Genomic DNA, 144,179 nt, shown 5'->3' with positions numbered 1-144,179 from the left:
TATCCCAAAACGGGGTACTCAATAGTTTTAGTACATTATTAAATAATACATATTGTTTGACATAATATCTTAACATAATCAGTGTTCGCAGCGGAATAACAATAACTTGAGTATATGTATGAAGACATATACTCTACTCTGAGGTAGTCATCCTAGTTTGACAAAGCTCCGCTTGCACACTACATCCTCGATCACCGCTCAACCTGCACATTTAAAAATACATGCAGGGCTAAGTACAAAAGTACTTAGTGGACACTTGCCGAAATTTACATATATGCATAATATTTTATTGTCAAGCCTTTCAACAGTAGTAAAATACGAGGGTTTTCCTTTAAAGACTCGTATTTACCAAACATAATATCATTTCTTTCATCAATAACCCGCGCAGGTATTTTATATCATTAATCACCATATCAGTAACTCGTGCCGAGAGGGAGGCCTCCCTCTACGGACACTATGATCGGCCAACCCGCTAGATGACTCACGATCACAAGGTGTACACTAATTCCGAAGGGATTTGCGGTCCCATCCAGAATCCGAATTCGATTATCATCAGATAGGCAATTAATAATAAAACATAAAGCATTTAGGCATTGACAATATCATTTAAATTCATAAGCATAAAGTCTTAACAATTCTAATATATAATTTTAGTTTATACGTAGAAAGCCTACCTGAATAGCAGACTCACGGTTTAGCTCTAACTCTGGTGCTTGACCTTTAATCCGAGAAAATAAAATAAGATTCTAATTCTCGAAAAATCTCAATAAATGAGGATGCGTGATATGATTATGCATGACTCATATTCCTTTAATTAAATTATGAGGTGCTAATCCTATTTAAGGAATTAAATCTCGTCTTATGAGGTCGGATTATTAATCTTTAATAATCTACTCATCTTAAAATAATCTAATTTACTTACTAATTAATGATTAATAAGTCTTAAAAATTTATCACTAATTAAAATAATTAGGATTAAATAATGGGGCCTAAATTAATAAATTTCATTGGGTTTAACTAATAAATTTCATTGAACTTAATCAATTAAAATAGTAGGAGTTCAATTAATAAAAATAATAAATCCATTATTAACAATTAATAGAAGCCCAATCAAAATAAATAATAATAGCCCATTAATAAAAATAATAGAGTCCAAACAATATATATATTAGCCCAATGGAAATAAAATAAGCAAAGCCCAATTGAATTAATCTCCGGCCCAATAAAATAACCTAGGCCCAAAAGGAATTTAATTTGAGCCCAAATGAATAAATTCAAAGCCCAATGCATTAATAATATTAGGCCCAACATCAATTAAATTCTAGAGCCCAACACATGAGGCCCAAGATAATAAAATCATGAAGCCCAATAAGTGAGCCCATCATCACCTTTAAAATAATTAGTAAATTTTAATATTAATCACTAATTAAAATAATTAGGATTAATAAAGAAGCCTAAAATAATAATTCTTATCTCGTCAAAACCTTTAACTCAAAACATTATCACATAACTATCATTTAGGTTCGAAACTATTTATTCGAACATCAACAAGCGCATTAATCATAACTCGTTCTATTTATGCCATCAAGTCAAATATTCCGTCATTTAAAAACAAATCCTATGATATTACATAGATAAATTATATCATCATAGATCATGCTTTCTTATTTTTTTTTAAAATCGTTTAATCATTTTCAAATAATCCATATTAATAAGTCATTCGAAAAGAATTAATTTAAATGAGAGTTTAACTCGAAATATTTCATTTTATAATCCATTTATAAATACTTGAAATAAAGAACTCCATTTAAATAATTAATTTAAAGGTCAATATATAATTAAATTAATCAAGCTCAATTTAAATTAATAATTAAGAGCTCAAATAATTTAAATAGATATAAGCCCAAATTAATTAGATAAATTAAGTCTATCATGTTTTTCTTTGAATAAGGCCCAAACAATTTAATTAAATCGGCCCAAGAGTTTAATTAAATCGGCCCAAGAGGGAGCCCAATATTTTCGGCCCAAACCCGGCTCAAACCCGGCCCAAACCCGGCTGAAACCCGGCCCAAACCCGGCTCCCTTTTCTAACCTAAATATACACACACAAACACCTCCCAACACACACACAAGCTTATCTCTCTCTAACTCTATCTCTCGGTTCTCTCTCTCCCTACTCTCTCTTCTCTCTCTCTTTACTCTCTCTGCTCTCTCTCTTCGATCTGCCGCCGCCGCTGCCGTTCAACGGCGCCGTCGCCGCCGGCGAGTGGCGCGGCCTCTCCTCCTCTCTCCCTGAACTCTCCCCCCCCTCTTCTCCTCTATCTCTCTCTCTAAATCTCGGCCGCTGGAAGTCAGCAGCGCAACCACGCCGCCGCTCCGTCGCCTCCGCCTCTCCTCCATGGCAGATCCGCCGCCGCTGCAACTGGATCTCGGCGAGCACCGTCGACTGGAAGCCGCTGGAGCTGCTGCTGCTTCGCCGGGAGTCGAGCTGTCGCCGCCTGGAGCTGCTGCTGCTCGCCCGGAGTCGCCGCTGGCTGGCCTGCGATCGACGGCCAGCAGCTCGCTGGAGGAGCACCGCCGTCAGCCGCTGCCGTTGGCAGCAAGAATCCGGCAGCCGCCTCTCCTGGAGTCGCCGTCGCCGTGAGTCGCTGTGAGGAGCCGAGCACCGTCTCACAAAGGTAAGCCCCGGATCTCCCTATTCTCATTTCATTTTAAATTAAAAACTGAAACTCCTCTTTCCCTTTCTTGGCAGATCGGAGACAACGGCAGGTTCACCGCCGTCGCTCCGTCGCCGGCGACGAGCCACCGCGGCTGCCGCCTCCCTCTGATTTCGACTCACACACACAGTAGGTTCAAGCCATAATTTAGTTCACAAAATAGCATAGGATTTTGAGCAGAAATCAAATACTGTAAATGCTTATTGAAATCTGAAATTCTTTTCTTGAAACTGAACTAGTCGATAAATTTCAGTTCATATGTGCATATGTAAACATGTTGTGAAATATTAGAACAGCCGTATGAATTGGTATGAATTGGTGGTTCCCTGAGGGTGATGATACCTTGAGTAGGTGGATATTAGTCTCTGCAGATATTGTATATCACAAAATTAGGAATCAATTTGGGAAGAGAATGGAAAGATGCAGAAATTTCTTTGTTGCATTACCTTAAAATTTGCTGTGAAATTGGGCTGCAGTAGTTGAAAATGGTGGTGTGAGAATGGTGCAAATGGCTGTGGTTTTAAAGAAAAATGGGGTGGTTTGGATGGATGAGGATTGTGGAATTTTTTTTCAACTTACAGGTATGAATACCTTCAGCCTGCATGTATGACTGAAGAATTTCCTTCAGCATGCGTAGTAAGAATTTCTTCAGCATGCTTTTAGGATTCAGCATGCTTGCCATTATTCTAATTAAAAAAAAATCTAAGAGATTATTATATTAATTATATGGTTCCAAACTCATTTAAATACATTAAGACATATAAGCCTAATTCTTATTGAAGCATAAAATCCATTTGAGCTTGCTTCTAACATAAATTAAATTACTCATGGGCTTAAGTAAAAATCGATAAAAGATTCATATTTAACACTTCAGTGTTAAATTCTCCACAATAAATTAATGGACTCAAAATATATTTTGAGTGCATCATCTATTGAAAATAAAAAAATAAATCATCACATATATAAATTATCAAATTCATATAAGTTCGTATTTTATTAATGGATGCTGAACTCTAATTACCATAATCAATCCTTAAATCAGTAATTAAAAGTATATAATCCTTAATAAAAAGTCGGGTCGTTACAGCTGAAGATGACGAGAATTCACACAATTGATGAAGAGATGACTGAGAACATCTTCCGCAATGCCAAACAGAATGGGGGATAAAGGATCCCCTTGTCTAACACCCTGCGAGCAAGCAAAGTATCCGCTAAGATTCCCATTATACAGAATTGAAATTCTAGCCGAAGTGAAGATAATAGAAATCCAGCTAATAAAATTCTCATGGAAGTTATTAGCACGAAGAACCTGCAAAATAAACTCCCAACTCATCGTATCAAAAGCTTTGCAAATATCCACCTTGCAAGCAATGTTCGAGCCACGACCCGATCTATTCATACAATTAAAACCCTCAGAACCCAGCACAATACAATCATGAATTGATCTGCCTTTGATGAACCCGAACTGGTTCTGAGAGACCCCCTCCGCAGCCACCAAACTGAGACGAGTCGCCAAAATCTTTGAAATAATTTTGAAAAAGAAATTGGACAAGATAATAGGCCGAAGGTCAGCCACCGTCTCCACAGCATCTTTTTTAGGAATCAAAATCAAAGTACTCGCATTGCAACCAGCCGGAAGGTAGGAATTCAAAAAGAAAGCTCTAACCGCAGCAATAATATCCACTTTAATCGTCGACCAGCAGCTCTAAAAGAAGCAACCAAAAAAACCGTCCGGACCCGGAGAACTGTTAGCATCCATGCTGAAAACCGAAGCAGAAATCTCATCCTCAAGGGGGATACTCGTGAGATGGTTGTTCTGCAGTTCAGAAACCCAAGGATCAATATTCGCCTCCAACTCAGCTAGATCGACCGTAGTCTGTCTATCTTCAGTGAACAAAGACGAGAAAAAATCCGTAACATGCGCCTCAATAACCGCCGGATCATGCACAACCACCCCATCAATTTTTAGGTGGCCAATCGAAAACCCTCGATTTCGGAACTTAATCATATTATGAAAAAAAGTCGTGTTTCGATCCCCATCAACAAGCCAATTCAAACGACTTTTCTGCTGAAGCATACTATTCTTTCTAGAAAGGAGCACATTAATCTTAGCCTGAGCCGACACCTCCTCATCAAACAAATCGTCCGTATATCCCGACTCAGCAATATGAGCTTGAATATCTAAAAGATCCTGCTGATTATCCTGAATAGCAGTGTCGACGTTGCCAAAAACCGTCTTATTCCAAGATCGAATCACCCCACGAAGACGGCGCAGTTTAAACATAACCCGAAAAATAGGGCAATGAGCATCAACATGATCATTCCACGACGCAGCAACCATGTTTTGAAACTCCGGGTGGAGAACCCACATATTGAGAAACTTGAAATGACGCTTACCAGTAGGCATGGCAAGCTTACATTGTAAAATCAACGGAGAGTGATCAGAAGAAATCCTAGGAAGAGCATGAGAGTTAATGGAATCCCACATATCCGCAAACCCATCAGAAATCAAAGCTCTATCAAGCACCGATTCCACATGCCTAGGCAAAAACCGACGACCCGACCAAGTGAAGTGCAGACCAGAAGTAGTGGGCTCACCAAAACCAGAATTTTCAATGAAATCACAGAAATCCTGACAAGCGCGTCTGGACGGACTAACCGAACTAATTCTCTCATTAGCACCTTTCACCGCATTAAAATCCCCAATAAACACCGTATTCCTGGTAATAACCGAGATTAAATCAGCCCACAAAAAACGACGCTCTCCAGCATCATTCGAACAATGAACGACGGCCACACGAAAATTACGGTTCTGCCAATAACAGTCCACCACCACAGCTTGAGAAGAAGATAAGACAACGCTAGTCTGGACCGAAGGGTGCGCTAGAAACCAAATATTAGAACGACGAGGAAGCCTGCAATTTTGGTGACAAGGAACCATATTCAAAGATAACCAAAAATTCTGCTGGACTTTCTGAAATTTAGATTTCGGCTCAATAATACCCAGCACTATAGGAGCAAAAGAATGACAATACTCCTTCATCAAACGCTTAGACTCGTCCGTAAGACCACGGACGTTCCAAACGAGCATATTCATCAAAACGTGGAAGAGTGCATGGACTGGTTCTCAGCCAGTTCCACTTCGTCCGCCCAACATTTATTAGCAACAGAATCCATCACCCGCAAACTCTCGCGATTGCTGCGATCAACCACATAAGGATTTGGCTTGTGCCCCGATTCCGCCGACTTCCTAAGTCGCTGCTTGATACTTTCTTCCTGTTGTTTCAGCGAAATGTTATGATTTCGCGCCACCTGAACCTGCTCATGCTTCGGAGGTCTTCCACGACCTCGTTTCCCCGTGGTTTCGGTGCTAGTCTGCCCCAAAGTTTTGTGCAAGCGGTCAGTTTTTACTTGATTCTCCAAGGCCGCCACCTTTTTAGCACTAACCTCCGCTGTCGTAGGCTTAATCATCTGCACTCCATCGGATCCCAGCAACATCTGTCTTCCAGCGGAGTCCTGCTGTCCCTCCGAGTGAACCATCGTCTGCTCCGATCTCGCACCTCCCAACGAATGCTGCCTATTCAACACCGGTGAACCAATCTGCCCAGAATCAGCCTTCAACCTTCCATCGAACACTTGGTGTGCGTGTTCAGCATTCAAATTCAGATTTCGGTCTTGCTCAATCTGCTGCTCAAGCTCAGGAATAAGGTCACTAGTCTGCGGTTGCTGCTCAGCCGAGGATGAACGCAGCATGCTCAAATCCGGCTGTGGCTGTCTAGCAGTCTCCGGACTGTCCCCAACCACCTGGCGTGTCGGACTGCATTGCTGCTGTTGCCCAGTTAAAGGTCTCTCATCCACATCCATAATCACGTTATCGGCTGGCGCATGGGCAATTTCTTCCTCATCCGAATCAACATCCTCCACCACACCTTCCCTGCAAGCTTCTTCAGTCAAACCAATCTCAGAGTCATTGCGAAACGTAGCATTCTGCGGCTTGTTCTCCGACACTGGCCGAGTAAATTTGTCCAACATATCCGGGCCAGACAAATGTTCAGATTGTTCAGCAGACTCTAACACCTGAAACGAGTTTTGAGACCGTCTACCACTAACAATTTGCCAATCCTTATTAGCAAGAGATTGTTTCTTGTCAGGAAGCTTCTGTTCCTTATTTTCCATCAGCTTATTTGGAGCTTTATTACCAGAACTCCCCTTCAAAACTTTACGGCATTTATCAATAGAATGTCCCACCATTTTGCAACGAGGACAAAACAACTGAAAGTTTTCAAAACTGAACTCCACCGAAAAGGAGCAGTCACCACCGTCCACAATCAACGTTTCTGGAATATGTTGCGATAAATCCATTTCAACCAACACACGCACAAAGTGACCAACCTCACCGCTTAAAGAAGTAGCATCAGTTCGGAGAGGCTGGCCCAAAATTCCAGCGATTCCCGCAATAATTTTCGGATGCCAATACTCAACCGGTAAGTAGTATATTCGAACCCAAATCTGGGCGAACGAAGAAGACGCTTTATAAGGATTAAAATTCCGCACCCACTCCCGAATCAGCAACTGCCCCGAAGCAAGATCCCAGACCGATCTATTCATGGCCAGAATTTTATCCTCGTTCGTCTGAAATTTGATAGTGTAGAAACCTTTACCCATAGGCATAAGGGTCCACGGCTCTTTCGGCTTCCAGATTCTTTGCAATTCAGCCTTGAGTTCCAGAGAAGTTCGAGGCTTGTCTCCTTTATTAAGCAGGTGCCTACCAATAAGAGAAAATTTGAAGTTGGATACCTGTTGCATGTAAAGATCACGAGGGATAGCGATCGACGCCGACTCCCCATGTTTGACAGCTTTCAAGGCATGGAATCTGTGGAGAGGAATATCCGGTTTGCGCGCAGGCCTAGGAGCGACCTTATCAGCATAAGAAGCCTTCGGCATCGCCATGACGTTGGTGTCATGCAGATCATCAGAACCTGCCTCCTCCGTCGAGGACTTCTGCCCCATTAACCCTTGATTTTCCATGTTACGAATCTGGTTCTCAAGCCTACCTGACGGCTTAGTAGGGGCTATCTGATGCTCCACCATCTTCCCAAAAGAATTAGTTACGGACGATGTCGGCTTCGTATTATTAGCAGCCCCAGAACCAGGAGAGCTTATGTTGCCATCAAAATTGGAGGAGACCGGTGGAAGATTGAGCCCACCCCTATCTGGAACACGGTGAGGGCCGCCGGAATCCATCGCCGACGAAAGCAAAGGCGGCGCAGAAACTAGGGTTTTTCGGAAACGGTATTAGCTAGGGTTTTCGTCATCTCCTTTCAAAGTCTCCAATTGATACAAAATTAATAATTCAAGGTTTGAAAAAAAAAAATTATAATTAAGGATATAATTGATAGTGTAAAAATAATTTGAGGTTTAAAGTAATACTAACATTTGCACACCGTGCAATGCACGGGAAACTTTAAATTTTTATATTTATATAAAATTGATATCAACTCAATTATCATATTTATAAATATAATTAAAAAAATAGTTTTAACTTAATATATTTGAAATGCATATTGAAAAAATAAAAAAATTACAATAATAAAAATTTATATAATGAAAAGAAAAAAATTACAATATATATTGCATACTGCATTCAATCCAAAAGTTTTTAAGGATAGAGATATTTTGGAGTTACCAACGAGATGATTATTCGTGTAAATTTTGTCGAGATTATTAACCAATTATTGATTTATGTATTTTATTTATTTATATACATATTTTATAAATTTAAATAAATTCAAGAAATTAATTGATATTACACACACACACACACACACACATATATATATATATATATATATATATATATATATGAGTTTGGGACGATAATAATATTAATATCATCACATATATAATTAAAATATGGAATACTCCTATGTAGCATCACCGTATTTTTGCATTTTTATCTATCCTATTTCTCCAAAAAAAAATCACATTTATTAATTCTTATTTATCTAAATCTTCTCATCCCACATTAATTTTTTATGAGATTTCACCAAAATAAAACCTATATAAAAGGATACTCTTACTTTCTAAACCAAAAACTCACAGTTAATTGGTGGAATGATTGAGATTAGAATAATTTGAATTGCTTTGTCAATTTAAGTTGATCAAATTTATTTGGTTAAATAAAAATTATTGAATTTTAATTTTTTAAAAATAAATACTTGTAATTAAATAAATTATTTCTTCATTTTAATTTGGTCATAAAATAAGATATATTGCACAATTTTTTTCTAAAAAATTAGATTACACATTGAATTTTTTATGAAAATTTACCAATTGAAATACTAAATAAATTGATATAATATACTTTGAATCTCGTATCAATTTTTTAAGCCTTAGATGAGATGATTTTCAAAACTTAGTTATGGTCTTTCAAATTTCAAACAAGGTGATGCTTACTGGCCAATTTTATTCTTTCAAACCCCAAACGAAATGATGCTTGAAACTCAATTATTCTATATTAAGCTCCAAATGAGATGATGCACATAACTCAGTTATGGTTTTTCAAGCTCCATACAAGATGATGTTTAGAAGTTAGTTATGATCTTAGAAGTTAGTTATGGTATTTTAAACTCCAAATGAGATGATGCACATATGGTTTTTCAAGCTCCATACAAGATGATATTTAAAAGTTAGTTATGATCTTATAAGCTTCAGACTGTATAATTTCAGTCCTGGTCTTTCAAGCTCCTAATGAAAATAATGTTTAGAAGTAATTTATGATATTTAAAGTATCAAATAGTGATGTTCAAACGATTGACGCATAAAAGTCAGATATATTGTTTCAGGGTCCAGACGAGATAATCCTCAAAAGTTTGGCGTTCAAAAGTTAATTATTGTCTTTCGAGTTCTTGATGATCTTCTGGTCTTATAGAGTTGAGATGAGATGATGCTTATATGGTATATGAGATCTTAAATTAATTTTTATCCGTCAATATAAAAAAATTATACAAAATTTATATTAAAAAGTATTTTTATTATTCTAGCAAAAAATGAACATTTAATTGACGAATATAATTGAAATTAATATAAATAATTTAAATCAAAATTTAAAGTCCCGTCGAATTTCGACGGGTTATACACTAGTAGTAGTAGTATAACTCGGCAAAATTCGATCAAAATTAATCATTTTATCGTCGTAATTTATAATTAAAAATTACAAATTTAATTTCATCTATACATTTTAATCATCTGAAATTGTTGATTGTGGTGAAATACAACGATTAACCACAATGATGAGGTTAATACAGTTCATCTATATCAGTCCTATGGTTGGCCCTTCCTTATAAAAAGAGGGGGCAAAGACCTAGGGCCTCCAAATTTTAAAAATAAATCCATTAATCATAATTTATAAATCTTAAATTAATTTGAAACAAAAAAATCTCTTTATGTTTTTTTTTTTTTTGAGAAGGCCAAGATATATTATTGATCACATAAACATGGTAAATGGAAATGACCCACCACAAACTCCGGAGGTTCATTCCAAACATGAAGTGAAGAAATATCTCGCGCCGCTTTCGCTAAGTCATGAGCGATAGCATTAAACTCTCTCTTGATATGACGAACTCGAAAACCCGGAAGCAAAGCTAACAAATCACGGCAGTGTTGAGCTATAGCACCAAACTCTGCAATATTCTTCTCCTTTGACTGGAACACAGCGCATGCTTCCAAACAGTCAGATTCTACCCACCCTTGAGCATACCCCAAATCTTTCAACCAAGACAAAGCTTCTTTGATACCAATAAGTTCTCCTTCTTTCACGCTGCACCGGCCCGGGAACTTTATAGACTTACCACCAATGAACTCTCCCTCATGATTTCGAATAATAATTCCAATCCCCATGGATTGATCGCTGTCAAAGAAGGCAGCATCGACGCCACATTTAATCGTGCCAACAGGAAGAGCATGCCACGCCAAGCATCTTGTCGAAGGAACCGAAACCATACGCCTGGACACAGGCTTTATCCTCGCAGATAGCCAATCATCGCGACTTCGCTCAGCCAACTCCACCGATCTAGGCGGTGAGGGGAAGATATTCTTCCAAACAACAGTATTTCGATCTTTCCAAATCTGCCAAAGAAGCATGCAGATTTTTGCTCTAGCTTCGCCACTCAGTTCATTCACAATTCGAAAAAAAGCTTGAGAGAACGACTCACTTCGACTGGTGATGGAGTTAATGACAGCAGCCTTTTGACCCTCTCTCCAACAGGCTTCCGCAAACGGGCAGTGAAAAAAGACATGCCAAAGGTTCTCATAGCCGCTCCGACACGTGGCACATGCGCCCCCAACATCAATCCCTCGTGACAGCAAATTCTCCTTTGTTGGAAGATTGTTTCGCGCAACTCTCCAAAGGAAATGCCGAACTTTGGGAGGCACGTCGATATTCCAAAGTTTCTTCCACTCACCATCCACTGCATGCTGATCATCCAACGTGAGAGAACAAGCGAGCTTGTAGGCTGATTTCACCGAGTAACAGCCATTATCCGTGAAGTGCCAGATCAGTTTGTCTTCTCCTGAGTTTGGGACAAGAGGAATACTGAGAATCTCCGCCGCCTCCTCATTTCCAACAATGTGTTTGATATAGTCTATATCCCAGCGGGAGGAAAAAGGAAGCATCAACTCTTTTACTTTCATTCCTGTTAACTCCGGTGGACACGTCGAAGCAACTCTGAAATTTGCTCTGCTGCGAATCCACGGGTCATTAAAGGCATGAACAGTAGATCCATCTCCAATCCGCCAACGAACTCCACGTCTCACTAGGTCTTGGGCAGTACAAATGCTTCTCCAAGTATAACTCGGACTATGACCCACAGAAGCATGAAGAAAATCAGAATTTGGGAAATATTTGGCTTTGAGAACACGACAAACCAAATCATCAGGCTCTTCAAGAAGTCTCCAGCCCGTTTTTCCCAGCATCGCGACATTAAGCAATTGTAAATTTCTAAAGCCCATGCCTCCCAAAGCTTTATCCACGCAAAGGCGCTCCCACTTCATCCAGTTAATACCTCTCCCAACACCAGCCTTATTCCCCCACCAAAAAGAATTCATAAGTTTCTCCATGTCGTCAGTCAAGCTAACCGGAAGAGCGAAGATTGCCATAGTGTAAGAGGGTATAGCTTGGGCCACCCCTTTGATCAAGATCTCCTTACCAGCTTTAGAGAGTTTCTTTCCATTCCAAGTTTGGATCGACGACCAAATTCTCTCCCAAAGAAAGCTGAAGATCTCTTTATGTTATGCTCACTCATTTGACGATATGCGATCTTTTCCTCTTATTATATGTTGTCTCACGTTTTGCTTGAGATCTCGAGTTTATTAAAATTTCATATTGTTTTTCTAATGTTTATTGAATATATAGAATATTGTTTACTAGTTTCTGTAGCTAGCTTCACCAAAAAGAAAAATTTCATAACTAAAATTGATAAAATCATATTTAATTACGTTCATACTAGCAATTTTATGCATTATATAAATGGGGTATTTAAAAAACTTGATCTTGATAATTTTTATGAATGATTTTGTTTCTAAAATACGAGAACGTCTGAATTATTTCAATAGTTATTTGATCAGTGTTTATGATTTATTGCACTTTATAGTTAATATTAAAATTATGCAGCCATATACAAACACAGAAGATCATTATATGTTAGTTGGCAACAGGAGTTTAAAATTTCATTTTTTAAGGGCCATTTTGTTCATTTCTGCCTCGGGTCTCCGAAATGTTATGATCAACCCTGACCACAATCCACAACCCATGCAATTAAAAAGTTATTTGATTGCCCTTTCTATTCTCAAACACATTTTACGTTATAATTAGAAACAATAAAATTAATTTCATACTTGTATAGGATTTAGTCATCTGATCGTTTGGTCGTGGTGAAGTACGACGATGAACCAAAATGATAAGACTATTATAGATCATCCACCTAAATTCGTCTAAAATATAATTTAAAAGTGATTTTATTACTCGATCTAGTCTCAAACACATATAACAATGCTCGCTAATTACTTGAATCCGTTTGAATATTTAAGTATAATTTTTTACAATAATTTATATATGTCGCAATAACAACCCTAAGTAAAAAAAAAAAATCAATGATAAATAGTATAAATAATAAAATATTAAAAGAAAAGTTCACGCAAACATATCGACTAATGTTCGGGCCCATTTTAAAAAATTATTTTACTACCCATTCTCGTCCCAAGTCATACTGATTACTCAAATTTATTAAATTTATAAAATATTTAGTTAATTAAATATATATTAATACAATAATTGATTATCTATCTAAATTCGTTTAGTAATACTCATTGACGATTATTGAACTAATTTAAATTTATAAAAATAAATTGTTATAACACTTAGTTAATTGTCTCAATAAAATCCAAACATTACATAATAATCTTTAATGATAAATAATCCCTCGTCCACAAAAAATACTCATTTTATAAAGGCCATATTTTAATAATTTGATTAAATGTGTACTGAGTGGGATCTCACTTTTATTGTAGTTTTAAATTGATTAATTCAATTGAGTGGAGTCAAGAATGACAATATTGTTAAATAAGGGGTAGGGGTTATAATTAAGTTGGTCGTGGGTCCATTAATGGCAATATCGGTAACTAAGATAATATTAATGTTATAATTAGTGGATATAATTACTAAACAAAAACAAAAATGAATATAATTTTTGTGGACGGACCAAAATAAAAAATGAGTATTTTTTTGATGGACATGTGAGATTACAATTTATTTATGCTTTATAATTTGAGAAGTTTTTCAAAGAAACCAATCGGTGAAACGACATAATGAATTTGTGATTCAACCATCCAAAATTCATCTAGAATTTATGTACTCGTACTAGTCCTTAATCTAATAATAAATAGGCTAGAAAAAAAAACATACTAATTAAAAAAAAAGTCCATCTCTAGACATGTCGATAAGTGTTATGACCTGTATAAAATTCATATAAGTGTAATCGTCTCAAATGTAATTAGAAAATAACTTTACAATCCGCTATTGTCACAAATTCATATAGTAATACTTGTTAATTACCAAACTTATTTATACTATATATAAATAGTTAAATATAAGTTAATATAATAATTAATTTATAATATCATTTGCATTTAATCATTTTTAAATGAACTCTAATGTGCATTTATAAAAAATTAGCGGGCAACGCAAAAATAATTAAACCTATGATATAAAATTAAATATATGTTTGTAAGTTTGAATCTAGAGCCACACACATAATTATAAATAAATAAATAAAAAATCTATTGTGGAGAAAGAAACGTTTAAATAAAATTTGAAAACAAAACCAATAAAATAATTATTATTAAAATACGGCTTTTATAAAAGAAAGAAAAAAAACCTAAAACCCTTGAAAACACAGAGAAGCAGACTAAGGGTCGAGCCTCATTAAAACCTCTTTAAGTAAAACTCAATGGGAGAAAACTTAAAGAGGAAAAAGAGTATTCATCTATCCAAAGATACACAAAACCAGCAAGTGGGAGAGCGGAGTCGGGGTGACTTCTAGAACTCCGGTCTAACCATTGGTCTAAAGAAACCCCGGCTCTCGCCACACAAAAAGAAGAATAAAAATCCAACCAACACAAACTAAAAATACAAGACCAAAAATAAAGACTAGGCAAAAAGAAATTGCGAAAAACCATCTAGCCCTGGCGCACTATTGACATCCATGCCAAACACAACAGCAACAATCTCACTCTCATCAGGAATGCGAATCAAGAGATTATTCTGATTATCTGACACCACAGGATCAATAAAAGCCTCAATCTCAACCTGCTCAGTAGTCCGGCTGCCATAATCTGTGAAGACCGAAGAAAAATGATCGATAATATGCTGCTCAATTGCCCCAGGATCGTAAACCTGCACACCAGCAATATTCAACCGGGTAATAGACACATTCCTTTTCTTGAATTTAGTTAACTTGTGAAAGAAAGCCGTATTCCTGTCACCATCCTGCAACCAAGACGCGCGACTTTTCTGCTGTAATAGATTATTCATCCTATTGAGCGCGACATTAAGGCTAGCCTGAAGATTAATCTCCTCACAAAAAGATATCCAACCTCCTGGTTTTGATGATATCAAAACTATTAGAAAGCTTCTCTTACTTGTATTTCTCTTATGGACTTAAGTATTTTAGTCCTCACTAGTCTAGACTGAAGCGGCAAAAACTGAAGACCTTATCTGAAGGTACCAAACTGAAGAAAGAAGGATGTTAACTGAAGCATATTGAACTGGACTGCAGAAGGACGCACTTTGACTGAATATCATCAGTCACTAGTCAGAGATACTCTTGCGATTCATGCCATAAACGAACTGAAGCTCAAATCAGGTATCAGTCGACATTCTACATCGGATTGAAGTAAAGAGTATCAGACGCCGCATTAAATGCTCAAGGACAAGTGCATTAAATGCCGAAGATTTGAAGATCATCCTTGCAAGTACCAGAACTCCTCTTTACGTGTAAAGATGCAGAAGTATCATACTCTAAGGACAAGACGATTCAAACTTTTACTATAAGGAGTATTTGAAGATTGCCACCTCAGCCCAAGAAGTGACATTGTCTCACAACGGCAGAAATCCTAAAGACCATATCTCCAACGGATCTATTCAAGACTTCGCCTATAAATAGAGCTTGAGGAACGCCTGCAATCTGAATCGATTCAAGACATACGCTAAAGCTCTGTCAAAATCACAAGCCAGGCTTATCTTAGACAAAATCACAAGCCAGCCTTATCTTAGACATAGCCTTGAATCGAAGAAGAGAGTACTCAAATGTTGTAAAATCAGTCTAGCTGATTACCTAAACTCTCTTAGAAATCTAGGCAATCCCTGTTTTATCTTAAGCCTAGAGTTGATTACTTGAGAGCCTGTTCTCAGTAACCATAGTTGGAAGAGTTCAAACCCCTTTTCAACCGAGCGAAAAGAGTGTTTGAGTAGAACAGAGTTTAGACCAAGGTTCTGACTCTAGAGATCTTATCCAAGCGCTGGCAAAGGCACAAGTGTGTCTTAGCGTGCTAAGAGTGAGCGAGAAATCCAACCCAGAGTGTTGGTAGGTGTGCTGTGCACCTTCAAGCATTAGCCCAGAGTGTTTGTCAGACTAATCATCTGGCCGTGGATTAGGAACGTTGTTTCTGAACCACATAAAAATCCTTGTGTTCTTTATTTATTTTCAGTTATTCCTTATCTGCGCTAAATATGTTTTCAACTGAACTGGATGAAACTAAGGATTTTTATTAGTTATAAACTTTTCTAAGGCTATTGGCGCTAAGTTTAAATTTCCGATGTCGAGTTATTAGTCTAACTGATCAATCTAATGATAGTCAGTAAGATCAATAACTCTACTCTGTTTTACAAACTCTAGACTGAAGCCATACGTGGATATCAGTTAAGCTCTGTGCTCAATTGATATCAACATTACTGAGGTCTTCTCAGTATCAGTCTAAAACCCTATTTCCAACTGAAATTAGGTTTGTTTGTTTACCGCGAAAAATAGCCTTCAAGTGTATTCCCCCCACCCCATACACCTGTTCAGTCAACCCTCCGGGACCCAACATAAGTGATTTATGCTTAATTGTTCTAATTTTAGGGGTTCGCATGTGCATATTTTAAGTTAAATCTTCTGGAAATTGGTGCGTTTTATGGTTTATTTTATGCTTTGCAGGAGATTTAGGTTTTCGAGTTGGAAGAGTGCAATTTTGGAGAGAAGTGGCGTTTTTGGTGTTCTGGTGTGCAGAAGCGAAGTCGCCAGAGAAGTCGCTGGTCAGAGCAGTGAAATCTGCTCAAGCCAGAGAAGTCGACAAGCCAGGCCGCGGAAGCCAGAGCAGAGAAATGCACCAAGTCAGAGAAGCAAAGCTCCGTGTCAGAGAAATTGCGTGCGCCAGAGAAATCACCCGCCAGAGCGGAGGAAGCGCCAGAGCGGAGGAAGCGCCAGAGGAATCAAGGCGCCAGAGGAGTCAATATGCCAGAGGGTAGAGATACGTCAGAGGAATCAATACCAGAGAGGAACCCATTCCGCTGACAAGATCAGAGAAGTCATCCGTTCCTCTGGCGATAGCCATTCCTCTGGCGAGAGCCGCGATTTCCGCCCGAGTGGAGATTACTTGCTGAGCGCGTCATAGCTGGAGTTACCTTATCATCTACGATTCTATTCCTTTTAGAGTCCGGCTTTGCATGGTAATTTCCATGGTGATCCAGAAGGAGTTGAAGTCTATAAATAGGGCCATAGTTTTCATTGTATAATCAATCCCTTGCCCTAGTTTTAGACGCCATCTTTGCAATCTGTTGGCATCCGAAGCTTAGGAATTTACTTACTTTCATAGTTTCAAGTTTTTATTGTTCTAAGTTAGATTTCAATTTCGTTTTTAGTTTAGTTTCTTGGATTGTGATTGCGTGACACGATTACACGTTCAAGGATTTTACGGTATTTCGTATTTAATTTAATTTATTTCTGTTTAATCATGTTTACGTTTTTCATTTATGTTTATGTTTTCTCTTCATGCATGCATTTTAAATTATGCACTTTAGTTTCACGCCTAGATTAGAAGTCTTTAAATTCACAAGTATTTTATTTCATAAGTAGGTTTAATTTAGGTTCTTTAAAATCTTGCCTAGGGTTTAATAGTTTAATTCGTCTAGTTGAATTTTATAATTCGGTTTTTAATTAAGTTTTTAATTCTAAGTCTTAGTTTAATAATCAATCTCTTTATTGCTTTCTTTACTGTTTTCTAACGATACAATTAGAAGCCCTTAAAAACTTTCCTTGTGAGATCGACTTGGGTTAGCTTATCACTGCTAGGATGTCCTCGTACTCTTGCGAGTCAACTTAGAGGTGTTTAGGTTGAGTCAAATTTTGGCGCCGTTGCCGGGGAAAGTTTTAGGCGTTTTAGTTGTGTCGTTTTTAATTGCTTTATTTAATTTCTGTTTTTCTCGTTACTACTTTCCTTTCCCTTCCACCCGGTGCATGTAATCCGTGTGTTAAGTGTTGTGTATGCAGGGACGACGTAGTCTGAAAAGAAAACTAACTCCCCCGCTGGATAACACTCGCACACTTCCCAGAGCAGACGTGCTATACTCTGACTCTGATTCTGAGGCGCACTCGGAAGCCAGCTCTGACCGTATAGAGCAGACTTTAGACACGGCAGATCACAAGGTAGAAAAGGAGGAGGAAGCCGCTGGTTCTGAATTTGACCAACCAGTGCAGAACACACACGAGGAGAAAGAAGTCATGGCACAGAACATGGAATACATGGGAGACTACACCAGGCCGGTTATCGGTGATACCAACACGTCAGCAATAGTACTCCCTGCTGCTGTGAGAAACTATAATCTCAAGCCGAATGACTCGAATTTGCTACCGGTATTTCACGGGATGCCAAGCGAGGATGCGCTGCAATTCATCCGAGATTTTTGCACGCAAGTGCAAACGATTCCTCTGCTTACTCTCACGGAGGACCAACTCAAGCTCAAGTGCTTCCCCTATGCACTTAAAGACCGGGCAAGGACGTGGATGCTATCTCTGCCGCCCAACTCTATCACTACATGGGGAGATGCTTGTGAAAAATTCATGCTGAAATACTACCCAAGTCACAAGACACAGGAGCTGAGAACAAAAATAATGGAGTTCACCCAAGGAGCGGACGAACCTTTGCACGAAGCTTGGGAAAGATATGAAGAACTCCTCCGTCAATGCCCTCAACATCAGTTCACTAATGTGATGTTGATGCAGTTCTTCTACGATGGGTTAGTACAAACTGCCCAATTTATGGTGGACAGCACGGCAGGAGAAAACATAGCTCGGAAGACTGCGGCAGATCTGAAAGAGATTTTCAAGACCTTGGCTGAAAGCTCCCAACAGAAGTCAATCCGTGGACGGAGAGTGGAGGCTAGTGCCGTGACAAATCAGTTTGAGCTGCAGAAGCAAGTTGCCGATCTTGTGAGACAAGTGGAGCATCTTAAGATGGGAAAGATGGAAACTTCAGCTCCGGTGCAAAATCCAGCGCTGCCGATGTCAGCACCGCCGAATCCAGCCATGCAGTACGTTGAGCCTTGCGGCATATGTGGAGATTTCAGCCATGGAACCAATGAGTGCCATCGAATGGGAGAATTTACTCCAGAAGGGCAAGCTGAGGTCTATGCGGCACAAGGATTTCAAGGCTACAATCAAGGGCCAAGCAGACCCTATGGGCAGAACATGAATCAAGGCCAACAAAATGCCATTGGAGGATGGAGAAATCAGCCGAATGCTGGATGGGGAAATCAAAATTTTGGGGGGAATCAATTCCGTCGACCACCCCAAATAGGCTATCAACAACAACAACAGTATTTCCCACCACAGCAAGGGTCTTCTCAACCATACAGACCACAATACCAGCAGCAGCAATCCATTCCGCAACAGAGTGCACAGCCGATTCCACCACAAAAATCCACGCTCGAAGAAACGCTGCAAACCTTTATGGAGATCAGCAAACAAAGTATGGAGGCCCAAGCATCTACAATCAAAAGGCTCGAGACAACGGTTGGACAACTTTCCGGTGCCTTGAATCAAATCCAACAACAACAACAGCCTGGGAAATTTCATGGCCAACCTGCTCAGCCACATCAAGCTCTTGCTGTAACTGTTCTCCGCAGTGGTAAGATTTTGGATAACAAAATGGAGGTTCCAACACAAACCAGAGCAGAGGAACCGTCCCGTCAGAGTAGAACCGATTCCTCTGACCTTGTCAGAGCAGAGGAACCGTTCCGCCAGAGCAGAACAGATCCCTCTGGCTTTATCAGAACAGAGCTGCCGAACTCTGCTCCATTCAGACCAGAGCTACCGAGTTCAGATCTGCCCAACTCGACTGATGGAGAAAAGGGAGACCAGCAAAAGGAAGAAGAGAAGGAGAAGGAGATCAAGCTCCACAAAGCTTCTACACCTTATCGACCACCGATTCCCTTCCCGGGCAGATTGAGCAACGGAAAGCAAGACCAACAGTTCGCCGACTTCTACAACATGCTTGCCAAGGTGAACGTGAATCTTCCTCTCCTTGATGTGATCAGAAAAGTCCCAGCATATGTGAAGTTTTTCAAGGAATTGGTCTCCAACAAGCGGAAGTTCGGGGACAATGAAAAGATTCTAGTCTCAGAAGTAGCGACCTCAATCATGCAGCAATCCTTACCACCAAAGCAGCGCGATCCAGGTAGCTTTGTGATTAATATTGCTTTGGGAAATGGTAAGGAAGCCACGGGTATGTTAGATCTGGGAGCGGGAATTAATTTGATGCCTTACTCTATTTTTCAACAATTAGAGTTAGGTAATTTGAAATCCACTCGCATGTGTCTACAACTCGCTGATAGGTCCGTTAGGTATCCCCGTGGGATAGTTGAGGATATTCTGGTGCGAGTCGGGGATTTGATTGTGCCTGTTGACTTCGTAGTCCTTGAGATTGGGGATGTGCATGAGAATGGCAGAGACCACACTCTGCTATTTGGACGACCCTTTATGGCGACCACTAACACTTTGATTGATGTCAAAAATGGAACTATTAAAATGACAGTGTTAGGGGAATCAGTGTCTTTCTCAGTGCATGAAAATCGGGCTATGCCTTCTGCCAACTTTGTGACTGAATGCTCATATATAGATGCTATTAATGGCTTGGTTGAGAAGGTGTTTTTACAGGAGCAGGAATGCGTGGAAATTTGCGCAGGATCAGCCGACATGGAGGAATTAGCAAGGGAAGCTGAAGAGTTCAGCGCTGCCCAACCGCCTTTGACGATGACAGAGCTGCCGAAACCAGCTCTGCCCTTCAGTGATGCCCAACCAGCCCTGCCGAGCTCAGCGCTGGAACTGAAGGAACTCCCCGCCAATCTCAAGTATGTTTTTCTGGAAGAAGGCGAGGAGAAGCCAGCTATCATCTCGGCTACTCTGACTTTAGAGCAAGAAGCGGCGCTGCTCGAAGTATTGAAGAAAAACAAGGCAGCACTGGGATGGAGCATAGGTGACATCTGTGGCATTAGCCCAGCCACATGCATGCACAGGATCAACTTGGAGGAAGGAGCTACCCCCAAGAGAGATGCCCAACGACGCTTGAACCCTATGCTGATGGAGGTTGTGCGAAAGGAAATCCTTAAGCATCTGGCCGAAGGGATTATCTACTCGGTCGGTGATAGTGAGTGGGTGAGCCCGGTGCATGTCGTGCCAAAGAAAGGAGGAATGACGGTTGTGCGGAATGACAAGATGGAGTTGGTGCCAACGCGTCCTACCACGGGATGGCGGATGTGCGTCGACTACAGGAAACTCAATGCCGTCACCAAAAAGGATCACTTTCCTCTTCCTTTTGTTGATCAAATGTTAGATCGTTTAGCAGGATATGATTTTTATTGTTTTCTAGATGGTTTGTCAGGATACTACCAAATTGCAATCGCACCGGAAGATCAAGTCAAGACTGCCTTCACCACACCTTTTGGGACATTTGCATGGAAGAGGATGCCGTTCGGATTGTGCAATGCACCCGGGACGTTTCAACGATGCATGATGTCCATATTCTCAGATATGATTGGTAAATTCGTGGAGGTTTTCATGGACGATTTTTCGGTTTTTGGGCAGTCTTTCTCTGATTGTTTGCACAAGATTGATGTAGTTTTACAAAGGTGCATTGAAAGTGGCCTAACCTTGAGTTGGGAAAAGAGTCATTTCATGGTTACACAAGGTATTGTTTTGGGTCATGTGGTGTCTAAGCATGGACTAGAGGTCGACAGAGCTAAGGTGGAGGTAATCCAAAAGCTGCCGCCCCCTACTGATGTCAAGGGAATTAGGAGTTTCTTAGGTCACGCCGGTTTTTACAGGCGTTTCATTAAAGATTTCTCTAAAATTAGCCAACCTCTATGCAAACTGCTAGCTCAGGATGTTCCTTTTAATTTTGATGATTCTTGCATGCATGCCTTTGAAACATTAAAACTTAAGTTGAGCTCTGCCCCGGTTGTGATTGCGCCTGATTGGTCATTACCTTTTGAGATCATGTGTGATGCGTCTAACTCTGCAGTAGGAGTTGTGTTAGGGCAGCGTGTGGATAGGATGTTGCGTGTAATTTACTATGCTAGTTTAACTCTGAACAGTGCACAAGTAAATTACACCACTACTGAAAAAGAGATGCTTGTTGTGGTCTTTGCCTTAGATAAATTTCGAGCATACATCATTGGGTCTAAGGTTATTGTCTATAGTGACCATGCTGCACTGCGATATTTGATGACTAAATCTCAGGCTAAAGCTCGTCTAATCCGTTGGGTCTTATTGTTACAAGAGTTTGATGTAGAGATCAGGGATAGGAAAGGGAGTGAGAATCACGTAGCTGACCACCTTTCCCGTTTGGATAATAAGCTGATAGACTCGAGTCTTAATTGCATCCCTGAATTTTTTCCTTATGAGCATGCATATGCATTCACCCTTGACAAGTGCAGTTCTGCCGAGCTCCGTTCTGCCGACTTCAGAGCAACCAGCTACCCTCTGGCCAGCTCTGCTATACCATCTCTGCCCAGCCAGAGAAGTCCTGCCAGTTTTGCTCTGATCAGTTCCACCGAGATCACATCTGCCAGCCTTCCCGAACTCAGCGCTGTCCAGTGCAGCCCTGCGAGCGCCGAGCCTTGGTATGCAGATATTGTCAATTACTTAGCGTGTGGTATTCTACGGCCGGAGCTGACGTCGCAAGAGAGAAAAAGATTTTTAGCTCAGTGCAGGCATTACTACTGGGAGATTCCTTACCTCTTCAAGCTGGGAAAGGACGATGTCATCCGACGGTGTGTACCGGCAGAGGATCAACAACAAGTGTTGAAAATGTGTCATGAGGATCATTGTGGGGGACACTTTGGGGGTCAGAAAACAGCACACAAAATTCTTCAATCAGGTTTGTTTTGGCCTTCCATTTTTAAAGATGCACACACTTTCACTCTTGCATGTGATCGGTGCCAGAGAGTAGGGAATATTGGCCGCAGGAATGAGATGCCTCTACAAAGCATTTTAATTGTCGAAATTTTCGATGTGTGGGGCATTGATTTCATGGGGCCATTCCCTACTTCACATGGGTTTCAATATATTTTACTTGCTGTAGATTACGTGTCCAAATGGGTTGAGGCTATCCCCACGCGGACATGTGATGCTAATGTGGTGCTTAAGTTTGTGCAAGAGAACATTCTTTCTAGATTCGGATTTCCTAGAGCTATCATTAGCGATGGAGGCAAGCACTTCTGCAATAAGTTGTTTGCAAAGCTCATGAAGAAGAATGGGATCACGCACAAGGTTGCAACACCATACCATCCACAGACCTCTGGACAAGCTGAGACGAGCAATCGGCAGATCAAAGGAATTTTGGAGAAAACGGTGCAGCCCTCGCGCAAGGACTGGTCCGCAAAGTTGAATGACGCTCTCTGGGCATACCGAATTGCCTTCAAGGGAGTGCTTGGGATGAGTCCGTACCGTCTCGTCTATGGCAAGGCCTGCCATCTGCCGGTGGAGATTGAGCACAAAGCTTATTGGGCGATTAAAGCTGCCAACTATGACTTGAACTCTGCTGTGAAGCAGCGCACGCTGCAAATAGAGGAGTTAGATGAACTACGTAATGAGGCGTATGAGAATGCAAGGATTTACAAAGACAAAGTGAAGCGACTCCATGACAGCCGTATCTGCCATAAGAAGCTTTGCCCTGGGATGAAGGTACTTTTGTTCAATTCTCGATTGAAGTTGTTCCCGGGTAAGCTGAAATCTCGATGGAGTGGTCCATTTTTACTTACGGAGGTGTTTGAGCATGGTGCTGTTGAGCTATTCAATGAAAACATGAAGGAGAGTTTCAGAGTGAATGGCCATCGAGTGAAACCGTACTATGAGCACCCGAGTTCGACGATGGTGGTGGAGTCTCACACTCTGCACGATCCTCTCTGCTGATTCAAACCCGAAGTCGGGCTGGAGACTTTAACTCTAGCGCTTGGTGGGAGGCAACCCACCGTTGGTTTGTTTTTATTTTCGCTTTTCTTGTTCTTTTCTTGTTTTTAAGTCTTCCCTAAGTTTTGGTTGCTTTGCGGATACTATGATGGTCTGTGAGCATGTCTTATTTTCAGCGCTGAAATTCATATACAGCCGCTAGCGCTGCAATTCTACCCGCTGCACTTCTCCGCGCTGCTCTGCCAGCGCCGACCTGATTCAGCGTGGCCACTCTCCACTCTGCCAAAGACAGCGCATTCCCCTTTTCACCACCTCGCACAATGCTTCAGTTTCTCCATGCCGATACTCAGGGATGTTTTCTTAACTCTTTTTAATTCTTTTGTGCCCTGAGGACATGGCATACTTTAAGCGTGGGGGGGTGTTTTATTGAGTTTATGCGAGTTTATGCTTTCAATTGGGCAAGATTAGTCTCTCTATGCTTAGTTTTTAGTCTCGAATCTTGCTAATTTTTATGAATTTGTGGAAGAGTGATGGTTTTCGATGCGAATTTCGGGTATGTGAATGAATGGTGGTTATTCTTGTTTTACTCTTGATATATGTTTCTTGTTTGCGCAAAGAATAATGAGTTTTGTTGCAAAAATTTTGTAAGTAAGTGAAACGTGATTTGTCCGGTAGATGCTAGAAGGAGTGTTGTCATTGTGATTGCCTACGATCGTATCTAACCTGTGAAATGTGAAAAATGTTGGACGAATTGCCAACTTCAAAATTGCCAGCTCTGAAACATCTGGACTGTTCTAAAATGTGATAGCTCTGAGTCTCTGCTCCTCTAGTCTAACTATGAGCATGGGAAACCACATGAAAAGACTTTGGAGTACGTCCAAATGATTTTTATTTCATGAATTATGGCTCAACTGTCGAAAATCTTAAGCACACAAAGTGTGAAAAATGGTGATATTGATTATAAAGGTGATCACATTAGGGAATTCACTTCTAGCGAAGAATTGGGTCTGATCGAATTGCTTACATTACTCTTTTGTTGCTTCGTAAACTTTGAGTTACTTGCATGATCGAGAGATGTGTGTTGATTGTAAAATTTTGAATTGACTTTGAGAATGTGTGGATTGGAAATTAGCATTGTTGAAATCAATCTCTTCCTATGATTCATACGGATTTTGCTTGAGGACAAGCAAAAGGGTAAGTGTGGGGGGGTTGATTTATGCTTAATTGTTCTAATTTTAGGGGTTCGCATGTGCATATTTTAAGTTAAATCTTCTGGAAATTGGTGCGTTTTATGGTTTATTTTATGCTTTGCAGGGGATTTAGGTTTTCGAGTTGGAAGAGTGCAATTTTGGAGAGAAGTGGCGTTTTTGGTGTTCTGGTGTGCAGAAGCGAAGTCGCCAGAGAAGTCGCTGGTCAGAGCAGTGAAATCTGCTCAAGCCAGAGAAATCGACAAGCCAGGCCGCGGAAGCCAGAGCAGAGAAATGCACCAAGTCAGAGAAGCAAAGCTCCGTGTCAGAGAAATTGCGTGCGCCAGAGAAATCACCCGCCAGAGCGGAGGAAGCGCCAGAGCGGAGGAAGCGCCAGAGGAATCAAGGCGCCAGAGGAGTCAATATGCCAGAGGGTAGAGATACGTCAGAGGAATCAATACCAGAGAGGAACCCATTCCGCTGACAAGATCAGAGAAGTCATCCGTTCCTCTGGCGATAGCCATTCCTCTGGCGAGAGCCGCGATTTCCGCCCGAGTGGAGATTACTTGCTGAGCGCGTCATAGCTGGAGTTACCTTATCATCTACGATTCTATTCCTTTTAGAGTCCGGCTTTGCATGGTAATTTCCATGGTGATCCAGAAGGAGTTGAAGTCTATAAATAGGGCCATAGTTTTCATTGTATAATCAATCCCTTGCCCTAGTTTTAGACGCCATCTTTGCAATCTGTTGGCATCCGAAGCTTAGGAATTTACTTACTTTCATAGTTTCAAGTTTTTATTGTTCTAAGTTAGATTTCAATTTCGTTTTTAGTTTAGTTTCTTGGATTGTGATTGCGTGACACGATTACACGTTCAAGGATTTTACGGTATTTCGTATTTAATTTAATTTATTTCTGTTTAATCATGTTTACATTTTTCATTTATGTTTATGTTTTCTCTTCATGCATGCATTTTAAATTATGCACTTTAGTTTCACGCCTAGATTAGAAGTCTTTAAATTCACAAGTATTTTATTTCATAAGTAGGTTTAATTTAGGTTCTTTAAAATCTTGCCTAGGGTTTAATAGTTTAATTCGTCTAGTTGAATTTTATAATTCGGTTTTTAATTAAGTTTTTAATTCTAAGTCTTAGTTTAATAATCAATCTCTTTATTGCTTTCTTTACTGTTTTCTAACGATACAATTAGAAGCCCTTAAAAACTTTCCTTGTGAGATCGACTTGGGTTAGCTTATCACTGCTAGGATGTCCTCGTACTCTTGCGAGTCAACTTAGAGGTGTTTAGGTTGAGTCAATAAGCAATCTTGGAAATCTGACTATGAGTAATCGCAAGCTGGTGCTAGAGTTGAGAAATAGAAGAATCAACATTGCCAAACACCTCTTTATTCCAAACCCCAATATCTTTCCGCAGCCGCTTAAGCTTCAATATCACACGCAGAATAGGACAAGACGTGCTAACCATGCCCGACCAAAAGGCAACCACCATCTCATTAAACGTAAGATGAAGAACCCACATATTGAGAAATCGAAACGGGCGGCGATCATTAGGAAAAAAAAGACAACATTGCTGCACCAAAGGCGAGTAATCTGAGGTGAAACGAGGAAGGACAGAGGTAACAACCGACGACCATAAATCAACAAATCCTTAAGAAAAAAGATCTATCCAAGACAGATTCAACATGACGAGGCAAAAATCTTCATCCCGACCAACTGAACCATAACCCATTAGTCAGAGACTCAATAAAATTAGTATCATCAATAAAAGTACAGAACTCCTCGCAAGATCCCCGATGAGGAGAAACCGAACTGGTCTGCTAATGTGCACCTTTCACAACATTAAAATTTCCAATGAAAATCGTGTTTCCAGAAGAAGCGGAGAAGATCCTACCGGAGCACGTGGCGAAGAACCTGATCATTAGACCCATGAATAATAGCCATACGAAAACCATAGGCCTATTAAACACAATCAACGATAACAACTTGCTCAGAAGAGAAAAACACCGTAGTAACAACAGAAGGCTACGCCAAAACCTAGATGTTCGAACATCTAGAAGCCCGAAAATTCTGATGAACTGGAATCAAGTTCATAGAAGTCCAGAAACTATGACGAAACTTATAGAAAGCAGTTTTGGGTTCAATAAGACCCAAAAAAATCGTAGAAAATGAACAACAGTGTTCTTTAATCAATCGCTTGGCGTCGTCCGTCATACCACAGACATTCCAGGCGATAATATTCATGACATTCAGTGCAAATTAGCGGAGCAAGCTCTGCTTCATTCAACTTCATCATCCCAGCTTGCACGCATAACATTATCTATAGCCCGAATACTATCCTTACTGTTGTTGTCAATGACAAACTCACAAGACTTATTTCCTGTGTCTCCAAATTTTTGAAGAAAACCCTTAATGCTGTCCTTAGTGTGCTTAGAGATTGGCCCATATCCCTAGCCACTTGCTCTTACTTGGTCGGACGCCCACGCCTACGTTTAGTAGTCTGAACATCAACCGGCATGGGTGCTTTAGCTAGAGCAAGAATTTTCTCTAACCGTTGAGCTTTCATGGCTTTTTCCAATGCAATTCCGAGCTCACTCCACACCACAATTAGAATCACCACGCTCAGACTCATCCTCATTAGAGACGGTTTCAAGAACCACTTTATCATTAATAGAATTCTGAACCGACTGCATAACAGACTCTAAAAGGTCCAGCCCTGTCATCGAATTCGTCATCTGGCCTGTATTAACTTGCTCGTTCACCTCAGTCAAGATCGTATCAGTATCCACTATCTCCAAAGCCGCAAACATATTACCCTTAGAAGGAGAATTATTCTGAAGATTTCCACGTGGTGGCGAAACACGACGAGCTGTGGTAGACTCCAGCTGATCCTGCTAGCATTGTCGACTGTTCCTCAGAGAGTTCACCTGCGTGTTCTCCACATTCTGATAGACTAACGAATCCGAAACAGGCTGCCATTGCTTCCCCGAACTAACGGTCTGCTGCACAACCTGCTGCACCTTATCCTGTTGCCCCATATCCGACCGAATCGAATAACCACATGATTAGCATTAGACTAACTCCCCTCTAACGGAGGAGCTTTTTTATGACATTTGTCGGGAGTGTGACACGTAAGTTTACACTTAGAACAATAGAAAGGCAAATTCTCATAAGTAAACTCAACATGAAAGGATAAATATCACCATCAACAAGAAGAGTAGTCGGAAGAGGCTTGGACATATCTAACTCATTAGAAGACGAGTAAACTGTCTGAAATCCCTACCAATGGAGGCCCCATCGATCTTGATGGGGTGCTCAAGGAATCTCCCAATTCCAGCGAGAATCTCAGCTTTCCAATACTCGATGGAAAGATAATGGATACGCACCCAAACATTCGCCAGAGAATAATGCTCCTTAAAAGGATCAAAATTCTTAGTCCACTCCCGGAGATGAATATGTCGACTGGAAAGCTCCCAAATAGGTTTATTTTTTGCACGCAATTTGTCTTTTGCATTCTGAAAAACCATCGTGTAGTATCCATTTCCTAACGGGATGAGTTGCCAATTTGACACAATATTCCAAAGCTGTTGGAGCTCCACCTTAACCAACATACCCGACTTTGGTTTATCTCATTTCCAAAGAAAGATACATCCACTAAGAGCATAAGAAAATTCAGCAACCACCTCGTATATAGCTCATGAGGAACTTTAAAGTAAAATTGATCTTCATCCTTGGTGGGACGTAAAGCATGAAAGTGATATGCGGCAATATCAGGCCGACGGGGAGGCCTATTCATGGCGATATCCGCATAGGATTTGGGCAGAGCGTCCACCGCAGCGGGGGCAACAACAGCCGAGTCCATAGCCTCCGAACAATCCAACGCATGGTTAGGGTTTTGATCAAGAGCAGTAGACGCCACATAAAGATTGTCTCCGGCCGTAGCCTTCAATCCAGAGTTTAAAGAACACTCATGTTTACATGGTTTTTAGTGTTCATATGATGTCAATTTTATAGGAAATTGAGTGTTGAATAGTTATTTTGTGCTTATATTGCTCTATCTTGTGAAATATGATACTTGCTCGAATCTTGATGGATTTTACAGGAATATTGAGTTGTAATTTGAAAAAATGGTCTGAAATAGAAGTTGTAGTTCGTTTCGTGTCGCAGCCCGCCTTAACTAAGGATAGTTAAGTCAAGTGATCTACGACTAGGGATGTGATTAAAGAACAAGGGGAAGAAAGGGGCATAATTTAGAACTGTAAAATTTACTCAACTTAAGAAAACTCGTCATAATTTCTCATTAAAACTCATTTAAACAGTCTATGAAAGACAACATAATAACCTAATTAATATCATTAATTCAAATTATACATTATAAGAAACCATTCTCATAAGACTCAAGGTACGGCATAACAATATTACATCAAAAGTATTTTTGCAGCGGAAAGTAGCTAGACATATGTATGAAGATATATTATAGACAGGTTATCTTTATTTATTAACAACCTTGGAGACTCCGCTCATCGCAGCACCATCACCACATCGGCTCAACCTGCACATTTAGAAAATATATGCAGGGCTGAGTACAAAAGCACTCAGTGAACACATGCCAAACATCTCATGCTTATAAAGCTATAAATATTGTTATTGCCATTCTCATGCAAAACATAAGGGATTTATCTAAAAGGCCTTATGTTCGCTAAACTCATTTTCATTTCATCAAAGTTGTCTGTGCAGACTTTCTCATCAAATAAGTATCATATCTGTCATTACATCAAGTACTGAGAGGGAGGCCTCTCTCTGCAGCACTGTGATCGGCCAACCTGAAAGATGATTCACGACCACCTCAGTGTACACAAATCCTTACTAGTATCTACACTCGCACAGGACCGAATTCTTCATCTCAAGCAGATAGATAACATACCAAAACATCAAATATTGGCAATGCAATAACTTCAAATATATTTTCAGTTCAATCTTTGAAAGGAAAATAAAACATCAAATGCATAAACATCTTGATTTTAGCGTAGAAAAGCTCACCTCGTTACATCTTGTATTAATGGGGAATATCACTCTCTCCCCCACGTCTTTACTTCCCAAAATGACCTTCATCGTTATGAAGAATCGATGAGATGAATGATCATTATAAAGAAAACTCATTTATTAATCTAAACTCAAATAAGGAATTAAACTAAACAATTTTAACTCTACTGTCTTGCCAGCGCTGACTTGGCCGCTAGAGCTGACAATCTCTCGCCTGCACTGGCAACACTTTCCAGAGCGGGCAAGGAAGCCAGAGCTGACAAACCTCGACAGAGCTTAAATTCGCACGCAGAGCTGACAAACTCGACAGAGCTGAAATTCACACGCCAGAGCTGACAAACTCGACAGATCTGAATTTCACTCGCCAGAGCTGATAAACTCGACAGAGCTGAATTTCACTCGCCAGAGCTGACAAACTCGACAGAGCTGAATTCTAACTCTGAACTCAAAAAGCTCAAAACTTACGCATGCTCAACTCAAAACATTCGGTCCTCATTCTTCCTGTTTCTAACATTTCTCAAAAATTCTAAATTAAACTAGCATGCTCAAGAAACTCATACAACACATACATGCAATAAAAATCATCATGCAATGCCCCAAACTTCACGAATTTAACCAATCATGCTCTAAAAACTCATAAAATTTTCGTGCTTGAAAAAATACGAATTTAAAATATAACGATCCTAGCATACCCCTAAGCACAAATATCAAGTCAAAACGATCAAACAAAAATCAAAAGACGAGCTAAAAGGCGAAAAAATGGGCTGCCCTCATGGGTTTCATAGCTACGGTTCGTTCCGTTCTTACTTTCTTCACTAAACATGCTCAACTATATGCTAGGAACAACATATTAAAAATTCACGACGATCCGACATCGTTTCAAAATAAAGTTGAGAAATCGACGTTTCTCGACGTCCACTAAACTCGAAAATCTAACCATCAAAATGAAGGTAGAGATGACACATACCTAGATACGTATTCGAAAAGATGATCGGGGCTCGTCTTCTCGCTCAAAACAGAGCTCAAAAGCTCCACCGAAGCTTTAATGGAAAAGGCGTGAGTGTTGCGTGTGTTTGATTAAAGTGATTGGAGTGTTTGACTGAAATCAGCCGAGATATTAAGTGAATGGGGCTTTGGGCGGTTGGGTGTGGTGGTTAAGGGTAGGGTAGGTAGATATTTTAGGATATTAATCCATTAATCGTTAAATATCTCGTTTCGTCTCGATTTAACAATTAACTACCCATACTCTTCGTTACTCGCCCTCTCAACTCCCACTCACTTTCATTACACTCATAATTCTATATAAATATAGAAAACGCAAGCTCGTTCTTGAAATTTTAAATAAACGAGTTTTATTCGTTTATCGATAAATTCCGATTTACTATTCACTCGTCGTTCAAAAATAAAAACTTTCATTATTGGACTCGTATCGAAAAACTAAGAATATTTCTCGACGACGCACACATAAGATTTTGAAAGTCAACAAAAAGACGAAATAGCAATTATTACTATTCATCGTCAAAAAGTTAAAATTTCAAAAGCGTCTTAACGGACTCATATCTCACTTCCGAGTTCATCGTTCTTATTCAAATAATTATCTCAAATTATTCAAATACTCATACTCAAATACGGATATAAAATCCCACATCATCCGGATATAAAAATACTGATTTCTCAAAAACTGTAAATCAAAATAGTTCTAAATAAATTCTCATGTCTCTATAAAATTAAAGGAGGGAGCTAAAACCTTAATTACTGAAACTTAAGCAATTAAACAAGTCATTAAAAACTCGGGTATTACATTTCGATACGAGTTCGTGAGCACAAACAGATCGCAAATCGGAGTTTAGACGAGTCAGAAACAAAAATGTGATTGATTTATTGATGCCTTTTAGCCTTTCAGTTTATGGTTCAGAATTTCTGGTGCTTGATTTCTTGTGAATTATCTGGCATGTGCAGCTATTCGCTTTGAGACCTAACGGAGATAACTGTTTAGTGGATTCAGGAATGTATGATATGATTTTAAGCTTGAAACCTAGCAGAGATAGAGAATTTACTAATCTACTATCATAAACTACTCTCGCGAGAGTGTATGGTTATTTATGTGATCTCTCATAAGGACTGAATTAAACTGGTAATTAGGATTAATAGGTTGATTATGTGAATTTGATTAATGAATTTACATCCCCAGGATCACTCGTTTAATTATTTGAATTTTCCTTTGATTTTTATCTGCTTTGGTTTGAGATTAGTTTTTATTCTTTTATCATCTTGGTGTTTTGCCTGAATATTGTAAGAGTTCTTATTAGAATTACTTAGAGTATTTTCGTTTTTCAGTCTCTGTGGATACGATACTCGGTTGCTGTTTGTTTGCTATAATTACACTTTGTTAATTGCAGTTTTTATCGCTAAGAAAATAGTGATCAATAGTTAGTCGTTAAAACAACTCCCCCCACATGTTCTGGGGTAACCCTGAACTAATCAACAAGGCATTCATAATCTCCTTAAGGGTTCAATTTTTACGTTCAACAATGTCGTTGGATTGTGGTGAATAAGGGGTCATCGTTTGATGAATTATACGCACGCGAAAAATGAAAGCACAAGCTTTTTGACCAACTGTGCGTGTGCGGAGCCACGCCGGTGCCATCTCTCCCTCCCCGGCTTCTCCTTGGCCGTTGCGTCACCGACGACGCCGCCCTCCTCGCAGCAGCAGCAGATCGGCCCTCCTCGCAGCAGCAGCAGATCGGCCCTCCGCTCCTCGCAGCAGCAGCAGATCGTCACCGACGACGCCGCCCTCCACCGGCGTTCAAGGCGCAGCTGCTCTCATCTGCTCGGACGGCGGCGCTGATAGCACGCCGCGCCTTCCGATCCAGACTCCCCACCGCGAGGGCTCTTTTCCGGCAGGCCGCGACTCCGGACTTCCACCGGCGCTCACGGCTCAGCTGCTCAAAGTGGCGATCTCCTGATGACGGCGCCGGAGGCTCTCGCAGCCCCGAACTCCTCGGCGGCCTTGCCTTCACGTTTTGATTTCCCTCCTATCTCTAACAACTTTTCCCCGAACTCCCATCTGGTGAGAGATGCGAACCATGGAGCCAACTTTTCTGGTTTTCAGGCACAAAGTGCAGCTACCACACCGACGCCAAAGGCTGTTCACACAAGTGTTGCGCCGATCGCGGATACTGGAGACAGTGGGTCTGCTAAGGCTACGAAAAGGACCTTTGCATCTCTGCTTCATACATCGTCTCAGCGGAAGCCTGATTTACTCATCCACAAATTCACTTCGCTGAATTCCGAGAGAACGGGGAGCGGTTTCTCACTCACCATCCCTAAGGCCCTCATTGATAAGAACTTGGAGGGCTTTAAGCATGCCGCTATTGGGCGACTTTTCCTACAAAAGGGTGACAAACCGAGATCTACACAAGACATCAAATCCGACTTGCAACGTTTATGGAACCTGAAAAATGGTTGGCAATTGATTCCGATGGGAAAAGGATTTTTCACGCTGAAGTTCGGAACGCAACAAGACAAAGACATAGCCAAGGCCAAAACGGTTTGGGATCTTTCTTCTGGCTCACTTCGATTGCGTGAATGGACTCGCAACTTTGATCCTCATAAGGAGATTTCTTCCCTCAGTCAAGTTTGGGTTCGCATATATAATATGCCCGCTGAATATTGGCACCCAGAGGTTTTTGCGGCCATGGGACGTACGTTAGGATTTCCTATCAAATTGGATGGCGCTTCGGCGAATCGGGAAGTGGGAAGTTTTGCTCGATTGCTTGTTGAGATTGATTTGTCTCTTCCTTTAATTGACTCTATGACAATTGATTGCGATATTACTTCCTTTTATGTGGAATTTGTCTATGAACATTTGCCTCGCTACTGCTCTCTATGCAAAATAACAGGCCACGTTCTCGATGAATGCAAGCGGCTTAAAATCAATGCCGATGGTAATGATTCCAAGCAGGCTCCAACTAAGGAAGGCAATAATCAGGGGACGAACAAGGATGCCAATATGCCAGCGAAGGAAGTCAGCAAACAGGTGTTGAATACTTTCAAGCCTCCTGCTAAAGTTAGTAACTGGAAGCCTAAAGAGCAGCAGGAGTCTCTGGCCACGGGAAAAAATCAATTTGCTGGTCTCGATGTTGAGGAGGGGGAATTTTCGGTTGAAGAGGAAGCGGATACTCCAGAGCGACATGACACGCAGCCTTTGCCTAAGGGGCCGTTTGAGGATCCTCACCCCTCGGCGTCCCTTTCACCTCGGGAACCATTTCCGACGGGTTCTGGTGGGCAGCCTGTTCTTGATGCCCGACCCAGGTCTCCCTCTTCTGCGGTGATTCTGCATCAGGTCTTCCCTGAGGCCCAACTTGGGTCGTCTTCCTCTGCGGAGACTATGCTTCAGGTCCCGCAATCGGATCTAGCTTTGGTGGTGATGCCAGGAAAGGCGATGATGGAGGATTCTCCCATACCTCGCGGCCGTGGGCGCCTAAAGGGTTCTACCAAGAAGGGGAGGGTTTCCGATTCCTCTATAAAGCACCGGCTCCGGCGTATAATCAAGAATGGTATGGATATGAGTAAGAGTCGTGCGGATGGTGCCGTTTTGCAGGGCGCAGGAGCACATATTGTGCCAGTGGAGTTCTTGAATAAAGTCCAACATGCTCAGGATGGAGGTGCGATTCTACAAAATTTTGTGATTCATTCTTCTTCCGACGCTGCTCGAGCTATGTCGGCGGTGGTTTCTAAAAGATGGGGAGATATGTTGGACGTTCTTCAGACTCTCCTACCTCATCCAATCCCTTTGCTGTGTTGGTTTCTCTAGAGTTGCAAGATGAACATAGACTTGTTTGTGATGATAACATGGAAAAGCCGCCATCTGATGGAGGCCGAGCTTCAGATGCTTGCATCTATCAGGACAATCAGGATAGAAAGGATATGGAACAGCTTGAGTCAGATGACGAAAAGAGCCAAATTGAGGTAGTGGACCAGGAACACGAGAGGACTTCTGCACCTTTGGTTGTTCAGCCGCTTGCTGTGATGACTGACAACAACGATTTGCTAACTTTGACTGGGACGACAGGACCCAGTTCTCGTAGACGAGGGCGTCCGAAAGGGGCTATCAACAAGAAGGGGAGAGTTTCTGATTCTTCTATCAAGCACAGGCTCCGTCGTATCATAATGAATGGCATGTCCTCGGATTTCCAAAACTCAGCACGCCATGATGATATGCAGGGCCCTGGTCTTGACACTTCTTCGCCTGTGGAGTTCCTGAATAAAGTGAAGTATGCTCAGTCTAGAGGACAGATTCTGCAAAACTTTGTGATCAACTCCTCTAACTCTACCGATGCAGCCCATGCTATGTCGGTTGTGGCCTCTAAAAAATGGGGCGATATGTTGGACGATGAAGATGACGATGTTTTAGACGAGGACGACCCTCTTAAAATGTTCTCTTAGTCTTGGTTTCTTTTTTTGGTTACCCGGGGTTTCTTGCGGGTGCTTTTGCTTGTTTCCTTTGTCTCTGGTCTCTCTTTTTTCTTTTCTTTTTAATAAAATTTCTATTTCAGCAGTTTGATGAATTATACCACTTTCATTGCATAATTCAGCAAACAGAACTACATATTCTCTACCTCTATCACTTCGAACCATCTTAATTTGACATCCAAGTTGATTCTTGGCTTCATTTTTGAAGTTTCTAAAAGCTTCAATAGCCTCATCTTTACTTTTCAATAAGTAAAGGTAACAATATTTTGTGCAATCGTCAATAAAGGTAATAAAGTACTTCTTACCACCTCTAGTTTGCACAAATTTTATATCACATACATCGGTGTGAATTAATTCTAGGGGTTTAGTGCTCCTTTCAACCGATTTAAATGGTAACTTGGCTAGTTTGGCTTCAACACAAACTTCACATTTTTCTCGTGGGTTAAATTCATCAACTTTTAGTAAATTTATTTTCACTAATCGTTTTATAGCATTTAGATTAACATGACCAAGTCCACAATTCCATAAATCAGAACACTTAAGCAAGTAAGCAGAAGATGTAATACCCCGCTCATTTCTATTAAGTTTAGAATTTATTTCGAGTTTAGATTAAGATCATTTACGCCGGAGAAATGAAAATGAATTTATTTTAAATTCCAACAAAATTATTTTCAAAAGCTTTTATAAATTTAGTCTTTTGACTTTTTGTGCATTTCATAAATCAAATTATATGAATATGTGATTATTGTATATGATTAGTATTTATTTGTACTACATGATTTAAATTAAAGTTTATATTGGATTTTAATTATTTAATTGTGTTGGGCTTTAATAAATATTTATTTGGGCCTTTTAGTAAAGATTTATTTGTTTAGCATTCATCTTTAGCCCAAGAGTCTTTTTTTTAAAGCCCAACCCAACTCAACATAGCCCAATCCCACTCACTTTCCTTGCTGCTGTCAAGTACAACAGCATAGCTCTTCCTGCAAGCCATGTCCTCACCCACTCTTTCACCCATGCCTTCAACTATTTACCTATCTACTCAACTATTCGTTTCAGCCATCTTTAAATGACTTGTTCTCATTCATAATAATCTTTACCCAGCTGCAAAAATTCAAGAGGTAAAGCTTATCCCTCAATCCATTTTTCCCTTCTTCACATCAAATGTGTAAATAACCATTTTACTCTGCATGCCATCTCTGAACAGAACCAGCAACATCAACATAGCTGACAAATCACTAAAGGTTCTACCTTTAAACCTCTCAAATTCAATTCCATTTCGATACACATGTATGAAGCACCCAACCAGATTTTACACAAGGACAAAGCATGAGTATCAACTGCATAAACTTGTGTACTACATAATTATGCTTTTACAATGTTTATACATAAACATAGACTTAAACAGAAATAAAGCAGATGAATCATTATACATGTTTTATTTTGAGCTGTGATGGGAGTCGAGAGTAGAGGGGAAGGCAGCGGCGGCTTCTCACTGTCGTTCGCTGATAAGAGGTCATTCAAAGGTTCGAGCCGGGCCTGTATGAGGCAGCGCTGCCACTACTGATGCCCAGGCTACTGTACGAGAGGAAGGCCCGTGCTCGAAGTCGAGGCCATGGTTGCGTCATTTACTCTTGGAGAGCCCTGAGCTCATTTCATTTGTAAGATTTCCTGAGTTAAAGGGGGGCACGGAACAGTCCTGTGCGGTGACATGGGATTCCAGCCCTGCTCGGATTAATTTTGCTTTGACTTTGAGACTACTTCTGTTGATTTTGAGATTAACCATGGTCAATTTTGGACTAATTTTGTTCTACTTCTCTTTGCGAATTAATCCAGGGCTACAAAGACGGGTATTTCGACACCTTGCTCACTATTGAGAATTCTAAGACGAGTATGGGGGTATATATGTGGCCTTGATTGATGGCCCTGCTACTTCTCAAGGCATAACACGACAACTCTATTACCCATGGGTTTCTTAAGAGAGGGGGATGCCACAGGCTTGCGCTAATTATGGGAATTGTTGAACTATGGGAGTCATACAATAGCCTTGCTCAAGTCTTCTCAGCACACTGGAGATACAGCCTTGCTCGGGTCTTCTCTCGCAATGGAGTTTTCAGCCCTGAACAGGGATTTCTCAGCTCTACAGGAAGCACTTATTATCCAGGATAGAAATCACAACGAAGATCCTTCACAAATCCAGACGTAGATCAATCTAAATGATTAACATCAAAATATTGAACAAGGCCGGGGCAGCACAGTAAATTAACAAGGAAATGATTATCTTATCTGATTTGGTGCAAAAAGATGATTTTATCTTAAGGGAATTGCCAGGGCAGCACAGTTAAATACCGTCAAAGTTGGGTGTTGGACAAATATCGAACTTTCAGCTATGTACTGGATTCTGGCGTGCACCAGAATTTCCAGCCATGACCGAGGCCTTGCTCGAATGCAATATTCCCAGCCCCGTTCGTACTGCTCGGGTGCATCATCTCTTCACGCAGCAGGTTTCTAGCTTTGCCGGGTCTCTTCATGCAGCGGATCATTTTCAGCTCTGCCGGGTTATCTCTCGGCACCAGTTTTTCAGCCTTGATCGAGACTTCTCGGCTGAATATTTTCAGCTCTGCCGGGCCACCTCTCGACACCAGTTTTTCAGCCTTGATCGAAACTTCTTGGCTGAATAATTTCAGCTCTGCCGGGTCACCTCTCGGCACCAGTTTTCCAGCCCTGATCGGGACCGCTCGGGTGCAATATTTTCCAACCTTGCTTATTACAACTAAGCACACAGCTTTGCATTTACCCAAATGAATCTGGAGCTAGAGAAGTGGAGTGTTACGGGGACTTTGCATCTCCCACTTGCATGAATAATGCAGGGCTGGGAGTACAAGTCCCGGACTTGTACTCCCAGCCTTGCATTATTCATGCAAGTGGGAGATGCGAAATTAAAAATCCATTGATATTGTATGACAGAGCCACATTCTTGTTATGAACTTAACAACTCCTTGATCATAAATTATCGGGTGTTTTATGATACATTCATGGGGTCTTCTTTGATTTACTTATCAGGTTTTCTATGATTCGTGTATCGGGTTTTCCATCATATATAAACAGGGCCTTATACAATCATGCTTCACTTCTAAAGTACGCGCACGACACTGGGGGGAGTAGGGGGTGTATACCCCCGCCACCACTTATCATATCCTATTTTTTAGCTATAAAAAATTCAAAACCTACGGGAATGAAAGGGATAGCGCTGCCTAAGCCGCGAGCTCCCAGAGCTGCCTTAGTCGCGAGCATTAAATTTTGGAAGCTGCCTCAGCCGTGAGCTATTAGAGGGAAAACTCAAAAATAAAGGGAGTCGTTGGCCGTAGGCATGACGGTAACAATCAAGGAGCAACTCAATAAGGGCGTTCGAAAGGGAGTTTCTTTACTCTTATTATTTTTGTTGTTAAGTATTTTGGCAGGGATGAAATTTTTTGTCTTTAATTATTTGGCAAACTTGTAAAACTTAATCTTGGATAAGTTACAGGGTTGCAGGGCCGTAATATTTCAACTCTACTTGAGAGAGCAGCACAGCGCTGACTCTAGACAACACTTTACCAGTTAAACTCGAAGAAGACCCAGTTCAATCGGACTGGGGGAGAGGTAGCTGATGAGGAGTAAAATATGCATCAGCGCTGTACATAGTGGAAATCCCATCTTTGGCTGGATCACCCGTGAAAACGCCAGCTTTGGGGTTTGTATCCAGCTTTATCGGATTCCAGCGCTTCCAGAGCCAGCCTTGCCAAATTCCAACGCTTCCAGAGCCAGCTTTGCCACCGACTTGGGCTTCATTTCTCTGTTTTGTGGGCTTTAGGGTTAGGCCCAATTAGTCATCTATAAATAGGGCTCTTGTGCATGGAAAATAGGATCCATTCATTCTTACTACTCAGCTTGTACTTGTAACTCATAGTGGAAATACTCGTAAATCTCCCATGGATGTAGGTCTTAATGACCTAACCACGTAAATCCGTGTCTCGTTTATTGTTTTATTTTTGGGAATTATTTTAGAACTCATCAGTTTATTTACCGGGTCTTCAACAATCGTGCTTGACTTCTATAGTACGCGCACGACATTGGGGAGGAGTAGGGGGTGTATACCCCCGTCACCTCTCATATCCTATTTTTTAGGGATAAAAAATTCAAAATCTAAGGAAATGGGGGTTAAATTTTTAGATGTCACCTAACTTCGAGCTCCCAGAGCTGGCTTAGCGCAGGCAGCTGCCTGTACCATATCCCAATGTTGGTAGTAGTGTGAGCACTTAAGACCTAGAAGTCACGTAAGCGCGAGTTCCCAGAGCTGCCTTAGTGCGGGCATCAGGAGGGTTAAATTTTTTAGATGCTGCCTAAGTTCGAGCTCCCAGAGTTGGCTTAGCACGGGCAACTGCCTACACTGGAACCCAATGCTGGTAGTAGCGCGAGCAGTTAGGACCTAAAAGTCGCCTAAGCGCGAGCTCCCGAAGCTGCCTTAGCGCGAGCATTAGGAGGGTTAAATTTTTTAGATGTTGCCTAAGTTTGAGCTCCCAGAGCTGGCTTAGCGCGGGCAGCTGCCTACACCGGATCTCAATGCTGGTATTAGCGCGAGCACTTAGGTTCTAGAAGTCTCCTAAGCGCGAGCTCCCAGAGCTGCCTTAGCGCGGGCATCAGGAGGGTTAAATTTTTTAGATGTTGTCTAAGTTCGAGCTCCTAGAGCTGGCTTAGCACGGGCAGCTGCCTACACCAGATCCCAATGCTGGTAGTAGCGCGAGCACTTAGGATTTAGAAGTTGCCTAAGCGCGAGCTCCCAGAGCTGCCTTAGCGCGGGCATTAAGAGCATTATGTTTGAGAAGCTGCCTAAGTCCGGATCCCAATGCTGGCTTAGCGCGGGCATTAAATTTTAAAAACTGCCTCAGCCGCGAGCTATTAAAGGGAAAACTCAAAAACAAAGGGAGTCGTTGGCCGTAGACGACGATAACAATCAAATGGAAACTCAATAAGGGCGTTCGAAAGGGAGCTTCTTTCTTCTTATTATTATTATTGTTGTTATTCTAACTATATTGGTAGGGATGGAATATTTTTGTGCTGATGATTGGTCGACTGACAATTTATCTTTAATTGTTTTGCAAACTCATAATACTTATTCTGGGATAAGTTTCAGGGCTAAGACACTTGGACTTTATTTGGGAGAGCAGCACATCGCTGACGTTAGCAATAAATTTCAACGATTGAACATGTAGAAGGCCTGGTTCAACCTGACTGGGGGGAGTAGCTGATGCGGAGTAAAATATACATCAGCGCTGTATACAGTGGATTTGGCCGGATCACCCGTGGAAATGCCAGTTTTGGCCTCCAGCTATGACCGGTTCCTGCTTTGCCAGATTCTAGCGCTTCTAGATCCAGCTTTGCCAGATTCTAGCGCTTCCAGATCCTGCTTTGTCAGCTCTAGCTTTGACTTCCAGCTCCAGCCTTGTCGGACTTCGGCCTTGCCGAGTTTAGCCTTGTCGGGTTCAACCTTGCCAGCTTCAGCTTTGCCGGACTCCAGCCTTGCCAAGTTCAGCCATATCACCGACTTGGGCTTTATTTCTCTATTTCATGGGCTTTAGGGTTAGGCCCAATTAATCACCTATAAATAAGACTGGAGATGAAGATCAAGAAGTTCAAAGGCGCAGCCATGTAGACTGCTGGAGTCCATGGGTTTCTCATGTGTTTTTGTTTTGTTTTTACTCTCTTGTAAGTCTTGCTCTGTACCGTGACTGATGTCTCATCAGTCTTACTTTTTAATGAAAAGAACTTCTTTTGATCTCAACCTGAAGACAATGACTCTTTGTCCAGGCTCTGATTAATGTTTTTCTATTTTCTCCTCGTTCTGTGTTTGAACTGTTGTGTTCTTTCTCTTAGTACAAGTTTTTAGGTTCTATTGTTAAGGGGGAATAGTATTCACCCTGTTTTAGAACTTGTGCTCTGAGTTCAGTCTTGTATTTGTCTAGAACTTTTGTGTGGTTTTGGCATCATCAAAAAGGGGGAAATTGTTGGGAACTTAATGGAATATCCTAATCCTTGTTTTGATGACACCAAAATCCATAGGCCTTAATTGTAATAGACTAGAACTGTTCAAACTCAAGTGTTAGAGTTCTTTTCTAGTTTGGTTAGCTGTTCTGAAGACTGAAGACTGAAGGACGAAGGACTGAAGACTGAAGACTGAAGGACGAAGGACTGAAGACTGAAGTTACCAACTAAAGTATCAATTGAAGAATCAATCCGGAACTGATTACTTAATGCGTGCCACGTGGATTCAGCAGACTGATACTAAAGTCAAGTATCAGTTAAACATTCTTCCTCGGACTGAACCTGCAATGTTCAAAGGAAGCCACGTGCTCCAAAAGTACAGCTGCATTAAATGCAGAGATCTCAGGATCCTCCTTTCTCTGCAGAGGTCATTCCTATTTGGTGGCTACTTTATCAGAGACGTCGCATCTCCTGCTCTTCAACATAGCCGTTCTCACCAAACAATGAACCTCGAAGATTGAAGCCTCAGCCCAAATTCAAAAAGCTCTCCAACGGAAGAAATCTTGAAGACGTTATCCGCCAACGGATCTATTCAAGACCTCTCCTATAAATAGCGCTCGAGGATCACTTCAATCTTCACCGATTCAACAACATAAGCTGAAACTCTGCCAAAATTGTTTCTCAGCCAAAAGCTTAAATATCTCCAAAGCTTGAATCGAAGAAGAGAATACCAAAGCCAAAAATCAGTCACTGTTGATTACACAAATTCTCTTAGACCTTAGGCAAACCTCTGTTTACCCAAAGCCTAGGTCAAAACTAACTCCAAAGAACTTGTTCTTTGAAGTTTAGTTGGCCAGATTTCAAACCTCTATTCGACAGATAGAATCGAGTGTTTGAGTTGAAAAGGAGTTCAGGAAGGTACTCTGACTCCGTGAGATCTTAGTGCAGGTTCGTGCTAGGAGTGAGAAATCCAGCGCGAGTGAAGTGTTGGTACTGAAGATTGGATCTTCAGTTGATTCAGTTGTGTGCACCCGGCTAAGCACACGGATAGGTTTGCAGTGCACCCGTAAGCACTTGCGGATTAAAGTTGTTGGTCTAATCAACCGACCGTGGATGTAGGAAGTGTTTTCCGAACCACATAAAAATCTCTGTGTTATTTACAGCTTTCAGTTTTACATTCTTACTTGTGCTCTTTCAATTGATAAACTGAATACTGATTAAATGCAAAGAGAAACCTAAGACTAACAACATGCTCAACAAAGGCTATTACGAAACAAAGTTATTTCTGCTGCATATGTTATTAGTCGACTGATCTATCCTCTGATAGTCAGGAAGACTTGTAACATCTCTGTTTTAGCAAACTCGACTGAAGCCTTAACGTGCATCAGTTAAGTTCCAGTGACTTAACTGATAACTCTTTACTGAAGAGTATTCCAGTATCAGTCGTCAACCCTGTTTGGTCAAAACTCCTTTCAGTTAACAAGCGTCTCAGTTTGTGTGTAAAGTTTCGTTTTGATCTCTATCTTGAGATCCCTCTGATTTTGAGTAAAAATAGCCTATAGGTGTATTCCCCTCTCCCCCATACACCTATTCGAGACCCTCCGGACCTAACAACGATATTTCAGTATTTATTTAATTTACTTGCTTTGTTACGTTTATGCTTTACTTTCAATTATGCAATTTCAATTATGCGTTTTCTTTATGTTTAAGCTTACCTTTAAATTCTGCACTTTAGTTTTATGCCTAGTAGATTAGAAGTTTTAATTTACAAGTCTTTAAATTCTTAAGTTCGTTTAAATTCTTTAAGTTCGTTTAATCTTGTCTAGGTTTTAATATTTTCTTATTGCTTACGTTCTTGCTTTTGTTCTTTGCATGCCTAGTTAATTCTCTAGTTTAAATTCAAGTTAAGTTTAATTTCACGTTAAGTTTTCTTTACAAGTTTTAGTTTAATAATCTAAGTTTACCGCTTTCTCGTGACATAATTAAAAGCCCTTAAAGATCTTCCATGAGAGACGACATTGGGTTAACTTACCCCTGCTAGGATGTCCTTGTTCTATTGCAAGTCAATCTAGAGGTGTTTCTAGTTGAGTCAATCCACTTCAAGACAGCAAAGAGAATACTACGATATCTCAAAGGTACGCTTGACTATGGCCTATTCTATTCAAATACTGATGATTATAAGCTTGTTGGCTATAGTGATAGCGATTGGGCTGGAGATCGTGATGACCGCAAGAGTACAAGTGGGTTCGTGTTTTTCATGGGAGACACTGCTTTCACCTGGATGTCAAAGAAGCAACACATAGTCACGTTGTCAACATGTGAAGCTGAATATGTGACTGCCACATCCAGTGTTTGCCATGCAGTTTGGCTCAGAAGCTTATTAATGGAGCTCGGGTGGCCACAAAAGGAGCCAACAACTATTTGCGTAGATAACAAGTCGGCAATCGCGCTCTCAAAGAATCCAGTGTTTCATAATCGAAGCAAGCATATTGACACCCGCTTCCACTACATCAGAGAATGCATCGCAAAGAAAGAGGTCCAAGTGGAGTATATGTGAAATCACAAGATCAAGTTATCGACATTTTTACCAAGCCGCTCATGTTCGAGGACTTCGCCAAGTTCAGAAGTTGCTTGGAATGACAAATCAAGTTTAAGGGGGAATGTTGCAATATAAAAATAAACTTGATTTTAAAGAAAAGATATTTGTATTAGAAATATCTAGAATAAAAAAGATATAGAGAATTCCAGAACTTAAACTAATTAAAATATAGCCCAATTGCATTAAATGCTTAGTTAGCTAGATTATTCTAGCAACACTAAGTCAGTTTAGTAACCGGCATTGAACAACCATATATATGGGCATGAATTGTAAAATTTGGTGTGAAGAAAACAAATTAAAATAGAAGCTTTGAAATCAAAAGTTCTTCATTTTCTTTCTATATACACGTCCACACCCACCGTGCACGCATTCAAAAATTAAATCCTCCATCATTATAAAATCCTCCACATTATTTATTCTCCCACATATATATAACATCTATATTTCCAACAATTTCCGTGTCTTTGATTTTCAGTATCTCATTTGGATATTTGACACTATTCACTAATTATAGTTGGGAGAAATATTATCGTATGCACATACCTAACAAGCATTTTTGCGGCCAACTACTTATGAAAGTCATGTGATTAAGCCGTAATTAGTTTGAATTATCGTTGACATTTCTTTTCCATTTGTCTTCATGTTCAGAGTGTGTGTTGTTTGATTTAGGGTCGAAAAGGTCACCATAGCAGAGACGGACGCACGTTGATCACTATGGGGGCACGTGCCCCCACAACATTTTTTTTTTTTACTAATTATATATATGTATATGTTATATATACTTGTTTAATTGTTTTCATTCCCCAAAGCCCAACCCAATATGTCACACGTGCCCCCTCCCCACTAACTTTTTCCTTTTTATTTAGTATCCCCAATCCCACCCAAACCCCACTCAAATTTTTCCTTTTTAATTAGTATCCCCAATCCCACCCAAACCCTCAAACGAACTGCTCTCTTTCTCTCTCTTCTCTTTTTTCAAAAAAATTAGAGAGCTCTTCAGAGAAGGAAGGTGCATTAGAAGAGCATTGGACCACCATTTATCTCAACTTGAAGCTCCGATTTTATCTCAACAGACAGCAGGTATCATAAAACAATCATAGTCCATAGATAAATTTGTAGTAATATATATTAATCTGATTTATGATTATTTATTTCGAAAATTTTATTTTAATTTTGATTTATTGAATTACATGATTTTAATTTAGGTTTACATGGAAAGATTTTATAAAAGAGCATTGGAACCACCATTTATTATTGGAAAAAATAATGATAGTGCCAAATCAAGTAGGGACAATTTTGATGCAAAAGACCTTCCTACAGATCCGGGATTAAGAATTCAGATTTTGGAATATAATCCAAATATTCGAGATGAAGTTCGAAGGGCATACATATCGAGGGGTGCTTGTCAACCATTGAAGCATAATTTTCCTTTTACAACCTTCGGGAAAAAATCAAGGCGTTTCAATTCTAATTGGTTTTCTGAATATGCAAATTGGTTGGAGTATAGTATATCCAAAGATGCTGCATTTTGCCTGTGTTGTTATCTCTTTAAATGACCGTTAAATGCAGCTCATGGAGTTAAATGACCGTTTCAGTGAGGCAAATACAGATTTGTTACTTTCTGTTGCATGTTTATGTCCAGATGATTCATTCTCGGCTTTTGATAAGCATAGATTGATTAATCTTGCTAGATTCTACCCTCAAGACTTCTCTACATTTCAGATTGAGGCACTTGATGATCAGCTTGAAACTTATATCCTTGATATGCGTTCTACTGATGGGTTTGGAAGATTAAAAGGTATTGGAGCTCTTGCACAAAATATGGTTGAGACGAAAAAGCATGAGGTATATCCATTGCTTTATTTGCTTATAACACTAGCTCTTATTCTTCCGGTTGCCACTGCTACAGTTGAAAGGGTATTTTCTGCAATGAATATCATAAAGAATCGTCTACGCGGTCGGATGGGAGATCAGTGGATGAATGATAGTTTGGTTGTATATATTGAGAAAGAGATTTTTGATAGTGTTGATAATGAGTCAATCATGCAAATGTTTCAGTCAATGAAAACTCGCAGATTTCAATTGTAATAGACTTGAATTATCGTGTAGTAATTTTTTTGAACGTATTTTTTATATATAATTATTTTGTGCCCCCGTAACACAAAAATTCTGGATCCGTCCCTGCACCATAGGGTCAAAGTTTGAAACAAAGTTGATGACTTGAAACTGATATCAACTATTAATATTAGATTGGTTTCAAAAGGGCAAGAAACAAACAAAGAGAGAAATATAAGGTGTATATATGTATTCTAGCATCTCAACAGCTTGATAAAATTAGAGTTGCAGATGATATCTGGACATCAATGGCAGCTCAAGAAATGATCATTCCTAGTCTATGAAGAGATCCAGCTGCTCCCAGGCAACTTCCCCTTGGCTCCTACTGCATCATCAACCCTCCTCAGCCGCTCCACACATTCCCACCTCCCTAAACGAGCGAATACATTAGAGAGCATCACTTTGTAACTGCTGTTTCTACCCTCATTCTCACAAAAATGCTTAGCTATAACCTCAAGAACCTCATAGTTTCTATGGTATTCACAGCACGACAAGAGGGCGCCCCACACGGCAGAATCCACCGGCTCCGCCAAAGATCTGACCAGATCATAAGCCTCTTCTAACCTCCCATCCATGCCAAGAAGCTTCACCATGTAAACATAATGCTCTGTTCGAGCCTCCATGCCAAACCCCTCTCTCATCGCTCCAAAACACCTCCTCCCTTCCTCCACCAATCCGGAGTGACAGCACGCGCACAGGATTCCACCAAACGTCGTCTCATCAGGCCTCATTCCCTCTTCAAGAATCCAATCAAACACCCTCAACGCCTCACGGCCACGCCCGTACAAGCCAAGGCTCCATATCACCGTGTTGAACGTAACAATATTTCTCCTAGGCATGTTCCTGAAAACAATCATTGACATCTCCAGGAATCCACATTTCGCATACATGTCAACGAGAGCAGACGAGACTGCAACGCTCGTGTCACATCCATGCCGGACAGCATAGCCGTGGATCTCACAGCCTGGCCCCACAATGGCCGACTGAGCAGCAGCTGCCAAAACAGTAGCAAGAAGAGGCGGATCAGCTCTTCCCCCAAACATCACAAACTCCTTGAAAAACATCAATGCCTCAACATGCTCTCCAGTTTGGCCTAAACCAGCAATCAGTGCAGACCACGAGACTAAATCGGGCTGTACTAGATTTTCAAACACCGTACGCGCTAGCTCTATGCACTCACACCTCGAATACATACAAACGAGCATGCTACCTACATGATCACTCAAATCCAAACCACACTTCACACAAAACGCATGAACCATTTCTCCTACATTCATCAAACCAGTATGAGTGGCCAGTCCGGTGATCAATCCGACCACCGTGTATCCATCCGGCCGGATTCCCATATCCAGCATTGATTTAAACATTGCCACCGCCTTCATCCAATCCCCACACCTCCCATAACAAGAAACCATCGCATTGCACAGCACCAAATCCGGCTCCCCATCAATCCCAAGAAAAAGACAGCTCGCCTCATCAACTAATCCCAGCTTCGAGTAAGAGTTCACAAGCGCACTGCTGCAGATGAAATCAAATCCCAAACCGGAAGCAACCAGCTTTCCATGCACAATTCTTAAGGCCTCATCGTCGGACTTATCCGAGCAAGCCCGTACGAGGCACGCGAAGGTGAAGTTATCCGGCTGCGTTTGGGAGGTCAGCATGCGTTTGAAGAGGAGAAACGCGTCGGGGAAGTGGCGCGCCTGGGCGTAGGCGCGGATGATGGAGTTCCATAGGTAGACGCTTCGTTCAGGACTTCTGTCGAACAAGTTGCGTGCAGAGACTAAGTCGTTGTTGATGGCGTAGAAGCGAAGAATCTTGGTGGCGTAAAAAGGGTCGACGGTGAGGCTGCTCTTGATTATCAAGGCGTGAAGAATTCGGGTTGTTGAGAGGGTTACTTTCGGTTTTGTGAGTTGGGAGACAAGTGACTGCACATGGATTTTCATTTGCCCAAAACTTGGTGGGAATTCTTCATTTTTCAATACATATTTAAAAACAGGTTACACGAAGCATATTTAAATTTCATTTTCTAACAAAATATATTATTATTAAACTGCGATTTTATTAAAAAAAAAAAAAAACCTAACAAACCCTTGAAAGCACAAGAAAAGCAGACTAAGGGCAGAGCCTCATTAAAACCTTTCCAAAGGGAAAAACTGTAAAAAGGAAAAGAGTACTCATCTACCAGACGAAAGCAAAAAAAAGGAAAGAACGGAAAAGAAAGTTTCCGGAGCTCTGGCCGAACCATCGCCCCCAAACAATCTCGGCTCAGACCCAAACAACACAAACAAAAACACAGAAGACAGAAGACCGGTGAGACGTCGTCGCTTCTGCCAACCACCAACAAGCCCAAACAAAAGAAGGGAGACTACACGGCCAGTTATACGCCGTCACCGTTAGCACCCCTAGAAGAACAACCAACCCAACCCCGCAAAGATGGCCTGCAAAACTCCGACGCCGGAACCATCCCACCCAACCAAACTCCACAAAGAAGACCAAAACCCAGCAGCAAGGGTAATTACACGGCCGGTGAGACGCCGTCGCCGTCAACACCCCCACTGCCGATCAGAAGCTAAAAACGCAGCAAGAGCTCTGTGCTCTACGCTGACTCTGCATAGAACCAGGAGCTCAGCTCTGGAACGGCTCTGCTCTGGCAAGGAAAACTTCTCCGCACTAAACATCCAGCTCTGGAAAGATCAGAGCTGAAACCACGCTCTGCTCTGACCTCGAAAAGCCGAAAGCTCAACTCTGGCGAAACGGTCTGCTTTGCTCTGGCGAAACTGCTCAGCTCTGGCAAACGGCTCTACTTTGCTCTGGTGAGTCTGCCCTGGCAAACGACTCTCCTCTGCTCTGGCAAAATGGCTCTGCTCTGACGGAACGGCTCTGCTCTGGCGAAACCGTATACTCTGCTCTGGCGAAACGGTCTGCTCTGCTCTGGCGAAACGGCTCTGCTCTGGCAAACGGCTCTGTCTGCTCTGGCAAAACGGCTCTGCTTTGGCGAACCAGCTCTACTCTGGCAAACGGCTCTGCTCTGACCAATCAGCTCTGGAAAGTCCAGAGCTGAAGCCCAGCTCTGCTCTGTCCTCAGACTTCCGAAGGCTCTGTTCTGATACACGTGGACCCATCTCTGACCAAGGCAAAACAGACATCAATGTTTAATGCGAACCGCGCTGTGCGTCGCCATATCCATAATCACCGTTGTCTTAACCTCCTCAATCACATATGGCGACCAGCCCACAACACGATCCTGATTAGCCATAATATCCGCAGCTCTATTTCCCTCACGAAAAATATGCGACACCTGCAAACGGAAGTCCGACAGCTTAGCAAGCACGTGCTTCCAGAGAGCAACAAACCGCCAAGGAACATCCACACCTCTCGAATTAAGAAGCCGAACCACATACTCAGAATCAGCTTCGATCCAAAGCAAAAACCAACCACGATTATGAGCAATCAAGATTGCATGAATAACCGCCAACAACTCAGCTTCAAAAGCAAACCCACGACCACCCTTAAAATGAAAACAGTCGCGCACCCAACCCTAGCTGTCCCTGAAAACCCCTCCAGCCGCAATATTACCGGGCAAACCATGAGCCGAACCATCCGTGTTTACCTTCATCCAGCTGACAGCCGGCGGCCACCAATGAACCTCAATTAACCTAGGCGGGGGCATCGCTCTGGTAGTAACACCAAGGCTACGAAGAATGAGATAATCCGACCAAGAGTTGTTGGAATGACCCAACTTTTTGAAATTCGCATCCAACTCCTTAAAAGTGACTTTGAGAAATCCTATCACTATCTTGGCATGAAAAACTAACTCCTCAAAAATAACCCGATTGCGGCAATCCCATATTTTCCACAATAAATTAAGGGGCATTTGCAAAAATGCCCTTTTCTTATAAACACTTGTAAAAATGCCCACTTTCACTTATGAAAGTGGGCATTTTTACAAGTGTTTATAAGAAAAGGGCATTTTTGCCTATTAACACATAAATTAATAATGCCCGCCTTCCAAAAAGAACGAATCAAAGAGCTGAACTCCGAAGACCAAGCCATAACCAACAAACTATGAATGTCCGCGCACTGCATAAGCTCTCCTTTTTGAAACCAATCTAGAAACTCACCCCACATAGGTTTAATGACATCACAATCCCAGAAAAGATGATTGATAGATTCCTCCGCATGTCCACAAAGCACGCAGCGGTTGGGACCATGCAGACCCCGACGAATAAGGCCATCAAATGTCGGCAAATGCTGATGTATAATACGCCAACACACAATCGAACACCGGTCAGGAATAAAGCGCTCCCAAATCCACTTCCCCCACAAAACTTTAGGAAAGTCTTGACTAATACGCGCATAGGCCGTGGCAGCCGTCACAACACCACTCACCGAATGCTTCCAATACCGTGTATCCGCTTCACTACCCACAGGGAGCAATAAAATATCAATAACAATATCAGGATAGGTAATAATAAAATCAGGAGTAAAGTGCCATATCCCATCAAAAAAATAATCATCCACTGCTTGCTTCAAAAAATCATGCATGAAGTGAAGCACCTGCAGCTTGTCCGTCAGTCTATACCTAAGCCAATCATCACACCAGAATTGCGTGTTAGCTCCAGAACCAATATATGAATAGGAATCATCAACCAATTGATTCACATGATCACGAACACTCGTCCACACAGAAGACGACCCAAGATTATGTTTAGCATAACCAAAAGAGTTGAGATACCGCGTGCTCAAAATCTCAGCCATAAAATCCGTGCCCTGTACCATGCGCCAAGCCAACTTCATCAAAAAACTGTTATTCATAGCAGAAAAAGAACGCACTCCTAAACCTACCTCCACACGTGAGCTGCACACACGCAACCAACTGACAGAACAGGACGGCTTCGTATCAATGCAGCCGGTCCAAATAAAATTACGACAACAACGATCCAGGCTATAAATTAGGGATTTCGGCCATCTGTAAATCATCATAGAGTGAGTGACCGAGCTCTGAATAACAGAACGAACCAAGCAGATGCGACCAACCATCGAATGCTGAATCCCCTTCCAGCGAGCAAACTTCTGAATAATCCGATCGTGAATAGCAGCAAAATAAGAAGCTTTGATTCGACCAACAAAAAGGAGAACGCAGAGATAAGTAACCGGAAGCCCACCCATAGAGAACCCCAAACTGCGCAGAATATCGTTTTTCAGAGCCGGCGAAACTCTGTCAGCGAAAAAAATACGAGACTTAACCGGGCTGCAAATTTGCCCCGAGAGCTCACCATACAAATCCAAAATCTCCTTGATTTTACGAGCATTCTTAATAGAGGCTTTGCAGAAGAGCAGAATATCATCGGCATAAAGAAAATGAGTAGGAAAATGCATCGAGCGGCTAAAATCCATGGGAACAAGATGTCTCGACTGCACACAGTTCAGGAAAAGGTGACTAAGCACATCCTCGGCAATACCAAAAAGAATAGGAGAAAGAGGATCCCCTTGCCTCACACCACAGGAACAGGCAAAGTAACTACTAAGCTGACCATTGTAAAGAATGGAGATACGAGCCGAACTAAAAATGACCGAAATCCACCGAATAAATCTCTCATGATAACCATTCAACCTAAGCACTTGCAAGATAAAATCCCAACTCATCGTATCAAATGCTTTACGGATGTCAATCTTACATGCCATATTAGAACGTCTCCCCGTTCTATTCATACAGCTAAACCCTCCGATCCCATAACCATACAATCATGAATGGATCTACCACTGATGAACCCAAACTGATTCTTAGAAACACAACGGGAAGCAACCCCTCCAAGACGCGTAGCCAAAATCTTCGAGACAATTTTAAAAAAGAAGTTGGAAAAAATGATAGGCCGGAGATCACCCACAGTATCCACCGCATCCTTTTTAGGGATGAGAATCAACGTGCTCGCATTACAACCAACCGGCAAATAGCTATTGAGAAAGAAAGCCTGAATGGCAACAACCACATCAGCTTTAATAATACTCCAACAATTTTGAAAGAAAAAACCAGAAAACCCATCTGGACCAGGCGCTCTATTAGCATCCATCCCAAAAACAGACGCCGCAATTTCCTCATCTAACAAAATATACATATCTATATTCTATATAATATATAAAAGCACAGTTTAACGGCTATTTTTTGCCGCCAATTTTTTAAATTTTCAGTTTTCATTTTAAACTTCAATACCTTATTTTTTCGCTCATATCATAAATTCAGTTTTTACTTTTTCTTTCCACGGTTCTAACATTTTTCCTAATATTGCTGCTCAATCTACTCTTTTATTATTCTCTCTCTGATATATGTGGCTAACACCCACGATCCTCCACCAAATCTTCCAACATTTATTTTCATTTAGAAAATAAAATTTGTATCTTTTTCTTCTAGCTTAATTCCAAAAACATTGTAAAATGCAAAAAAAAAATGTTATGCTCTCTATAATTCATAGAATGATAATGAAGAAATCAATTCACACCCCGAAATATATCCATAGAATGACAATGGAAATATCAATTTACATCCCCAGATATATCGTGAAAAACAAAAAAAGAAATCTCCACCAATAACAATAAAATATATATCCTGAGAATATAGTTTTTGATCTTTTTTTTTGTTGCCAAAATTAAGTTTTATTTCAAAAGAACGTGCATCTATTTTACATCAACAAAACATTAATGATTTCAATTTTCCGTAGAATTTGACCGAATTTCTCTCTTTATGTTTTTAGTTATTTATTTCTCTTCCATGCGATTTTCCACTTTAATTAATTTTCTCTTTCTTTTAGCTTCTTTTTCAGTTTCTTTTCACTTTTGGAATTTTTATTTTTTCTAAAGATTTTGCAATTTGATTAATAATAAAATATTCAATATGTATATCAAATCTATATATCTATCTATCTATATATATATTCCAAAAGTGAAAAGAAACTGAAAAGGAAGCTAAAAGAAAGAGAAAATTAATTAAAGTGGAAAATCGCATGGATTTCAAAATTGAGTGGCAAATAGGTTAAGATATTTTTCAATTCAACAAAATATTTATCAAGTCATTAATGACTTGTATAAAAAAGATATTGATGAGAAAGAAAAAAAATCAAATGAACTGTCTTGCTTTGTCTGCTATTATTCTCAACTTGTCTGAGTGTGTCCTTAGAAAAGTAGGGAGAATGACTTTTGCAAAAGAATTATGGTCCAAATTAGAGGAGTTGTATACAAAAACTTCTTTGTCTTCTAAGATGTTTTTTTATTGATTTTTTATTTTCGTTTTAAGCTTGATTTTTCTAAGAAAATTGATGAAAATGTGGATGAGTTCAGTAAGTTAGTTCAAGTTATAAAACTGACGGGTGATAAACCCATTGATGAGTATGCCTTGTTTGCTCTTCTAAATGTCACTTCTGACTCTTACTGTTATGTTAAATCTACTATTAAGTATGGTAGAGATAATGTGACGCTTGACACTGTTATGAGTGCTTTAGAGAATAAAGAATTAGATTTAAAATCTGATAGAAGTGCTCAAGAATTAGATAGGGTCATACATGGTTAATTTACCCTTTGGCCTTTGTGGTCTTATGTTCCCCCGTTTCATCTCTATGATGTTACAGAGGGTTCGGCGATGATAATTGTTGGTACAGTTTCTTCTTTGATGCACACAACACCACGATTGGGCCAAAGGTGAAGATGTTGTTAGTTGGCCCAATAGCCCATAACCCAAACCCCTCCCTTGTAATTGGCAGCCCTCAATCTCCCTCTATTATGTATTGTGCCCTAGTGGCAACGCCACTACGTTTCTTTCTTTCCTTGCAACCACCACAAGAAAAATGCTAATAGACAACATGCGAAGCGCGTCATCTATTTGAAAATCGCATGTCATCTATGAAGGTGTTGTCTATTGGGGGCGCTAATAGACAACGCGCATGCGCATGTCGTCTATTAGCTAATAGACGACATGCGCATGCGCGTTGTCTATTAGCTAATAGACGACATGCGCATGCGCGTTGTCTATTAGCTGATAGACAACGCGCATGCGCATGTTGTCTATTAGCTAATAGACAACGAGAACAAGCGCGTCGTCTATTAGAAAATAGACAACATACGTATGCGCGTTGTCTATTAGCTAACACGCGCGTTGTCTATTCGTTGAATTTTTCAATTTTTTATTTTAATTCTGCAGTTATACTTAAATTTTCTATTTTTCAAATAAATATTTTATTAAATTTAAAAATTCATAATAAATAATTTAAAATATATACACGAATAATAAAAATGTCATTTATTAATTTCAAATATTCTTTATCATCCTACATTGAAAAAGTATCCATCATACAAACATTCTACATCAAACCCAATAAAATATTGTGCATCGCCTTGATCCAAAAATGTCGCCTGTCAAACACTCCTAGTGAACCCTCATATGAACATCCTGCCCATTCCCTATGTCTCCCTGAATCAACACAGCCATAAAACTTCAAACTTACTTTCACCAACAACACTATATCTTGACACTGAATGCTTTCTTCGTTTTCTACCTTCACAAGCGCAATATGCTCTTCTCGTCCAGTTTTGAACGATAACAGTATACCATAAACGAACCCCATTTAGTAGGCAAGCGCGAAACTGCAGTCCTTTCAACCAGCTTTTCCCTCTTTCTCCTATACCTGAAATCCAAATATTCCATCACCCAGTAGGAAAGATCAAATAACCAACTTTTCTTGAGATGGGAGACATATATACCTTATGAGATCAATGATTAAAACAATTGGAATGCTATTATCCAAGGCCAACTTTCTCAAAGTGGCAATGGAGGCCATGGAACCATCGTCTACATCAACTACGGCGGAGAGAACTGAGACTGGATGCAAACCAGCTAGTGTGACCAAATCTACAGAAGCTTCGGTGTCCAGAACTGAGACTATATACAAAACATCATATCCATTATAACTGTACAGTGTCTAAATAGAAGTTTTCCCAATATACAAAAACAGAAACTAAGGCCAAATGTGATTGATTGATACATAGATAAATAGCCAATCCAAATAAGCTAAAGAGTTGAGGAAGATTAAATATATCCAAATACATTTAAAGAATGGTCATTTCAAAATTTATAACATGCCCTAATAAGCTATGCAGCAAGCACAAAGTGTACGAACCATATTTGTAGATTCCATGTCTGAATCATAGGGCAGATCAAATGGATTGCTAGGCTTGTGATCAGTTGCAACTGAGTCCACGCCAGCCTATACCAGTAAGTAACAAGCCATCAAATACTGAATAGATCACTAACAACAAAGGAGTCCACCAGATAAGATTATTAAGCTCGATTAAAGAAAACAAAAGTACCACTGGTGAACCCATGGGGAAGTCATTGAGTGTTATATCGAAGTGTGACGATAAGCTGGAAGATGGTGGTTCACTCTCACCTGAAGTTGTTACCCTGCCATGACCATTCAAAGACTGAAATAAAGGAAGTTAGTAAACAAATCCAAGAAGAGAAACGATTTTTTAAGGATTTAAAAGGGATGTGGCAAGCTCGTAGAATGAACTGATTTGAAAGACGTTGAACTGCTATCAAAAGATCCAAAGCTTCCTAAGGATGCAGTTCTCTGCCCAGAAGAATACACTAGAGTCAGTTACAAGTGTCTGAACTATTTGACCAAAATCATTATAAGTTAACTCATAAGTGTGGTAAATATTTTGAGTCGAAGCCGAGGGAAGGCTGTGCCAGATAGGATTCCCAAAATATTGAATAATAACTTACCAAAGACGCATGAAAATGTACCATATTTGTGATCCAAGTTCGTGCTGGCTAACCGATTCATTCGGATAAAAAAGCCAAGTGTTCATATATAATCAACGAAAGCCATCATCTACATACAGCAAGATAAAGCTTCGAGAACTTCTTTTACCTGATTACCTCCTTTCTGAAGAGCATCCACTTCTTCAAAAGTAAACTTGGCCATGGAAACTGACTTGACACGATGTGTGAACTCACGACTGCAACAGAAACAGAGTCAAAAAGAGTTTAGAAGATCGTAGTGGCAGAACCTAGAAGAACGCAGATAACCATAGCTTGGTAGCTAGGGCAAAATCAAATCTATAAAAATAAAAAATCACAGGCCTACAATCAAATATCACACAGCACAATGATCTAGTTGTCTTTTATTTTACTTAAGTTATCTTATGCTCTAGTATCCAATTACCAATGTTATCTTCATTCCAACAGAAAACGAGTATCGAATGCGGCCCTCAGCCCTCTAACCATATGCAGCATAAATTGTTAATGCAGTGATTCCCATTATAATCATTGACCATAAAAGGAAATGAAAAAAGCATTATCGAACATGAATAAACAAATTCTGAGCATTTCAAAACCTCCTAATTCACAAAACATAAAAATTTGAAAATTACTTACTGTATTCCACTACATGTAGTACAACATCAAATAAAAGGAAATGGTTTTCTCATACCAATTCGAATACCAATTCGAATACAAAGTTCTGGAGCAGAGACATACCAATTCGAAAACAAATCTTTCCTTTAGCCGGAGCTATTCGCGGCGGAGATCCACAGGGAAAGAGAGAAGGGCGAGCTCCATTCGCCAGCAAACGAGCTCTATTGTGAACGGGAATTGAGAGAGAAAGACGCTCGGGTGCACGGCGTCGACTTTGCCGAAGTTTCAGAGCCGCGGAGGGCGGCGATGCCTTCGGAAGTTGCAGCAGGGCGGCGAAAATTTGGGCAGAGGAAGAGCTAGGGCACGATTTAGATGAAGGAGAAAAATTGGGGCTTTTCATTTTCGCCTTCTCCAGAGGATTTGAGGAAGAGGAACAGATTGAGAGAGGATGGAAACGGAGGCTCAGCGAGATGGTCGACGGCGGCGGCGCCGGATTCCTCGCCGGAAACATATCGAGAGAGATGAGGAGTTCTCAACGTACCTTCGAGAAGGAGAGAGAGAGAGAGACATGTGTTTGGGGGTTTCAGCCGAGGAATGAGAAAAGAGAGATGGGGAATTCTCTCTGATTTTGAATTAAAAGACACGACATGCATAACCCACGTTGTCTATTAAATTAAAGACGACACGCGAAATATTACGTCGTGTATGAATATAATAGACGACATGTTTGAGGTATGTTGTCTAAGACCGCCGTAAATAGACAACGCACTTTAGTTATTTGTCATCTATTTACATAATAGACAACGAGTTTCGAAGCATGTTGTCTATATTGTGTAGTCTATGACCATTATTCTTGTAGTGAACCTCTCTTTTGCAGCTTTCTTTGGGATTTTTTAAGGAGCCCACCGTTGCAATTGCATGTGTGTGTTAATGGTAAACGAGATTATCAATCCCATATAAGCAAGAGTTTGTCTCAAGGCATTATCCTGTGTAGAGGAGCTACCGGGTTGTAGGGTCGTAAACTGTTGTTGTGCCGGTGAGACTAATCTTCTCCGTACCCTTCTTAGTTTGATCTTCGTGATTGGGTCTGTGCGTGATCAAGTTAGTCGTACATAAGCCGAGAGTTACCTCGTTTCCTGTTTGTGTTTCTTGTTTTTTCTTTGTGGTGTTGTTTCCTTTCTTCTTGTCTATGTTTGTTGTTGTCCTCTTATTGCGTGTGCAGCCTGTTTCGAAGTCGATAAGTGTAGAATCGTTGTTGTTGCGTTGTTGCCTCATTGTTGCATCAAACTTTGGAGGAGATTATACTTACACAACGATGAGGATCTATACTCAACATTCGTAGTAGGCGGGGGAATCATTTTGCTTTTAAATTGATCATTTTTCGCCGATCACAACAACTGCCAACTCATCTGCAAAAAGAAAATAATCCACATTCCAAATACATTCTCCTATCTCAAGAAGAAATCCACCCCTTTCAACACTTACATTCAATAGACAAACCAAAGGTAAAATTGGTGTGTTCTTAAATTGATCACAATCCACAACTCAAACAAAGACAAAACGAAAAAATCGGCGCGGTCGTTGCCCGTGGTGGTGCAGACAGATCAATGAGCGAGCGCGCTCTTGAGCTGGAGGTCTGAGGTAAGGCCTGATTCCTCTTGGAATTCCCGTTCAGATATCTCAATGACTCTATAAAAAGGTAGAATCATTATTCCACTTTAATTACTTTAATATTATCATAAAAATGAGACATGTATTCCACTCACAACACATTCAACCAATAAAATTAGGAGACGAAGAAACTACAATTTAAAAATATTGTGATACAAATAATAAATTTCAAAAATTAAAATAGAACTCAAATAATCATTAAAATATATCACTATAGATTAGGATAACTTCGATCATAAGCCCTATTTTTATAATTTTACCTACTTTAATTTGCCTGGCTACATAGTAGGTCCCATTTTCACAAATTTCAAACAATCATTTGGAAAACACTACTCTGTCCAAGTGACCGACACAAGTTTTAATAAAAATGAATGAGTGCACTGTGAGTGAAAAAAATATCTCACTAAAAAGTAATACTCTCTCTGTCCCTAAAATAACTTCCTCTTTTTCCATTTTGGGACGTCCCCCAAATAACTTTCTCTTTCTTTCTTTCCATTTTTGGAAACCTACCCCACCACTAATAATACTTTATTTATTCTTACTTTTCACTTTTCACCACTCTCAATACTAATTATAACATTTTTCACAACTTCCAATAATAATTATATCACTTTTTCTCCATTATCAATACACTTTACAACTTTTTATTAAAACCCGTGCCGTCTCCAAAGAGGAAGCCATTTCAGGGACGGAGGGAGTATTAATAATCATATTTTTTTTGTTTAAGTTAATAATCATAATGAATTGTATTATGTGTGGAAAAAAGATTCATCATGTGTTAAAAAAGGTAAATAACTGAATGTATTGACGATAAATAAGTTGTAAAATATTGTTCGAAAATAGAAAATGATCATTTTTATAGACATTTCAAAATAACAAAAAAAATACTCCATTTTGTGAACGAAGAGAGTATAATCAAAAGGCCCTCTTTTAACTTCACTAATTTGGCATTTTAAACAAGAAAACTCATATAATTGTTCTTACAAAAATCCGTTGAATTAGTTGAGCTGCCTGAGAAGCAAATCATCAAACACCTAAGATGCAACAATATCCACCACAATTTATAGACTTCGATAAGGCTGCCACATATCTACATAGAACTTCACCGGCCGCGGCAGCTTCTTCCTCCACTCGCCGGCGTCCGGCAACCTGCCCGTCATCGCAACCGCGCTGTCATCCTTGCGATTGTCGAGGCTCAGCACGAAAACCTCGCCGGGAAACACCTCGTACATCGCCCTCAAAGTCTCCTCCATTATGACGCTCCCATCTCTCCGTATATCCTCCGGCTCCACGCAGCTCCCCCCCACATTCACCATCATCCTCCCGCCCTCACTCAACCTCCTCCGCAGCTTCTCCCACGTCGCAGCATCCTGCAGCTCCGGAATCACGCAGCCCTTGCTGAACAAATCGATCAGGATTCCCGCGAATTTCTCCTTCTCGCCCAAATTCAGCGCGTTTCCAGTGTAAATCTTCAGCCGCTCCGAGTACTTCTTCTCGAGCTTCTCGAGGCCGAAGTACTCTCTAGCGACGGCGAGGACGGAGGGGTCGAGCTCCCAGCCGCGGATCGCGGCTTCGGGGTAGAGCTCGAGGATGAGTCGGGCGGCCGATCCGGCTCCGAATCCGAGAATTGCGAGGGGTCCGGGCGGGAGGATTGGGGGTAGAGTGGCGAAGACGTCGAAGTAGGCGTTGGTGAGGGATTTGAAGATGTAGGAGATGCTGTGGATGTTGCCGGGGGCGTCGAGGAGGAGGAGGCGGGAGCCGGCGAGCGGGTGGTCTGCCGCCCTCGAGACTTGGATCACGCGGATGTAGTTGTGCCGAGATTTGAATTTTACTAGGGTTTTGACGTGTTCGATTGGGATTCCGTCGTCGGCGGCGGCGGATTTGGTGGCGGGTGAGGGGGATTTGTTGGAATTGAGCGGAGAAAGGCGTTTGTGGATGGGGTGGTGGGTGGTAGACGGAGGGGGGAGTTTTGGGTTGTGGAGGTGTGGGATTTGGGGGAAAATTTGTGCTGCCGCTAATTTCATGGCGCTCGTTGATTTGCAACAAGATGCTCCAATTTTATGTTGTTTAGTATTTTTGAAAATCTATGCTCGATATATTCAAAATATCAAACGAAGGTGATAACTTTTTTAGCCAATGACATCTTTTAATTATTGTTTTTGAAGAAGAGGGTATGTTTGCACAGCTAATAAACTTTTTGAGAGTTTTTTTTTTTTACGCTTACGGTCTAATACTCCATCCGTCCTATTCCAATGGTCTCACTTATTTAGATTACGAAGATTAAGAAATTTACTTTTTATGAGAAAAAGTGATGTGATCTACATCAATTAAATACATATTTTTTACTTAAATTAGATAACAAGTCTATTTTAATGGGACGTCCCAAAAAGAAAAACGAACCTGTTAAAATAAGACGAAAGAAATAATAATGAAGGAGAAAGAGAGAGAGATTGTGAAGGCGAAAGGACACTTTCCTGCCTATGTTTTGAACAAATTGTCCATTTTAGGCATTTAATTGTTACACCAAATTCAAGAATTCAACAATGGGCTTACACTATTATTTTTTGTTTTTATGGGCTTAAATAGTTATTGATGGACTTAGTAAAACTTGCCCATGTTCTTCCATTCCTCTGAGGTTTCACATTACAACTCACTAAGATTGAAAGTCAGGATAAATTAATCCGACACTGATATGATAATATAATTTTATGATAATTTTAGTCTAATAAATTATCAAGAGGGTGTATTCATATATAGCCATTCTTTATAAATTTGTATATTTAATAATCACATTTATGAGAATATATATTTCCTCTGTCCCGTAAATATATGCATGGAATTCTTTTGACATATATTTTAATAAAAAGTTGTTGAGTGTATTCTCAAAAAAAAAAAAAAAAAATTGTTGAGTGAATTGATGGTAGAGAAATTATCTCACATTAAAGGTATTGTTAAGTTAATTATAGGTAATTTATTTAAAAAAGTTAATTATAGGTAAACAAGTGTAAAGGGTGAAATTATTCAAATTATGTGTGGGGGTGGTATCAAAAAATAGAAAATGCATATATTTAGGGGACATACAAAAAAGAAAATAAATGCATAACTTTAAGGGACAAATGGAGTATTTTGTATTCACTTTTCACTTTCTCAAACAAAAAATAAGAGTGGACCCTCAAATGCTAACATGTGCAGAAATAAAGTGATGTTATATAGTTGACATGGTTGCTTTGTAGGCAAAGTTGGCACAAATGCACTATGAGTACAATGGCTTGTAGGAGCGGTTGCTTTTTAGGCAATGTATACATGGTGGCACTGTGAACACAGTTGCTTTATAGACACGTTTGACAAGGATGCACACTAGGTGTGTGATCGCTATTACAATTAATAATTGGTGCTATTATAGTCACTTAACAAGCAGACCATCCTATCTATAGGAAGTGAAACACGAAAACACAATAAGTAATAAGACGTCGACACCTCACTATTATCCAAGTCAAACTAAGGGGTAGAAATATTATGGACTTTAGACAATCAAATATATATATATATATATATATATATATATAGGGTTGGGATCTATGAAGAAGTAACTATATTTCGTTCTGAATAAGTCAATAAATTTACCGAATAAATCACGCGATCGCACGAATAGTTATTTTACTGAATAAACACGTACATTTTTCGTTCATGCGCTCGCGTGATTTATTCAGTAAATGTATTGAGTTATTCAGCCTTCGTTGTTTCCTTCTACATTTAGCATTCTTCATTGATCCCTTCCCTATATATATATATATATAAAAGTTGATCATAGGAAATGTATTGGCTCAACTAAACTCATGCAATTTAACTTACTGATTCAGATTCTTGCATATTTTACACTTTTAATTAAGTCAAAAATTGTACTTGTTGATAATCAATCTAACATGAACTATGAAGATTCTATTACTTTTTTAATTAAATTTTTGAAGAAAATTAATTTGACTTGTCAAGCGTGGCTAGTGTGCTTGGAGAAAAGAGAAAGGCTAGTGTGCGGATGAGAGGCCAATATTTAAATAAAAGAGATAAAGTCTAATTATGGGTAGTGGGTAGTGAAGGGACCATTGCATTATATTAGGTTAAATTGTGGGGAGGAGGTCGATGGCAATTCAAATAGAGAGAGAAGTAAAAGGGCAGGGAAGAAGACGACGACCAATGCTAAATTGAGTTTCTCACAATGTCAGGCGACGATGATAACAAAAACTTTGGCGAAGGCTGTGACGTGTCTATATGGCGAAGACTATGGCTTCTTCTTCAAATCAATTGATAATCTGATAACACTCATATTTCCATGGTTTTTAATGTTCATATGATGTTAATTTGATAAGGAATTGAGTGTTGGATGATTGTTTTGTGCTTTTATTGATTTATCTTGTAAACTATGTTACTTGCTCGAACTTTGATGGATTTTACAGGATTTTCGAGATGGAATTTGAAAATATTGTCAGAAATAGAAGTTGTAGTTCGTCTCAAGAGGAGTTCGTGAGCGCAAACATATCATAAATCGGAGTTCGGACGAAAAAGTTATGGCCAAAACAAGAAAGTCGCGCACAGCAGTGAATAGTGTTGACGGAAATTTCCGAATTTTCGGGTTTTTTATATTTTCTCAGTATTTTCGAGTTCTACACTGTATTTATCTCTTGTGCCTATATATAGGCCATTCCCTGACCTATTAGACACATCTTTTGACATCTCTTCACCTCCTTTCTTTTTCTTTTTCTTTTTTCAGTTTTACATTCAGTTTTCATAGATTAGATTTATTTCTGCAGATTCAAGCTGTTCATCCAGAATTTCTTCTGGGTTTTATCTATTCATTTATTTTAATTGCTTTCTTTTTATTTATGCTTTTGATTTATTTTAGTATGTCTGGCTAGTTTGTTAATCTGAACCTAGGGTTTGTACATACCTGATTATTTATGTGTTTTTGATTTATTGATATCAATTTGCCCTCCAACTTGTGATTCATGATTCCTGGTGCTTAATTTCTTGTGAATTATTTGGCCAATAATTTACATGTCTAGTTGTTCAGTTTGAGTCTTGAATGCGATAATTGTTCAGCCGATTCAGGAATGCATGTTATAGTAGTAGCCTTGACACTTGAATGGGATAGGTGAAACTATAGGGAGCTATTCTTTGTGTACGCTTGGGAGTTAATTTATTCCTTGGAGTCTTGAATGTGAAGGGGGGTAAATTAATCTACTTTCATAGGTGTTCGTTAGAGAAGCTTGTGAATAGTTCTGTGATCTCTCATCAGGGTTGGATTAAATTGGTAATTGAATCAATAGATTAAATGCATGTAATTGATTAGTAAAAGTACATCCCTAGGGTCAGAGTCGTTAATTATTTGAGTTTTAATCATATTTTATTTGCTTTGTTTTGATTTTAGTTTTATTCTTCGTTCTTATTTGAGTTTGCCTGAATATTACTAGAGTTTAGTTAGGATTACTTAAGGTGATTCGTTATAATAGTCCCTGTGGATACGATACTCGACTTACTATTTCTGTGCTACAATTACACTGTTTAGTTGCAGTTATTGTTGTTAAGAAATTAGCGATCAACTTTTTGGCGCCGTTGCCGGGGACTGTGTAGAATTTACTTTAATATTCCTGATAGGACTTAGGCATTATTTCAGGCTTTTTTTTTTTTTCATGGCTCCTGATGTTTGACTGATGTGTCCCTCAGAGTATAGGCGTATAGTGGAAGATCTGGAAAGACTGCTCGAAGAATCGGACAGGCGTGCAGAACATCAGTCTTATTCAAAGTTGCAGGATGCCGAGGAAAAAGATGAGGAGATTGAGAAAATAGCAGCTGATGAGTCCCCTACTCCTAAGGAGGATTTTAGCATCCCTCATATTTCTGCTGCTATAGAGCATGTTTCTATTCCTGCTCCTCCCAGGCCCGAGTACAAGCTTGTTGCTCCATTCACCTGCTACTTGGCCAAGCCAAATTCAGATGAAAAGATAGTCAAGTTCTTGGAGATATCTTTGAAGCATAATGATCCCGATTGCTTTATCGTTGCTTGTGTGATTGCTTGGCTTACCTTTTCAGAGGTGTTTTGGAATTTAGATGTTTGCCTTCTTTTGATGCCCCTCTTTGTTTTCCAGCGTGTGGGGATAGGATGAGTCATGAGGTATCGTCGAGCTCTAGACGTTAAATTAAGCACTTGTTGGGAGGTAACCCAACGTTTTCGTTGTTTTGTTTTCTTTCTTTTAGTTTCTTTTTGTTTCTTTGTTTTCTTTGTTTTGTTTGGGAGTTTAGTGCAGTGTTGAGCTTGGAAGATGCGGAAACTCGCGCCTTGTCCATACTACCACCGTGGAGCATGTGTTTTCTGTGAGTAGTGACACACATATCATCATCCCTCCGAACTTACTTTCGAACTTATGTTCTGTAATAAGTTTGGGGGAGGGGGGTGAGATTAGATATGTGTATCACTTTTATCTTTTTGTTGGCTTTATTGTTTTATCCTGCTTGGTTGGTGGTGTGTGTTTATTTTGTTTTTTTTAGATGATTTATGCTCCATTAGATTTCTGGTGAGATGCCAATGATGATTTCTGTGAAAAAAAAAAATTGGAGTTTGATTTTCTTTGATGATTTAAGCATAATTAGAACTAATTTGCATAATTCTAGAGTGATTTTGACCTTGACTTTTAGACGTTGAATAAACCTGTGAGATTTTGAGCCATAATTGTTTATCATACACAGTTTATTCTTTGTTGTGAGTTTTGTCATGCATGTGGTGATCTTCTAGAACTTGCCATGGTTTCTGTGTCGAGGTTGCTGTTGTGCCCAGGATTAGGAGATGATTTTAGGCCATCTTTTGTTAACCACATTTTATTATCCCAAACACTGTCCTTAACGAAAAAATTATCCTTTGTTATCCACTTTGAGCCTATTTAGCTTTTATTTTTTAGCTGGATGATAGAGGGTGATGTAGTATATGAGAATCTTTGTGTGGTGAATATCATAGTGGGCTGTGAAAAAGAAGGGATGATATTGTGCTACTATTTGCTCTTATACGCTCTAGAAGGTTGTGAAAAAAAGAAAAAAAGAAAAGAAAAAAAATAAATATTGAGAAAAAAAAGAAAAAGAAAATGTGAAGTCGAGTGTACATTGAGACATTGGTTAGAAAATCGACTTTGTTTGTTGGAAATAAATGGAGAGCATAAAAGAGTGTTTAGTTCTGTTTTGTGATGATTAAATCCCTTGAGTTGAGGAAGATGGAATTTATTCCATACTTGATTTGTGAAGCTATAAGGTTGGTGTTCTTAAATTATTTTGAATCACTTAGCCTATATTTCCCTACCTTAACCAATGTCCCTACATTATAACCCAAAGAAAAAGACCTTTTTGATTTTAGTCCTGGTACACTTTTAGCGATGGAAATTGTAGACGATTGGCAAGCTTATGGTAAGTGATCTGCATTGCATTGAATTCGATGAGAGCATACACGTCTTATACGTTCCATCAAATTGAGAGTTGTGTGATACACATACCTTGTGAGATTCAATTGTTTGGAATGTCAAGGTTGATTTTGCTATAGGTTGTGTTTATTGGTGATTTTTGTGCTTAATTATTGAGGATTTGAGAATTCTATCATTCTTATTCTTTCGGAGGCATCGATGAGCTAGATTTCTTACCCATTCGTGTTTTTGATTGTGTTCTTCTCATTATTCGAGGATGAACAATGGCTTAAGTTTGGGGGAGTTTGGACGAACAAACTTAGAAATACATTTTGAATTTTAACATTGTTGAGCGTGTTCTGAATTTCTATGTTATAAAGATTGAACATGTTTGTGTAATTTTAAGCTTTTTTTTTCAATAATTTTTGTTCGCTAGTGTATTGAAACATTAAAATTTAAAGGTGTATACATTTAACATAAACATATAGAAATTATCCAGAATATCCAACTAGTCGGTGTATTGATTTTCATTCAGGCCACTAGTCGTCGATGTTCTCCACCATCGGCTAGTGGCGTTATGGAGAGCCAATACACCGGCTAATTACATATTTGTGTTCACCTCACATTTAAGTGTTATTTATTTTTTTAAATATTTTATTTATGAATCGTGAATTGAACATTTATCAAAGTGATTAAATTTAGTTGGCTAGTTTATTGAGCATATAAAATTTAATGAACTAGTATATATTTAGCATAAGCATACTCAATAGCCAAGAAAATCAACTAGACAGTGTCTCTCTGAACCAGCTCCCTCCGTCCCTGAAATAAGTTTCTCTTTTTTCTTTTTGGGACGTCCCCCAAATAAGTTCATCTTTCTTTCTTTCCATTTTTGGACAACTACCCCACCACTAATAATACTTTATTTATTCTTACTTTTCACTTTTTCACCACTCCCAATACTAATTATAACACTTTTTCACCTTTTCACCACTCTCAATACTAATTATAACATATTTTTTTCCACTATCAATACACTTTACCATTTTTCCTTAAAACCCGTGCCGTCCCCAAAGATGAACTTATTTTGGGGACGGAGGGAGTATAACGATTTATCAAACATTGTGATTGGATCCACTTCTCGGGTCCAACACCTATCAACTTGTTTTATGCTTCAGGCTTCGGGCTCAAGATAAAAAATAATGCACGTGCAAATTCAGCCTGCTCGTAGGCATATGCAGGTTGTCATTACAACTCAGCCACAACTATTCCATAACCCTTAATATTATTGAGCAAGTAGCATAATCCATTAGTGTCTCCCAGCAACTACTCTTCACAATGTTACCAATGGCGACGTGTGCGTCAGAGATAACAAAAAAAAATTGTCGGCATATGATCGTATGCTACTCTTACACGTGAGAAGAACCTTTAATCATTTTCTTTAGGTGAGTGTCGTCAACTACTATCACCGATCAAAGTGAAGAGTAGAACATCCAATGGAAGCTCCGAGATCAATAAATAAGTGCAAGAATTATTTATCAGGCCCTATCTTTTCAATCCATCTAGATTTGCTTACTTTAACATAAATAGACCAACAAACAAAATACTTTTATTATTTTCCTTTATGTGAGTGTTGCCAACTACTATCATCAGTCAAAGTGAAAAGTAGAAACATCTAATTGAAGCTCATAGAGCAATAAATAAGTGTTAGAATCGTCTATCATGCCCCATTTTCCAATCCATTAATGTACTTAGATTTTCTTACTTTAACATATATAGACATTTTGGCAGCATAAAAAAAGACTCATCAAATCGGTTGTATATAATCTCAAGACTGATATTTCGTGCTTGCAGCGCGACATCGTATTTCATTATTAAATTAAATTCATGTATCAACTCCACCATAATCGATTATGGCTTAATGATCTCACCATCAACTTGCATTTTTCTTGCCACATACGTTGCAACCACATTTATCCAAGCAACTCGACAAAACTCGCGTTGTCATGAATGTTCAGATTTAAACTTATAAACTCATCATATTCCTTCACCATGACATGATGCATGTAACTCGATGATTCATTTATCTGAGTGCTTGCACTTGAAATACACACGTCCATGATCTGAATGCATTGACAATTGACTATGCACCTCTCCCCTACTAATGAATCCATTTTCCTACCACCTATCAACCTCACCCGACTGATTTCAATCCCAAAGAAAGATTCATAGAGAGAGTCTGGCCACCAAAGTAAATACAATTCTTTCATATTTCCACCAACAGGCCTGGACTCACATTATCTCTATCTTCCCAAACATCACCTCTTTTTTGTATGTCCTCAAAAAATTCATTTGTCTTCATATTTTTCTCCAAGTGAAGACATCACACTTCTACCAACTTTAGTACACTTTAGAGTCACAATCCTAGATGAAATGGATCGACAAACAAGCCCAACTAGATGAGGAGTATGACATACAAAGTTATGGTATGCTATCAACTTTTTCAGTGACACCATTGTTGAGATGATGGTTGAGGCCATAGAAAAAGAAACCCTACTAACAGGGCCGATAACAGAGAAGAAGTCAGCTAAGGTGGAGAAACTAATTGATAAAGAGAAATAGATTGTGGCAGAGATGGATATTGCCGATGAAGTTAAGTTTACGCCAACTGAGAACAAGGTGCCAAAGGACCTGGAAATTGTTCCAGTATCCGCGGCGAATGATGTAGATCTTCACCCTTGCCAAGACCAAGCACAATTGAGACTGTTGTTGTCCGTGAGCTATTAGACAAACTCAATACACCAATCGAACAAGTGGCTCAGCTAACCTGAATAGTGAGCAACTAGAAACAGTCCTATTACAACCAGATAGATGTGGCAAATAGAGATTATCACAAGCTAAAAGACATGCGCATGAAGAGTCAACAGTGGAGCACAAAGAATGGCTATTCAAACAAGTAGATCAGATGATCCTTGCTCTGAAGATATGGTAGCCAACTTCACTACAGTAGAAGAAGACTTTCTCGAGGAACACTAGATGCGCTAGCGATATCTGTTGGCCTTTCAAGATGATATGTAACACGAGTAGCTTAACTGCCACATTTCACGCAAACATTAGTTATCAATCCGACTGATAAGCAACTTGTTGTTAGTAGGTTATCTAACTGATATCACTATTAGACAATACACTTAGTTGGACAAAGTCAGTTGACTCATCATGAGTTGATCTAGTCACCTGAAAGCTACTTGAACTTAGCTAGCTGATCAGTGTCATCAGTAAGCAACAAGCAATGAAAAGTTTTAACTGATGTATTCCTTCCCCCCCTACCCACCCACCCACCCATATACCAATAACTACTCGCTCTACGACCAACACATCTTTAGTACAATTTTCGCCTGATATTAATGTAGATTGAGTACATATTCACATGAAATTTAATGTTGCATATATGATGATACATTCACATGAAATACATGACCACAACAATACAAATTACATCAAACCCATTTCTTACATCAATTATGTTCATCCTTTAGTTCCATAAACAAGAAAAGACAAAAATACATTAGCCGGCCCAACGGCTAGTGTAAAATGATAGTCGACAAGTGTAATTAACATTGGCTAATATTACATTATTTGGACATAAAATTAAATTTCAGAGTAGATCATACAATTTATAATTTTTCATATGTTTAGATTAATTTTAATTTGACATATACATGGTCCATATTTAAAAAATAATTGAATTATGTGTTTTAAATTATTCGACAATTTAACCATGTATGGTGATGTGATTCCCTCTTTTTTACCAATTGTCTAAGATTCAAACTAATGAACATCCAAGGGTGTATTTGACACTTCACCTAAATTTTGGTAGATTCTACATGTGTTTTATAGAAATGAGTATTCTCCAGGTACAAGTTATGATGTGCATATTTTAACTTATTAGCACTAATCATATCATGCATTCATGAATCGATTAAACAACTATCACCGCTAATTCTCAAATTGATCGAACTACTAAACATGCAAAATAGTGGTTTATTATCTTACATGAAACCAAGCACCATGAACCATAAATCATAAATTATAAGGCAAATTGAAATCAACAAATTAAAAATATAAATTCAAATAAGTGATAAAAACCCTGGAATCATATAATAAAGGGCAAAGGTGCAAATTGCCCCCCGAACTACACCCCCCTGGAGCTTTGACCCCCCATACTCGGTCAAGTTGCATTGACTTCCCTGAACCCCCGAGAAAAAGGTGCATTTTACCCCTCGCGTTAAACGACTGTTAGACGTCGTTTAACTTATTTTTTTTTAATTTGTGGTGGGCCCTACCCCCAACCAAATGCGCGGTGTAACTGGAGCAGATCTGTAGCGGCGGCCCCTCTTTGGCCGTCCGCTATCGGAAACGCAAGAGAGGGATGAAGGGGAGGCGAACGGCGGTGGCAGCGCTCCATCCTTGGCCGTCCGCTGTCGGAGATGCGAGAGAGAGAGGGAGGACAGATTCGTTGCCAGAAATGCAGCGAGAGAGATAGGGAGGACAAATCTGCTGTCGAAAACGCGAGAAAGGGATGAGGGAGAGGCGAGAGGTGGCCGCGGCGCTCCATCTTTGGTCGTCCGCTGTCGGAGATGCGAGAGAGAGATGGAGGATAGATGGGAGGCAGTGGCGAGAGCGGAGGGATGTGAGGGGTACGGCGGCTGGCGATTCTCACCGGAGAAGTGAGCAATGGCGAACAGAGAGAGAAAGAGAGCGGTGAGAAACAGAGAGAGAGGAGTGGTGAGAGTGAAGAGAAGGGGGAGGGCAACCGATTTTGAGGATTGAGTGAGAGAGGGAAGTCGATGAATGAGGGAGACCTCGGAGCCGGTGGTTCTAGCCGGGGTTGGAGGCGTCGACGCTAACGGATTTGTGGAGGGAGATGAGGCCCACCGCAAAAAAAGTAAAAAAATTAAGTCAAACGGCGTCTAACAGCCGTTTAACGCGGGGTCTTAATTGCACCTTTTTCTCGGGAGTTCAGGGAGGTCAACGCAACCTGACCGAGTATGGGGGGTCAAAGCTCTAGGGGAGTGTAGTTCAGGGGGCAATCTGCACCTTTGTCGTATAATAAATTAGCTAGACAAAAATTTAAAAAGTAGAAATAAAGATATCACAATGAAAGTAAATAAATGAGTAAAGTTTATAGGCGAATCCGCAATGAAGAATTGAGTCATAAAGGTAACTCTAAAACTTAAATGACTATGAAAAACTAAAGAAAAGTAAAACCTAGATAATGAATTGTTTACAAAAAAATAACATTATATATAGCTCAAGAAAAAAAAAATCTAGTACAAAATCACGAAAATTCTGAAGAAAATCAGATCCTACTAAAATTTGAAAGAAATGAGCGACCAACCCTGTCAATCGTCGTTTTCATCCTCAAAATGGTGCAAAATCGGCAATTGATGTTCTGATCGCCGTTTTCGTCGAGTTTTTCAGTGCAAAATGTCTACCTACTAGGAGAAGACGGTGGTCGCCGTTTTTATCAACTTTTTTTTTACAAAAAACGGCTACCTCATCCCGCAGATTGTCGTTTTTGCGCAGATCCGCTCGAATATCTTATTTCTGCCTTATCTCCAATGTTTGAAATCTAATTTTCGATTCGTTTGCGTCCATGAATTCATATCAAGATGATATTCAACTTTCATTCAAATTATTTCACCTAAATCAGGATCAATATTTCTGAAAAATAACTCAAACAACGAGTAAGTATCACATTTTACAAGATAAAAAAGTTTAAGCACAAGACAATTATCAAACATCTAATTTTCTACAAAATTGACATCTTAAGAGTATTAAAACGTAGAGAAGTGAGTCATATCAGCGTGGTGACATGATTACATTATGGGCATAGTGCCTACAATTTCAACCGTATAATGAAGCTCAATCGTGCCTATAATTTGAGGCCTACAAAAGTCAATCCAAAAATTAGGTCCCATAAATTTCATAGTTTTTAAAACCACATGTAACTATCAAACTACAAGGAGTATTATTTTTATTTTTTTAATGACCATATTAGAAATCTATAGATTGTTGCCTATTTAGAAGGTTGCTATACTATTACATTCTGTGTAAGTTAACCATGCATGTAACCGTGCATGCATCTCTTGTACACACTTCTATATATATATATATAGAATCAGTTCCTAAATTCCTCTCTTCAACTAGGCTTAGTTCGTAGCTTAACATGGTATAAAGCTAATTTTTTTCAGCGATCATTCATCACTTTTCTCTTCCGCTTTACTAGGATCTCATTTATTTTCATCAATTCTATAGATTTGTACATTATTTTCTCCTATGGCTAGAAATGTAAATCAGCCAAACCTTTCTTCGATATATCCGATCAGCGTCAAACTTGATCGTACAAACTATAGCTTTTGAAAAACTCAACACGTGCCTATGGATTTGATGATGTTCTAATGTCAAATTCCGCTCCAAATTCTGAATATTTGATTTGGTTACGCCGTGACCAGTTCATCTTCAGCTGGATCATTACCACGATCTCACCTGCAATGATTGGTTATGTTGGTCGCTGCACTACATCATCTCAAATATGGACTACTTATGAAACTCTATTTCACAGCACAAATTAGATTTCAGCTTCAGACGTTGAAGAAGGGAGATATCTCCATTGATGATTATATTTTGAAATTTCTCGAAATTTCTTATCAACTTTTTAGTATTGGTCAACAAGTAGTTGTGTTATCTGACTTTTTCAACTTTGTTTAGTTTAGGTCCTGAATTTGAGAGTATCAGTGTCTTTCTTCAATCTAAATGTGATGAGTTATCTTTAGATGAAGTTCAGATTGCATAGCAAACTCATGAAATATGATTTTTAAACCAAGTGTTTGCTGCCTCAGCCACTAGTTTCTCTGCATTTACTCATCAGTCTCCTAGGGCTGGTAATCGGTCCGGTTCGATTATAACCGAATCGATTTATCGGTTAATCGGAACCGATTAAGGGCCTAAGTGATAACCGAAAACCGAAGCTATTTATGGGTTCGTTAACCGAATTAACCGGTTAAAACATGGCATATCAGATCTCGAAGGGAATGGTGGCGACGTGAAGGCGATTTCAAAGGCAGCGCTGATTAAATTGAGAGAGGGAAGAGAGTCCGATGAGAAGGGGTCGGCGCCGGAAGTCAGTAAGCAACAACCTCGTCGGATTTTGAGAGCCGTCGGCGGCGACGCGGATTTCTCCGAATTTGTCGTCCTCGGCGTCGGATCTGGTGAACTCGAACGGCGTCGGGGTTGGAAGGGGGCGCTGGCGTAGGGAGTGGAGCAGCAGCTGTCCAATTGTCGGCGGCGGAGGGGTTTTGAGAGTCCGAGGGGAAGGGGGTGAAAGGGACGAAGTGAGAAAGAAGGGTAGGTCGGTGAGTTCAGATTGGGTTCACTGGTGAGTGGGCTACTCTTTAATTTCTTTTAATTAAAGGTGGGATCAGTATTTGGGACGAGAATTTCGTACATTTCATATGGGCCAAATATGAATGGGCCTAGTTCAGACTTCTATATTTTTTATTTGGGATGAGAGTTATATACTATAATAAATATATGTATTATTATATTAATCGATTATTCGGTTTAACCGGTCAGTTATCGGTTAAACCGAATAACCGGTATATTTAAAATCTAATAACCGATAATCGAACTGAACCGATTAATTTGTTTATCGGTTGATCGATTAACCAAAATTCTGGTTCGATTACGGTTATAACCGAATAACCGGAACCGAATTACCACCCCTAGTCTACACCTCAGGAAAATGTGCTCTATAGTCAGAATTTTGGGAGACTGTGGCCGATCTGGCAATCGTGGTTCAGGTAATCGCGGTAGAGGTGGTGGTTGGTATCCCAATGATAATAGTAGCAACAAACCTATTTGTCAACTATGTGAAAAATCTAACCATGTTGCTATTACATGCTTGAAGCTATCTTCTCTATTAGTCTAAATACATCCAAGAGTTACTGACTAAACTTAGTCTCATATAACAAGTCCCAACCTTCTCCCTATGATCTAGGTACAAAACGTCACTCTAATGACAGCCCTTGTGTTTCTCAAATCCTACCTTGTTTCGTACCACTGTTGGCGCACTTCAATACCTCACCATTTTTCCGATATGTTTTTTTAATTTTTTTAACAATAATACTCCCTCCGTCCCAAACGAAATGTCCTCTTTCTTTTCGGCACGGAGATTAAGAAATGTGTATAAAGTAGATAAAGTGGGTTGGTGTAAATTATTTAAATATTAAGTATAGAGAGAGAGTGTATTGCCAAAAAAGGAAACAAGACATTTTGTTTGGGACAGCCCAAAAAGGAAAACAGGACATTTCGTTTGGGACGGGGGGAGTATTAATTTTACAACTTTTTTAAGGATACTACTCACTTTTTTAGTTTTTCTTTGACGATAATATTAACTTTAAAAAAAATCTATAGTGATATTTGTCGTCACTCCCTGCCAACATTGACAACCTTCCCCAAAATCATCCAAATAAGTCTAGATATCCTTCATGCACATGTATATTCTTAAGATATGCATGAATGATACTACATATTGAAGTGGAGTTTAAATGAATTGGTAGGTGTTAATTATATTAATAATATGAATATTCATTATTGGTGACTACTTGGAAGAAACTCTAAAGTTAATAGTGTTTGACTCAGAGCAGTTCTATGATAGGTGACTCACTAGGAAGTGATATTAAAGGACAAAATATGTTAGAAAGACCATCCAAATATGTTTGAACCGAGTTGCTACAATAGAAAAATTGGTGAAAATGTACAACCAAAATAGGTATTTATAATGATCGAATTTTCGATCGTTAAAATTAACAACTAATTTTTCGATAGTTGAAAGGTAGAACGATCATCCAAATAATGACCCCTCAAATCAGTCGTTAATCATTTTAACGACCAAATTTTTATTTTTTTTGGCCGTTAAAGTCGCTTTTTCTACTAGTGTCAATTTTGGGTCTATTCTTTCTTTTTTCTTTTTTTTATGGGTTAAGTATCAAATCCACCCCTAACATCGACACCATTTTCATGTCTAGCTCCCTAAACTAGACATTGGTTCAACTAAACCCCTAGTCTTAAATTTGGTTCCATTACACCCTCTGCTCAACGGTTGTTTAACTTCATTAAGTATTTTAATTTTTTTTTTCATTGGTGGTGGGACTCACGCTTTTCTTCTTCGCTAAGCTTGCCGGAAACTCGTCGAAAACACGTTCGACGGCAGATCTGCGACGACCCCTTCCTCGTCCTCTTCTCTCTCCTTCTCCTCTCCACCTTCGCCCTCGGAATCTTCGCCTCTGTCATCCGAAACCCCCACTGCCACGGGCTCTCATATTTCATCTACGACGTCGCCTTCGCCTCTTGTGTCTCCCTCGGAGTTCGGAGCCCATTCTCCCTCTCTTCTTCGAGTTCTACAAAATTAAATCAATTCGAGGTTTTGCATTTGAATTCCCCGAATTCCCCAAATTGAAATGTTGTAGCTAGTTTGGCTTATTACTCACATGATTTAGGAGGCAGGTTTAATTGGCTGAATTCTAGTGATGCTAGTGTGTTGGAGAGCTTGATTTGGACTCTCGTAGTCACTCTAATTCTCAGTGTGCCGTTTGTGTTCTTGGTGCTCTTGTTGCTCAAGCATTACACTAAGCAGATAGTTTATGCCTTGCTTCATTTCTTCGTGATTGTCCCGATTTTCATGATCGTGTATTGGTTTGTTGCTTGCACTCCACCAACAGTGAGGCTTTCCCCTTGGCGTATCGGATTTTTGTCCTAATTTTTGTGCTCTTGATAATTGGTGTGATTGTGTGGATATTTGTGGTGAACTGGCGTGTTTCCGACGTATTTCCGGCGAGCTTGGCGAAGAAGAAAGGCGTGGGTCTCACCACCAATGAAATAAAAAAAATTAAAATACTTAACGAAGTTAAACAACTGTTATGACAGAGGATGTAAATGAACCAAATTCAAGACTTTAGGGGTTTAGTTGAACAAAAGTTTAGTTTAAGAAGCCAGACGTAAAAAAAGTGTCAATGTTAGGGGTGAATTTGATACTTAACCCTTTTTTTATTGGAAAAAGTTCAAAATAACTACAAAACATATTGTAATGTAATGGTGGCTATAAAACTTATTTTGTTATTCAAATTAAATAAGCTATTATTATTACCTACTGTCACCAATAATAATATATCTACAACATGGATGAGCTTTACATAAGGCCATAAAGTTTAAAAACCGTAACAACTTATAAGATATTTGAATAACTTACAAGATATAATGTCCCAAAACTTTATAAGTTGTCAAAGTGTTTAGATAATTAAACTTATAACTAGAGAAAGGGGGGGGGGGGGGGGTTATTGGCATACAAGTACATCAACTTTGGATCTATTCTGGTTTTTAACATGAACTTTAAAAATTGTCAAAAAAAATACACCAATTTAATTGATGGGTTAATAGCCAGAAAATACACGAACTTTAATCGGAATTGCATATTGCACACGACCTTCAAAAATAGCCAGAAAATACATCACCTTTTAATTTAGTCGCAAATTACACCACCATTTCTTCATTCTTGGGTGCAATTTGCGACTAAATTAAAAGGTGATGTATTTTCTGGCTATTTTTGAAGGTCGTGTGCAATATGCAATTCCGATGAAAGTTCGTGTATTTTCTGGCTATTAACCCTTTATTGATTAATTGTAGTAAGTTTAACACGAATTATATTTTCGATTAAATTAAAGCTTACTTAGCATGTCGGAATGTTGATATGGACAAATCAAATTGTAGTAATTTTAACACGAATTCGAATTGCCGGATTATATGTTAAATTATAAGAAATTTATTTTGGTACGTCTCGAATTGTATCTAGGAAAGTAAATAGAATTCGTGTTAAAATTACTACAATCAATAAGTTGGTGTATTTTTTGACACTTTTTAAAGTTCATGTTAAAAATAAGAATTGGTCCAAAGTTGATGTATTTATGCGCCAATATCCCCCCAAAAAATGAAAAGAGATGAAATTCGAAGGGCATATGATGAAAATAATAAACCGCAAAAGAGTTATTGTTGTCAAATAATTATTGCTTATAAGATTATGAAAATATAAGTTGAAACTGAGAAACTTATTATTTTGGGATCCTATAAATTATTGAAACTTATTTTTATAACATACAAGCTGTTTAGAAGCTTATTTTGCTGAACACTTTCCAAAAACTTTATCAATTTCAGACATCATATATGTTGTTTCAAAAGGCTTATAAGTTAAGCCAACTAGCCTATAAATATTCTCGAAGAATAAATGAGTATTATTTGGTTTTTTTTTTTTTTTGAAAGGTCGAGATAAAAATATATAAATGATGAGTACAAGGGGTACTCAACCCTTACAAACAAACCTTACAAAGAGCATTAAAACAAAATTACAAGCTAGATGGTATACACTCTCTCGGACTAAAACACCAATCTATTAATGAATAGGAGAAAGAAATAAGATAGTTTGCATGTATTCATTTCCAAGAGTTAATCTTCACACATTCCACAATCTTTGCAAAATCCGGATTAATGCCCTTAAAAATAAGCTCGTTTCTCGCTTTCCAGATTCTCCAAACCGTGCATTGCCAAATTAAGTTTAGTACATTTTTTCCACTTTTCCTTGGCCATTCATGATCATGAAGTATTTGAAATGATTGCACAAATCCTAAGAGGTAACTACAGTACAATTTAGCCATAACTTTACCAGAGACCATACTTGAGACGCGCATGGACAGTCTAGCATCAAGTATGAGACAGTTTCGGGGCTTCCCAAGCATAGGACGCAGGATTACGATTCAACACCGGATAGAATGTTTCGTTTCATCAAATTTTCTTTAGTAGAAATCCTATCTTGGACAAGTATTATATGTTCATGTTTCGTCTGCATCATATATTCATAATTCCAAAAATTATTAATTGCGTATAGTCTAGTTAAATACATTCATCAACCAACTACTAATTGCATAATTAATTACAAGGAAATAAATGATAATGGGCGCACACATAAATGAACTTATAGTTAACATCTTTAGCTTTCAGAACATAAAAAAACATGTTTCGGCCGTTTTCAAAACCACGTCTCTGATTTAAATTTAAAATTTAATGTTAATTAAAGCGAGTAGTTTTTCTCTCGAATTTTATATGTAACTTCTCACAAAATCTCATACTATTATACACTAATTAACAAAATATTTATGTTTCGAGTGCGTGGGACATATCAGATTTAATAGCCATCACTGACAAGTTTCGGTTGGAAGTAATTTTTACCTCAAAAGTCCAATAAAATTAATTAAAACACAAACTCTCCCATGTTTCCCTTCTTGCTTAATCAGTGGTATGAAAATGGATCGAAGGGAACCTCATAATTTCTTTACTATTTAAGTTATTAGTTTCGATTTAATGCCGTCATTAAGATTAATTATCCCCTTCAACAGAACATAACTTCACCTCCAATGCTTAATTTCATGAGCTGCTTTTAAAAGGAGCATAACTTTGTTCTTTGTATTTAAATTTCACAAAAAAAAAACTTAATCCAAGTTATAACCTCAATTCTTCCACCTCATTATATTATATAAAAACAATGAAATAAAATACTAAAAAAGTGAAACACGTATAACGAAACAACATGCACAAAAAAGTAAAAGCAATTTGCGAGGGACGTTAACTTAGAATGACAGCAGACTTAATGAATTAAGCAGATGATCAACTGCCGTTGGATGTTAACATCATTGTTTTGTAATAATTGAATTTGGACCACAAAAACAAAATTCACCGTTTCCTTAATTTCATAAACTGTTGAAACATCACTTTTACCAATCCTCAAACCAAATAACATAGGAATATCTAAATGTCCCAATCAAATATCCTTCTCCTACAGCTGTGTCTTTTTTCTGTATTTCTTTTTTATATGTACAGTTTAATTTACATACGATGATCAAACACATACGCACCAAAATCATCATCCGAAATCGGATTATTCTGCAGCTTCCCATCATGGTTCCTTTCTTCAATCTGAATCCCACTGAACTGGAACTGGAAAACTGAATCTAGCTTCCCCTCGTCGTCCCATGAAAACGCGTTGTTGTTGTTGTTGCTGTTGTTGTTGTTGTCGTGTTCTGCAGTTGCAGTATGCATCATGATTGAGTGGTGGAAGTTCAAAATGGGGCTCTCTTTCGCTTCGTTAATCCCTAATTTGGCCAAATTGTGGTGATGAATATCGAAGTTGGTTAAATCGGGCATTGAGTTGAATCCGCAAATGGGGTTAATATTGATGGGATTATTATGGTTGGAATGAGAGAGAAAGTTGGATTGGAATCCATCGGGATCCACATTCGCTTGGAATTCAGACAAGAAGAGAGGATCATAGACTTGTTTGTTGGAGAAATTCTCTCTCATTTTGGGCCCTGCAGCATTGCTGTTGCACAGCAGGCTGCTCAGGTTGTACGTTTCCGAACCTGAGGTTTGGAGGCCGTGATTATTAATCTGCAGCGACGATGATGACCTCAAATCTACACTGCTACTTTCTCTTTCATCTTTGATGCTCATCATTGGTTTGTGCGTGTTGGGATCAACCCCTTGCTTCAGGAGCTTCTTCTTCAAGCTCGAGTTCCAAAAATTCTTGATCTCATTGTCTGTTCTTCCCGGCAATTGCGCCGCTATTTGAGCCCATCTACCATAAATAAATCATCCATGCTACTTATTTCTTGATTCACAATAATTCTAATTAATCATATTTTGTTTATCTAATTCTTAGTGTTGTCAAGAACATGTCACTAACTTTCACTTTTCTATTAAAAAACCCTCAACATTTAGCATTTTGCAAACAATATCCCATTATACAAAATCTGGGGACAAAATGATGAATCATCTCTTAAGATTCTTAGATCTAAACTTTTTTGCTCAACCTGATCACCCAATAAAACGACAGTGTTCGACCTAAGAATTCAATAAAGTGACAGTGGTCGAATTTTGTATAACGAAATCTTTTTTGAAAAACATTAAAAGTTTGAGATTTTTGAATAAAAAACGAAAGTTGGGATGTATAGTTTCTAAAGAACACTTCAAATTTGAGATACAAAACATAATTAACCCTTAGTTATAGTTAAGAGAAAAGTAGAAAGAAAAAAAAAACCTGTTGCCTAAAGCTTGGTGGAGATTAAGGATAAGATCTTCCTCTTGTTGTGAAAACATGCCTCTTTTGAGATCAGGCCTCAAGTAGTTAATCCATCTCAATCTGCAGCTTTTTCCACATCTTTGCAATCCTGCATGAATGAATATAATGTGTGAATTTGAAATGTGGAGAAAAGAGAAAGCAGTTGATGATGAGTAACCTGCTAATTTAGGCACTGAGCTCCAGCAGCCGACGCCGAATCTGGTGATGTAATTGTAGAGCTTCTCATCCTCTTCGGGCGACCACAGCCCTTTCCTGAGCTTCTGCTTCACACAGCAGGAATTGCGGCCCATTTTCAGAGGTCGATCGAATTGAAGCAACTCTTCTGGAGATCGAGACTTAATAGCGACAGCTATATATGGTTAGTTTACGTCTGTCTCTAACATGGCTGAACAAACATGTCTGAGTGAACTATATCATTGGGAAAATGTTGTGATCATTTAAAGGGGCTTAACAGAAAAATAAAATCATACTTAAGATTCAAGTCATATGAGAGAGAGAGAGAGAGAGAGCAATCAAGTGGTTTCTAAGCAAATTCTGGTGCTGCTTTTGCATTGGACTGGATTATAATTTAAGATATCTCTATCTAGAGGAAAATAATTAATAGCAGTAGAAAAAGGGAAAAATTAACTGCATATATTTATGTCTACTTAAACGTGATATTTGACTATACATGCATTGAATTAAAATTCATAATAATATTGTTGTACTAGTTTGTCAAATTCTTTTTTGTACAAGATAGTGATTTGGAGTTGTATGTGTACGTGTCTTTGTGTATATGTGCACAATTTTAATGCATTGCGATAAATTGGATTAAAACGCAGGTTCCATCCCATCAAGTTCGGGCCTCTCATTTATATTATATTGAATTTAGTAACACAAATATGTAAGTTCGTATTCGTGTCAAGTACCTGTTGTAATTAAATATTTGAAAAAAGAAATTTAGCAACAAACAAAATAGAGAATATACACTAATATAGTCATATTGGGTATTAGAACTCAATATTTGGCCCTCCATATTAAAAATATAAATTTTAACTATTTTTTTACAATTTCGAACTGTATTATCCTTAATTTGAACGGATCGGATCGGGTTGGGCGCGGATTAAGGTAGTACTTTTGGCACTAATGTTATAATTTGTGCCAAAAGTATCAAATTACTTATAACAAAAAAAATACCAAATAATTTGGTACTTTTGGCACTAATATTGTCATTTGTGCCAAAAGTATCAAATTACTTGATCTTTTTTTATTTTTGTACTTTTGGCATTAATATTCTCATTTATTCTAAGTAATTTGGTACATTTGGCGCAAATTATAACATTAGTGCCAAATGTACAAAATTACTTAGTATTTTTTTTTGTTTTGCTTTCTGTTGGTACTTTTGGCATAAATTATAACATTAGTGACAAAAGTACCACCCGAACCCACGCGCCCAACCCAATCCGATCCTCCCAAATTAAGGGCAATATAGTCCGCAATGACAAAAAAATGGCCAACATTTTGTATTTTTGAGATGGATGGTCAAATATTAAGTTTCATTGCTCAATATAACTATCTCAAAAGTTGGCCCAATAAAATATGTTGTTCGCTTTCACCGCTAAATATGAATATTTTATATATTTCCTCTGTCTCATTTCTATAAGTCTGCTTTCTTTTTTTCGATATCTCAAATATATAGGCTTATTTTTATGAAAAATAATATTCGTTCTGTCCCATTATAAGTGGCTCAAAACTTTGCGGCACAAGAATTAAGGGGAAAGTGTAAATTTGTTAAAAATGGTAAGGACCACACTTTTTTAAGGGTTAAATATTTTCATTTATGGAAACATGCCACTTATAGTGAGACGACTCAAAATGGAATGCAAGCCACTTTGAGTGGGACGGAGGGAGTATTTTTTTTACTCATGTACTAATATAATATATTCCTATTTAATTATTTAAATCACTCCATCTTTAATTCATCACTAAATAATAAATTGAGCATATTAAAAAATTTACTTATATATTTTCATTTTTAATTTTTTTAAAAATCGGCCTATATAATAGTAACATAGAGACTAGTATAAATAACAGAGAACACGTGTAACCTTTCATTAACCTTTCATTAACATGGTAGATTAATAATTGATTATGTTATATTATACTCATGTAAAGTTAATATTAGAAAAGCCTTTGGGATTATGAAATGAGATTTTATTCTTAAAGTCCTTCAAGCTTGTGGTTATGTGGAGTAGTTCATTCAATGGATTTTGATTATTTTTTCTTCTGCTCATCTTTCCATCTTGTACAATGGAGACCAATGTGGGTATTTTGAATGTTCGCGCGGGGTCAAGCATGGAGATCCCCTCCTCCATTTTTTTCGGTATTGTTGAAGAGGTTCTTAGCCGTTTCTTTGCTAGTAGCGTGACCTCCAGCAATCTGGTCCCAATTAATGCGCATGGGACGTTTTTATCACTTTCCTATCCATCTCCTATATGTGGATGATATTCTGGTTTTCTGCAATGCTTCGATCGATAATGCTATCGCCATAAGCCATATCTTAGATTTCTGTGGCTCTATCTCTGGTCAAATCTGTAGCAAAACGAAGTCTCATATTCACTTTGCCGACAGGGTCCCTCCTGCTATGCGCCGATAGATCAATAGGCAACTTGGGTTTATTGTGGGGTCTATCCCATTCACATATCTTGGAGTGCCTCTCTTTGTGGCTCGACCACGGGCTTCTTACTTCATGCACATCAAAGATCGTATTATTTGCAAATTTGCTCGTTGGAAGGGTCTTCAACTATCGATGGCTGGCAGAGTTTGCTTGGTGAAGTCGGTTATTCAAAGCTCAGTTACTTATTCCATGATGGTCTTCAAATGGCCTAGGTCTCTACTTCGGGATTTGGATAAGCGGTGCAGGAATTTTGTATAGATCGAGAACACGGAGACACATCCATTGGTTGCTGTCAAATGTGATAGAGTGTGCCCTATCAAAGAGGAGAGTGGCCTGGGCATTAGGTTGTTCCACATTTTGAATAAAAGTTTCCTCATGAAAATGGCCTAGAAAATCATCCTTGGGAAAGACTTTGGTTATGAGCTCTTGAAGTGACGATATTTAACTTCTTTTGGCCATGCGAAAACTTCTTTGGTTGCCCCATTGTGTGGCTCAGTCTCAAGGGCGAAGTCAACGATCTGATTGACAACTCTTACTCTTATCTAGGCAATGGAACTTCGACCTACTTTTGGAAATATGATTGGCTTGGTTATAAATTAATTGATAAGCTGCGCATTCATCTTTTCTTACGTGCTCTCCTTGATCAGTTTGTTTCTGATTACTTCTTTGAGGATATTTTGCACTTCTCTGAAGATTTCGTGAATTTGCACCTTAATATTGTTTACGATGTCCTGCTCCTCCCTATTAACGATGGCGAAGATGTCCGTTTCTGGAAGCTTGTTATCTCTAGACAGGTTTCTGCGGCACTTTCGCATTGTCACAAATGTTAGGTCCTGAGGGTCTCGAATAGGTGTATGGGGGGGGGAATACACCTATAGGCTATTTTTAAATCAATCTGCCGACCTCAATCAGAGGGATCTCAGTCAGAGATCAAAACGAAACTTTACAAGCAAACAAAGACTCCTGTTTTACTGAAAACAGTTTTGACCAAACAGGGTTGACGACTGATATTGAAAGCTCTTCAGTAAAGAGTTATCAGTTAAGTTGCTGGAACTTAACTGATGCAAGTAAGGGCTTCAGTCGTGTTTGCTAAAACAGAGATGATAACACTCTTCCTGACTATCGAAAGATAGATCAGTCAGACTGATATCATACGCAGCGGAAATTAAACTTAGTTTCGAAATAGCCTCGGTGGAGCAAGTTGTTGGTTAAGGTTTCTCTTTGCAGTTAGTCAGTATTCAGTTTTATCAATTGAAATAACACAAGTAAGAATGTAAAACTGAAAGATGTAAACAACACAGAGACTTTTACGTGGTTCGGAAAAACCGTTTCCTACATCCACGGTTGGTTGATCAGACCAACAATCCACTCCGCAAGTGCTTAACAGGTGCACTGCAAACCGAACCGTGTGCTTGCCGGGTGCACACAACCGTACACTGAAGATAACCATTCTCCAGTACCCGCGCTTCACTGGCGTAGGATTTCCCTTGCTTAACACAACCCGTGCTAAGACTTCCCAGAGTCAGAAAAACCCTTCTGACCTCCGAATCACTCAAAACACTCTTATGGGGGGGAGGTTTGAACGAGTGCCAACTATACTTACAAAGAACAAGTTCTTTGAAGCAAGTTTGACCTTTGGCTTCTGGGTAAACAGATATATGCCTAAGGTCTAAGAGAATGTATGTAATCAGCAGTGACTGATTTTGGCTTTGGAATTCTCTTCTTCGATTCAAGCTATGAGGAGTTTAAGCTTAAGGCTGAGTAGCAATTTCGGCAGAGCTTTAGCTTATGTTGTTGAATCGGTGAAGGTTGAAGTGATCATCGAGCGCTATTTGTAGGAGAACTCTTGAATAGATCCGTTGGCGTAAATCATCCTCAAGATTTCTTCCGTTGGAGAGCAATTCGAATTTGGGCTGAGGCTTCAATCTTCGAGGTTTCTTGTCTGGGTGGAAACGGCTCTCTTTGATGGACAGGAGATGTGACGTCTCTGAAAAGTAACCACCAGATAGGAATGACCTCTGCAGAGATAAGATCTTGAGATCTCTGCATTTAATGCGGCTGTACTTGGTGAGTACGTGGCTTCCTCTGAACGTTGGAAGATCAGTCCGATGAGGAATGTTCAACTGATACTTGACTTTAGTATCAGTCCTTTGCGCGCATTAAGTAATCAGTCTTCAACTGATTCTTCAACTGATACTTTAGTTGGGATCTGCAGTCTTCAATCTTCAGTCCTTCGTTCTTCAGTTTTCAGTCTTCGACACCGCACACTAAACTAGAAACGAACTCTAACACTTGAGTTCAAAACAATTCTAGTCTATTACAATTAAGTCCTATGATTTTTGGTATCATCAAAACAAGGGTTATGATATTCAACAAGGTTCCCAACAATTTTCCCCTTTTTGATGATGCCAAAACCACACAGCAGTTCTAGACAGCAAAAAGACTGAACTCACAGTACAAGTTCTAAACATGGGGTGAAAACAGTTCCCCCTTAACAATAGAACCTAAAAACTTGTACTTAGAGTTAAGAACGAAAACAGTTCTAAAACAGAACAAGGAGAAGACAGAAAAACCATAATCAGAGCCTGGACAAAGAGTCATTGTCTTCAGGTTGAGATAAAAAAGAAGTTCTTTTCATTAATGAAGACTGATAAGCCATCAGTCTAAGTTACATCTTTAAAACGGAAAAGAACAATACAGAAGACATCCAAACGACTCACGATTTCTGATTGTAGAGATTGAAAACTGCTTCCCAGATCTGTCTGCCGTCCCTGGAGTCTGGATGAATATTCCAAATCTTGCAAACGACTTTGACTTCTTTCTTGATCCTTTCTCTGTCGACTCCATTCTTGATCCTTGGTGGAGTCACAATTTTCTTCTGAGGGTCATGAATCATTTTTCCATATATTCTCTGAGCGTCTTGCATTTTAAGAACCTTTTCTCGTTCTTTCAGTTGCAACAGAAAATACTTCCATGCTTCATTCCTGTATTCCCCTTCACCTTGGACGTTTGCAAAAACCATCCATTTGGTGTAGCATTCCTTGGTTTTCTCCCACCAGTCATTCAACTCTGACGGTATCCATTTGTCTGGCCGCTCAAACTTCTCCAAATATGATACAATCAGTCCATTCTTAAGATAGTGTTCGAGCTTCTGACCTTTCTTTAGAGTTGATATGAAGTCGATTTTCTTCTTCTTCTGTTCTGGCTCATGTGAGGAGCTTTCTCTGCTTCTCTTTCTGTTAGCTTCGACTGAGGCAAAAGAAGGAGCAACCTTTGCTATGATCTCTTCAGCTTCAACCCTATTGAAGACAGAGGGGATCATTTCCTCTTCCCTTCGGATGCGCTTTATTATATCCTCTTCCCCCTTTTTGGCATCATCGGGAGGAAGTCAGCTTTTCAGTTCTTGAAGATCATTGAGCATTTTCTGAAAGAAGGCGGAGTCAGGGGACTCTTGAGGTCGTTGGAGTTGTCGTTCCACTTGCTGGAGTCGTTCTAGGATAGGCTGTACTATCTTTGCAACGAGTTCATTGACTTCAGTTCTTGGTATGAACGTCTTCAGGAAGTCAATTTCCAGTTCCCGGAACTTCTCAGTCAGTTCAAGGTATTGTGTCTTCCTTTGAATTTCTGATTCAAGAAAGAGTGTGTACAATTCCATGTGATCCTTCTGTATTTTGGGAAGACCTTTCTTTGGATCAAGCATTTCTGCCTTGTATCTGAGCAGAGCAGTTTCTTCTGTTCCCATCCGATGTTGGAGCTCATTGATCAAGCCAGCATGATAGACCATGTCTGCAGTTGCCTGTTTCTCGACTTCTTTAAGTTTCTTCACGAACTTCTCTCCGTAAATATTCTGTCGTTTGAGCTCGTGTTGGAGTAAGTCGATTTCAAGCCGTTGATCAGCAAGCTGCTCAAGCAGAACATCCATCGGTTTTTCAGCATCATCAGATATCCGTAGTAGATTCCTGTGTGCCCAATTGTGCTTCCAGACAGTAAGAAGCTCATCAGTTTCGGAATCTGAGTCAAATAGAACTGGTCCTTCTGCGCGAGGAAGTTCTACGTGTTCAATTGGAATGTCTGAGTCGGCAGGAGAATTCTGCACTTGCTGACGATCTTCATTGGCTTTGGATGTGGATGCCTCGGCTTGGCTGGTTGGAGCAGGACGTTCTGTTCTTCCTTCAGCAAAAGACTGAGGAATCGATTGCTCTTGATTGATGTTCTGGCCTTCAGGTGGAGTAGGCTTATCAGTGTTCAAGAGTGGTGTCGTTGAAGGCGGAGGAGACTTGGGGATTTCTTCGACTCGTTCTTCAGACATTGGGCGATCAGCATTGTCAGCTGATCTCTGTTCTTCTTCTGGTAAGGTAGCAACCGCTTCAGGGATGCAAGTCCGGTCTACTTCAGCAGGATTTATTGGAGGCATAGATGGCAAATCCGGTTGACTGATCGAATCAGTCATTGGTTGTTCAGCAGCAGCAGGATCAGCAATTAATTCTGCTGGTTGATCAGTGTCATCAACTGGAGAGCTGAGAACAACAGTTACTTGTTCTATCGTGAGAGGCTCTTCAGACGTCTTTGGCATTTTAGCGTCGTCGTTGAGTGACATGTACAAGTAATTCATGGCAAATTTGTCAAAGTCATGAATTACATCCCAAACACTTTCAATATGAAAGAGGCTAATTAGGGAAGCCTCTTCCATCTCGAACGAATCTTCGGCTTCAGGGCTGTGAAGACTGCTGATTCTTGGGCATGGCGCCGTCTTCAGGAAGGTATACGTAAGAAGTCTATGAAGGTTCCGGTAGACTTTTGATGACGTATCAACATCACCAATTATACGTCGGAGGTGATTTGCAGCACTTTGTTGAGCTTCGGTCTGAAGTTCAACTGCTTCCTGAGTACCCTTTGACAGACAGATGGGGGCTGATTCTGGGACAGTTTCCAAAATAGCTTTGCCTTTGGATTTTGGGGAGAGTTTCCAAGGCATCTCAGTAGGTCTTTTGGAGGGTCTTTTGGGGAGGATTGTACGAACTCGGCGTGGCACATTTGTGTGAACAGGAGAATTTGATGGCGGTGAATCAGGTGTATCATCAGAGTCAGATGATGGTGGAGATGAGATATCAATTACCTTCAGTCTTCGGAGAAGGTTTGGGATCTCTTTCTTGCCAGTTTGAAGAGACGAAGGCTATCTGTGAATTCGATCATCTTTGGCCATTGCACAAACTTGTGCTTCTTTGTTCCTTCTATGATGATTTGGGAGACCCTGTTCCCTTGTCGAACCATCGTCGCCGGCCTCGTGTTGTGACCTTCATTGAAGAGAAGCTTCAGATAAGCTTCTTCCCAGTTGTAGGATTCATTCTCCATGAGAGCGGCCATGACATTCTTCTGTGGTTGAGAAGCTTTGTCGGGAGTTCCGGTTGCACCTATCCAGCACTTCTGGATAATTTTGCCCAGCATGGCAAACTCCGGATGAAGATGGGAAAGAGTAACTTGACTCTCCGTCGATTCAGATTCGACCTTCATTGCAGACTTGAGAGTTTGATTTGCGTCCTTATCAGTCAGTCTGGAGAGGGAAGATCCACTGTTCGGAAGATTGAACAGTTTTCTGACAATTTTGGAGACGTTGAGAGTTTCTTCGATGCAGTTTGGCCCGTCAATGATACTAACTTTTGAGATCAGTTCTTCGGAATCGTTGAATTCGAGATTCCTATAGAATTCTCTGACAGCGTCTTCGAGTAGATACTTCGGTTCACTGGTGATAAACTTTGTCCAACCGTGTCGGTGAAGAATTTCTGAGACCTTTGCAAATTCCGGCTTCTTTTCGAATGATTCTTTGTGCACCGTCTGCTCATATCTGACTTCTTTATCTCTCGATGCCTCCTTCTTGTTGTCATTTTTCTTCATGTTGGTCTTGGCCATTTTGAAAAAAGGAATCTGTAAAGAAAAATTTTACAGGAAGGGATCTCACAGTTGAGTGCTGTGAATTTTGAAAGTTAGAGAGAATACAAGAGTGATGGAAGATTGAGTAGTGGTCGTAATAGAGAAAGTATGATCGTGAGAGATGAACATTTTCCTAGGGCAATCGAAAAGACGTGGGCGGTTTGAAATCTGCGCGCCAAATCAGTTTTAATTAATTTTGACGTCCGTAATTAATGCCCGTCAGATGAGTGCCTTGAAATAAGAGATATAGAAACAGATATGGAATATTTGGCATGATCTCTTACTGAAAATAGGCGGCGTACAAAGCATGCAATGATTTGAAAAGATATGCATAAAAAGGGTTTTCAGAATTTGAAAGTCCAATGCAAAACGCAATGTCGTCAGTAAATCATTATTGCTTATAGGCCCTATTTTCTTTAAAGACAAAACAAAAAGTGAATACGAACAAGTTCCCAACAATCAGTCAGGACAACAGTCAAGTACTGAATAAGCTTAAACAGAGTTCCCCCTCAATTAGATAATCCATAATCAACTCAATTACATTTAGACAAGGAGAACAAAGACTGGGTAAACATAAATCAGCTTGAAATCAGTGAACGACAATGTATCAAACATTTATGCAGAAGATCATAACAAGGAAGAATGAACTAAGACAATCTAAGAACGTCATATACAAAATAAAGAGTTTCTGATAAGATGACATTCCTTGATCTTCCTTAGTCCTTAGTTGATGCGGAGTTGTTTGCTTGGCTTCCTTGGAGGACTTCTTTTTGGTTCTTCAGTCATCTTCCCTTTCCCTTTCTTGTCTTCTTCTCGTTTGTCTTCTTCATCAGATGCAGGCACACCACTGTACTTGTTCTGAATTTCCAGTTGCTGTTGAAGATGTGCGACTGTTGATTCAAGGAAAGCTATTTTGACCTTCAGCTCATAAGTTGCTTCTTCTTGAATGATCAGCCTTTCTATCAACATTTCAAAATTTTCATCAGTGCAAGGTCTTGCAGATCTTTGCTCTTCAGTTGGTGTTTCTTCATCTCTTGCGTTGGCTGGAGCCGTCTGATGCGGTGGAGATTCATGGTGGACTTCAGTGTCCTCAGCATCATCTTCTTTGAGAAGACCTCTGGAAATCAGGTACAGTCTGAAGTTGGGTGCCTAGTCGTGAATAGCATCCCAAACATTGGTGACTCTGAATTTTTCAAAGATGCTGTTCTCCAATGCTTCCAATTCTCCTTTAGTGATAACTTCATCAATCTCCTTGTATTGAGATTTGGGCAGGGTTTTGACGAAGATGAAAAAGAAGTAACTGACAAGAGCCTGGAACTCTTGAGGATTCAGAGAGGCTAAGACTGAGGTAAAAAGGGTTGTGACACAGTGTTCGGACAGTTGTGTCACGAAGTTTTTGAGAAGGTCAGTTTGATTGACAGAGGCTGAGGATGAGGATGCGGCGTTGATGTCAGCAAATTCTTCAAACTTTGCCTTCTTGTTAAACCCTTCAAGACAGTAGTGAAAGAAACCTCTGAGAGGAAGTTCTTCAGAATCAGTTTCTCTGTCATTGGTTGCTTGTGTCTTCTCTGGCTGTTGATCTCCCTTATCTGGTGGAGGAACAGTGGGAGCCTTTTGCTGAGTCGTTTCAGAGCTTGGAATCAGCACTTCTTCTGAAGCTTTTGGTGCCGTTTCTTCATGATCCTCATCTAGAGACCTCTGAGGAGTGTCAAGTGAGATCTTGACTGGAGATGACAAGATGTCGAACTTTCTTTTGGTTGAGCCTCGAGTCTTGTAGCGTGGCTCAGAAGTGAGGAGAGGGATTTCAGTTGAGATACTGGCATTCCCTTTGACTGAACTTTTCTGGTTTTCAAACAGATGGATGGTGGATGACACTTGAGTGGTGTTCTTCCAGAAACATGGTGTCGCCTTTGCACTAAAGAGAATGAGTGCCGAGACTCTGGTTCCTTGTCGCAGATGCTTGGTGGAATGGGATTCCTTCTTTTCTTCAGCAAGAATCTGAAGGTAAGCCTTCTCCCAGTTGAATGGGCCTTTTTGAAGCAGGGCGATCAGCACCAGTTTGTGAGGTCTTGAGAGATGACCAGGGGATCCAAGAGTGCCAAACCAGCATTTCTTGATCATTCTGGAAATGGGTCTGAGATGATGATGTATCCTTAAAATGCTCAGAACATTGGTGATGATGTGGTCGGCTGCTGCATTGCTCGTCAATGCTTCTCTCATGAACTCTGTGGCTTCATCATCGGTGAAGAATGGTGCTGGTCCATCAGTTGGGAGACTGAACACTTCTCTTGCCGCTTGAGAGATGTTGATGGATATCTTTGTTGAGTCTGAGAAGTCTTCATTTGTGAAAACAGAAATTTCTGTTTTGAGTTCACCAGTCAATTCATCAGTCTTGATGTTGTCATAGAATTCTCTGATGATTGACTCGTCGAAAAGAAACTTAGGTGAGCATTGGACGAACTTCATCCATCCATGTCTTTCTAAGATCTCGTTGATCTTGTTGAAATCAGCAAGATTCTGGAGTGACTCCAGTATTACAAAAGATTCGTAACAGACAACTTGTTGTGATGCTGATTTTCCCATTTGGATTTTTGAGAGGTTTTCTGCAAAAGCCTGAAAACTGATTCTCACAGAATTGAACTGTGGATTCTTACTGTTAGTCTTGCAGAGAAAGATACACTCAATTGAGTTTTTACACAAAAGATTTCTCTGAGATCGAGTAAATCTTTAGTCGAAGATGAAACATTTTTGAAGAGAATGTGAGAGATCGTGCATGAGGCGGTTTCAATGATCGTTTGAAATCCATGCAAATAGAATAATGACACGTGGATCACTCCGCTTGTTAGTAAAAAGGGCGGGATCGTGTGATCGTGCGTCAACCGTTTTAAAATAAGTGTGCACGTGTCAATAAAGTAAGAAATGTGAGTATAAATACAATGACACGTCAGACTATACACAATACAGCCGAAAAAGGATAAAGAGAAGTAGTCATAGATACATGTGAAATTGTTGAGAGAAGCTTACACAGTGATCATCACTAGATACATCGATGTTTGAAGTGTAAGTTCCCCCTGAGTCTTATGACTGATTCTCCTTTGAATTTAGGTCCATTGGCTGTTGCTGCACGTTCCTTTCACATTCCATCTTTCTTCTATGCTGAAGTGATTCCTCATGAATCACTCCTTCAAAAAATTCTGACGCCATTTTGAATTTTATCTCTGCTTCCTTGAGACGTTGTAGAAGTTCTTATTTCTGAGACTGAAGAAGTTTCAGTTTGTTGATCAGTCTGCGCTCCTGTACATCTCTTTTGTCAGATTCGTCTTCATCTGTAATGAAGTGGCGCATGACGATCCTTCGAGCATCTTGCACAAGATCAGTCTCTTTGATGATCTGTTTGTGCTCCCTAAGGAGACTTTCAAATCTCATTCTTAGGTGTTGATACTCTAGTTGTGTTTGATCATATTTGCTCGTTCCTTCTGATTGTGAGTGGGTTGGACTCTGGTTTTCTTCTGGAAAGATGAATCTTTCTTCTTCATCAGAATCCAATGAACCCATCTCAAGTCCGCTGATTCCTCGAAAATATGTATGAACATAATCGCTGGAGGAGTCTTTCTTGTTCCTGTACATTGTTAGAGAAAGCAGGGAGAAGCACACAGGAAACAGGAAACGAACACGGAGCAAGCTGACTCAAGATGAATCTTGTGAAAAGAATTTTGATCAAAGACAACAATTCCCTCAATAGGATCAAGTTCAATTACAACCAAGTCAGATACAGATAGTTCTTGCGAACAACCTGCTCTGATACCAATTGTTAAGTCCTGAGGGTCTCGAATAGGTGTATGGGGGGGGGGAATACACCTATAGGCTATTTTTAAATCAATCTGCCGACCTCAATCAGAGGGATCTCAGTGAGAGATCAAAACGAAACTTTACAAGCAAACAAAGACTCCTGTTTTACTGAAAACAGTTTTGACCAAACAGGGTTGACGACTGATATTGAAAGCTCTTCAGTAAAGAGTTATCAGTTAAGTTGCTGGAACTTAACTGATGCAAGTAAGGGCTTCATTCGTGTTTGCTAAAACAGAGATGATAACACTCTTCCTGACTATCGAAAGATAGATCAGTCAGACTGATATCATACGCAGCGAAAATTAAACATTAGTTTCGAAATAGCCTCGGTGGAGCAAGTTGTTGGTTAAGGTTTCTCTTTGCAGTTAGTCAGTATTCAGTTTTATCAATTGAAATAACACAAGTAAGAATGTAAAACTGAAAGCTGTAAACAACACAGAGACTTTTACGTGGTTCAGAAAAACCCTTTCCTACATCCACGGTTGGATGATCAGACCAACAATCCACTCCGCAAGTGCTTAACAGGTGCACTGCAAACCGAATCGTGTGCTTGCCGGGTGCACACAACCGTACACTGAAGATATCCCTTCTCCAGTACCCGCGCTTCACTCGCGTAGGATTTCCCTTGCTTAACACAACCCGTGCTAAGACTTCCCAGAGTTAGAAAAACCCTTCTGACCTCCGAATCACTCAAAACACTCTTATGGGGGGGAGGTTTGAACGAGTTCCAACTATACTTACAAGGAACAAGTTCTTTGAAGCAAGTTTGACCTTTGGCTTCTGGGTAAACAGATATATGCCTAGGGTCTAAGAGAATGTATGTAATCAGCAGTGACTGATTTTGGCTTTGGAATTCTCTTCTTCGATTCAAGATATGAGGAGTTTAAGCTTAAGGCTGAGTAGCAATTTCGGCAGAGCTTCAGCTTATGTTGTTGAATCGGTGAAGGTTGAAGTGATCATCGAGCGCTATTTGTAGGAGAACTCTTGAATAAATCCGTTGGCGTAAATCATCCTCAAGATTTCTTCCGTTGGAGAGCAATTCGAATTTGGGCTGAGGCTTCAATCTTCGAGGTTCCTTGTCTGGGTGGAAACGGCTCTCTTTGATGGACAGGAGATGTGATGTCTCTGAAAAGTAACCACCAGATAGGAATGACCTCTGCAGAGATAAGATCCTGAGTTCTCTGCATTTAATGCGGCTGTACTTGGTGAGTACGTGGCTTCCTCTGAACGTTGGAAGATCAGTCCGAGGAGGAATGTTCAACTGATACTTGACTTTAGTATCAGTCCTTTGCGCGCATTAAGTAATCAGTCTTCAACTGATTCTTCAACTGATACTTCAGTTGGGATCTGCAGTCTTCAGTCTTCAGTCCTTCGTTCTTCAGTCTTCAGTCTTCGACACCGCACACTAAACTAGAAACGAACTCTAACACTTGAGTTCAAAACAATTCTAGTCTATTACAATTAGGTCCTATGATTTTTGGTTTCATCAAAACAAGGGTTAGGATATTCAACAAGGTTCCCAACAACAAGTTCCCAAGAGTCTCTTGAGGTTCATGGCTTTGGGAAACCTTTATCCCCACTCATCATTCTATGGGTTGCTGGAGCGTTTACATAATCACCTCTCGACAATGGATCGCCTCATCAACCATGGTCTTGTTACACCTAGCTATTGCTCTATGTGCTTCAATTCCATTGAGTCTATAAATCACGTCTTCTAGCATTGTCCGCTTGTCATGATTGTGTGGCTCATGTTTCTTGATTGGTTTGATCTCTCACATGGCATTGATTGCCCTAATATTCATAGCTTTTTGGTGCTTGCTTGGAACGTGAGTTTTGGCTTGCAATTGAAAGCTTTCTGGAAGATTGACATTATTAGTCTCATCTGGGCGATTTGGCACTTCCGCAATTTGTGTCATTTTGACGGGGATCAGTTCATTGTGCAGAAACCTCTCCAATTTGTTCGTGTAGCATTCCAGGAAGCAGATGCCATGGGTGCTCGGCTTGGCCACATGTCAAATTCCTTAAGTGATTAAACCATTATTCATAAAATTGGGATCATCCCAAGGATATAGAAAGCATTGCGGTTGATTTCTTCTCGTCACTCATGGCCCAACCTCAATTGCAGCATAACCCTCTTTCTTCAAACTGAAAAAAGCTAAGCCAGTGTAGGCATCTTTAGCCTATGGGAAGCAAGCCAGGCACTTACAAAGCTTCGTGCCGTTAAGAGTTCTTCTACTTCTAGGCGAGGAGGTTCATTGTCCAGGGGATAAAGAAAATCTTCTTGATCGTTGAAAGGAAGCTTACCTTATTATTAGAGAAAGGGTAAAGAAAGGAAAGGAATCTGTTACAACATGACGAAACTAAATGGTTCGAACGAATGAAGAGAACAAAAAGAAGAATGTTTAGGCTGTACACCTAATTTTCCTGGGATTGTAGTTTAATCGGTGAGAGCACCGCCCTGTCAAGGCGGAAGTTGCGGGTTCGAGCCCCGTCAGTCCCGACGGATTCAATAAATACATCAATTTCTCTCTCCATTTTCTGTGAAAAAGGGGGATCTTTTTTTTCGCATTTTTCATGAAGGGGATAATTTTCATTACTTCAACTAGCGTTTACTAGTGGCTGCCTATTGGCACTTGGATGAAAGTTAACACAGATGGCTCTGCAACAACTTCTCACAGAGCTATTTCCACTGCCGGTGTTTTTTGTGACTGCCACAGCTAGGTCCAGGAGTATTTCCATGTCTAAGGCGGTAAAGGCTTTGTTTTTGAAGCAGAGCTTTTGGCGATGATTACTGCGATCAATATTGCTCACTCTCATGGATGGATCAAACTCTGCATTGAGGCAGATTTGACTTATGTGATTTATCTTTTAAAAGAGAAATTGTTGAATGTCCCTTGGTGGTTCATTGCTACCTGGCATAGAACATTACATCTTCTTCAGAGTATTGATTTAAGGGTCTCTCATATTTTCAGGGAAGACAATATTGTTGCAGATATCATGGCTAATCCTGCCAGGTCTAAGGGATGGTGGCCTCATGCAATTCCTGTCATTACCACGACTGTTTCAGCGTGACATTAGCATGCATAACTACGTGCGTAAAATTAATTTAATGGCTCTTTTGTTGATACTTAGTTCGGTCTCTTCTCTTCGAGCTTTTCTTTTTCAGCATTGTTCATGGAGCTGGAATGGGTTTCACAGCCTGCGCGCTTATTCTCTTAGGAGCAGGGGATGAGCTTCCTTACCTCGGGAGCTTGGATGGCACGATTTTTTTTAGGTCCCCGGTACGTTGGGCTTGGGATCATGGTCGTCGCCCCTCCGCTCAAACAATCTGTTGTGTACGTCCCTCCCTTTTTGTGAGCAGGTTTTGGTCCTAGCCATTCCGTCTTCTTAACTGGTACCAAGACCTTTTCTACAACTACCCGGTGCGCTGGCAGTTGGGGTCGTCGGGCTGCCGAGGTGAATTGTTCCTTGAGTTTTGTGTTTTTTCCGTGATGATGGCGTAAACGATGGTTGGGAAATGGCTAGTACGGAGCTCAGGTTTTCACTTTTAGCCTCGTTCCGCAGTTCTTCTAGCCATATGATCTTTTCTATAAAGCTCCGGTGCGCTGGACTTTGGGTCATTGGCTCTCTCTTTTGTTTGGTTGCTTGATGGTTGAGGTGGTTTTTCTTCTGGTTATGGTTAGTCCGAAGCTTGGATTATTGGAAACTCTCCCATTTAGTTGGTTCATTTTTTGGATCTCAGTCCTTAGTAATTTTGGTTGTAGATGGGCACTCTTTTCCTCTTTTAGGATTTTCCCACTGGATTGACTGAAAGAGATTTTAACGAGGCCCGACCCTTAGCCTACATCTCTGTGCTAGCAAGGGTTTCTTTAGGTTTTTATTTTCTTTCTCTTAATAAAATCTAAATTTAATTAATTATACAACATCTGATATAACTATATATATATATATATATATATATATATATATAAGGATGCTAAAATAAAAACACCTCTTAAAATATAAAATATGAATAATTTTTAGCCCTTAGATTATCAAGATCTACGGTTGATTCATCACTTTCCTAGATGAATTCATGGTCATGAGTTCGAATCTCATAGGTAGCAAAAGAATTATATTTTCCAATTCAAACATTTTATATAGATAATTCAGACGTGTTCTACATATAATTCATATATTTTAGCTAGTTCGTATTTTATATGTTAAGAAGTGTTTATACCCTAACATTTCCATATATATATATATATATATATATATATATATATATAGGGAGAGGTTCAAGAAAGAACCATAAATAAAAGAAGACCGGAGAACTATTTTCAGTCATTCGATCATCAAGATCTACGGTGGATGCATCATCTCGTTGGATGAATGCAGATCCTGGTTTCGAATCCTGAAGGGAGCATTTTTTTTTAATTTTTTGAGTGCATTAATTTTAACAGCGAATGCATTCATTTTTACAGTGGATGCATTAGATTTGATGGTTCTCCCGTTCTCACAAATAATGTAGTTCTCTCTAGAACCACACCCTATATATATATATATATATATATATGGGAGTGCTCCAATGAGACCCCCTATTTTTAGTGAGACCTAAGACTTGATCCCGTGCGTTTATTTCATCAATCCTATGGCTGATATTGTATCTAGAGGGAGAATTTTTTTTTCTCAGGGTTCGAATCCTGGATGGAGCGAAATATTTTAAATTTCGTTATTCATCTATATATACTGCATTGTTCATCGGTTTATATGTCTTATTCATTACCACTTTTTTAAATTTCGTTATTCATCAGTATATACTGCCTTGTGGCCCTTGTTTATCTGTATATATGTTTTATTCATTGTACTCAGAGTCTCACGAAAAGCTAAAATAAGAACACTTTTAAGTGTATAAAATAAGAACAAATCTTGTTCGTTAGATCTTGTGGCTTGAAATTTGCCTAATCAGAACATAATTCGTAACAAAAGAACTTCAGATTCGTGCATAGAATATAATTCGTAACAAAAGTACTTTCAATTCGTAATAAGAAAAACGTATGAATTGCAAGGGAAACAGTTACGAATTTCGGATCTCCATATAATTTGATTTGGGTCATTAATTCACCATGATCTAATAGACAAGATTTGTTCCTATTTATACACTTAAAAGTATATATATATATATATATATATATATATATATATATATATATAGAGAGAGAGAGAGAGAGAGAGAGAGAGAAAGGTTCAATTGAGAAATTAAATATTTTGCGAAATTGCAAAACGTTGAACATATCAATAATTTTGATGAACATGTAAATGATTTTGATGAACAGACGTATTTGTTGAAGATCTCGCACTCCAAGATTCAAACCTCAAACCAAAATGCTTGTTCATATTTAATTTCTCAATGGAACCTAATCCTATATATATATATAAAGAGAGAGAGAGAGAGAGAGAGAGAGAGAGAGAGAGAGTTAGATTTCGGTAGTACCGTGTCTTTAAGTAGTATGTAATACCAAATTTGGACCACACATTGTGTACATGTGCCGCACTAAGAACGCGACACATGATAGAGAACTTCTAAGGTCTTCCAAGATAAAATACACGCAAGGGTAAAATAAGGATAAAATTTTGGATATTAAAAAAAAAAGATTTGAAACTTTTTTAATGCATATAATTGAACAAAAAAATTATATATATAAATAGAATGGTAAATATCATATTAAACCTTGAACTATTCTCGCTTTATCAAAAATACCCTGGAAGTTTTGAAATGCTCTCTAAACCCTCAAAGTATAAGGATTTTATCAAATATATCCTGCATTTATTTTCCGGTCATCAGAAATGTGACGTGGCTCGCCGGATGACACAGTGTAATTTAAATTCTATTTTTTTTTAATCCATGTCATTTTATATTCTATTTTTTAATTCCTGCGTTCTCTCCCTCTCACTCTATCGTCTCTCTCAGTCCAAAGCTCTCTCTCTCTGTTCTTACCTTCAAAATTCCACCGCAATCAAACACATCAAAATTCCTTCGCCGCCGCCCTCTACTGCTGAGATCCAGGTCGCCGCCGCTGATTGACCATGGCGGAGAAGGCGGCGTGTGCCTTCGGCGAAGATCTGGGCAACGCCAAGTTCAATTTCCCTGAAAATCCGCCCAAGATCGAGATCCAGGTTGCCGCCGCCCGCTTTGCCCATGCGTCCACCGGCGCCGAGACCTCGGGTCAAGTCGACGATCTCGACTCCCAGTCGAACTCGCTCTCCTCGTCGAAGGCGCTGCAGCACGCTGAGTCGCCGTGCCCGTCGGTCTCCGGAAGGTTGCAGACGACGGCGGGGGTTCGCTGCTACTCGTCGGAAATTGTGGCCACAATTTGGGGCCTAGGGTTTCAGGCGGCGCTGCTGCTTGATATACAAGCGGCGGCGACTAAAATTGTGGGCTCGCCTGCCGCTGCAGTCACCGAGAATTGAGGGCGAGGCAACAGCGGCGGCCAGTCCCTGCTGTCAGCCGGACGTTTGAGAAGGCGGTGGCTGTGCGTGTGTAGGGTGAAAAAGGGAAGATGGAGATAGATAGATGGTGAGAGGTGAGAGTAGTGGGTGGCCGGAGAGGCGGCAACCTTCACGGGGAAGTGAGGAGGCGGCGCCGCCAGTCTGTGTCGGCAAGTGTGTGTGTATGTTGTTGTGTTTATCGCGTGTGTATGTGGTTGTTTGTGGAAGAAGGATATTACCCAGAACAAAGAGAGAGAGACGGTAGAGAGTAGGAGAGGAAACGCTCATAGAGAGTCAGAGACTGAGTGGATGACATGGATTAAAAAAATGACATGGATTAAAAAAAATAGAATTTAAATTACACAGTGTCATCCGGCGAGCCACGTCATATTTCTGGTGACCGGAAAATAGATGCGGGATATATTTGATAAAATCCTGATACTTTGAGGGTTTAGAGAGCATTTCAAAACTTTCAGGGTATTTTTGATAAAATGAAAATAGTTCAAGGTTTAATATGATATTTACCCTAAATAGAAATATGCATAACTTTGCACACAAAAATGCATTCCATATTGTGGCAACATCATGCATATTTTTGTGTGCCAAGTTATGCATATTGTGTTTATATATATGCATTTTTGTGTGCAACGTTATACATATTTGTGTTCAATTATATGCAATTTTGTGTGCCATGTTATGCATATTTGTGTTCAATTATACGCATAATTAAGGCGGCGAGATGTACCTAGTGGGTCGCATAATTCAATGCAATTTTATGTGCAATGTTATGCATATTTGTGTTTATATATATGCAGTTTTGTGTTAATTTATATACATTAATAAAATTGGAATATTAAAAATAAATTAAAATTAATTTTTTTTCTTAATATCCAAAAATTTTATTCTCATTTTAGCCCTATTTTACCTTCGAACCATGTGTAACGATATTCAAAAAATTAGTAAATTTTTCATTCCCTCCAAAATTTGAACCCAGGTAAAAATTTTCCCCCACCAGATAAGTATCAGTCATAGGATACATTAAATCAACACTTACAAGTTACAAATCAATCTAAGATCCCACCACATATAGGGAATCTCATTAGACGCTCCCATATATATATATATATATATATATATATATGTGTATATATATATAGGATAGAGTTCTATGGAGACCATAAAAAATTCGAAGAACGAAGACCAAATTCTGTGCGTCGATCTTGGTATATCCAAGGGTGATGATTCATCTGGTGAAGATTTGATATTTTCGTTAATTGTCATAGATATAAGCAATCAAATCTTTTATTTATGGAATATTAATTTGATGAAGAGTCTGTTACATGAATAATGCATCCACATATTATGTTCATTGATATGTTCGTAGAAAATACTAATGAACATACTAACGTTCGTTGACATGTTCGTAAAAAAATAAATGAACATACTAATTTTTGTTGATATGTTCGTAAAAAATAAATGAACATACTAATGTTCGTCAATATTTTCGTAGGAAAACAAATGAACATAATAATGCTCACATATTATGTTCATTGACGGATCAGATCCCAGAACAGGAAGTTTTGGAATTTTCGAGATTTATTCAACGTGATCCCAAATTTCAGTGGATTTAATCAACCAATATTTAATTACATCAAAAATCAAATCAGGAAATTATATGAACCGTTAGATTAAGCAAGATCGACGCACATGATTTGGTCTTTGTTCTCTATGTAGGGGAGTGGTCTCCATAGAAGCTAACCCTATATAATGCTCTTTATATATATGTATATAAATTTTCTTGTTAATTAATTGACTTGTCTTGGAACATAATTCATCTTCATTTCTTTTTTGTCTAATATTTTCTTAGCTAACTTGAATGATAAGTTTAAATGTTTAGAAATGATTAAGAAAAATCGTAGTTCAAAATCTCTTTTTTTGTCCAAAAAAAAAAAGTAGAAAATCATTAATAATCAAATGTATAAAATGGTGATAAATTATCACTAAAAGTGATAAATATTCTGTATGTCCTACTAAAAGTAGTATGTATTTTATTTTGGGTCGTTCTATTCTAAGTCTAAACGTAGCATGTATTCTATTTTGGGTTCGTTCTATTATAAGTGACGTGTTTCATAAATGATAAGAAAAAAAACCCTTCAAAATATGTAGTTCCTACCACTTTTAACCAATTTACACTTTATTCTTAAGTTGCATACCTAAAACTTAATCTGTGTCATTTATAGTGGGATGGAGGGAGTAGTAGATTGCAAAAGGATTTATAGCTTAATCTTCTATTAATCCCCAATAAGAACTCAAATAAAAGTATTTTGAAGAGTAAAAAAGGAAAATGTAAAAGCAAGGGAAAGCGTAGAGTACATGAACAAAATTGTCTTTTAAGAAAACTTTCAAACTTGGAAATGAGAACATGTAGAAAATTATTAAAAGAATGCGGACTACACATATATGTGGATAATTCTTCGTTGAATCAAAAAGTTATGTATAAAAAGAAAGAATTAGTTAAAAAAAAAATGTTCCAATTGTTTTGTATTTAAAACGGCAAAATTAGTTACATCATTTTCTTGATGTGAAACTGGAAATATCATTATCGAATTTGGTGACAAAGGGGTTGTACTTTTTGGGAAAAAAAATAAATATATTTTCATTTCACATATGTGAGGATTATGAGACATTAAGTATGCGATGCCGATGGCGATAATGAAAATGATGTTTTATGCATACTTTAGTACATTTTTTGGTCATATATTAATTTTTAAGAAACCAAACTATAATGGTTTAGCAAATAACTAATAATTTCTCAAATACTCCTATATGTTTTGTATTGATGAGAAAGCATGTCGGTATTATATATGGTTTATATTTGATTGTCTGTTAAGAATGTTATCAGTCAGTTAAAGTTTCTCCCTTAAGAGTTTGCTCAGAGTCGGCCGAAGAGATAGAAAGTGTTTGGCTAAGCTTATAAATATAGTTTCTTAAGAGCTTATAAGTTGTTAAAGTGTTTGAGTGATTTAGCTTATAAGCTAAAGAAAGAATTTTTAGCTAGTGAGAGAAAATCTTTGTTAGAAAGAGAAAATCGAAGAAAAATGAAATTAGAATGATATATGATGAAAATTAAAAATTATAATTGAGTTATTTTCGTAAAATGAGAATTGCTTAAAAGATAATAAAAAAATAAGTTGGGGACCGGAGCTTATTTTTTGGGGAGCTTATAAGTTCTTAGAGCTTATTTTTACAGCTTATAAGCTCTTTAAAAGCTTATTTTGTCAAACACTTTGAAGGAGCTTATAAACTCCTAAATAGCTTATAAGTTGTTTTAAAGAGCTTATAAGCTCAGCTAAACTCGAAGAGTTGTTAGTTGAAGGATTAACAGATAGAAAGTCGTTAGCTAACTAAGTTTGTTAGTTAAGTAGAGATTAACAGCTAACTAAGATAGTAAGCTAAAATTAGTTGATCAGTTGACGGAATTTGTTAGCGCAATGGTTATTTGGTTAGTTACTTTCTTGTAACATAAATACTTCGTCTATAAATACAAATCAATGTGGAGCATTCATAGAGCGAAATTCTTGCATTTATTTGTGTTGGATTAAGTTATCACAAATCTATGCATGCAACGAAGACTTAACAGCAAATAAGCAAGACTAAGAGGGAAGTAATAGAAAAGTAGTTATAATAACTCATAGGAGCCGTTGGAACAGAATGCAGGGTATTGTGTTCATTGTTGTATATATTTCACTACAAGAATCTGGCCGATTACCGACGGAAAATTTCGTCGGTAACGCCAAAAATTTCGTTGGTATATTGAATTACCGATGGATTACCAACGGCGATCGTGTGTCGCCGTGAAAGTGGTCGGTAAACGCTTTACCGACGGAACTTCGTCGCCGTTGCTAACTCACCGACGATGGGGACGACGGACCGCCCGTCGGCGACCACGCGACGACGCCGGTGTCGTCTGAAATCAACGACGAAAATAGCGACGGAAATGACTGTTGGTATTAGCAACAGAACGCAATTTTGTTGGTAATGTCTGTGCCATTGTACGACGGAATGCAATTCTGTCGGTAATTTATGTGCCCATGTTAACGACGGAACACAATTCTGTCGGTATTTTTTAAAAAATAAAATAAAATAAAATATTTTATATTTTGCATTATCCAGTTATCGACGTCCTGTTATACACTTCTATTCAATTATATTACCAATACAACAATATCCAAAACACCAAATCAAATTCAAATTAGTATCCAAATAGTCATAACATAGCACAACATAAAATATTCAAGTGTTCAAAACATAGTAGAAATATTCAAGTATTCAAAGTACAAATACATAAACATGATAATCAAGATGATGGTCCAGTGTGTGGAGTGGGTCCAGTGGGTTCAGGTGGAAGCCTAGCTAATATCTGCTCGAAAAGACGATGTTGAGCCTCAAATCGAGCATCGATCTGCTCATCTTTCTGTCTCATCTCCTTCTTCTGACGTTATATCTCCACTAAGGCATCCTGCAATCCTGCAACTGCTACTCCACCTTCACAAGTATCTGTGCATCGACAGTAGGGCCCTGAAGCTGAGATGTACCACTCAACTGCCCACTACTCCTATAGCTGGCTGCAAATCCACCAACTCCAAACATTCTCTTCTTCTTGTCGAGTCCACCAACAACGTCCACGTACACCTTGTTCATATCGATCTCTGGCAGATCAGAATCATCATCCACAGGCTGACTCCGAGAAGCAACTACTTCCTGCACCTTTTCCTACAATAAAGTCAATAAAGTGTAGGATTAAGTAGCAATTTGGCCCCTAACGTAGAGGCCACTGTAGCTATTAACACCCTATAGGCAGGGGTGTGTCAACTAAGCCCCTGAAGTACCTAATTTCCGTCAATTAACCCCTCCGACTTAACGGATGGTTAACACCGTTAACTATTTTAATTTTTAATTTTTTTTTATTTTATTGGTGGTGGGACCCACACCAGCTTCTTCACCAAGCTCGTCGAAAATAAGACAGAAACCTAATACACCCCTTCCCCGAAACTTCGGCGTCGCAACGGTGATAAGCTCACATCTCTCTCTCTTTCACGTCTATTTCTCTCTCACGCTCTGCTCTCTCTCGTCTATCTCATCTCTCACGCTCAACTTTCTCTCTCGGCTTACTCCCTCTCTTGCGCAAAGGCAGCAGCCGACTTCAGAGAAGGGCAGCTCTGGTGAGTTGACCGCTGTCGGCAACAGCTGTCTGCCCGGCTTCGCTAACTTTGCAGTAGTAATGACGCCGGCGGATCCAAGGAGAGGCCGTGGCTGTCGGAGCTCCAGCTGGTTACGGCGGCGGCGGCGCTAGCGAGTTTCTGTTGCCGGCAAGACTGCAGCAGTGGCGTTCCTCCAATGGGCGTTCGACCGCCGGCCTCAGGCAGTAGCAGCAACGTTCGGCGGCGTCGAGCGTCAGCGGCTCCAGGCGGTGAATCTCGCCGGTCTCAGGCAGTTGTAGCAAATCCACACGGCGGCGACTTTAGGGGGCAGCTGCAGGCGGAGCGGCGCGGCGGCAAGGCGCCGGATTCGGAGCGAGAGTGAGAGAGAGATTCAAGGCGTGTGTGTGCGTGAGTTTCTGGAGTGGACGGCCTCAAAGACGCCTACTGCGACACCGGAGTTTAGGGGCGTGTTTCCGGCGAGCTTGGTGAAGAAGATGGTGTGGGTCCCACCACCAATAAAATAAAATAAAAAATTAAAATAGTTAACGGTGTTAACCGTCCATTAAGTTGGAGGGGTTAGTTGGCGGAAATTAGGTACTTCAGGGGCTTAGTTGACACACCCCTGCCCATAGGGTGTTAATAGCTACAGGGGCCTCTACATTAGGGGCCAAATTGATACTTAACCCTAAAGTATATATCAGGAGTTAATACTTAAGAATTAGAGCAACAAATATAATAATTAAATAAGTAATTAATAGTTTACAACGTACTCCAATCAGTCTAGACCTCTCGTCTGTATAAATGTCATCCTTGTTCTTATGAAGGATCTCATAAGCATCGTACAGAGTCCCAGTCGGCTGTATGAGGATCTCATTCAGTCAGCTCCACTCCTTTTCTTTTACCCTTTTAAAAACATAACAAATATAAATATTATTGATATGAAAGTCAATGAAAAAAATAAATATGAATACAATTTCAACTTACCACTTCTTCAGCTTACTGAAGAATAGTCCTCAAACCTCCCTTGTGGTTCACTTGACTAGTTCCAAGAGCTAAAGGCTCAGACATCCTACACTTTTTTGCTATCTCTGATTTGGCTTTAACTTCATCAGAGTCCCAGTACTTAATCCAATTAGGTCAGACATCCTCGTGAATAAAAGAAGGCCTTTTGTTCCTCTTTTGCTTGATGTCATGAACAAAATCCTTATTACTTCGCGCAGCACAATCCCACCAAAGCTTGTAGATATCCGCCTCTATCGGAGCATCTCATGTGAAATGTTTCTATTTAAACAACAAAACAAAATACATTTATAAACACTAACTAATATGTACTCCCTCCGTCCCAGCTTTTTATATCCACTTTTAGTAGTATTTACAACTAAAAGTGGATACAAAAAGCTGGGACAGAGGGAGTATATGTTTATTGTTAAACAACTTGAATTAAATTATATTCGTACGTTGAATTTTTCAAAGTACGCCGTCTTAATAGCAGGTGGAGTGAGTTTCCAACTGAATCCTTCTGGATTTTGAAGTAGAATATACCAGTTGAGAGAAAAGATAGAGAGAATCGTGAATAATAGTAGCTTTCATTCTTGCCATCTTAGTTTGTAATCTTGTAACTATCATTCCTATTGAATCTAGTGAAGTGACTCTCTCGTGGATGTAGATTGCATTTATCGAACCACGTATATTTTTGTTCTTGTTTTGAGTTCTTTGTTCGGTGTTGTTTCTCGAGCTTGGGGTATCTGTTTTAAGAAATTGGTGTCGTCTGCCGGAATCATTATCACGATGTCTTTGGATGATCAAGATGAAGGCCATGCTTATACAACAATGGCTTGCACGTACATTAAAATGAGAGAAAGATTTCCCAAAATCAACCACAAAGATCAATTGAGAGGAGTTGATGTAGAAAGCGCATAGCACCATTATCCTCTGCCTTGGTGATAAAGTACTTCGAGAGGTTGCAAACGAATAGACTACGGTTGCAGTTTGGGCTCAATTAGATTCTTTGTACATGACAAAATCATTGGCCAATCGCCTCTACATGAAGCAACATTTTTATTCGTACAGATCAATTGATGATCAGCTGGATGACTTCAATAAAGCGATTGATGATATTGATGTTAACTTTAATGAGGGTATTTTTGTAATCTTGAATTATGGATTGAAATATGATTAAATAATCAATCCAACTTTCGGGTGATAAATAATCATCCAATTGGATAATTAGAGTATAGTCCGAGTTATGTGCCATGAGCCGAATCATATAAACCAAACACTTGACTAAGTTGGATTATTTTATCAATGGTTAATTTCATGTAAATTCACGAAGTTTTATTTTTTTCGGGACTTTTCCACGACCTTTTAATTTGATGTAACAATCCACAAACTGTGATTTTTTTTAATGTTCCCGCTTCGACAAATTTTCCCCAATTTAAAGTTGATATGGACACAGGATTATCCAATATGGCGAGACCGGCCGACCAAGAAAAACGACACTGTTTTCTTTTACCTTATACGACGTCGTTTTTTTTCCAATATGGGGATTAGCATTTCATCCCCAATTCTTCATCGTTGGCAACATCAAATTAGGTTAGCTTCCTCAATCACTCTTATCCCTTTTTCCCCAAAATTGAACTCAGCTTCAACGTTTTCCCCAATTGTAGCAACTCTCTCTATCTTCTCTCTCGTGACCTTCATATTTTCGACTTGCTCACCGAATTCATCGTTTGTGAATATACAGGATGAGGGCTCCGTACGCAGAAGCAACGATTCTTCACGGCTTTGCTGCGTGGATTTAGTCATACTTCTCTAACTAATCGAGAAATTGATGAAGAAATATGAGAAGAGATGGTGTTCATTTTTAATTTAAAGGTGGTGAAGCCGGTGAGCTGATGGAAGAAATCAATATTAGGGTTTTCGAATTGGGGCGGGGAGAGATTTTGATCTCTCAAATGAGAAATTACACAATCGTGTCAGAGAAAGCCCCTTCGTCGAAGGAGGTAGTGTTGTGGAGGACGATTAAAGGGAGGAGTCGAGCTCGCCGTAGAGGGTGCATGCGACGGTGAGTAGGGAGAGGAAATGTGTGGAGAGGAGGTCAGAAGTGGCGATGTTGGTGTGCAGCTTCTTGGTGGTGGACGGGGATTTAGCGGCAGTGGTTGCGCATCGGTATGCCCTTCGTCTGTCATACCCAGCGGCGTTTTTCACTGGTCTGACAACAGGCAAATCCTCGGCATAATCAGTGGAAGATTTTTATTTTTCAATGCTTTGACTTTTGTGTTTGTTTATTTAATTGGAAAGAATAAATGTAATTATCATCACTAATTGACATGTCATAATTGATTGACACATCATAAGTTTTTTTAGCAATAAAACAATGACATGTCATAACTATTGCCATGTAATTGTCACATCATAAGTGATTACCATGTAATATGGCCGGATTCTTCCATCGCGGAAACATTAAGAAAAAATTTACATTTTATGAATTGCTACATCAAATTAAAAGGTCGTGGGAAAGTCCTAAAAAATAAAACTTCGTGAATTTACGGGCAATTAACCCTTTTATCAATCATACTTTATGATTGGAATCAAGTGCCTCCTGTTGTGCCCAAAAAAATCACCTTTGTAACATAAAGTAACAAGAACACTAAAAAGACGTCGTAACGTTGAACTTTGTATTGCTTTAGCGAAAGACTTTGAAAGTAAGTGAACAATGATAGTCGATGGTCGATGATTAGGGTTTTACACATATTTATAGGCAAAACCTAAGAATTATAGCAGGAAAATGACTCATATTTGAGTTATAATCGGGCTATAGCTCTTCGTGCTTATCTCATATCTTCGTTGTGATCTTGGCTTCAGACTTAGTTGACTACGGTCATTGAACTCTTTCGGGATAAGGCTGTTTCCATAAGATTAGGTTTATTCTGTTGAAAACAACGCTTTTTGAGGGCTGACCGCGTTGTTTTAGGCTCGACAGCGTTATTCTTCGGAAATCTCTCTTTTTCTTCATTATTTTACTCTGATATTCTTGGAATGAATATTTTTATCCTCATTAGCTCCTTCCCATCAGCCCTGTCGTTGTCTTCCCTTGGAATCTGTTCGATTATTAACTCCTCGAGTTGAGCAGCCTTGTTTTTGAGGTCTGTGACATAGGCTTTCATTCTTTCATTTTTTGTTTCATAGACTCTTGTGTATTGTTGTGCCGTCAATTGTGAATCGGTTTTGATGTGTACCCTGGTTGACCCTGTCTGTGTTGCTGTTTACCTTATTTTTGGTTGATAATTGTGGGTGTTGGGACGCACTATTGAGCATTGCTCTGTGCGTATTTGTATTATTTTATACTTGCTCAATGGCTTTGTGTGCAATCTTGTTGTTTTATAGGGTGTCGTGGTGTTTTTGGCATTTTGAAACTTTTTGTTGATACGTCTTGGATCTCCCGCTTCGCAGAGTTGTACGGCCCAGCCTTTTGGACGCATTTTGGAGGAAAACAGCAGCCACCGTCGCCTCCACGCCGCCCGCTGCCCCGCGTCGCCTGCCATGCCCATTCTGTGAAGGGCATAGCCGGTGCCACCGCCTCACAGCGCCGCCCGCGTATTTTTGGCAGTTACATTTTTTTGGGTTTAAAACCCTTTTTCTAGGGTTTCACTACCATTCTCGACCCAGCCAGCCTCCACCTGCACTTTTACTGTATTTTCTTAGAGTTTTGATAGGGAGAAACACATTAGGAATTATGGGATTAAGCTAGATCGTCGTTTACTTGAATCGGTTGTAAGTACTCTTTATTGATTAACTAGTTTTACAAGCTTTCTTGGTTGATTATTTGCATAGATGAATGAGCATATTTTTAGATAATGGTTATTGATATTGATTGATGCAATTATTTATCTCATCGCCTAGTTAACGTAGTTAGCTCGTTGTTCTATTCGTTTATTGAGTTCTCCATTGATTCGTGTTGTGGATTTCATTTACACGTTCTTTAGGATTAATGGTGATTGGTGTTCTTATGAATTTGGATGCTTGTTCTTCTATCTTGCCTAGATAATTGTTGATTCATGTGTTGGATTAAATTACCGCTTTCTAGATTTTTAGATCATATATGCTTCCTTACTGCATTCTTACCTACTTTCTATCTATTGCCTAGTTAACTTTACATGCTTCCTTTCAATTACGCATTAGTTAGTTAGACGTGGAGTGGCAGACCCAACCTTCTAATTAGAGTATTTAGGTTTATTTCATGTTTTCTATGCGTAGCATGATCAAAGCCTTGTTTAGCCTTCCTTGAGAGACGACTTGGGTTAGCTTATCACACTAGGACGACCTCGTATGATTGCGAGTCAATCTCTTAGGTGTTTTGGGTTGAGTCAGTTGCAATTTTCAAGGCTTTGATGACAGCCTCGTATTTTGCCTCGTTGTTTGATATTTGTTTACCTCTGCAGTTTACCCCTATTTGGATCATATCTCCCTGAGGAGACATAATGCATATTCCTAGTTCAGCTCCTCCCTTCATCACTGATCCGTCCATATAGGTGGTCCACAGTTGCTCCGGTTGTCCCATTGTGGTTTCTTGTATATAATCTGGTAAGGCTTGAGACTTTATGGCATTCCGTGGCTCAAAATCGACATCGTATTCGCCAAGTTCCACTGCCCATTTGACCATTCTCCCTGACAGGTCTGGTTTGCCTAGTATTTTTCTGAAAGGCAGGGATGTTCTCACCACCACTTTGTGAGACAAGAAGTATGGTCGTAATTTTCTCGATGATACCATGATAGCTAGCGTTGATTTCTCCATCTATATGTAGTTTAACTCTGGGCCCTGCATGACTCTAATGATGAAATAGATTGACTTCTATTGACCTTCGTCCTCCTGGACCTTTCCCATACTGCGAAGTAGAGATATAGGGTTTCTCCAAGACAGGCTTCGTGAGTATCGGCAGCGCTGCCAAGTACTCCTTTAAACTCTGTAAAGCCTGTTGGCACTCCTCGTCCCATGTAAACTTCTTGCCTTTCCTCAAGATTTTAAAGAATGGTAGACTTCGGTCCGCCGAGCGTGAGATAAATTAGCTTAACGTTGTTATCCTTCCATTGAGCTTTTGTATCTCATTGATGTTCTATGGCGGAGACATCTCTAAAATAGCTTTTACCTTGTCCTCGTTGACCTCTATTCCCCTCGGTGTTACCCGATATCCGAGGAATTTTCCCGTCTTGACTCTGAAATCACACTTTGCAAGCATAAAGCGATGCTGCCTGATGACCGCGAAGACCTTCTCCAAGTCCCGAGGGTGGAGAAGTGCAGGGTTGATATACATGAAGGATATTGTACCTCCACTATGTGCCCTACTTTGAGAAGTGCTTAGACCTATTCCTTGATAGCAGCCTCTTTTTCGACCCCGAATGAACGTAATTTCTGTTTTACAGGTTTGATCGTTGGGTCTACATTGAGCCTGTGCTCTGCAAGATTACGATCGATTCCTTTCAGATCTGTGGTGCTGAATGCGGAAACATCAACGTTCCTCCTTAGACAGTTTATGACTTCTTCATGTACCTCGAGACTCATGTATGTTCCGATCTTGGTAGCGAACCCCGTCTTCTCTTGTATAAGTTCGATGCTCATGCGCTGACCCCCTGGTGTAATAAAGGTTGCTCTGGATTGTAGCAGTGCTCCTTCACTTCTAGGAAATCTTCCCTTGATCATGATATCGTCCTTGTTTTTTGTCTTTTCGTTATCAGCGTTGTTTCTCAGGCTTATCTGCTTGTTGACTTACTGTACGGACATAACATTCCCTTGCTGCGACCTGGTTGCCATATACTTCTCCCACTCAACCTTCGATTGGGAATTTCATCTTTATATAATACATTGACACCACTGCCCTAAAAGCATCGAGGGCGGGACGCCCAAGAATCACTTTGTATGCAGGCCTTCATTGATCTACAACCAAGAACTCCATCATTTTGGTCTTTCTTGCTGCAGGGCTTCCCAACGTGAGGGGAAGCTCAATTCGTCCTACGAGCATCACCATCTTCCCTACAAACCCATAAAGAGGTCATGTCGTTGATTTCAATTGAGCATCTATGTTCATGGCATGTAAGCATTCTTGGTATAATATGTTGACCGAGCTCCTTGTATCCACGAAAACACTATGAACTAGATAGCCTGCCAGCTCGAATGTGCACACCAAGGCGTCGTTGTGTGGTCTTACTAATGGTCTTTCATCCCTTGTTCTGTAAGAAATATCAGCATCGTTATTGCATTGGTAATGGTCATCATCAGCCCTGCTTTGGCCCTTACAGTCCTGATTGCAGCTTTTCTGGCCCTGTTGGATGTCACATCCACTCTTCTCCTATGATCATTCGTACCTCTCGATTAGGTAATCTTGGCGGCATGGGAAATATTCCATGTTCCCTTTGTTCCCTTGGCTCTGCTACTCCTTCGGCCCGTATGTATTGGTATAGCTTACCCTTTCGTATCAACAGTTCGATCTTGTTCTTTAAATGCAAACATTTATCTGTGGTGTGACCAAATCTATTGTAGGCTGTCCTTCTTGGTATGATCTGGGAGGATGGAACTAATCATCTTATTTGACATCGTGAAAGATGTCTTTCTGGTCTCGATTCAGCGACGTATACGTTTCCTACATGGGAGGCTTGTGAACTTCATTGATGTCTTCTCTCCTTTCTTTAACTCTTCTCAAGGGTACATGGTGTTGTTCCTTGGTTTCTCTTCTCCGATCATCTGTTTCCCTTTCCGATGTTGGGCGTTGTTTAGTGTTGATGTTGAAAGCAACGATACCCCTAAGTGGAGGTGCCCTTGCTACAGGTCTATCAAGATACCTGGTTTCCCTTCGTTCTTTCCCTCGCTCCGTCTTTTAGCTTGTGCTCTTGTCAGCCTCGGCCTTCCTAGCTGCCTTGGCTTTTTTCAATTGTATGTATCCCGACAATCGGGATAATAAGTCATCAAAATCCTTTGGTGGTGCAATCTGCAACGCGTCGAACAGGGGTCCTGGCTTGAGCCCTCGAATGAAGGCATATCCTTTGATCATTGACTCGGCCTCAGGTACCTCCAATGAAGCCATGTTAAACCGGGAAGCATATTCTCGCAAAGTTTTATGTGGATCTTGTTGTATATCTATCAATGACATCGTTGTCTTCTCTGCTCTCTTCGAACTGGCAAACTAGTGCATGAACAAATCATACAGTTCATCAAAGTTGTGAATACATCCAGGCTTCAATTTACAAAACTATTGTTGGGCTAGGTCGGACAGAGTTGTCGAAAAAGCCTACACTGAATGCCCTTGCTGTATTGATACAGTGTCATGAGCCCCTCAAAATAGACATATGAACTTCAGCATCCTCTTTCCCATTGTAATCCAACGTCACAAGCTTATAGTGAGCCGGTAGCACATCTGCCAAAATCTCATCATAAAATGGACTTCTTGTTTCGCGTTGCCTCGGAAAAGTGTTGTTTGCGGGCCTTTTGGGTGGTCGCTCATCCCTAGTTTCTCATTTCCTAGTGTGAGCTGCGCGTTCCTTGGGTGGGGCTCGAGGGATTTCCAAATTATCCACCTCATGTACGGGCTCCTTATAGTTTTCTTTATTTTGAAGCACTACTTATAGGTCTCGCACTTGTCTCTACATCTCCTCCAGACGAGCAGCTAAGTTTATTTCAGCCCTTTTATTGGGACGTGAGTTCTTCGATGCTTCTGGTGTTGATTCTCGTTCGTCATCTATTAGTATTCGGTTCTGTTGATCGATTTCGCCTCCTTTGACACAATTGTCTTGCATGGCGATGTCCTCCGTCTTTGGTCCTTCCAATGAGGGTGGATTTGGTTCTTTTGCCTCATTCAGTGGTCTGCTGCATCTGGAGATCCTTCCCTGGGGTGTTGATCAGTGATTCTAGTGTAGTGAACAGGGTATTCAATGTCCCTGCCATGTTCATGTTGGATTTGTATACTGAAAGCAATAATGTTTTATGCTTGTATACAATGATTCATGTGTTCACTATTTAATCTCCTATCTGATTGTGCTCATGATTGAATATGTATGTTCTTTATCTCTATATAAGTAGATTATATGGTGTGTTGTAGATCACAGAAGACCATATAATTGGAATAACCTTAAGAGATATAAAATGATCACAGCCGAAATGACTATAGGACGAGTTGTTGGTTTAGGCTGCAGTATAGATGGAAGGAGTTTGTCTTGACTACTTGTCTATACTGGTACGTCATAACGTATTGATAGGATCACAGTGAGATATATTCTTCTATCTGACATAAGTGAAGAATCAAGATCTCGGTGACTTAATAGAATCTTAATACTAATAAGATTTCAAATGTATATGTTGATTCGTATATCACTTTGACTTACTATGGGTGAGAGTTATATAGTAACTTGAGTACTCTGTATCTTGGGTGATAGCGGTCAATATATGATATTTGATTATCTGTATTAGTACCCGTATCCGGTATAGGATAATGACATCCCCTTATGGAGCTCAATAAGGTTTATTGCATTAAACCCTGCAAGTTGATTAAGTTCAGACGTAATAATAAAGTTTGAGTGGTACTGCTTAAGGATTACAAAGAGATTAATTAATTTAAGCTGTCAGAGCTCTAATTAATTAATGGATGTCGGATGTTTTAAATACGGAGATTTAATAAGTCTAAATACAAGCCCCGACTCATCACCGACAATAAAGGGGTAAGTCGGTATTGATTCTCTAGTGGAATGAATTAATACTTATGAATTAATTATGATATGGGCTGATCATAGAAATTAATTCATTAGAGGCCCATCTTTATTCCTTATATCTGGTCCCTGGACTGGCCCAAAGTCTCATGTGCCCTAGTAGGAGAATTTTCGCCCATCACAGTTATTGGTGCCCTAGGACTGTATTTTGTATTTAAATACAGTTGTCTGCTCTCGAAAAGACACACACGATATTTAGGGTTTCGAGAGAGCAGCAGAGGGGCGCCAACTTTGAGAAGGCCGATTTCTTCTTGGGAACTCTCACAGCTCGTTGTCCATCCAACGGTGAAAGTTGAGCGGGATACAGTTCAGAAGATCAGAACTGGAGTCTTTCAACTCCTATGTGCAGCACTTAAATTCATAGGAGCATGTTAGGGATTAATCGTTGTATGGTGAATTAAGAGATCCGAGAAACGATCCTATTGGGGCTATAATCCTTCAGTTCATAAGTTACTTCATAAGTAACAAACTAAGGGTTTGTGACATGGCATCGATATAATTCAGGACAGGACTATTTCATGTTGGTGTGGTAATGACAGTGTTGTTTGACGGTGGTGTTGATAGGAACTCGTTCGGTAATCTCATTGTTGATTGCTCCAGTTGCTAAATCCTATATTCGATTGTGGTTAGCGTCTTCTTCGTTGAAATCTGCACTGAGGTTGCAGTTGACGTTGAGGTTGTCGTTCTCCTTCTCCATGGCTTTGGTTGAGGCTGATCGTCGGAAAAATGTAGTAGCAATGATGGAAAATCACCAAACGTCTACCTTGGGTATCGACTTCCAACAGACGACGCCAGTTGTTGTGCCCCAAAAAAATCACCTTTGTAACAGAAAATAACAAGAACACTAAAAAGACGTCGAAACGTTGAACTTTGTATTGCTTTAACGAAAGGCTTTGAAAGTAAGTGAACAATGATAGTCGATGGTCGATGATTAGGGTTTTACATGTATTTATAGGCAAAACCTAATAATTCTAGTAGGAAAAGAACTCTTATTTGAGTCATAATCGGGCTATAACTCTTCGGACTTAGTTGACTACGGGTGTTGAACTCTTTCGGGATAAGGTCATTTCCATAATATTAGGCTTATTCTGTTGAAAACAGTGCTTTTTGAGGGCTGACAGCGTTGTTTTAGGCCCGGCAGCGCTGTTCTTCAGAAATCTCTCTCTTTCTTCGTTATTTTCCTCCGATATTCCTGGAATGCATATTTTTATCCTCATCACCTCCATAATGTGATATTATATACTCCCTCCGTCCGCCAAAAGTATTCCACTTTGGCCGGGCACGGAGTTTAATAAAATGTGTGATGATTTTGATGTAGTGGAGAAAGGGCTCCACCACTTTATGAGATGTGTGGTTGAGATTGAATTTGGGGTGGGTTATTTGTAAATAAAGAGTGTTTGTAAGGATAAAATATAAAGGTGGATGGTGGGACCATGGCTTAAAAAGGAAAGTGGAATACTTTTTGCGGACGCCAAATATAGTAATTGTGGAATACTTTTGGCGGACGGAGGGAGTATTATATTCATTGTTTTACCCTTTAGAATTATTCTGTAAAAATTAAATTTGAAATATACAGGTTAAAATTTATTTGGCAGATTCACAAATTTAAAGTGGAATGCACAAAGTTTTTAAAGTTAAAATTTAAAATGCTGATTTTTATAAATCTATTATGTTTATGCCTAAATTGATTATATTAGCTTTGATGTCCACGTTATATTTTTACTTATAAGACAAAAGTCTTACACAATCCTACATTTTTGTACTTTTTCAGAAAAATTAATGGAACATTATTTGATATTAACCAAAAATCATTGTGTTTTTTTCACTTTTTGAATTTAATGCTCCTAATGTGATAAAAGGTCTTATCACCGTGATGAGGATGGTATTAGGGTCCACTTATTTGTGATAAAGTAGGCCCAAATAACCGCACTGCATGCCCGATAAACTTGACGGAAGGCCCACACAGGAAGAGCTCCGGAAATTGTTCCAGAGCTGAAGATGAGGGTTAAAAATGGAGAGGTTTTCTAAGACCTTAATAAAATAAAGAAGAGGAAGATAAAACATTCAAGTGTAGGATGAATAGACTTCTAGAGCATGCAAATCTGCTTGTGGAACCATGATGATTAGAGTTGAAGAGGATGGCAGAAAAAACGAAGAAGAAGATAACCCAAAGAATTTTGAGAAGGATTCGATACTATTCAACAAAGTTGATCATTCTGAGGAGCACTCAAGAAATGTTGAGCTAGAGAATAAGACAAAAATCACTTTATAGCTGGCACTACTTTGCACACCTAAGAGTGGTATTGTAACTATTCCTGCAGGCAGTCCTATTACAACCCCTGACATGTAGAGGCGACTGAATATTTGCTACCAGCCGGCATGGCAATTGAGGATCAAAAGAGACAAAATTACCCTTCAGCCTCAAGAGGAGCATAGTTCAAATAGCGAAATACCCTTTCGAATTTAGTGCTAAAATTACTAAAATACCCTTTAATTGTAATAGTCTTTAATTGGCGTAGAATCATCACTGTATAGTCATGTTCACTTCCTTAGTAGAAATTCAGATTCAAGATTTCTTTTGCATTTGTTACCTTTTCCTTCGCATTTATTACCTTTTATATTGTTAGCAATTCAAAATCATCTTTATATTCAAATACCTGAACCTATTTCGCATTTTCACCTCAAAATCGAGAAGATCTCAAGGTTTCATCTCTAAAGATGTCGAAAAGGTCTAGTTCCGGTGAAGTCATTAGCTCTTCCGGTCAGTTTTATTAAATTGGTTATAATTAGGGATGTCAATCTGGCCAACCCATCGGGTTTCGGGCTAGCCCTATCGGGTTAGTCGAGCTCAAAATTTTATTTTCTAAAAAATTAACTAATAAATTTCTCTTGACAATATTATATTTGTAATAAATAAATACACGCATAAATAAGTAAAATTTCAACTTCGACTTACATTATAAAGATATAAAGATGCAACATTTTGGGTAGCGTCATGTATTAGATACTAGTTGATTTGATTTATTTACTGGTTGGGGGTCTACCTAACCCTTCACCCTTGGGTGTTTTGTTTTATATATATATATATATATATATATATATATATATAGGGGAAGGTTAAAATAAAAACACTTCTTAAAATATAAAATATAAACAATTTTCAGCCCTTAGATCATCAAGATCTACGGTTGATTCGTAACCCTTTTGGATGAATTCGTGGTCCTGGGTTCGAATCCCAAAGGTAACAAAAATTTATTTTTCACAATTCGTAACTCTGTTGGATAAAATTCGTACATTAAAAAACGTTTATATTTATATTTTAAGAAGTGTTTTCATTGTAGCCCTCCCTTATATATATATATATATATATATATATATATATATATATATATATATATATATAATAAGTATCAATGGTTTAATTTTTATATCTAAATATTTTATGTTAAGTATTATATTAAAAATACTGAGAAGTGAAATGATGAGACTTTTTAATATTTTATTATTTTATAATTTTTATATCTAAATATTTTATGTTAAGTATTCGGGTTTCGGGCTAGCCCATCGGATTAGTCGGGTCGACCCTATCGGGTGTCGGGCTAATCGTGTTGTAATTTTTATCGAGTTGAAAATTTTCAACCCTAACTCTGTCGAATTGACGGGTTAATCGGGCCGGTTCACGGGTTTCAGGCTGAATTGACATCCCTAATTATAATCTCTTTCTTTTAGACTTAATTTTTTGTGCCAGTCAGAACCACTTTCACCACACCAGTTAGCTCAAATTAATATATTTTTTTTTTGTTATTTAGAGAGGAACAATTATCTCATGAGAATATATTAAAAATTGATATATTGATCGAATCATTAAATATTTGGCTACTTTTATTTATAGTAGAAGAGTTCACGTAACTCCACTCACATTTAAGTGAGACCTTTACTCTACTAAGAATTTCACTTATATTTTAATAAAACTCATGTCGTTCATAATTTTACAATTTTTTTGTAGATAAATAGAGTAAAAAAATTAAAAATAATATAAACCCATCAACATTCGAGAGTATATAAAACTCTTGGTTTTAGTTTTAGTATATAATTAATATTTTTATAAATATGAATAACTTTTATATATGATTCTATTATCAAATACTTTTATTAAAATTCATTGTCATTTTAGTGCAAATTTTTTAGGGCAAAGGGATTAGTAAAAAATAAGATGAGAGGGAAAAAAATTCGTATCGATTTAATGATTGGAGACAGCGACACGTCAGACGACACAAAAATTTAAAATTCGAGTAATATTTGGGAAACTGGACCGCACCCAATCACTCCTACAGACGTCCCATTGCTCCACAGTTATGCAGTGATCCACTTCGTCTTGTCTTGTCCACCTCTTCTGTTCCTTACCCTGCAGTTATGTGCAGTATCTAATTTATGATTTTGTTCCAACTATAGAGGCAAAAGAAAGGGAAGAAGAGGAAAGAAAATCCACCCAGATTAAAAAATGTTACTAGCAGACGCGTCTACCATTTAATTATGACACATCAAATTCAATTAGTAGCATATGAACATTAAAAGATTGTGTAATAATGCAATCTAAAATCAAGATCGTATCAAATGGAGTCAGAGCCCTTTTTGAAAAGGCTAAAAATGAAGGGGGAAAGGCTAAGGTCGTCAAAATTTGAGGGATCCTAAATTTTAAAAATAGTTATACTCCCCGTCCCATAAAAATATGCATAATATGAAACGATATAAATTTTAAGAAATTATGTAAAATATGGTGTGAATTGAAAAATGGTCTAATATTGATTGTGATGTTTATTGCGGAAATTATTACTATAAATGAGATATGCATGTTTTTATGGGATGGACGAAGAAAAACTATGCATGTTTTTTTCAAGACTGAGGGAGTATTAATTATAATTTTATATTTATTAATCATAAATTCATTAGCAAACAATATATTACTATTTGACATTGACCTTGAAGATTTATTTTTTTAAATTGTAAATGCTACAAATATGTTATTTTTAGAATAAAGTCGACCATGATGAAATTTTTGAGTTTATTAAAACTTCGTATTATTTTTTTAATGTTTTTACTACGTATAAGATATTGTTAATTGTATTTTATTATTGTAGCTTTAATAGAATAATTTTATGTATTGAAATGAGGTATTAAAAATATTTGATGTTTTGAATATTTTGCTTCTCAAAATGCTAAAAAATCTAAATACTCCATTCATCCCACGAATCTTGACACGTTTTCCTTTTTGGGTCGTCCCACGAATATTGACATATTTTCAAATAAGGTAACTTATCTCTCCTACTTTATCACTTTTATTATTTTATCTCTCCTACTTTATCACTTTTATCACCTTCTCTCTTCTACTTTATCACTTTTATACTTTATTAACTATATACTTAAAACACTAATCTACAATTTCTTAATTCCCGTGCCGACGTGTCAATATTCGTGAGACGGAGGGAGTAATTTCAATAACTATTTGATTATTATTTTTTGATTTATTGCACTTAATAGATTAAAATTATGTAAGCACATAAATATGGAAGACGATTATCGCTAGTTGATAACAAAAATATCAAAGTTTTCTTTTTTAACCTATTTTTTCGTTTTCGCCTAGGACCTCCAAAATATCAAAACTGACCCTGATATCAAATTAATTATTTTAAACATTGAATTTGGATTTTTATGTACTTTCACTATATATATATATATATATATATATATATATATATATATATATAGGCCAATGTTCAATGAAAAAGGTCTAAATGTAAGAAAGAAGAGAGAAATAATCTCATCCGTTGATCTTATCTAATCTAACGGATATGATTTGTTCACGTCATGTTCAACGGATTTTTTCGTAGAACATATGGGGGGTCGAAACCCAGAACCCCCAAAAAAATTGTACATGTTCACGAATGTTCAACGAAAAAATCCGTTGAACATGGCGTGAACAAATCATGTCTGTTAGATTAGATAAGATCAACGGATGAGATTACTTCTCTCTTCTTTCTTACATTTAGGCATTTTTCATTGAACCTAACCCTATATATATATATATATATATATATATATATATATATATAGGGAGAGGTTCAAATAAGAACCACTAAATAAAATTAGAACAGAGAACCATTTTAAACCATTCGATCATCAAGATCTACGGTGGATGCATCATCTTGGTGGATGAATGCAGATCCTGGGTTCGAATCCTGAAGGGAGCAAAAAATTTATTATTTTCGGATGCATTAAATTTAATAGCGAATGCATTAATTTATATAGTAGATGCATTGATTTTAATGGTTCTTATGTTCTCACGATAAGTGTGGTTCTCACTATAACTGCACCATATATATATATATATATATATATATATATATATATATATATATATATATCGTGCGCTAGAATTTTATAGTAATAGACTCCCTTATTTTCTTATTATTATACGTTCAATCATTTCATGTAGAGATATCAATCGGGCCAATTTATTTAGTTACATAATAACTAATATGTAACTCTTAGAAGGATAGAGATGCACACATTTTCTTAAATGATTATAATTTTTATTTTATTTTTCATCAAAAAAATTATGTTATATATTATATTCAAAACACAGAGAATTAAAATGACTAGTATAACTTCTGAATATTGAATCAAAATACATTTCACAAACCTTTGAATTTTTTATTATTATACTAACTTTCAGAAGCGAAGTAATTGTCACACACGTGGCAGAAGTAAGGAGTGATCATTGGGGCACAAGGCACGGACAGAGAGCGGTTCCTATTAATGCTTCGAAGCGGAGTGATACATGCATGAACGAACCGAAACACATAAAAAAGAAAGAGATTCCAAAAATTTGTAGATATGAGATTGTATATTCGAGTAGAGTTTAAATTATTTTATTATGTATTATTTATACCAACAAGATGCATATTCCTTTTTTATAACCACGTGGAAGAAACTCAAAGGTTAATCAGACGAACACATTATTTTCGAGTAATCCCTATAGAGTTCGATCGGGATATTTTCGGACCAATCCTATCAGATTATCGAGCCATTCAGTTATAAGCTATTATATTCTTAACTCTTTGCAATATCACAATTCAAATAGAACATCGAGACATTGGGTGACTATCAGTCTGTGCTAAAAACATACAAATTACAAAATGTTGGGGTAAATTTAGGATTTTTTATTTGAGTCTGATTTATTTCATTAGTCGTTTTATAGCTGTCAAGTGTCACCTTCAACTTGCGTACACCTTTTTTTTGCAGTACAATTTTGAAAGGCAACTTCTCAAAAGTGTCGACAGCCAACTCTTCTTGAGGAATTTCATTTGATAACACTTTCTTTTGCGTTTTACAATTTTCTTATTTCATAAAATGCTAATATACAGTCACTATATTTGACCTTTGGCGAGAGGAAAAATAATAACAACATCAAGATAATATTATTTTCCATTAGGAAGTAAAATTTTATAATTTTATATGGGGCTAATAAATAAGGGCCTGATAGGCACTATTATATATTATATGGATATGAAATGTTTTGCCCTATAAAGTATTGGTGGATTTAAAATTTAAATATATTTATTTGTACACATGCTCTGTGAAGTCATGGCCTGAATTTAACAATATAAAACTTGCTACTCTTCGAAACTCAAATTAAATTTTATTTATTAGTATCTTTTTAGCGTAAAAAATTGGAAGATATATATGCCTCAAATTTCAAAAATTATGTGGGACACAATCGATCAAGTAGGAAGCGAAAAGTCGTGAATGAAAATTTAGTACTATTATTAAAGATCAAGTCCTATCAATAGGATGACTATAATTTTGATGTGATTAGTATCGTAAATCCGACGATTATGCTTTAATACTAAATCACTATATTCTGTTTGGCATAATTTGGATTTCCAATATCACTTCATCGAGTTATTTTTCTACTTTTGCAAATAACACAAGATTTTTTTTTTCAAAAGTCTCCGATCTTGAATTCTTGTATGACACAATTAAATATAGTTTGAAAGTTGAAACATTTGCAAAGAATGATAGTGTAACATTTTATTTTGGATGAAACTCATCAATCATCGGCAAAGTTTGTGATAAAATTGGAAACACTTCGTACCATGTACTCATAAAGAATATATAAAATCCTAAGGTATCAACATAATATGGCCATTAAAATATTTTTAACAACTTTCTTTTTTATAGATTAACAATAATAAATAAAGAAATTTAAAGGTCAAAGGTCGCGTCACGATAGACTCGAACTCAAGATCTTTAATCTTAGACATTCACCACTCTATCTTTTAACCAACACACGCATACAACAACTTATCAACTTATTTTTATTATTTAATGTACGTGCATCTGTATATATATATATATATATATTGAATAACCAATATTTCATATGTTGACAAGCTTTCTCTAAGATCAATTATACTCCCTCCGTCCGGAATATCGTTTCCACATTTACCATTTCGGTTCGTCCGTGATATTGTTTTCATTTTCATTTATAGAAGTAGGGTCCACAAACTTTCACTCACAACAATAGTGGACCCAAACTCCACTCATTATAATATTCACTACTATCTATTAATATTCACCACTTTTCTTAAAACTCGCGCCGTCTATAATGTGAAACGATATCACGGACGGAGGAAGTATTAATTTAAATTTTGTTAACTTCCTCTTTACAATCAACTGCCATGTTTTTATTTCTTTTTATCTTTTAAAAAAAATCTACAGTTTTGAGCAATTAACAAGCAAAAGAGACTGACTAGTCATGTTCTAGTTGAATTAATCGATCAAATATTCAAGATTTCTCGACTATACCCTACAGATCCATTGTACATCTGAATTCTGAACTTCAATCGCATAATTATTAGTCGTTGAAACTATTAAAAAAAATAATTTCGAAAAGTAAAAGAACTAGTATCACCTTTTATCACTTTTATTTTACTTCCCTCCGCTCTCTTGGTGTTGACACGTGGACGTTTTCTTTTATTCTAACCATATTCACCACAAGGAAAAAACATGTACTCCTACAAAAATGATTTTAAACTAAATCTTAAAATTGCTTTCACCAATAAATTCAATTAGCTTATTAGGTAAATTTGAACGAGTTCCAATAATAAAGTGACAAGGATAACTATAGAGATGGCCACGGTTCCGGTTTCGATTCGAACCAGAACCAAACCGGTGGTTTCACGGTTTCAAAATTCGGAACCGAAATCGAATCGTGAAAGCCCCGTGGTTCCGGTTCCAAACCAACGGTTCATGGTTCCAAAATATGGAACCATTTTTAATTTTATTTTTTAAATTTTTAATTTTTATTTTATGTTTTAAAGTGTTGATTTGAAGTTTATAAAATGTACACAATGTTAAACTATTTATTTAGGGTGTAAATGATTGAGATTTAGTATAAATTAGATGTGGGAATGAGAGTTGACCATTTTATTTAGATGGTAAAGGGTTGGAGTTTACTATACATCCGATGTGGGATTAAGAATTTGAGATAGATAAAAGTAAAGGATATAAAAGAAGCACATGAATTTATGATTTTTCTTTACACCCACATCGAATTTTTACTAAATTTCAACCATTCACAACCTAAATAAAATGGTTAATCCTCATTTCTCATCCTCACATTTAATTCTTACTAAATGTCAACAATTTATAACCTAAATAAATGGTTCAACATTATTTATATTTCATACAACACTTCAAAATATAGTATAAATTTTTAAAAAATATAAAAATAAAAAAAATTTGACGGTTCCACGGTTCGGAACCGTGAACCGCCAGTTCGGAAAAATTGGAATCGGAACCGATCCGTGGAGCCACGGTTCTGGTTTTGGTTCGGAACCGTTGACCATGGTTCCGGTTCTGAAACCATTGACCACGGTTCGATTTGACGATTCGGTTCCCGGTTCCGGTTTTTTTGGGCATCTCTAGATAACTACTTGCAGTAAGTACTCTTTAAAATAATACTCTTCCATAAACTAATAAACGATCTCTCAATTAATAAATTTATTCATTTCCGATTTGAATTAGCTCGACAATTGTTAATTTTAATAAAATAATAGTAAAATATTATATCCTCAGTCCCTCAAATATTTTCTTCTCTCTCCATTTTGATCAGTTCCCAAAATATTTTCATAATCTATTTTTAAAAATAATTGCACTCTCTATTAATTCAACAATCTTCACTTTTTATATGACTCGTTCTCCATTCATCAAAATATACAATTAATTTTTAATAAAATATGTGTCATCCTTCTTTGGAAAGATGTTTGGGGACGAAGGGAGTAACTTTTTGAATAACCTCTTTATATTGGTCCGGTCAATATTACTACTATATTCATAATTCTTTAAATATTAGTACAAGCTAGTGTGAAGAGTATATAAGTGGTAATTTGTCAATAAATGAATTCATTTCGGATTTTCGAAATTGAAAATTAGGTGGATTTTATTCATAACTTTTTTAATCACATCTAAAAAACATGGTGTCAAGTTCTCCAACAGCCTCGATTAAAATCAATGTTTTCTTTTGCATGATTGCTTCCGATCGTATACTTAGGTTTTAATATAAGATTTTATTTGTTGCATTGAATTTGTAATTGCTTGATAATATTTAATTAGATACAATGAATTAGTAGATGCATAAAATATTTAATTAATTACAACAAATTGATAAATTAATACATTGATTTATCTAATTAAACATGCATGAATCTATTTACCCTACAAGAAAACACGTTGCTAATGACCGGAAATAAGGGTCAGTAGTGAGGTGGCGCTAATGACCTTTTTATGAAAATTAACAACTGTTTTATTTTTTAATTTCTAACGACTGAAACTGCGATCGTTACTGTATTCAATTTTTTTATTAAATAAATTGTAATGCAACGGCCCATATAAAACAGTCCTTCGAATAATATATATATATATATATATATATATATATATATTAAAATTTACTTAATATTAACAACCATTTCTAACGATTATTATGTTTATTACATTAAATTTTAAAATTCATAATATCAAAGACCGAAATTCAACGGTCATTACAATTAGAATTAATTTATTAAGAAAATTTGTTAACTATCATTAAAACGGTCATTGTATTTCACATATAATTTTTTTTACAAATATTTAATGGCCGTTTTTAAAATTTTGTATAATTAAAAAAAAAAATTGAACGATCGTTAAAACAGTAGTTATTTTTCATATATACTTAGGTTTTTTCCGTGACAACTCCACCCTAACTTCTCTTAAATTCAATTTAATTCCGCATATACTTAGGTTATATATTTGGGATACATGTCTATTTATATTGTTAGGTCCTGAGGGTCTCGAATAGGTGTATGGGGGGGGGGGGGGAATACACCTATGGGCTATTTTTGAACAATCATCAATCAGAGGCTGGAACTTAACTGATGCAAGTAAGGGCTTCAGTCGAGTTTGCTAAAACAGAGATGATAACACTCTTCCTGACTATCAGAAGATAGATCAGTCAGACTGATATCATACGCAGCGGAAATTAAACTTAGTTTTGCAATAGCCTCGGTGGAGCAAGTTGTTGGTTATGGTTTCTCTTTGCAGTTAGTCAGTGTTCAGTTTTATCAAATGAAATAACACAAGTAGGAATGTAAAACTGAAAACAGTAAACAACACAGAGACTTTTACGTGGTTCGGAAAAACCCTTTCCTACATCCACGGTTGGTTGATCAGACCAACAATCCACTCTGCAAGTGCTTAACAGGTGCACTGCAAACCAAACCGTGTGCTTGCCGGGTGCACACAACCGTACACTGAAGAAAACCCTTCTTCAGTACCCACGCTTCACTCGCGTCGGATTTCTCTTGCTTAACACAACCCGTGCTAAGACTCTCAGAGACAGAAAACCCTTCTGACCTCCGAATCACTCAAAACACTCTTATGGGGGGGGAGGTTTGAACGAGTGCCAACTATACTTACAAAGAACAAGTTCTTTGAAGCAAGTTTGACCTTTGGCTTCTGGGTGAACAGAGTTTTGCCTAAGGTCTAAGAGAATGTATGTAATCAGCAGTGACTGATTTTGGCTTTGGAATTCTCTTCTTCGATTCAAGCTTTGGGGAGTTTAAGCTTAAGGCTGAGTAGCAATTTCGGCAGAGCTTTAGCTTATGTCGTTGAATCGGTGAAGGTTGAAGTGATCCTCGAGCGCTATTTGTAGGAGAACTCTTGAATAGATCCGTTGGCGTAAATCGTCCTCAAGATTTCTTCCGTTGGAGAGCAATTCGAATTTGGGCTGAGGCTTCAATCTTCGAGGTTCCTTGTCTGGGTGGAAACGGCTCTCTTTGATGGACAGGAGATGTGACGTCTTTGAAAAGTAACCACCAGATAGGAATGTCCTCTGCAGAGATAAGATCCTGAGATTTCTGCATTTAATGCGGCTGTACTTTGTGAGTACGTGGCTTCCTCTGAACGTTGGAAGATCAGTCCGAGGAGGAATATTCAACTGATACTTGACTTTAGTATCAGTCCATTGTGCGCATTAAGTAATCAGTCTTCAACTGATTCTTCAACTGGTACTTCAGTTGGTATCTGCAGTCTTCAGTCCTTCGTTCTTCAGTCTTCAGTCTTCAGTCTTCGACACTGCAAGCTAAACTAGAAACGAACTCTAACACTTGAGTTCAAAACAATTCTAGTCTATTACAGTTAAGTCCTATGAATTTTGGTATCATCAAAACAAGGGTTAGGATATTCCACAAGGTTCCCAACAATTTCCCCCTTTTTGATGATGCCAAAACCACACAGCAGTTCTAGACAGCAAAAAGACTGAACTCACAGTACAAGTTCTAAAACTGGGGTGAAAACAGTTTCCCCTTAACAATAGAACCTAAAAACTTGTACTTAGAGTTAAGAACGAAACAGTTCTAAAACAGAACAAGGAGAAGACAGAAAAACATAATCAGAGCCTGGACAAAGAGTCATTGTCTTCAGGTTGAGATCAAAAAGAAGTTCTTTTCATTAATAAAGACTGATAAGCCATCAGTCTAGGTACAGAGCAAGACTTACATTGGAGTAAAAAGAAAAACAAAAACATGGGAAACCCATGGACTCCAGCAGTCTGCTTGGCTGCGCCTTGAACTTTTTGATCTTCATCTTCTGTCTTCGTGTCTTCATGTTCCTAAGCTTGTTCCACTCTCACTTGTGTTTCGTTGATTTGAGGTCTTTACTGGAACGTCATCCTTACAACTTCTGGTGATCCTTTGTAGTTACATCTTCAGTCAAGAAAGAAGATGAGGAAAAACCTTTCTCTGTCTTCCAACTTTTTCCCCTTTTTTGGCAACATAAAAAAGAGAGCTGACGATGGAGGCTATGATCAGATGGTACGCAACTCCTAGTCTCAGAATCTCGTGAGAAGATTCGAGAACAGGGTGAGTCCAGAAATGCAGAAGAGGAGAACGCCAGTGATGAGGTGAGGAGATGAGAGAGACGGAGAAGTGGAAGAAGGCAAGAAAACATAGAATACGAAATATAGAAGAAGGCTGCCTTGGAAGGAGACGAGGGCTGCCTTACGAGGAAAGAGACAGGTTGGTGAATTGGAAAGAAAAGATGGACGTGAGAAGGAAGAATCGAACCGGTGGCAACTGAGAAGACTAACACCGTCGATTCGCCAGCACTGGGTCTTTGAAGAATAGACCAGGTGCGGCTGAAGATGCCGACCAACAACGAGAGAGATCTCGTTGTTTGTTGCGAGCCAGGGAGGAGTGCAATATATGCGATAAGAAAGATCTCCTCCAGTAGCTGTGAGGCTTCTTGGCGCTAGGCATGAGAATGGAAGACACTCGCTTCGCTGGATACAAGTGAGGTAGAGCAAACTTTGACGTCGGAGAGACGTTGAGATCCAGTGGAAGGATTCGGTGAAGACCAGGTATGTGAGCGTCATTCTTCCACTCCATGACTTTGCAGTCATAGATTTCTCCTTTAGTCGGAACAATTTTGCTCTGCAACTTTGAAAATATTGAAAATTTTTCTCACAGTGAAGGCTGTGGAGAGTTGTTAGTTGATGCAGAAAAATCGTGAAGACAACATGGTATAAATAGACAAGATGTGAACCATGTGAGAAGATGAAAAGGTTTTTCGAAAACTGTGCCTAACATGTATTTGAAGAAAAATTCACGTCCGCCGTCACTGCGAGGGACTGAGACTTCAAAAAGTTGAGAGTTATCATTGCATTCTATCATGTCAATGAGTTTCTCAAGAAATTTTATCACAGAGGCAAAAAGGTTGGTGTTTAGCCCTATTTTGTGATGAATTTGTGGGTGTTTACGACTTATTTTGACTTTTATTTTGGTCTCTTTCACCCAAGAGTTGATTGATTTGAGCTTTTGTGCTAATTTTGTTGTCTCAGGATTTTATGCTCAAATTGATTGATATATGGACAAAAAATAAAGTCAGAATTTAGTTGATTGGTCTCAAGAAGAATCGAAGTTCGTCTCGATACGAGTTCGTAGGCGAAAACGGATCCAAAATCCGACTTGAAACGAGGGAGAACGGACCAAAACAAAAACGCTGCGCATTGCAGTCTGCGAAAGGCATAGACGGCGGCGCCGTATCACGGCGGCCGCCGTCACTGGGCGGCAGTTCCGTTTTTCCATTTTAAAGTCGATTTTTAGGGTTTTTGGAACCACTCTCGACCCCAGCAGCCTCCTAGGCGATTTCCACCTTAATTCCCTTAGTTTTTGAGTGATTTCAACACCAACAACACCTTGTGGATTCATTGGATTGAAGTTTACATCAGTTTTACATTCCGTTGGATTGTATTTCTAGATCATACTCTTTGTAAGAACTCATTTTCTTTCTCAATTGAAGTTTATTGTTTCCTTTGGTTTTACTATCTTGTTCCTTTTATGCTCTTGATGAATGAGATGATCTTAGATTAATTTCCGTGATGTGGTTGATTCTTGATAATTTAAGTGCTTAGTTAGTCGTCGTTGAGTTGCTTGCGGCATTCTCTTTGATTGTGTGTGCTTGCTTAACATTCATTTGATTAAATGTTAATATGTTATTTCGCCTAGATAATCGTTGTTTATGGTTATTGAATTGATGATTGCTTTCTAGATTGATAGTTTAGAACCCTAGCTTTGTTTGCCTTCTTGCGTTCTTATCGGCTTCCTATCTTTTGCCTAGTTAACTTTATATGCTTTATTTTAATTACGCATTAGTTAATCGGAGAGAGAGTGTCAGACCCAAACTTCTGATTAGAGTGTTTAGGTTTATTTCCTGTTTTCTGTGCGTAGCATGATCAGAGCCCTGTTTAGCCTTCCTTGAGAGACGACTTGGGTTAGCTTATTACACTAGGACGACCTCGTACGATTGCGAGTCAATCCCTTAGGTGTTTTGGGTTGAGTCAAATTTTGGCGCCGTTGCCGGGGAAGGCTTTAGGCGTTTGGTTGTGCTACTTTATTTTCCGTGTTTATTTTATTTTTATTTTTGCTCGGTTATTTTCTTTCTCCCACTGGTGCGTTTGATTTGTTTTGTTGAGTGTTGTGTTGCTAGGGAGTTATAGTCTTAACAGGAATTTGGCATTCTACTTGACAACACTCACCGTGCACGCGAGGTTCTTGAAGCATAGGAGAGGGGTACCGAGTCTCTTTTGTCTAGCGTTGGAGTTGAGAAGATGGCAGGAAGAAATTTGCAGTACATGGGGGATTTTACCCGGCCTGTCATAGAGGCCACGAACTCAGCTATTGTGCTCCCCACTGCAGTCAGGAATTACAACCTGAAGCCCAATGATTCAAGTTTGCTCCCCCTCTTCTATGGGCTGCCGAATGAAGATGCCCTGCAGTTTATCAGAGACTTCTGCACCCAAGTGCAAACTTTTCCGCTGTTGGACCTCACAGAGGAGCAGCTAAAGCTTAAGTGCCTCCCATATGCACTTAAGGATCGGGCGAGGACGTGGCTGCAATCTCTGCCGCCCAACTCCATAACCACTTAGGGGGAGGCGTGTGAGAAGTTCATGTTGAAGTACTACCCGAGTCACAAGACACAGGAGATCAGAGTTCAAATCATGAACTTCATCCAAGGAGCGGACGAGCCTTTTCATGAGGCTTGGGAGAGATTTCAAGAACTTCTCCGCCAGTGCCCGCAGCACCAACTGACCACTGTGATGTTGATGCAAATTTTTTATGACGGGCTGGTACAGACTGCTCAATTCATGGTGGACAGCACGCAGGAGGTAACATCGCTAGGAAGACCGCCGACGAGCTTCAGGAGATTTTCAAGACCCTAGCTGAGAGCTCACAACAAAAATCTTTCTGTGGAAGGAATGCTGAGGCCAGTGCAGTGGCACCCCAGTATGAGCTGCGGAAGCAGGTGGCAGAAATTATGAGAGAGATGCAGCAGTTGAAGATGAGTAGGGTGGAACCACCTCGCACCCGTGAGCCTAATGTCGAGAGTTGTGGCATATGCGGCGAGTATGGCCATGGAGCCAACGAGTGCCATAAGATGGGCGAGCGTCCTTATGAAATAGGAGTAGAAGTCTTTGCTGCACAAGGGTATTCGAGTAGGCAACTCCAGGGTCACATGCAAGGACACGGGCAGAGTTCTCAATACTGTCAATTCCAGCAGCCTATGGGTTATCAGAACCAGCAGCAGTTCTACCCACCTCAGCAGCACCAACCTCCAGGCCCCTTATTTGAAGATCAGATGCAAGCTTTCATGCAAGCTAGCAAACAGGCGATGGAGGCTCAGAGTGCCACCATCAAGCGCCTCGAGACTACAGTTGGGCAACTAACAGGAGCCTTGAATCAGCTGCAGCAACAACAGCCAACTGGGAAGTTCCCAGACCAGGACAAACAGCCGCATCAAGCTCATGCAGTGGCGGTAGTCAAGGACAATGCCCCAATAACCATGGGGAAATGGAGAAGCAAAACCGTGGAAGCAATCAAGGCTACCCAATGCCCCAGTGAACCATTGCCACCTGTCACTGTTGCACCAGACCAACCACCACCCAAGCAAGGAGATCCAGGTAGCTTTATTTTTTATATTAGCTTAGGTGGGGTCGAAAAGGTTTTTGGAATGCTTGATTTGGGCGCGGCAGTCAATTTGATGCCGCTTGATATTTTTGAGAAATTGGGTAATAAAGAGCTGAAATGCACGAATATGAAGATAGAGCTAGCTGACGGCTCTATTAGCAGCCCACGAGGCCTTGTTGAGGATGTTGAGGTTGTTGTGAGGGGGATTAGAGTTTTGGCTGATTTTGTTGTCCTTGATGTGGGAAAAAGGATTAGAGGAGAGAATGGGCATCTTGTTTTGCTTGGCCGACCTTTTATGGCCACCACCCATACTCGTATTGACGTGAGTACTGGAAATTTGAGTATGGCGGGGGTAGGGAGGTCTGTAACTTTCTCTGTTTTTGATAAGAAATCTCCTACTCGCACCCCCTTATTGCAAAACTGTTCTTATGTTGAGACTTTTGATGTTTTGGATGAGGACTGTATTGTGCAGGACTTTCTTTATAAGTTACAGGAGGAGGAAGAGATTGTGGAAGAATTCCTTGCTAACTTGCAGGATGAGGCTGACATTGAGCAGGAATTTCTGGAAAAACTGCAAAAGGAAGATGATATAGAGCAAGGTTTTTTGTGTGCCTTGCTACTGGAAGAGAAGCTTGATGAGGTTGTGTCACTCGATCTCCTTGGATGTGTGGATAGAAGACCATCTCATGATATGAGCATGGAGCGCTCATTTGGAAGACCTGCAGCTGCAATTCACGAAGACGTGTTTACACAGGCACTTAAGCAGCTGACGCTTCAATCGGATTTTGGTTAAGGGATCCTCTTAGTCGGGCTGACGACTTAAAAACTAGCGCTGCGTGGGAGGCAACCCATGTTTTTCTTGCTTTCCCTTGTTTTTGTTTTTCTTTCGTTTTGTTTGGGTTTGTGTTTCTGTTGTTTCTGTTGTTTGGTGCAGGTTGGTGCGTTGGGGACTGTTTGGTTTATAGATGAGGATTGGCAAACATCGTGGGATACTACGGCTCGCCACTTGGATCGATATTCAGGGAAGTTTTTCTCTTTCACCCCTCTTTTTGCGAGCACTGAGGACAGTGCTAGATTTTAAGTGTGGGGGGGTGTTTGTTGATCCTATGGGTGCCTTTTTGTTGTGTTTTTGGGCTTTCTTGTGTGGGGCAAATGGTCTCCTTTATCTTGATTGTTGTTTGGCTTCAAGTAATAATGCGCACTTTGATGATTTGTTCACAAGTAAATCTCATGAATTGTGTTGGCTTGGTTGCTATCTTTGTCTCTCAGGCTATGCATATTCCTCACTTGATGTAAGTTGTTTAATGTTTTGGATGCAACACCCTTATGAGCTATTCTTGACGTGATTTGTCCGGTAGATGCTAGAGGGAGTATTTTCATTGTGATAGCCTACGATCTTATCCCTTGAGTTTGAATGTTGGTTTGTTGTGAAGTTTTCTGTAGCTCTGGGTCTCTGCTCCTCTGACGGTAGTGTTATGAGCATGGAAAACCACGTGAGAACATTTTGGATTACCTCCAAAAGTGTTGATCTCACGAAAGTTGGCCCATCTATTGAGAATGGAATAACATCACCTTGAAAAGAAAGATGTATAAAATTAAGATTTGGTTTGATTGTTTATCATCTTCAAGGGAAATGGGATTTGATTATAAAGGCAATCACATTAGGAAACTCACCTCTAGCGGAGAATCGGGTCTGATCGGATTGAATTGTATCATGTGGTTGTTGCTTCTTAAAATCTTAACAATGAACATCTCGTGAGGAATGTAATGGCTAAGAGACTTAGATTGGTTGGAGATGTGAATGGTGAGGAAGTTTTCTTGTGAACTATCATTTGGTGTCGTGACTTTGCTTGAGGACAAGCAAAGGATCAAGTGTGGGGGGGGTTGTTTAGCCCTATTTTGTGATGAATTTGTGGGTGTTTACGACTTATTTTGACTTTATTTTGGTCTCTTTCACCCAAGAGTTGATTGATTTGAGCTTTTGTGCTAATTTTGTTGTCTCAGGATTTTATGCTCAAATTGATTGATATATGGACAAAAATAAAGTCAGAATTTAGTTGATTGGTCTCAAGAAGAATCGAAGTTCGTCTCGATACGAGTTCGTAGGCGAAAACGGATCCAAAATCCGACTTGAAACAAGGGAGAACGGACCAAAACAAAAACGCTGCGCATTGCAGTCTGCGAAAGGCATAGACGGCGGCGCCGTATCACGGCGGCCGCCGTCACTGGGCGGCAGTTCCGTTTTTCCATTTTAAAGTCGATTTTTAGGGTTTTTGGAACCACTCTCGACCCCAGCAGCCTCCTAGGCGATTTCCACCTTAATTCCCTTAGTTTTTGAGTGATTTCAACACCAACAACACCTTGTGGATTCATTGGATTGAAGTTTACATCAGTTTTACATTCCGTTGGATTGTATTTCTAGATCATACTCTTTGTAAGAACTCATTTGCTTTCTCAATTGAAGTTTATTGTTTCCTTTGGTTTTACTATCTTGTTCCTTTTATGCTCTTGATGAATGAGATGATCTTAGATTAATTTCCGTGATGTGGTTGATTCTTGATAATTTAAGTGCTTAGTTAGTCGTCGTTGAGTTGCTTGCGGCATTCTCTTTGATTGTGTGTGCTTGCTTAACATTCATTTGATTAAATGTTAATATGTTATTTCGCCTAGATAATCGTTGTTTATGGTTGTTGAATTGATGATTGCTTTCTAGATTGATAGTTTAGAACCCTAGCTTTGTTTGCCTTCTTGCGTTCTTATCGGCTTCCTATCTTTTGCCTAGTTAACTTTATATGCTTTATTTTAATTACGCATTAGTTAATCGGAGAGAGAGTGTCAGACCCAAACTTCTGATTAGAGTGTTTAGGTTTATTTCCTGTTTTCTGTGCGTAGCATGATCAGAGCCCTGTTTAGCCTTCCTTGAGAGACGACTTGGGTTAGCTTATTACACTAGGACGACCTTGTACGATTGCGAGTCAATCCCTTAGGTGTTTTGGGTTGAGTCAAATTTGGCGCCGTTTTGCCGGGGAAGGGCTTTAGGCGTGGTTGGTTGTGCCTACTTTATTTTCCGTTGTGTTTATTTATTTTTAATTTTTGCTCGGTCTTTTCTTTCCTCCCACTGGTGCATTTGATCTGTTTGTTGAGTGTTGTGTTGCTAGGGAGTTATAGTCTTAACAGGAATTTGGCATGTCTACTTGACAACCACTCACAGTGCACGCGAGGGTCTTGAAGCATAGGAGAGGGTACCGAGTCCTTTTTGTCTAGCGTTGGAGTTGAGAAGATGGCAGACGGAAGAATTTGCAGTTACATTGGGGGATTTTACACCGGCCTGTCATAGAGGCCACGAACTTCAGCTATTGTGCTCCCCACTGCAGTCAGGAATTTACAACCTGAAGCCCAATGATTCAAGTTTGCTCCCCCTCTTTCATGGGCTGCCGAATGAAGATTCCCTGCAGTTTATCAGAGACTTTCTGCACCCAAGTGCAAACTTTTCCGCTGTTGGACCTCACAGAGGAGCAGCTAAAGCTTAAGTGCCTCCCATATGCACTTAAGGATCGGGCGAGGACGTGGCTGCAATCTCTGCCGCCCCACTCCATAACACTTGGGGGGAGGCGGTGTGAGAAGTTCATGTGACGTACTACCCGAGTCACAAGACACAGGAGATCAGAGTTCAAATCATGAACTTCATCCAAGGAGGGACGAGCCTTTTCATGAGGCTGGGAAGAGATTTCAAGAACTCTCCGCCAGTGCCCGCCAGCCACCAACTGACCACTGTGATGTGATGCAACTTTTTTTATGACGGGCTGGTACAGACTGCTCAATTCATGGTGGACAGCACGCAGGAGGTAACATCGCTAGGAAGACCGCCGACGAGCTTCAGGAGATTTTCAAGACCCCTAGCTGAGAGCTCACAACAGAAATCTTTCTGTGGAAGGAATGCTGAGGCCAGTGCAGTGGCACCCCAGTATGAGCTGCGGAAGCAGGTGGCAGAATTATGAGAGAGATGCAGCAGTTGAAGATGAGTAGGGGTGGAACCACCTCGCACCCGTGAGCCTAATGTCGAGAGTTGTGGCATATGCGGCGAGTATGGCCATGGAGCCAACGAGTGCCATAAGATGGGCGAGCGTCCTTATGAAATAGGAGTAGAAGTCTTTGCTGCACAAGGGTATTCGAGTAGGCAACTCCAGGGTCACATGCAAGGACACGGGCAGAGTTCTCAATACTGTCAATTCCAGCAGCCTATGGGTATCAGAACCAGCAGCAGTTCTACCCCACCTCAGCAGCACCAACCTCCAGGCCCCCTTATTTGAAGATCAGATGCAAGCTTTCATGCAAGCTAGCAAACAGGCGATGGAGGCTCAGAGTGCCACCATCAAGCGCCTGAGACTACAGTTGGGCAACTAACAGGAGCCTTGAAGCACTGCAGCAACAACAGCCAACTGGAAGTTCCCAGACCAGGACAAAACAGCCCGCATCAAGCTCATGCAGTGGCGGTAAGTCAAGGACAATGCCCCAATAACCATGGGGAAATTGGAGAAGCAAAACCGTGGAAGCAATCAAGGCTACCCAATGCCCCAGTGAACCATTGCCAACCTGTCACTGTTGCACCAGACCAACCACCACCCAAGCAAGGAGATCCAGGTAGCTTTATTTTTTATTAGCTTAGTGGGGTCGAAAAGGTTTTGGAATGCTTGATTTGGGCGCGGCAGTCAATTTGATGCCGCTTGATATTTTTGAGAAATTGGGTAATAAAGAGCTTGAAAATGCACGAATATGAAGATAGAGCTAGCTGACGGCTCTTTAGCAGCCACGAGGCCTTGTTGAGGATGTGAGGTGGTTGTGAGGAGGATTAGAGTTTTGCTGATTTTGTTGTCCTTGATGTGGGAAAAAGGATTAGAGGAGAGATGGCATCTTGTTTTGCTTGGCCGACCTTTTATGGCACCACCCATACTCGTATTGACGTGAAGTACTGGAAATTTGAGTATGGCGGGGGTAGGGAGGTCGTCTAACTTTCTCTGTTTTTGATAGAAATCTCCTACTCGCACCCCCTTATTGCAAAACTGTTCTTATGTGAGACTTTTGATGTTTTGGATGAGGACCTGTATTGTGCAGGACTTTCGTTTATAAGTTACCAGGAGGAGGAAGAGATTGTGGAAGAATTCCTTGCTAACTTGCAGGATGAGGCTGACATTGAGCAGTGAATTTCTGGAAAAACTGCAAAAGGAAGATGATATAGAGCAGGGTTTTTGTGTGCCTTGCTACTGGAAGAGAAGCTTGATGAGGTTGTGTCACTCGATCTCCTTGAGTGTGGATAGAAGACCATCTCATGATTGAGCAGGAGCGCTCATTTGGAAGACCTGCAGCTGCAATCACGAAGACGTGTTTCACAGGCACTTAAGGCAGCTGACGCGTCAATCGGATTTTGGTTTAAGGGATCCTCTTAGTCGGGCTGACGACTTAAAACTAGCGCTGCGTGGGAGGCAACCCATGTTTTTCTTTGCTTTCCTTGTTTTTGTTTTTCTTTCGTTTTGTTTGGGTTTGTGTTTCTGTTGTTTCTGTTGTTTGGTGCAGGTTGGTGCGTTGGGGACTGTTTGGTTTATAGATGAGGATTGGCAAACATCGTGGGATACTACGGCTCGCCACTTGGATCGATATTCAGGGAAGTTTTTCTCTTTCACCCCTCTTTTGCGAGCACTGAGGACAGATGCTAGATTTTAAGTGTGGGGGGGGTGTTGTTGATCCTATGGGTGCCTTTTTGTTGTGTTTTTGGGCTTTCTTGTGGTGGGGCAAATGGTCTCCTTTATCTTGATTGTTGTTTGGCTTCAAGTAATAATGCGCACTTTGATGATTTGTTCACAAGTAAATCTCATGAATTGTGTTTGGCTTGGTTGCCTATCTTTGTCTCTCAGGCTATGCATATTCCTCACTTGATGTAAGTGTTTAATGTTTTGGATGCAACACCCTTATGAGCTCTTGACGTGATTGTCCGGTAGATGCTAGAGGGAGTATTTTCATTGTGATAGCCTACGATCTTATCCCTTGAGTTTGAATGTTGGTTTGTTGTGAAGTTTTCTGTAGCTCTGGGTCTCTGCTCCTCTGACGGTAGTGTTATGAGCATGGAAAACCACGTGAGAACATTTTGGATTACCTCCAAAAGTGTTGATCTCACGAAAGTTGGCCCATCTATTGAGAATGGAATAACATCACCTTGAAAAGAAAGATGTATAAAATTAAGATTTGGTTTGATTGTTTATCATCTTCAAGGGAAATGGGATTTGATTATAAAGGCAATCACATTAGGAAACTCACCTCTAGCGGAGAATCGGGTCTGATCGGATTGAATTGTATCATGTGGTTGTTGCTTCTTAAAATCTTAACAATGAACATCTCGTGAGGAATGTAATGGCTAAGAGACTTAGATTGGTTGGAGATGTGAATGGTGAGGAAGGAGTTTTCTTGTGAACTATCATTTGGTGTCGTGACTTTGCTTGAGGACAAGCAAAGGATCAAGTGTGGGGGGGTTTGTTTAGCCCTATTTTGTGATGAATTTGTGGGTGTTTACGACTTATTTTGACTTTTATTTTGGTCCTCTTTCACCCAAGAGTTGATTGATTTGAGCTTTTGTGCTAATTTTTGTTGTCTCAGGATTTTATGCTCAAATTGATTGATATATGGACAAAAAATAAAGTCAGAATTTAGTTGATTGGTCTCAAGAAGAATCGAAGTTCGTCTCGATACGAGTTCGTAGGCGAAAACGGATCCAAAATCCGACTTTTGAAACGAGGGAGAACGGACTAAAACAAAAACGCTGCGCATTGCAGTCTGCGAAAGGCATAGACGGCGGCGCCGTATCACGGCGGCCGCCGTCACTGGGCGGGCAGTTCCGTTTTTCCATTTTTTTAAGTCGATTTTTTAGGGTTTTTGGAACCACTCTCGACCCCAGCAGCCTCCTAGGCGATTTCCACCTTAATTCCCTTAGTTTTTGAGTGATTTCAACACAACAACACCTGTGGATTCATTGGATTGAAGTTTACATCAGTTTTACATTCCGTTGGATTGTATTTCTAGATCATACTCTTTGTAAGAACTCATTTGCTTTCTCAATTGAAGTTATTGTTTCCTTTGGTTTTACTATCTTGTTCCTTTTATGCTCTTGATGAATGAGATGATCTTAGATTAATTTCCGTGATGTGGTTGATTCTGATAATTTAGTGCTTAGTTAGTCGTCGTTGAGTTGCTTGCGGCATTCTCTTTGATTGTGTGTGCTTGCTTAACATTCATTGAATTAAATGTTAATATGTTATTTCGCCTAGATAATCGTTGTTTATGGTTGTTGAATTGATGATTGCTTTCTAGATTGATAGTTTAGAAACCCTAGCTTTGTTTGCCTTCTTGCGTTCTTATCGGCTTCCTATCTTTTGCTAGTTAACTTTATATGCTTTATTTTAATTACGCATTAGTTAATCGGAGAGAGAGTGTCAGACCCAAACTTCTGATTAGAGTGTTTAGGTTTATTTCCTGTTTTCTTCTGTGCGTAGCATGATCAGAGCCCTGTTTAGCCTTCCTTGAGAGACGACTTGGGTTTAGCTTTATTACACTAGAGACGACCTTCGTACGATTGCGAGTCAATCCCTTAGGTGTTTGGGTTGAGTCAGTTGGAAAGATTTTTGGTAAAAGATCAGGACAAGTTCAATCAAACAGATTTTTCCTTTTAAAAATTTGTCCTTCTCGATATTCCATTTTCCAACAATCACTTAAAGTTTTTGAAAGAAACTGATCAGTTAGAGAAAGTTTTTGAACTTAAACACAAAACTCTGAACTGAAATAACTGAATTTAAAAGTAAGCTTTTAAAATACTTACTGACAACTGAACATTGTAGTCAGTTGATACCACTTGATCCTGGTTGATGCATCAGGATGACTTCTTCTTCAGATGAGCGTTCTGACTTCATTGCTTTCCACGTCGAGCGATCGTAGAATCAGCAGTTGGTTGACCAACCAATCATCATGACTGCGTGAGAAGGTCTTCAAACACAGCATCACTCTTCAGGGTTGATGAGACCGATCTTTCCACATAGATCATTGAACCTCTCTTCTGGAAGAGCCTTGGTGCAGCAGGCCCGCTCTCTGAACAGCAGTGGGAATCCATTCGACAGAGATATCTTCTTTTCGACATGATCACGGATATGAAGTGATGTCGAATAGCAATATGCTTAACTCTGGTGTGATAACTGGATTCTGGGAGATTGCAATAGCACTGGAGCTGTCGCAATAGATAGGAAAACTTCCTTTTCGTCGATCCCATAGTCCTTCAATTGATGGACTGACCACAGGATTTGTGAGCAGCAGCTTCCTCCGCAGCAACATATTCAGCTTCAGTTGTAGAGGTGGGCGACTGAAGTCTGCTTCTTTGAAAAACCATGAGATGAGCTTGTTGCCTAGGAATTGACATGTTCCGGAGGGTTGATTTGCGATAAGCTCTTCAATCACCGAAGTCTGAGTCTGAATACCCGGTGAGCTTGAGTCGTCCGTCTGCTGGATACCACAATCCTAAATTGGGTGTGCCTTTGAGATATCTTAGTATACCGTTTTGAGAGGCCCAGGTTTGTGGCTCTGTTTTTGTGTGTGTTTAAGTCTAGAACGAGTCTTTTTCCTTGTGTTTTGTGTCGTGTGGTCGACTGGAGGGCGTATTTCAATGGCAAGGACCAGGCTTGAAGAAGGAGGGCAAAATTCCAGAGAAAACGAGTGCCAGAGGAATCGAGCTGCCAGAGGATTCAAAAGGGCCAGAGTAATCAAAGCCGCCAACGGATTCAAAAGGCCAGGAGGAATCAAGCCGCCAGAGGATTCAAAGTGCCAGAGCAGCGGAGTTCGGCTTTGCCAGATAAATCAAGCTGCCAGAGGATTCAACGAGCCAGAGCGGAAGTCATTCCTCTGGACGCCAGAGCGGAGATCATTCTTCTGGACACCAGAGCAGCGAAGTCGGCAGTGTCAGAGGAATCATCCGAGCAGCAGAATCCTTCGAGCAGCGGAATCATCCGAGCAGAAGAATCCTCCGAGCACTCCAGGGGTCGAAAGCGCTGTCACCTCTCGTGAAAGAGGTATGTGCCGGAAGCAAAGGGATTTTTGGAAGCAAAACCATCCCTTATGCCCATAAGTACCGCACGAGAGCTGGCAAGCAAGAGAAGGAAGGAAGGCAAGAGAAGACGAAGACACAACAGACGGGCGATGAAGGATTGCAAGTGGGAGTCTGAAAAAGGCGGAAGGCGGCAGCTATCCAAAAGAGACCGATAAGGCCAAACCACAGCCTTATCCAAAAGGAAACATATCTTCATGAAGATTAGGTCTGAAAAAGGATACGCATCTCCATGCTTGCATGGATCCGGCCGCAAGTCATGGGCTGGGCCTTCGAACCCTAGTTACTCCTATAAATACCTGAAGAGCTTCACAAGCCAAGGGTGCTGAAATTCCGTCCTGTTGTGCATTGTTTGAGAGTGGAAGCTAGCCCAGGCTGTGGGCATTTTTCTCATACTTACTGTTTATGTTTTCCACGACACTTTCGGCCGTAGGTACTTTCATTTTCATTTAAGTAATTTCAATTCCAGTAATGTTTTCCTTTATATCTTTTGCTTGTGTTATTTACGTTATGGTTGGCTAAGTTTATATTCTGATTTGGGGAGATGATCTAAGCATGAATGAAATAAACTTGAGAGGTCTAATTTGAGCATAACAACTATATGAGCATATTCCCGATACACTAGGTTTGATTCCCATAAGGCTATAATAACTTGGTTAATTAATTGATCACTAGTTAACTAGGGAGTTTTGGTCACAAGTAATACTTTGGGTATAAGGCGAGTTGCCATCGACCTCCAAAATAGTACAACTGGTGTTGGAGCCGTGACTACAGTGAAATATCGGTGTAAGAGTCAAGTGGGTCTATCTAGTTCCTAAAGCTTTCTGGGCAAAGCACAACTAGCGATAGGCCATCGCAGAGAGCGTGGATGTTTGTCCGGGGTAGTTGATTTCCATTAGCTGACCCTTCTAAGGGATCATAAATTGAAAGGATAGATTGGGCAGGGTATTTGTTGTGTGCGTGACGAGTGACAATAGGGGCACAACAGTTCTTATGCCTATAACCACTGATATGCAAATATTGATTAATCTTTGCACCAATGATCGAGTGTTAATTCATGTTTAGTGATTCGAACCCAAGTCAGAATTATTTTGTTATTTGATTTATCTCATTTGTTATTTCAGTTTAGGTTGGATATCCGTTCTGCCCATAACCACGTTTTGATCAGAACACTGCAGAAAACAAAACCTTTTTAGTGACACCCTTGCAGAAGAGATTACTGCTCAGTTCCCTGTGGATTCGACTCTGGACTTACTGCTAGCTAGTCTAGTTGTGGGCACATGATTATTTATTTGCACAAAGCTCAAACGACAGCTTCGTCAGCTTTTCTGCATCCAAATGAGCTTCCTTTGGATGTGATTGATATCTTGCACATACCCCGACTGCAAATGCGATGTCTGGTCTGCTCGCAGTCAAATACAGCAAAGATCCAATGATTTCTCTGTACTTCGTCGAAGAGACAGATTTTCCTTCTGAACCTGGATCCACTTTCTAGTTTGGTTCATTGGGATCTTGACTGATTTCATGTGCTGAACACCGAACTTCATTATCAGTTCCTTGGCATATTTGGACTGACTTATCAGTATTCCTTCGTTAGTCTGCTTGACTTGCAATCCGAGAAAGAAATTCATTTCTCCCATCATGGACATTTGGAACTTGCTGGTCATGATGTCAGCAAACTTCTTGCACATGCGTTCGGATTTGGATCCGAAGATTATGTCATCGACATAAATCTGAACAAGCAAGAGATCTTCTCCTTCTTTGAGAGTGAACAGAGTTTTGTCCACAGATCCTTTCTTGAAACCTTGTTCAACAAGATACTCCGAGAGAGTATCATACCACGCTCTTGGTGCTTGCTTCAATCCATAGAGCGCTTTCTTCAGCTTGTACACCTTTTCTGGTCCAGCAAATTCAAACCCTGGAGGTTGTTCTACATAGACTTCATCTGTGAGCACTCCATTGAGAAATACACACTTGACATCCATTTGGTGTACCTTGAAACCTTTGTGAGCTGCGAAGGCTAAGAAGAGTCTGACTGCTTCCAATCTGGCAACTGGAGCGAACGTCTCGTCGTAGTCGATTCCTTCTTCTTGACTGTATCCTTTAGCTACAAGCCTTGCTTTGTTTCTCACAACGTTTCCTTCTTCATCTTCCTTGTTCTTGAAAATCCATTTCAAGCCAATCACCTTTGCATCGTCTGGTCGATCCACAAGCTCCCAAACTGAATTCCGGTTGAATTCATTTAGTTCTTCTAGCATTGCGATGACCCAATGAGTAGGAGCTTCTTCAATATCCTTGGGCTCTCTAGATGAAAAAAACAGCTAAAAATCTTATCTTCGTTGATGCAGTTCTGGTTGATGTCGAAGACGAGGTTGTACATTGATCTCCGAGTCTTGACGCCATCTGATGGTTCTCCAATGATGTTATCCTTTGAGTGGAGTTCAAACCATCTTCGATACTTTTTGATCTCTTCTGGAGATGGTGGGGCTTCTTCGGTCAGAATGGTTCTGAGGTGTTGAGCACCTTCTGGAGCAGGGGAGAGTTGAGCTGGAGCTGCTTCTGCACGTTCAACTCGATCTTCAGCAACTGGAGTTCCCCCTTGACTGATGCCATCTGCATTGGCTTCAGTCTGAACTTCAACCCTTTAGCTGATCTTTTGATACTGAAGCATCTCAGTATCTTCATCTTTGCTTGGTCCCCACACCAAGACAGTAGAGGGCTCGGTGTTGTGGATTTCAGCTTTGGAACCTTCAGTGTTCTGGACGCACTTTTCAGCTTCTTGTTCCCTGAAATCATCTGTAGACTCATCAAAGATCACATGAGGTGTTTCTTCAACACAAAGAGTTTGAGAATTAAACACTCGATAGGCTTTGCTTGAACGTTTTGTTCCAGAGTATCCAAGGAAGACACCTGGATCAGCCTTGCTATCGAAGGTGTTTAACCTCTTCTTTTTTGTTGTGGATGAAACACTTAGAACCGAAAGCATGAAAGTAGGCAATCGAAGGCTTTCTGTTCTTCCATAGCTCATATGGAGTTTTTCCATGTCTCTGAGTGAGGAAGGAGCGATTCTGCGTGTAGCATGCGTTGTTGACTGCTTCGGCCCAAAACTTCAAGGGAAGTTTTGATTCGGCTAGCATCGTCCTTGCTGCTTCCTTCAAAGACCGGTTTCTTCTTTCTGCAACTCCGTTTTGCTGTGGAGTTCTTGCTGCAGAAGTTTGATGACTGATTCCTTGTTCATCACAATACTCACGAATGACAGTATTGAGGAACCCAGTCCCACGATCTGATCTGATGCTGATGATGTTGACTTCCTTTTCAACACTCAGTCTTCTCAGCAGCTTTGGCAGTTCCTCCAGCGTCTCTTTCTTCTTGAAGTGAAAGATGACCCAAGTATATCGTGAATAGTCATCCACAACTACTAAGGTGTACTTCCTACCGTTGTAGCTTCTTGGAGTGATAGGGCCAAACTGATCCATGTGAAGTAGATGCAGAATTCTTTCAGAGGAGTGTCCTGACTTTGACTTGAATGACATTCGCGTCTGCTTTTCTCTTTGGCATGCTTCATATTTTTGCTTCTTCTGGAACACAATAGAAGGCAGACCTTCTACCAGTTGATGTTTAGCAAGCTTGTTGATCGTCTTGAAGTTGAGATGGTTGAGTCTCTTGTGCCACAGCCAGTTGAGCTCCGAGCTGCTTTTGCTGATGAGGCATGTTTCTGGTGGGCTGTCTTCCCATGAAACGACGTAGAGACTCCCTTGTCTGAATCCTTTCAGAACCACCTTCTTTTGATTGTTTCTAACAGTGAATTCATATTTCTTGATTTTCACTGTGAAACCGCTGTCACAAAATTGACTCACATACAACAGATTATGTTTAAGACCAGAAACAAAGCTAACATTACTGATACTGGCGTTACCCATGTTGAGCACACCGTAGCCTTTTGTTTCTCCGATTGAGTTGTCTCCGAATGCAACTTTGGATCCAGCTTTCTCAACATACTGAGACAGATATTCTTTGTAGCCCGTCATGTGCTTCGAGCAGCCACTATCCAGATACCACGTTCTGATTGAAGCTTTAACCTCTTCCTTCTTTTTGTGTTTCCTGACATTGACCTGCAAGGAAGAGTAGCTTCAGGCACCCAATCAAGCTTTGGGTCCTTCGATGTTAGTTCGAGTTCCCTTTGGAACCCATATCTACTTCAGAATTGGTCTGG

General features: G+C 39.4%; 8 protein-coding genes, 1 long non-coding RNA gene and 1 other non-coding gene across 13 annotated transcripts; 3 read left to right on the top strand and 7 right to left on the bottom strand.

Annotated features, from left to right (window-relative positions):
* Positions 1-4,422: 4,422 nt before the first annotated feature.
* Positions 4,423-5,814, bottom strand: LOC131023271 (uncharacterized). The gene has a single exon (XM_057952817.1). The coding sequence runs from the start codon at positions 5,812-5,814 to the stop codon at positions 4,423-4,425; it is 1,392 nt and encodes a 463-aa protein (XP_057808800.1).
* A 39,149-nt stretch (positions 5,815-44,963) lies between these two features.
* Positions 44,964-46,216, top strand: LOC131019717 (uncharacterized). Of its 4 annotated transcripts, none has more exons than XR_009100391.1 (3): positions 44,964-45,132; positions 45,775-45,850; positions 45,962-46,140. XR_009100391.1 is itself a non-coding variant. In XM_057948307.1 (3 exons), the coding sequence occupies exons 2-3, from the start codon at positions 45,616-45,618 to the stop codon at positions 46,138-46,140; spliced, it is 414 nt and encodes a 137-aa protein (XP_057804290.1). In that variant the 5' UTR covers positions 44,964-45,132; positions 45,258-45,615; the 3' UTR covers positions 46,141-46,216. The 4 variants fall into 4 exon arrangements, 2 of the variants coding, with proteins under 2 accessions (XP_057804290.1, XP_057804289.1); XM_057948307.1 differs by having other exon boundaries at positions 45,258-45,850; positions 45,962-46,216; XR_009100390.1 differs by having other exon boundaries at positions 45,775-46,140.
* A 52-nt stretch (positions 46,217-46,268) lies between these two features.
* On the bottom strand, positions 46,269-48,239 carry LOC131019715 (putative pentatricopeptide repeat-containing protein At1g64310). Its single transcript, XM_057948305.1, has one exon. It carries the CDS (start codon positions 48,108-48,110, stop codon positions 46,446-46,448), a length of 1,665 nt encoding a protein of 554 aa, XP_057804288.1. The 5' UTR covers positions 48,111-48,239; the 3' UTR covers positions 46,269-46,445.
* Positions 48,240-48,710: 471 nt separating this feature from the next.
* LOC131023270 (uncharacterized) lies at positions 48,711-51,852 on the bottom strand. Its single transcript, XM_057952816.1, has 4 exons — positions 50,289-51,852; positions 49,361-49,650; positions 49,070-49,291; positions 48,711-48,851 (listed from the first exon to the last, which is right to left on the bottom strand). Exons 1-4 carry the CDS (start codon positions 51,850-51,852, stop codon positions 48,711-48,713), a joined length of 2,217 nt encoding a protein of 738 aa, XP_057808799.1.
* Positions 51,853-54,437: 2,585 nt separating this feature from the next.
* Positions 54,438-54,890, bottom strand: LOC131019714 (uncharacterized). Its single transcript, XR_009100389.1, has 2 exons — positions 54,711-54,890; positions 54,438-54,625 (listed from the first exon to the last, which is right to left on the bottom strand). It is a non-coding gene; the product is annotated as an uncharacterized LOC131019714 (long non-coding RNA).
* A 405-nt stretch (positions 54,891-55,295) lies between these two features.
* On the bottom strand, positions 55,296-57,287 carry LOC131023269 (uncharacterized). Its single transcript, XM_057952815.1, has 4 exons — positions 56,696-57,287; positions 56,096-56,175; positions 55,522-55,635; positions 55,296-55,418 (listed from the first exon to the last, which is right to left on the bottom strand). Exons 1-4 carry the CDS (start codon positions 57,081-57,083, stop codon positions 55,296-55,298), a joined length of 705 nt encoding a protein of 234 aa, XP_057808798.1. The 5' UTR covers positions 57,084-57,287.
* A 635-nt stretch (positions 57,288-57,922) lies between these two features.
* On the bottom strand, positions 57,923-60,447 carry LOC131019713 (uncharacterized). Its single transcript, XM_057948304.1, has 2 exons — positions 59,228-60,447; positions 57,923-58,261 (listed from the first exon to the last, which is right to left on the bottom strand). Exon 1 carries the CDS (start codon positions 60,265-60,267, stop codon positions 59,305-59,307), a length of 963 nt encoding a protein of 320 aa, XP_057804287.1. The 5' UTR covers positions 60,268-60,447; the 3' UTR covers positions 57,923-58,261; positions 59,228-59,304.
* Positions 60,448-78,503: 18,056 nt separating this feature from the next.
* LOC131019712 (transcription factor MYB86-like) lies at positions 78,504-80,466 on the bottom strand. Its single transcript, XM_057948303.1, has 3 exons — positions 80,076-80,466; positions 79,877-80,006; positions 78,504-79,414 (listed from the first exon to the last, which is right to left on the bottom strand). The coding sequence occupies exons 1-3, from the start codon at positions 80,206-80,208 to the stop codon at positions 78,667-78,669; spliced, it is 1,011 nt and encodes a 336-aa protein (XP_057804286.1). The 5' UTR covers positions 80,209-80,466; the 3' UTR covers positions 78,504-78,666.
* A 14,311-nt stretch (positions 80,467-94,777) lies between these two features.
* TRNAD-GUC (transfer RNA aspartic acid (anticodon GUC)) lies at positions 94,778-94,851 on the top strand. The gene has a single exon. It is a non-coding gene; the product is annotated as a tRNA-Asp (tRNA).
* Positions 94,852-98,417: 3,566 nt separating this feature from the next.
* Positions 98,418-98,801, top strand: LOC131023268 (uncharacterized). The gene has a single exon (XM_057952813.1). The coding sequence runs from the start codon at positions 98,418-98,420 to the stop codon at positions 98,799-98,801; it is 384 nt and encodes a 127-aa protein (XP_057808796.1).
* The last annotated feature ends 45,378 nt before the right edge of the window (positions 98,802-144,179 follow it).

Source organism: Salvia miltiorrhiza, chromosome 4 (assembly GCF_028751815.1).
Source record: "Salvia miltiorrhiza cultivar Shanhuang (shh) chromosome 4, IMPLAD_Smil_shh, whole genome shotgun sequence".
Taxonomy (NCBI): Eukaryota; Viridiplantae; Streptophyta; class Magnoliopsida; order Lamiales; family Lamiaceae; genus Salvia; species Salvia miltiorrhiza.
This window is presented reverse-complemented; position numbering and strand designations above follow the sequence as displayed.

Excerpts from the sequence above, each read along its gene's own strand:
- LOC131019717 (XM_057948306.1), top strand. The coding sequence starts at position 45,616 with ATGCAGCTCATGGAGTTAAATGACCGTTTCAGTGAGGCAAATACAGAT.
- LOC131019713 (XM_057948304.1), bottom strand. The coding sequence starts at position 60,267 with ATGAAATTAGCGGCAGCACAAATTTTCCCCCAAATCCCACACCTCCAC.
- LOC131023268 (XM_057952813.1), top strand. The coding sequence starts at position 98,418 with ATGGCGGAGAAGGCGGCGTGTGCCTTCGGCGAAGATCTGGGCAACGCC.
- LOC131023271 (XM_057952817.1), bottom strand. The coding sequence starts at position 5,814 with ATGAATATGCTCGTTTGGAACGTCCGTGGTCTTACGGACGAGTCTAAG.
- LOC131023270 (XM_057952816.1), bottom strand. The coding sequence starts at position 51,852 with ATGGCATGTAAGATTGACATCCGTAAAGCATTTGATACGATGAGTTGG. Across the intron at positions 49,292-49,360 it reads TTGAGGAGGTTAAGACAACG|AGATGGGTCCACGTGTATCA; the intron begins GTGATTATGGAT and ends TGCCTTGGTCAG. Across the intron at positions 48,852-49,069 it reads GACCGTTTCGCCAGAGCAGA|AGCTGGATGTTTAGTGCGGA; the intron begins GTATACGGTTTC and ends TGATCTTTCCAG.
- LOC131019715 (XM_057948305.1), bottom strand. The coding sequence starts at position 48,110 with ATGAAAATCCATGTGCAGTCACTTGTCTCCCAACTCACAAAACCGAAA.
- LOC131019712 (XM_057948303.1), bottom strand. The coding sequence starts at position 80,208 with ATGGGCCGCAATTCCTGCTGTGTGAAGCAGAAGCTCAGGAAAGGGCTG. Across the intron at positions 80,007-80,075 it reads CTCAGTGCCTAAATTAGCAG|GATTGCAAAGATGTGGAAAA; the intron begins GTTACTCATCAT and ends TCATTCATGCAG. Across the intron at positions 79,415-79,876 it reads CACCAAGCTTTAGGCAACAG|ATGGGCTCAAATAGCGGCGC; the intron begins GTTTTTTTTTTC and ends TATTTATGGTAG.
- LOC131023269 (XM_057952815.1), bottom strand. The coding sequence starts at position 57,083 with ATGTTTCCGGCGAGGAATCCGGCGCCGCCGCCGTCGACCATCTCGCTG. Across the intron at positions 55,636-56,095 it reads GGATGCTCTTCAGAAAGGAG|TCTTTGAATGGTCATGGCAG; the intron begins GTAATCAGGTAA and ends CCTTTATTTCAG. Across the intron at positions 55,419-55,521 it reads TCCCCATGGGTTCACCAGTG|GCTGGCGTGGACTCAGTTGC; the intron begins GTACTTTTGTTT and ends TTACTGGTATAG.